Source organism: Podarcis bocagei (assembly GCF_964188305.1).
Source record: "Podarcis bocagei genome assembly, chromosome: 6".
Taxonomy (NCBI): domain Eukaryota; kingdom Metazoa; phylum Chordata; class Lepidosauria; order Squamata; family Lacertidae; genus Podarcis; species Podarcis bocagei.
Window position 1 is genome coordinate 38,581,635 of NC_138130.1, and position 117,704 is coordinate 38,699,338.

General features: G+C 41.7%; 2 protein-coding genes across 6 annotated transcripts in view; both read left to right on the forward strand.

Moving 5' to 3' along the window:
* Positions 1-27,512, forward strand: part of SHROOM2 (shroom family member 2) — a 103,203-nt gene extending 75,691 nt beyond the window's left edge. For 2 of the 4 annotated variants that reach the window (XM_081196984.1, XM_081196986.1), the window contains 6 exons: positions 13,996-14,073; positions 15,241-16,002; positions 17,410-17,961; positions 20,768-20,945; positions 23,439-23,711; positions 24,670-27,512. In XM_081196984.1, the coding sequence (XP_081053110.1) occupies positions 13,996-14,073; positions 15,241-16,002; positions 17,410-17,961; positions 20,768-20,945; positions 23,439-23,711; positions 24,670-24,936 (2,110 nt within the window). In that variant the 3' untranslated portion in view covers positions 24,937-27,512. Of the gene's footprint in view, positions 1-11,186; positions 11,268-13,995; positions 14,074-15,240; positions 16,003-17,409; positions 17,962-20,767; positions 20,946-23,438; positions 23,712-24,669 lie in introns of all 4 variants that reach the window. The other 2 variants (XM_081196983.1, XM_081196985.1) reach the window with 2 other exon arrangements.
* Positions 27,513-46,037: 18,525 nt separating this feature from the next.
* On the forward strand, positions 46,038-114,034 carry WWC3 (WWC family member 3). 2 transcript variants are annotated; one of them, XM_081196999.1, is made up of 24 exons: positions 46,038-46,737; positions 64,046-64,155; positions 64,782-64,985; positions 70,260-70,336; positions 74,138-74,217; positions 74,583-74,712; positions 76,673-76,822; positions 77,329-77,352; positions 78,479-78,549; positions 81,355-81,597; positions 82,340-82,429; positions 83,451-84,025; positions 91,350-91,398; positions 92,974-93,048; positions 94,489-94,575; positions 95,639-95,831; positions 102,945-103,112; positions 103,966-104,117; positions 105,245-105,405; positions 105,867-106,012; positions 106,417-106,509; positions 107,938-108,168; positions 109,339-109,466; positions 110,911-114,034. In XM_081196999.1, exons 1-24 carry the CDS (start codon positions 46,475-46,477, stop codon positions 110,975-110,977), a joined length of 3,567 nt encoding a protein of 1,188 aa, XP_081053125.1. In that variant the 5' UTR covers positions 46,038-46,474; the 3' UTR covers positions 110,978-114,034. The 2 variants fall into 2 exon arrangements, with proteins under 2 accessions (XP_081053125.1, XP_081053124.1); XM_081196998.1 differs by having other exon boundaries at positions 46,039-46,737; positions 91,350-91,470.
* The last annotated feature ends 3,670 nt before the right edge of the window (positions 114,035-117,704 follow it).

Sequence of the window (117,704 nt, forward strand, 5' to 3'; positions counted from 1 at the left end):
TGGCATGGGCAGCCTTGTGTCACTTGATCCCTTCGCATACAAGGAGCTTGGACTATGTCCTGTTGATGGACAGGACAGAAATTGCTTAGTAGGCTTGGAGATGTGTGTGTGTGTGTGTGTGTGTGTGTGTGTGTGTGTGCATTTCAGCTAATTGTTGCTATCTGAGAAGACTAAAAGTAGGTTATTCAAGGGAGATGAGTTTGAGAACTATTGTCACAGCCCTTGGAAAGTGGCCCCATTTTTGTCATTTTTAGTGCACGTAAGTGCACAAAAGTGTTTTGCTGCTCTTCACTATGGCATTATGGCTACCACAGCATGTTGGAGCAAAATAGGAAGCATAGGCAGATTTTGTATTGGAAGTGTGCCTCAGAGCATGGCTGCATACTTGGATATGCTGGAAGAATGAAAAACTGAAAGAAACCAAATTTGACATACTTACCCATCCCTAGCTCAGGGTCTGTTTGACCTAGTTGTATCCGCTGCATGAAAGCAACAGCAGCAAACTGAGGAAACTGTGACCAGACACAAAAAAACATGGGATATAATGGAAGTCAAGGTATTTTTCAGGGACCTTTTATATATGCATACATGTGCACTGAAAGCATATTTTTAAAATCCTGAAATGGGTTGCACGTTTAACATTCTCATGCAGTACTTTATTATAAGTTTTATTTTTTAATAAACCCATTCCTTTGGCTGTACAGTACTCTGTTTTAAATTCTGAACTTTAGATTGTTATAACCCATCCCAGCTGCTGCTGCTGCTGCTGCTGAAGGATGGGTAATAAATTTAATATCAGCCATTGATAAAATATGGGACATTAGTGTTCTTAGTTATTTAGTGTAGAACTCCTTTTACTGCTTCCCCACCCATTTCAGTGAGCCTAAAAGGGAGACGCCAAATCTTCTAAAATCAAGTTTTCTTTCAACATTTGGCATGTAACTGTTTAGTGACCACCTAGTTGAAAAAATACGTAGTTTGTTCACAATGTTTTTTTAGAAGTGGGGCTTACATATACAAGATTCAAGTCTACCTACTTTAATATAATGAAATTTTTATACATAGTGAAGTCAATTCAACATGTGCATTTTTTTTAAGAAACAAAGCTAATTTATTTCTGTATTTGGCCCACGTTTGAAGGACATTTTTAGTTCATCTGTAGAAAAGTGGTATTGACATGCTAGATTGGAACTTGTCCATTGTAATCTGGAAGTGTGCATGGGAAACAAAAAGCTCTCAGTCTATGAAATATTAACAGACTTCGAGAGAACATGGACATTTTATGTTTACATTTACCTTTTTATCAGTAAGCTACAAATCGTTAATTTATATGACATAAGAGTCCTGGAACCAGCGGTGTTATTTGTTTTGTTATATTTACACTGTGATTAATGCAAAGCATGGAAATCTCTCTGGCTTCTGAGAAAAAAATCTAGTTTGTTGTGCAGCCCTGCCATGTTGCCACAGGCACGTTGCAGCAGCGAGGTGGCAAGTTTGTGCATATATGCATTGGCGAAGTTCTTGAAGAGAAGGATTATCAGTTGGGCTCAGGCTAGTCAAAGGAGTCACTAAAATGGTATACATTTATAACATGTTTCTGGTTTATGCTATCATAACCCTTCTCCATACAAAGTAGCAGAGGTGAACTGAGTTGTGGTCATGCCTGTGGCCAAGGTCATATGACCCAGTTTGCAAGAGCAAGAACTATGATCTGCTTTATTTACAAGTTTTTAAGTTGAATAAAAATAAAACTTAATGCAACTTCATTAATAATAAGATTTCATTTATCTTATATGGATTAAAAGTTGTTTGCAAGTCTGTATTCTTAAACTTCAAAATTGCACTGCCAAACTGAGAGATGGAATATTTCAGTCCTGAATTTTAATAATAATAATAACAATAACAACAACAACAACAACAATCACAACAACAACAATAATCTTTTCCCACCCACCACCTTTTTTCATGTTGCCAAGTAAATAATACAGGGTAACTTATCTTACCCAATGTGTGAATAGTTAGAAGAAATTTATCAAGCTGTGCAATAGAAATTATATGAAGGGCACACAAGGTGGCCACTTCTTAAGCTGCTTTTTTGCTTTTACCATTTCTGACTATCCTCATGACTTAAGAATGCTGGTTAGGCAGATTTGCCAAGATGCTTTATAAGTAAACATATAAGTAAATAATTTTCTTTCATAAAACATAAAATTACATTGTGTGGTGTATGTACATACAATTTGTGACTAAGGTTGCAACTTACAAACCCAGGCTTCAATGAAGTGACTTCCTAGACCACATTGGGATGCTTTCCAGAGGAGAGTGTTTGTTGCCCTCATGTTTTCTGCTCAGCATCCCATTGGCTACTGTAGGAAAGAGCATGCTGGACCACACAGGCCTTTGGTGTGATCCACCAGGGCTCTTCTTACGAGGAACAAGCTTGTGCATCGTTTCTGACCCTGTTCACACACCATGCTTACATCAGACATATATCTGGTGGCACTGAACTGCTTGCACACCCCTTTCTTTCTGGTGAATGGCTAAGAATGGTTTGTAGCCCCGAAGGTTATTGCAAACCATCTTTTTTGCTTTGTTTTTAAAGATACACAGAATGTTTATTTGTTCCACAAATATGAGCAAACCCTTTAGTTCCTGTAAACCTACTGAAGGTCTTAAATTTTGACAGCAGGGCACTTTACTAAGATTGTGCACAGATATCCCCCTCACCCTGAGATGTGAAGGAAACATGATAGAGCCATTGTTTCTGGTATTACACGTGTTCAATTTTTTTTGTGGCTCTCTCATCTTTGGTCAAACTGGTTGTGTCTGTGTGCAAGATAGCTTCCATTGTTGTTGGGGTTTTTTGACCAAACCCAAAAAGTGTGAAGGTGTAATTTGCAGGGCAGTGTGTGAGATTTTGAAGGCAATTATAAAAGATACCTTCCTTGTACCTGTCACAATTAGGCAATAATTAGGCAACCACAATAATATGTTTTCTGCAAGTTCCACGCCTATTGTTTATGACACTAGAATGCTTAATAATAATAAAAACAACAAAACTCACAACAGTGCATTTGCAAAAATCTTTTTTGAGGGGTTAAAAAAGAGCACAAAGCTTTGAAGTCTACAACCTTTTCTGCCGAAGGTCAATAATTTCTGGTGATGTAACGTATAAAACAAGCTGAGCCTTCTGTCACTAAGGTTAAAGTTGACAGTGCTTGTATGAACTTGTCAGTCACATGAGAAGGCAAAAACAAGCCAGCTGTTGTGAGGCATGGCTTTGAAAACCATCTGTATGTCAGCGAGTGAAACAGAGGCTGGGGCAGATTCCATTCACTGTTCCTCGCTGGGATGTATTTGCAAGGATGCAGCCTTTCTGAATCCATCTGAATAGCAGCAAAATGTTTATAGATTCTGGTAAGTTAACAAATCTTAGTTCTCCGGTGGCACGTAGGTCTATAAAGTACTGCATTGACTCTTAATTAGTAAGTTCAAAGCTTATTTTTGTTGCTGTTGCTGCAGCGCTCAGTATTCCTTTTGTTCTTCTAGAATGCAATCCTGACCACAGAGTTATGTGTGGGTAAATCCCACTAAAATCAATGGAACTTCTCTCCATATAATCGTAGGCAGGATTGCAGCCCTTGCCTTTACGTGCAAGATGTGTTTGCCCATCCCTGCCTGCAGAAAGTACTATAAAAGATTACAGTGGGTGAGGCACTGCCTGATATAGTACTTTTGTTTTTAATGTATTTTCTAGTTCCCGATTATTATTATTATCATTATTTAAAGGAACACTGTGACAGAGGAACTCTTTCACTGCAGCAAGAGGCATTGGGCTGTGTGTGCAGTTTGTGGCTGCTTTTGTTTTCACAGTTAGCATAATGCAGTCTGGAATTAGAAGGCAGCGCTTTTCAAAAAACGTTTGTTTTCTGGTGTGAGCCTCGTAGCCTGTCCATCCCTCATTTATGTGGCTTCAAGCCTGTCTTGCTGCTGCTGCTGCTGCTGCTGCTGCTGCTGCTGCTGCTGCTGCGTGATGTGAGATCTCCATACTTACAGCTTTTTGAGCAGAATTGTCACTGCGTGGTGCAGGTTCAGATGGAGATTGCTATTTATTTTTACTGAAGCATCTGGAAAGATGAGGCTTAGTATACGGAAGCATTGGCTGGGGCTTCTGAAAGCAATTGGTGAGTAAAAACAAAAAAACCAAAACCCTAGTTGGAATGAAAAACTGATATTGAAAGGTGTGCCTGCTTTGTTAACTGATGAAAATAGGTCAGGGGGTGGGGGAGAACTGGATGGATTTATTTTTGCTTCCTGTTCTTTAGCCCTGTGCAGAATCAGCTATTAGTAAAACACGTAATTTTATTTTTTCTCTTATACTGTCTTATTTACTAGTGTTTAGCTGTTGGTGTAGTGTTGGTATTTTTTAAACGTTTAATACCAGTATGCTTTGCTTTGAGACTTCAAAAGAGGGGGTTAATCTCTCCCTCGCACGCACACACAAAACAATCTTTTTTTTTAAGGACTAAGTGCAAGGAATGCAAATGATTTTTGTATCGACCCTTTTGCAGCAATGCGAAGTACTGTATTCTTTTCTTTTGTTCCAGTAGTGATTGCCATTTATAGAATGTGATTTGACTCCTTTTAAGTGGATTGCCTTTTTGCAGCTGGTTTAGAATCTGCTGCAAGAGCCTGGCAATGTATATTCGTGGCTTAGTTCGCTGAAATAAAATCCTTTTGGAAACCATTTCCAGAAGGGTAGCTGTGTTGGTTTGCTGCCGCAAAAAGAACAAAGAGTCTTGTTTCACCTTAAAGATAAACACATTTATTACAACATAAGCTTTCATGGACGGCTTTCTACTTCCTTAGATATATGAAGTGTTATCCTGTTACAGGTATATATGCGGTTATGAACAGTGAGGTCAGAGGAAAATGAATAATTAGGAATTCAAGAGTGGTAGGTCTGCAAAATAGTTGTTGATAACACAGGTACCCTGGCATTGGTAAGCCAAGTAACACGCATAATATGATTTAAAAAATGAAATCAGCCCACAAGCCGTAGCATAGCATTGACCCTTTTGATGTATTGTAATTTGGTAGTTTCATGTTGCCTTCTCACTTCCTTTGCTCCAGGATGGACACTCTAAAGGCTACTTTCACAGTGTCCTGGGAGAGGGCAATGTTTTTGAATACTGGTTTTGAACTTTGCCATTTAAAATAAGAAGTTTCAGCCCATTAATTATTTTGCATAGCAACTGGCCTATTTGCCCTAAATAGAACGCAGAAGGGTATCTCCGGTAGATGGTGGTATATGTCACATTGGAACATGAGCAGCTGAAGAAGCCGAGAAATTTCAAGTTTTCCCCATACCCTTTTACCAGCTTATGATGCAGTACGGCAAGTACAATCTTTAAATCTGGAATGGGGAAGCTGGATGACCCTCCAGATGCTGTTAACCTCTAGTTCCCATCTGCCCTACCTATTGGCCCTGCTGGCTAAGCTGGTGGGAGTTGGAGCCTTGCTCTCAAATAAGTGACTTGTTCAAATCTGAATGAGATTGAATTTGAGTGTCATTTATAGTGTAACTATTAGGTAGCAGTTATACTATATCTAATGACCTAAATTATATATGCATCCTAGACTTATAGTGATACTGCATCTAATAAGCATTTTTCAGGGCCATGGAAATATATTTTAAAATATCAGAATATATTTTACAGGGGTTATAGCGTGTAATCTCTGTAATATATTTGCACTTGCATTTTTCCTCTCCCCCCCCCCCTTATATCTCTCAGGAAGTCCTTGGATATGTCTTCACATGTTCCAGTACTTTTAATTTGCTTGTTGTGTGAGCAGATCCTTCTTTATATTTAGCTGTACACACAGAGAGAGATATAGAATTGGTTATATAGATATAGCATTGTTTGCAACACACAACTTAGATCATAGAATTGTAGAGTTGGAAGGGATCCATAGGGTTTAGCCCCCTGCAGTGCACTTCTGGGTGCTGTTCCTAGCCTAGGAAAGGGGAGGGAGACTCTGTTACCCCTGCAGAAGTAAATGTGCCATTTTGAAAGGCTTGCCTGCTGAAATAACAACCAAAATAAAGAGAAAACATCTCTGTAAACCAAAAGGCACAACACAAAAGTCAAGGTGATCAAACAGTAAATAATAATGCTGTATTTATTGTTCATAATAAATATTTCAAATGCAGCCATTGGCATTATAACCACCAGCTTTTGTCAACACGTAGGCTGGAAAATATAGTGTTATTATTTATAGTTTGTTCACCTTGGATTTTTGTGTTTTACATTACTGTTCAAATGGTAATAACGAAGAGTGGCGTTCAACTGCATTTATCTCATTGAAAGCAGAGCAGACCCATTGAAATAAACGTAAAATGACTATTTTAGATCCATTAATTTACTCTGAGTGAAATTTACTTGAATGCCACCCAAAGTTGTCATCAGCGAGTTTCAGAAATGCATATCTCTGCCTTTTTGTTGTATATGCATCATTATCTGTTTCAGACTGTTATAGATTTATAATAGGCCCATGTTTTATTTGCGCTGCCTTCAGCGCACATCTGATCATAACCTGCTTTGTAGATTATAATGCTACACAAGTCGGACCCATAACAAATACTGCAGCAGAGACTGTGCCTGTTCAGTGTTTGTCAATCAGCCATGCCCTTCCCCAACACAAGCCATTTCTTTCTGCCTCCCTCCCAGGAATCAGCATTCCAATGGCCCCTAAGGACGCACAGTCTTCATTGGCTGTTAGTACAAAGAAACCCTTGAGAAAAGCCCACATTCTCACAAACCTCCAGGTTACCCCAAGCCTGCTGAGACATCCCTCTTGAGCACGGGTGGTGCCATTTTGGCTACGTTTGTGCAAAGACTTAAATGGGGAAAAGAGGGAATGATGACAACTTGCTTATGATTATAGGTAAGCATTAACCAAGTTCATGAGGATAGGCTTTGTTCTAGCTTGTTACAAGCATTCTTTTTCCACCACAGTATATTTATACTGTGTGGGTGTGGTATAGCCTGGGGCTAAAAAGAACCCTGTGCCCTGATGTTGTAGCCAAAACTTCTCCCTGGTTTTTCAAGGATCAGAGATGTTTTGTTAGGTGAGAAGAAAAGCCCTGGCACGTCCATGCTGGTGAACTTATTAGGACTCAAAATTGCAAGAGGAGATGGCTGTGCAATGTGTAATTAATTAGGGAGCTTATTGCAGTGTGTGTGTTTGTGTGTACGTCTGTGCACCAGTACCTAAATATTGTTTCCCTGGGCCAGGTACAGACCTGTAACATAGCTCTTCCCCTTACTTGTGTTTTTTTTGGGGGGGGGGGGAATGGAACACTTTATCTTACTCCAGTTCAGTTTGTTTAGGCTCCCTCTGCTTTGAACAGTATGGCATATATGTGCATTCATTATGTACAAATGGAACCTGCAACAGAAAGTTGTAGTGTGGAGTCCTCCTCTTAAGGGTTTCAGCCAGTCATATCTTCTTCTGGGATACTCCATTACACACATTCTGCCCCCCCCCCTATATATTCCACCTCCACGGTCTGAGACAGTATGCCTCTGAATACCAGTTAGTGGGAATCACAGGTGGGCAGAGTGTGGTTGCGCTCAGCTCCTGCTTCCCACAGCCATCTGGTTGTCCACTTTAACAGTACTTCCCATCAGTTTTCCCAGAGCAGTGTTCTGAGATCATAAGGAGACATAAATAAATGATCTTCCAATGGGATAAGAAATGCAAGCTTTTTTTAAAAAAAACAAAAACCTGGATCCAACCATTGCATTATCAGAGCTGTCTACTCTGCTAGCTGTTTCAAAGAGGGCCAGGATTGGTTGGGGAAACTTGTTGCCCCATATTCCTGGACATCAACTCACATCAGCCCCAGTCAGCATGGCTAAATGGTCAGGGATGGTGGGAGTTGGAGTCCAGCAATATCGGGGGGGGGGCATAGGTTCCCCATTATTGCCTTAGGCCTTGCTGCCTGAAATTCTCTAATTGGAAGTGCTGTCAGTTGTCAGAGCATAAGACTGTCAATCTCAGGGCTGTGACTTTGAGCCCCACGTTGGGCAAAAGATTCCTGCATTTCAGGGGGGTTGGACTAGATGATCCTCACGGTCCCTTTCAACTCCACAGTTCTGTGATTCTGTGAACCGATAATCTGTGCATCTCCATAACCCACAGCACACTGTTCAGAGGCTTCTCCAAGTTCCATTTTACCTGTAAGAATGCTAGGGCACCCGAGTTCTGCTGCTTTGTGACCTGGGCACTTTTGGGTTAAGCAGTGGGAATAATTTATTATTATTATCATTACTTTGAAAACCACCTTTATTACTCATCCAGATTTTCAATGTTGAGCATTGGGGGGCGGGGAGCCAGGTGCAAACCAAGCGCAGCAAACTCAGTGGGTCCTTCCCAGCATCCCAACTGAGGTGACAGGGTAACCATAACAGCAAAAATTGGTCCAGGCTTGCTCCATTGCTTCCTTGGTGTAGCTCCAACTCTCCCCCACACCCCAGTGCTTGAGATGGAAAGCATCCTGTCACGTGCACCGAGGCACACACAGTAGTTTGCTAACTTTCCCCAGCACAAGGAGGAAGTGGGGACGGCAGCCAAAAATGGAACGGCAAGGGAGAGACAAAACAGACACATTCATTTCACTGGCGTGGCAGCTCTGCCAGATCATTTGTGGAGCTGGGATGCAGAGTGGCTGAGCAATGTACTTTTGGAGTCCTCTCTTGATGTAATGTCTGTCCTCAGCTTTGGTGGCTTCAGAGAGCTTCTCATAGGCCACTGTGATAACAGGATGCTGGGCCAGATCTGATCCTGCAAGTCTCTCCTTATAGGAACATAGGAAGCTGCCGCATGCTAAGTCTGACCATTGGTCCGTCTAGCTCAACAATGTCTACACACTCACTGGTAGTGACTCTCCATAAGTCACTCTTATTATATAAATTCTTGGGGATATATTCCCAGTTAATCGTGCAAAGGATTGCAGCTTACCGGTAATTTTCCTAAGAGCAGGCTCGCACATACCTCAACATATGCATGCGTGTATTTAACCTGAACACAATGCCCTTCAATGGAGTTTACAAACTGAGCTGGGAGTTATTACGTGTTTTGCAATCAAATAGGATTTCTGTTTAGTATCTTAGACTATTAAGGATATATATTAATATCTGTGTCCCTGAATGCTGTTGTTTATTTGGCTGTATCGGCTACATAGTTACACACCTTTATGATTTCTAACTATGTGTAGCCCATACAGCCAATAAACAACAGCATTCGGATATATGTGTGTCCCCCCCCCCACTATAAAACTCAAAAGTGGTGTGCATAGGGTTTCACATGCCTTCCCATTAAGGCGCTGGGTAGACACAGAATTGCTTAGCTTCAGTATGGTTACATCATGTGCTTTCAGTCTGTGCTCATGTCAAACTGGGTGAGCATTAAGAGGTTTTCAGCAGAACAGGGATTAGGAAGAAGAACAATGCACAATTTAGATGTATCCCTACAGAGCCTGACTGTTACTGCATGGAACGTTATTATACAGCTTTGGGAGGAATCCTTAAGAGTATCTCTGAATTATTTTTTTACAGCGCCACAAATAATGGCCCATAGTCAAGTCAATCAGATTTTTATTGCTTTTAGTCAATAGCCATTACACTGTAACCAGAAGGAAGGGGGAAAGGAGGCTGTCCAAATGCAAGTTAAACATAAACACTTTCAATAATGCTTTATTACATACACAGCCCAACAAGACAACAATAAAAACCTACCAACATCATACGAATCAGTATGGCTGACTTGACCTAACAGTTGTTGTCCCCTCACACACCAAAACAAATCTTACTGCAGTCAACTAAAGACAACCAACCATGCCCTGCCCCCCCCCCCCCGCTCACTACCAATAATAAATGAATAGAAAGACAACCTACCCAAGTGACACGGACACAAAACCCCCACACATACATTAAGTAAAATAATGTAATATTTACTACCCCTTCTCCCCACTTCTCTTCTCCCCCAACCTTATACTGTATACAACATTAACATCTCACATTGAATGTAACTGATCAGTAGAAATGATTCTGTGACCTGAAAAAAGAGACAATGCATGTACTTTTGTAACCAAAGAAAATATTTAATTATCTATCTATCTATATATCTATACAAACGCATACACACAAATGAGTATGCTGTAGAATGCTTATACAAAAATGAAGCCATTAGTACAGTAGTACCTTGGGTTACAGGCGGTTCAGGTTATGCGTTTTTGGGTTGCGCACCGCGCCGAACCCAGAAGTACCGGAATGGGTTACTTCCGGGTTTCGGCACTTGCACATACATAGAAGCGTTAAATCATGACTTGTGCGTGCAACCCGAGGTTCCTCTGTACTTAAATTACCATCCTGGGCCCATTTGTGCCTACCTGCAGTTAGATTCAGAACTGGAAAGTAATCTGTGTATACCTTCTTGAGATAATGAAATAAGAGCCACTTCACAAAGCAGCACTAGATGATGTTGGTGGTGGTAGTGTTGATGTTGATGATGATTAACAGTGTGGGAGGCGAGATGTGCAGCTTTGCTTTACACCCCTCGATATAAACACTGCTTTCAAAATATTGCCTCTGAAATATTGCCTATGGGTTTGAATTTTAATATTAACACTGGCCACCTGAAAGCTCAGGCAGTCGAGCAGAAGACTGTTAACCTCCGGTTCGTGGGTTTGAGCCCCATGTTGGGCAAAAGATTCCTGCATTGCAGGGGGTTGGACTAGGCGAACCTCAGGGTCCCTCCAACTCTACAATTCTATGATACTATTAGGCCAAAGAGCCAGCGGAAGAATTCCAGGAGGAAGTGATTCCTGTGTGTACACATGCCTGTGGAGGTGAAAAAAGCCTGGGTTAGGGGTCAGGGGGGCGGGATTCTGTTGGGGAATAGGGAGATAGGGCTGATAGGCTATAAAGTTATCTTTTATAGAAGGGGAATTCTTCAATGGGAATTGTTCCCTTTGTTCAGATGTGACCTCGATACACGAAGCATTCTGAATCACATTTCTTGCATGTGTTTGTTCTGCAAAGTCATGGACATTGTAATAGTAGGTCCCTCCACCCCAGTATGGACTTCTTGATACTTAACTCTGCTGTCACACTTTGCAGGTTTTGCCTCTGGGTTCTTCTGCTGCTTGAAGCTTTCTTTCTTTTCTCCTTTCTGAACAGTAAGATCCAGTCTCTTCAGGGGTAATATGCTTGGCATGTGTTGCATGAGAAACCACCACCCTGGATGTGTAAACCCCTTTGTGTTGAATTTGGTTAGATTTTCCTTATAGCCCTAATGGTCAGCCACTTCTGCGGAAGTTACTTGGTGCTCTGAACAGTATTCTGTTGGTGCCAAGCAGAAAATCACGTAAGGTCAACCGAATTACAGTGTTGTTGTATTCATTTTGCTACTTCTGCAACTGTGCTAGAAGCCAAAAGGATCCTTAAAGAAGTTGTATCGGAGACTGAAACTCTTGTTCAAGCATGCCATGTCAGTTGTACATATTGTCGGTTTTGGCTTCCTTACAGGCCCTTCTCAAATTTGCATGCCGAGATGCAGAGTGTCTTTCTTTTCAATGTTGAAATACCTCTCCAGTTTCCTGTTTTCATCTTCCTTGCATGAACACGCATTCAAACGTGCAATTAAAAAACTATGAGAATTTGTCTGCCTTGGTGCATCTCAAACAATATAATAACAAAATGAATGTATACTAATGCCTTTTTTTAAAAAAAGTTTCTATAAGCCATTTCAATAGGAGTACAGCACAGGTTACTTCCATTTGCTAGCTCCCTTTGTATATTTCCTACCACTTGATTTAATATATTAATGTCACCATGACAAAAGCAGTGCCAGGCTGACAAGGAATCCTACAGGGAATCCCAATGCATATCTCTGTGCAGAGAACACAGGCACACCGCAACCTACCCCCTGGGGTATTTGCAGCAGACAAGCCCTTGCAACACACACACACACACCACCTTGTGTCATCATAGTGGCCATTTTCTAGCATAGAATAACTCTGCACCAATTACTTAATGTCCGTCTGATGTCTCAATTTCATTCTTCTTCAGTATGCTTTGGGGTGGCTTACAGATGAATTAAACCTACATTTGAGTGAAATTCTTTTGTTTTTGAAGTTAATGGGCAGACAGACCATTGGCTTCCATCAACCAAGGGTCTTTAGCATCCATATTTAATTCTTCAAATTACGTTAAGTTTCCTTCCATAACTAGAATAGAAGTTTCACTCATGGAACTCCCTTCCCGCTGGAGACCCACCTGCCTCTCCCTCCTCTAATTCACTTTCCAGAGCAGGATGGCTTCTGGCACCTCAGCTGGTGTTCAGATGCATCTGGAAAGCTGGATTCTGCAAGAGCCATTTATGTAAGGGTGCTTTAGAATGGAAGCCGGCATCCTCAACTGTTGACCAGAATGAAGAATGACTCCTTTACCCGGTCGGTGTCTTAACAGTGCTAACCATAACAACAACACCCAAAATGCTAATGTAACCAAACTTTCATTATTATAATAATTACTTAGAATGTATATTTTTGAGGTATGTGGCAAAAGTTGGGATGAAGAGGACGATAGTATGTATGGTAGGTTAAGGTTACCAGATTTTTTCCCATGAATCCGGGGACACTTTTCAACTTCAATGGATTTTGTCAGGGCACTGATTTGTAAATCCGGGGACTGTCCCCGGGAAACGGGGACGTATGGTAACCTTATGGTAGGTGCACTTTAGCAGAAAGATGGGTAAAATAATGTAACATTTGGAAGCTGAAGCAGCATACTAAGATCCCTTTTACCCAAGTATATAAATAAAATTTAAAAAATGATTTAGACATGCAATCAGCGATGGGAAATCTGTTGCCTTCCAGATATTGTAGGACCCAGCAAGCATGGCAGAGATGATGAGGGTTAAAGTCCAATAACATCAAGAGGGCCACAGGTTCCCCATCCCTATCATGCAGCTAATGAATATATAAGGATTATAATATATATATAATAATACATAAAGGTATAAAATCTGTCAATCTCACATATATATTAGTTTCAAATAGATTCTAATGTTGGCCTCATTCCCAGAAAAGCATAGCAAGCTCTTTGAGGGAGGTAAGAAGTGATGAATTAGATCACTGTTCTACCTTGGTTGATACACTGTTTACCTAAAATAGCCAGACAGGTAATTCAGAAAATTCAGCACAAAACACAATACCTAAGCCTGCCTTAAGCAATTTGATGTTAATAGCAGACATACTAAGGATATATCACACCCTCTAGCCCTTGATATTCCTATCATCCACATATCAATCTAAATCTTTTTAATGCATTTATATTAGTTGCCACCGCAATTGGCATTTCTCTCTAATTTTCAGAGTGATTGCTAACAGCATGCTACGGGATATACAGGCAACCCACATAAATGACGCTGGAATAATCCCAAAAGTAACTTGGATGTTTTAATGTGCCTTATCTGCATTAAAAACATTTTAAATTGTTACCCAGAGTAGCATCTGGAGTTTGCTTTTGTGAGAAGGCATATTTCAGATGCAGAAACTTATAGGAATGCTAAGGTATTTGGAAATTGTAATGCGAGCAGCATCCTTGAACATATATTTTAACTAATATGTAATAATGGTTTATAGTTATTTCACTTATTTCTGGGTGCCATGAACCAGTATTCTTTCCAGAACAGCAAGAGTTGTTCTGACATTAATTCAATAAATATAGACCTGTATAATTTAGCTTTAATTAATGATGGCAGATTTAAGTAAAATCCTGGCTTTCTGTAAGATTTCCTTCAGCATCCACAGTCATAGAATTTCAACATATGTGTTTAGTTTATTAAGTGAAACTGTGTAGACCATTGCACTTGCTCTGTAAATAAGAAGCAGAATTCCTAAAGACTCCTGCTTTTCTGTTTCAGCTTCTTTTCTACTCTCACAGTATCTCTCCAGCCTTCTCTAATCAGAGAGCAAACCTGCCTTCTTGCTGGTTCTCAGAGGTACTTCTGCTTGCTTTTAATTCTTTAGTTCTTGAAGAAGAAGAAACACCACTATTTGACTAGATACTGTGCATTTTTAAAGGGCCAATTCAGTCCTTTAAGACATGCTCAGACCTGGCTGTCTTTGGCCTTGGTGCACCTCCTGTTACCACTGATCCCCCACCTAAGCATTCCCCTCCAAATCTTCCACCTCTGCTATCTCCTCCTCCATCTGAGCCCAATCCTTCCTTCTCAAGTCCTCCATCCCGTTCTCCATCCCCTGTACTGTGCACTGTCTCCTTGTCAACTGCCCCCTTTTCTGTCTCTTTCTTGCCCCTGCTTGCCCTCAATAGTCCCCTCCATTTGGACTGTTCCTTCAGACAAAGCTCTCTCCCCTGTTGTTCATCCCTGAGCCCATTTCAGTGAACCAGGGTATACCTCGGGGGTTACTGCCTCACCCCAAATGGCTCTCTTTAACCAGAGTAACATTCTGTTGAGGTCAGTTGGTCTTCTGCCCCAAATGCTGCCATATCTTGTTACCTCCTTCTGCACAGTACTTACATTTTCTCTGCTTTATCCAACCCTTTTGGCTAGCTGTCCGAATTTTTTTCTAGAAAAATACTGAGCCCATTAATCAATGAGAACCAGGCAGTTTGTGCATAATTCTATACACGCCACCACCTCCACAAGCAAAAGAGGGGGAAATTCTGTATTTCTTAGTTGTATTCCTCCCCGGGTTAACTCACTTTGCATGGCACAACATAACTTGAATGTGCCCTGACACTGTGCTTTGATTTTATTAGAAATACCATATATTTTCTTGCAGTTTTTGTGTAAGTGGCATGGTGCTGTTTATAAGTAATTGAAGAAAGTACAGTGGTACCTTGGTTTTCGAACATAATCTGTTCCAGAAGACCGCTTGACTTCTAAAATGTTCGAAAACCGAAAACTCAATACGGAAGCCTCAAAACGTACAGAAAACTCAAAACAGGAAGCCACCTCTAAAGTTTGAAGCATTTACCTCTGGGTTTTCAGCGTATGAAAACTGAAACGTTTGGCTTCTGAGATGCTTGAAAACTGAGGTACCACTATATATCATCATCTTTGGCGTTTGAAGGTACATGGTACACTTGTAGTGATGCTCAGGGAATGGCTAAACAACTGTGATTCTCCCCTTTGTTTTTATAGACCAGCTGACACAGGGTATTCAGAATTCCGTCCCGAAGAGCCTGCCACTCAGCAGGATTACAGCTTAGGAAACAAATGGAAAGTGTCTGCTAGGCCCTCACATGCAGTACAGGCTACACTTGCGTCTCAGGGGAGCCGAGGTAGATCTGGGACACTGCCCAGTGATTACAGATACTCACAGGAAAATGTGAGGGAGAAAAACAAAGATTACAGTGCACTGCCTCTTGCTATTTCTGAACTGCAAATATCCAACGGGGACCGCTTCTGCCCACCACAAGTCAGAGGAGAGGGAAGCCTGCAGGAAGATCCAGCGCTGCTGAGTAAGAAACATGGGCCTGTGCCCCAGAGGCCTTCCCCTTCAAAACGAGAGAATAAATACAGGCGACAAGACAATTCTTCAGCGTCACTTGCTGCTTCCTCAGAGTCTTCACTGACAGCGCCCAGCAAGCCAGCTCATTCCCATTCTGCCATTGCTGCCAGTGCGGTTGAGGTTAACGTGTCTCCTACTCAGACTCCTGTAAAGGTTTTTGAAAAATTGAAAAGCACTGAGCTGCCAGAGCCTCGCCAGTCGGCGCCCATCGAGAATGTTTGCCAGCACTTAGAAGAAAAAGCACGCCTCAAACCTGAACCTGGTCTGTCTTCAACTTATCGCTACCATTTGAAACCTGGAATGGAGAACTCAAGGTCCCCTTCTCCACAATTTGCTCCGCAGAAGTTGACGGATAAGCCCCCTGTGGCTGTTCAGGATGAGAATCCCACAAGGTAAGGCAGTTTTACATGAATTGTTAATCATCTTGTCTTAAGATTTACATTGAAATTATTATTGCCCTTAATTAATTATTGTTACCTGTAGCCTGCTCAGCTGCAGCAGTGAATTTATGCTAAGAGGGTTGTGACCACTTTTTTCTCTACTGATTTCCTCCTATGGAATTTTGTATGAATGAATGTTGTAGAGTCGTACCTTGGGTCCGAACAACCCCCAAAGTGATTGTTCTGGTTTGCGAACATTCTTTGGAACCCGAATGTCCGAAGGGGCTTACTGCAGCCAATCGGAAGCCGTGCTTTGGTTTCCGAACATTATGGAAGTCGAACGATTCCGTGTGACTTCCAAGGTACAACTATATTTCACATTCACCTGGCTCTTCATTCATGGGTACTGCCGCCCATAAATCATCTGCAAATAAACACCGTGCAACTTATTCATTTTATCTTTCAAATGGAGCTATCAGTCCCATCCTTTTTTATTCTTAGCTATGCATACTGAGTAACTCTCAGTGTCTCTTGAGTTTTCAGACATTCACAAAGCTTGTCTGGGATTGTCAACATCACATGTGAATGTTGGCTGTCACCAAATGTCAAACATTCATTGGCTGTCACTAAATGTCAAACATTCAATTCAAAAAATGCTGGCAAGCACATAATTTTACTCTTATTTAGATTAAATATTCAAAACTGATAAATGTGGAGAAGTAAATTTATCATACTGTGTTTAATTCCTTGCTATATTTGCATGCAAAGATAGTGACCTTATATTAATGGATAAGTGCCTCATAGATCACATGTATGTCTCAAGGACACGACCGTGCTGTACCAGTGTTGGGCAGGATTTCTCAAGATTTCTGATCTTCAAGATATGCACTGATAATATGGCCCAATAAGTGATCTGCATCAATGTAGTTGTAGCAACATGCTGTATATATCAGAATAAATCATACCTGTTTTGTAATGCTGCTTGCAAACCTTAAATCCATTTATGAATGGCTGCTGTGGTCTATCAGCTGTGTCATCATCTGCGCTGGCATACCTGGCTTAAAATACCCAAAGCATTGAATGCTTACAAACAAATGAAAAGTTGGCAATCTTGTGCTCACTTATTTCAATGTTAATGGGGCAAACATCCAAGTTATGTGGGATTGTTTGAAAAGTACAGGTCCCATTACTGATCCTTGGGGTCTTCCACTTTCTACATACCTCCATCAAGAGAACTGTCCATTTATGCCTACTCTCTGCTTCCTGCTGCCTAACCAATTGAAAGGAAAGGAAGGGTAAAACTTTGATGTGTTGTTTGCTCCTTACATTTGTTGGTCCCTGTATAGTTCCCTAAATATCTTGCACAAATTAAATGTGATGGGCCATTTTGAGCCGTTAACGTTCTTCTCTTTTCTCAAGAATCGAAAGAGTGATGGATAACAACACAACTGTGAAGATGGTTCCCATAAAGATTGTACATTCTGAGAGCCACGCAGAGAAGGAAAGTAGGCAGAACCTTGTGAGCACCATTGAACTTCCTGCTTTGCCAAGCGGCTTGGAGAAGGACCAGATTAAAACACTCAGCACTTCTGAACAGTCCTACTCCCGTTTCTGTGCTTACACGAGGCAGGGGGTGGAGCCAGAGCCTGAGAACAAAAGCCTTCTCCCTTGTTTGCAACCCACCGAAGCGCCTGGGAACAACACAAAGGACAGTGATACTTCAGCCCATGCAGTCAGCTATATGAGGCCCAAAGAAAAGACCATGGAAGACTGGAAGTCAGAAGAGCTAGCCAGAGAGATTGTGGGCAAGGATAAGTCGCTAGCGGATATTCTGGACCCCAATGCGAAAATAAAAACTACAATGGACCTGATGGTGGGCATATTTCCGAAAGATGAACATCTCTTGGAAGAAGCCCAGCAACGCAGAAAGCTGCTTCTAAAAAACCCTTCACCAAAAACTGCAGAGGACAAGTGAGTAGATATATATTAACCTTAAGCCTCTTCTCCTTTCTCCATTCCTTTGCCCAATGTGTGCATTTGATCGGCTTATTTTCTGTTTAGAAAGAGGGGCTTTTATAATATAAATGCAAATCAAGATGTGTCCTTGTGGGTTTGTATAGTCCAATACACTTTTTTGAAGCAGCAAAATGTCTCCAGTAAGCTCACAAGCAGGGCATGAATTTCTGCAACCTTCATCGGTTGTTTGCAGTTCTTTGGTTGTTTTTTGGAAAACGCAGATAGTGGTGGCCTTCCATAATTTGACAGGAATGTTGGTCCAAAGAACAGGGGCAGTCACACTAAAATCCCTGCTCTGTGCTACTGCGAAGTGGGCTTCTGATGTCTTTGGAAGTTGTAGAGGAGAAACTCTCACATTGACTCCAGTGAGTGGGTATATAAGTTGGTCTATAAAGTAGCCTGGCTATGAGCTGTATAGGAGCCTATAGATTAGCGCCAGCAGCTTGGACATAGCCCAGTAGCCGCCTGCGCCTATCTTGCAAACATGCTGTTATATGCTATTTGCTGTTGACAGCTACATCCTACACAGAGACAACACTGTTACTTGACATTTTTATGTAGCAGTGGAAGTTTATTAATTTGCTTGGCCATTAATGACATTTTAATATATCCTCTTTCTGTCTGTAGATTTCACAGTTTAAAAGAGGGGTGGGAATCTCCAGGCTGTGGACCTGATAAGGCCCAGTATGGGTCTCAATTTAGATCTTGATTCCCAGTAGGGAAAATCAAGGGGGGAAAATGGGTCTCCCAGCTTGTGCTTTTTCCAGTTTCCTGGAAAAAGGGATTGACAGTTAAAGCACTCTGAGAATTGTAGCTCTGCATAGGGACTAGGGGTCTCCTAACACCTAACAACTCTTAGTACCCTTAGCAAACTGTGGTGCCCAGGAGTCATTGGGGGAAGCTATGACTGTTTAAAGTGGTAGAATATTCTACTGCTTTAAAAGTATAGTGCAGATGCAGCCTTAATCCACCACCTGCCTGTCAACTAAACTTATACCCTGCTTTACAGTACAAAACTTGTGAGGAAAGCTACACACACACAGATGGATTGATATACAGATAAATTTATTGTCAGTATTGTTGCTGGGCATTCTTGGTGCCCAAACAGTACAGTGGCACCTCCAGTTACGAATGGGATCCATTCTGGAAGCCCAGCTGCATCCCGAAAACTTCATAACTGGAGTAACCCTTCTGCGCACGTGTGCAAAGTGCTTCTGCGCAAGCGCACGTGGTGAAACCCCAAAGTATACACTTCCAGGTTTGCTGCGTTCGCAACCCAAAGTTTACGTATCCAGAGGGACACGTAAGCAGAGGTACAGCTGTATTTTAGTTCTAGAAATACCATCAGGTTGACCTTGAAATGTTTCTACTGTTTTGAGGACATAGAAGAGACTCATACTTGAAATTGCAATCACCCTTCTAAAAACGAATAGGCCATGGAAAACCAAACCATCATGGTCTTTCCCCAAACATTTTCTCCTTAAACAATGCCCCACAGTATTTAAACCCCAGTATGAGTTCACTAGGGAAAGTAAATCTCAAATTTGATATCCAAGCAAGTACTGGTTAAATGGTTAAATTCTTGCTGCTTCTAGCCAAATGAGATGGAGTCTTTCCTCTTATGGTGATGCCTATTTGGGTCCAGCTCATCCAAGGGAGTGAAGCCAGACAATAGTGTGTCTTATCTGTGGCAGAAGTTCAAAGAGTTGCAGGTCCTGTTGAGTTTTCTCAGGTCTTTCCTCAGACTGGTGTGACTCTTGGTAGGCTGCCTAGTCCCATTCTAAATGTTTACCTTTGGGGGAAGGGATGTAAACCACCTTGATCAAATAGGCAGCAACCAGTTTGCAAATTCTATAAATCTTATTTGACAAAACCCTGTGTATGCATGTTTATTTGGGAGTAAAGCCAAGTGGATTCAGTGGGACTTACCTTGAACTAAACATGCACAGGATCCGGCTGCAAATTAGCCAATTGCAATTTAACTTTACTGTCGGGTAATAGCTAGCACATTCTGTTTTCCAAGGTTTGTTCTTGGCTACAGCTAGTGTTGAGTGAAGAGAGTGCTTATCTTGGAGTCCTTGTTCAGACAACACCCTAAGCCAAATCTTGCAAAAAGGACTAGGGAGGAGCACAGAGCCTGCACATTTACATCACCTCGCTGAGGTTTGCATTAGCTTAGCATTTTGCGCAAACCTGCTCATAGTGCCTTCCCTATCTTATTTTCAAAATGGCAATGAAATGGCTTTTCCAAAAGGTTGCGTTCAGTAGCAGGACCCTTTTAAGGCTTGCAATTTAAGCATTAGAACTGTGGATAATGAAACAAGAGCAGCTGTGTTTTTCACTAAAAGTTATGCTTATGGGATTATATAGTCGGGGCTAATGAGAGCCCCAAAGAGGTTTAAGCATTACCTTCCTGCCACTGGCCATATAATCAAGGATACAGTGTGGAAATCTAAACACTGACAAGGGAGCATCAATTAAGGGGCAAAATGGAAATCAGCATTTTCAGGCAATGATTTTGGCAGTTTCTTTTAATTGCCCATCTCTTTAGCTAGGGTCTGAGAGTGCCAGAATGATATGGTTATTTAATGCGAGACATTAGCCCCTGCAATAGCCCCAGGGTGAAAGAGCCTTTCTCGAAGCCCTACAATTTACTTGCTGCAAACAGTGTTTCGAAATGATTACTGTCCTCCTTTCAATGTGCAGAATGTCAGGAAGCGAATTAAAATTGCGTGTTGCTCTTTTTTTCACCTTGGCTTAGGAAAGAGGAGCAGCCCCTGCCTTCAGCTATCCCCTTGACAACCAATTCCACTTACTACAGCACATCTGCACCCAAGGCAGAACTGCTGAACAAAATGAAGGACATGCAGCAGCAACAGCAGCAGCAGCAAAGTGAGGATTCTGAGGATGAGCTAGACCATGATTTATCTGAGAAGAAGGTAAGATTGCATTTCTTTTTTAAAAACCAACCCATGCTGTTGAAATCCATGCTGCTAGAGCTGTCTAGTAGATCTCCACTGCAGCCAGCCCAGCCAAAAGCAAATGTGGCCAGGCCAGAAGCTGTGTGACAGCACAGGGGCTGGCAAGCTGTCATCACAACTCACAAAAGATGGATGGTGAAGGTTTCTCTCAGATGGAATGAAAGCTATAGGACAACCAGCTGGAGAGTGGGCAGGGAAGTAAGGTTTCAATTAAACAGATATGCCATGTATGACAATAATAATAATAATAATAATAATAATAATAATAATAATAATAATAATAATAATAATTATTATTATTATTATTATTATTATTATTATTATTATTATTATTATTATTTATTTGTACCCCGCCCATCTGGCTGGGTTTCCCCAGCCACTCTGGGCGGCTTCCACAGAAACCAAAAAACACTAAAATATCATACATTAAAAGCTTCCCTGAATAGGGCCGCCTTAAGATGTCTTCTGAATGTCAGGTAGTTGTCCATCACCTTGACATCCGATGGGAGGGCATTCCACAGGGCGGGCGCCACCACCGAAAAGGCCCTCTGCCTGGTTCCCTGTAGCTTCGCTTCTCACAATGAGGGAACCGCCAGAAGGCCTTCGGCGCTGGACCTCAGTGTCCGGGCAGAACGATGGGGGTGGAGACGCTCCTTCAGGTATACTGGGCCGAAGCCGTTTAGGGCTTTAAAGGTCAACACCAGCACTTTGAATTGTGCTCGGAAACGTACTGGGAGCCAATGTAGGTCTTTCAAGACCGGTGTTATGTGGTCTCGGCGGCCGCCCCCGAGCACAGGAAGCTACCTTATTTATGTCCAATCAGTCTATTATTCTATATAGTGCATCTCTGTCTACTCAGAATGGCAGGTTCTTGGAACTGGGTGCAGAGGTTGCTTCGCTCACACTCCTTACGACATTTTAAACCAGAGACACCAGGAGCTGAGTCTGGGACCTCCTGGATGTAAGGAATGTAGCTCTGCGCTGAGCTGTGTTCCCCTCCCTAAATGCAGAAGGGGGTTGGTAATGTTAGGAGTCCTTGCCTCACTTCACTCATATGTCAGGAGGAGCAATTGACTGAGCAGCAGCTGGCTTTTGTATTGGACAAGCCAACTTCACAACGCAACATGGTGGCCAAGACACGCGGCAACACTGTGCAGCAGAAGCATGGTCCATACAGTGCAAGTTCATATCTGGAGATAACAATCTATTTATCTGATGTAGGTATCTCAACACCTACACACACAACACTGCCATTTCATAATAAACCAGTTCTGGTTAGATTTCAAAATCTTGATTGAATGTAGATTTATGGGTTTCCCTGAACCAAGCCAGGTCTGAGAGAACACAGACCTAAAGTCTCTCAGATCCTTTATTCTGGGGCTCATAAAAAGGGAGACTTGCCTCATAATTGGCTGGGGCTTTTCCTCTGGCAAAACACTAAGGCCCGTCTGAGGGCCTGGCTCAACTGCTGTTTACATTATTGCTTATCCTAGGCAATGAGATACGTATTCTCTGCTTAAATGGGTGTTCCTTCAGGCCAAGTGCAAAGGTTGTTCATTCAAGCTTTGGCAACCAGAAACACAGCTCTCCTCCAGTTTGGGTTCTTCCCTCTCCCCTCCAATAATGAGGAACCTGGGAGTGTGCCTTGATGCACCTACATATGCAGCATTTTTTTCTTAACATAGGGGAAGTGACCGGAGATGTCCTTCAGATGTATCTGCAGCCGGGCTGGGGGTGGTGGGCATTTTCCATGAAGCAAGCTCTCCTGGGTGGGATCTGCATCTCTCCCTCCATCTTTTGTGCCAGCCAGATGCAGGCTCCCACCGACATGGGATTGCCTCATGGGAAAACAACTCCCTGCTCCAGGTGATTGTGGGTATGTCTGAAGTAAGTCTGAAGATGATATCATGTCAAAAATGTGAAGTTGGCAGTGAAACCAAGGGAACTGGTTGGTGTGGTCTTGTGTCTTGACAAAGAAGACAATTGCTTTTTTTTACTAACCAACAATGCAACTTATGCAAGAATAACTGAAATAGGCGTGTGACGCCTTGGATGTAGAATCTAAACAACTTTCTTACAAGTAGGAGCTGGAGGCATTGGAATTGCTACACCTGACTCTTCACTTTTGCAAATTTCCTCAAAAGGAAGCATGTAGGACACATTGCAAGAGTTCCCTGGGAGAGGGATTGGTTATTAAAGCACTCTGGGAATTGTAGTGCTGTGAGGGAAACGGGTCTCCAAAGAACTCTCAGTTCCCTTAATGAACTACAGTTCCCAGGATTCTTTGGGAAAGCCATGGCTGTTCAAATTGTTATGATACTGCTCTAAAAATATAGTATGGATGCGTCCTTAAGAGTATTTTGGAGTGAAATGGGGCTGGGATGGTTCAATTGTGATTGTGTCCGTTATGCCAAATAAATTGAGCTTACTCCCCCCCTTCCCCCCCCTTAGCAAGAACTTATAGATAGCATAAGTCGAAAGCTGCAAGTGTTGCGGGAAGCTCGTGAGACACTCCTGGAAGACATTCAGGCCAACAATATGCTTGGAGATGAAGTGGAGGCTATTGTCAAAGAGGTCTGCAAATCCAATGAGTTTGACAAGTTCCGGATGTTTATTGGGGACCTGGATAAAGTGGTCAACCTCCTGCTGTCACTCTCTGGCCGTCTGGCCCGAGTAGAAAATGCACTAAACAACTTGGATGAAAGTGCCTCTCCTGAAGAGCGGGTAAGACGCAGTGTCCTGTGTTTTTTAAAAGAGCTCCTGTCTAATGTTGCTCTCTTGATGGCAAGTAGATTTATTCAGTGACAATAGCTGACCTCAAGTTTTCCAAAACAAAAAACCCCCGACAAGGATATCCAAAGCAAGAAAGCTAGCCAAAGATCACAAAAAACACAAATGTGGCAGAGGGGGTAGCGATTCCAAGATTTTGAGACAAGCTGAGACATAGAAGAATCATTCCAAGTTTCAAAATGTCTTGGTGAATATAATGATGTTCTAGAAGGTGCTCTGCAATTTGCGTATGAGATGCGCTTAGATTTTACTAGCATTCTTCCTTTACAGCAAGGAAATTAAAATGTTCACCATGTGACTCAAGGAACTAAAACCGAAAACTAAAAGCCTGTGTTTCTATATAGCTCCTAAAACTTGTTCCATTCTGCCTTGCCTTTCTTTGATCTCTCTTGTGATCCTGTGAGCATCACCTTTCAGCCCTTCTCTGTTCCACAACCACAGCCTATATTACTATATTACTATATTACTATATTACTAGCAATAGCTGGCCTCCCGAGTTTTTCTTCCCCCCAATATAAGGGGCTCAAGTTGATTACAGTTTATTTAATTGACGTTTATAAACCCATCAGTAATTAATAAGCTCTTCCTCTGTTTTCCCCCCCAGAGAGTCTCATGATTTTGCACAAGTAAATATGTGTGTGCAAGAGAGAATTAAGAACTGGGTGTTTTTCTAAGCTTAGAAGGAGGGTGGTGGTGTTTTGTTTTTAAATGGGTTTTTCAAGTCTTGTTGATGCCATCTTTGTAATCATGCACATTTCATATCTGCACTATGCTCTCTCTGTATGCTCTACGTGAATAGGTTTCTTAGCAGATTTTATTACAACCACGTAGCAGTGAGATCAGGCTGACTTACCTGCCAAATTACACCTGGTTTTGCTCTCTCCCCCTCAAGCGGATCCTGGTGGAGAAGAAGAAGCTGCTCACACAGCAGCACGAAGACGCAAAGGAACTGAAGGAGAACCTGGACCGAAGGGAACGCATTGTCTTTGACATTTTGGCCAACTACCTGAGCGACGAGAGCCTTGCCGATTATGAGCATTTTGTCAAAATGAAGTCAGCCCTCATAATCGAACAGCGAGAGCTGGAGGACAAAATCAAACTTGGGGAGGAGCAGCTGAAGTGTCTGACTGATAGCCTTCAACCTGACAGGCCCAAATGACATTCACCCAAGGACTTTGGAAATCAAAACAACGTGGGTTTAGCAGTATAGAACTCCTCCGTTCACTAGGAGGAGCTGCTCAAAAGAAACAACAACAATAAGTCATAATAGCAATAATATTCAGGGGGAGGGGAATTGTTTCTGTGTGGGGTTATTTGCATTTCTAGAAACATTTCAAAGCCTCTCTGGCTTTCCTTCATCACACAGCCTTAGGAACCTCTCCAGACATTAGATTCTGTGCTTCAGATTCGGTATATTCAGGAATCTGCTGCAGTTGTGCATGAGTGCAGTTCTTTCTTTTTTTTTAACGAAGAAAAAAATGTGTGTGGTTTCTTTTCAGATTCATATAGGTTGCTGTGGAGCCCTCAAAAACTTAATAATGAGGATTTTAGGAGACTTTTTGGGAGGGAGCAGGATACAGCCATATCAAACAGACAGAACAGATTTAAACATGTTACCTGTCTAGTGTTGTATTCAGGTTGGTGAGATATAGTGACGTTTGCACATTTGATCTTCAATCCTATGCACACTTACCTGGGAGTAGGCCCCATTGAGCAAAGTGGGACTTACTTCTGAGTAAATACTCGCAAGATTCCACCGGCAAGTGCTGTTTTGAAGAAGTGTTGCATAAGCTCTGCCTTTCCAAAAAAATTATGTCAATACTGTTTGGATGAGTAGACCTTGGAACAACCTATAATAAGCTACTTTCAAACACACCAGGAAACTGTGTGACTGTACATGGCTTTTAATGTCTCGGCGGGGTGGAACTTGCCATTATTATTATTTTCCATTTGAAGATAAAGTTGGAGAATTTTAGCCAGTCTTGTTCAATTCATTAATTATCATCTTCTCCACAGCACAAAGGCAATAATTTCATTCAGCTCAGCTGTCTTATATGAATGAAGTGTAACTAAGGGTCTGACTATAATATGCACAGGTCTGTAAATAAAAGGCAGAACTTCTGCTACATTATGCTTGGTGCCATTTGCCAGGGATTCAGTGAATCAAACTACAAAATAGAAGATCATTCTGTATATCTTTCATTTGCACAAAGCTAACTGTGTGTTTTTTTAATTTTATCATGTCCTCCGTGCCTAGGACTGCTGTTTGTCCAGCTTTTTCATGCCTCAACAAGAGGCATGATATCCATTTTACTGAAGTACATTGGAAACGTTCACTGTTATTACGTGAGTGTGTTCCCATTTTCATATTAACAAATATCCCTGCCACTATGGGACTTCATCTTCCACAAGGAGTGATGCATTAACATTGCCATCAATGGAAAAACATCTATCTATAAAAAGTCCCACTAAACTGTCCTTTACAAAACAAGAATGGTGGTATAACAAATACTGATGTACTAATCTGCACAGTAAGTGTTCCCTCGCATTAATGTACATATCTGACGGATAAAGGGAAATCATACTTGTTTATAGGCTGTTTTTAACTTATACTGAGAAAATGATTTACTCAGCACTTAAATCTTCAACTCCCCTGGCTGTAGTGCCCTCCCTGACAAGGGGAACTAATTTAAACATTACAAAAAAAGAATTCTCTTGACACTTGCCGCTTCATTTGAGTGTAGGCAGAATTTTTCCCTTCTACGGTTCTCAACGTTCAGGTAAAATGGAGTCATAAATATAAGCAATGGTTGACTGTACCAGGTCTTGGCATAATCACTTCTATGTGATCAAGTATTTCAAAGACAAATCCTAGAAGGGGGCTTTCCCCTGAGTTATCAGTGCTATTTCACACACCATAGGCCGCTGGCCTGCACCAGGGTCATTCCTTTAACCCTCTGCTGTACTAATGGGTCCCAAGTTTGTCTATACCGTTTAGAAGACATCTGACGAGTTACCAACATCATCAGATGCTGCTACATCCAACCAATATTACAGAAACAGATCAATTTTGTCTTGGAATCTTTTACCTGATCCTTAAATAAAGCCAAGCTAAGATAAATGATTATTTGTACTTCAGTCAGCTGTGAGCTTTTACATGTCACTCTTTTTTTAAAAAAAGAGACTGTGATTCTGATTGTGTATGTGAACTCCAAATATAATTTCAGTATGTGTGCGCACAGTACTTTGAGTTAAATCATATTCTTATGAAGATAGCAATATGGAAATTGATGTATCATTATATATTATCCTTTTCATAATGTGATATTTAATCACTCCCCTTGCTTCTTCCTTTGTTCTTTATTGTTGCTGGCAGGCTCTCCGGAAGGGACCAGGAGTGAGATTCTCCCTACTGCTGTATATATTTCTATAAATAGCGTTTTTGTTGCTTTGTAAGAGAGAGAGAGAGAGAGAGAGAGAGAGAGAGAGAGAAAACCTGGTGCTAATGTCTTGCCTCTGGCACCCATAAGTGAAGGATTCCTTTTTCCATCTTATGGGTCACTGCAGTTTTTAGAGCTTTTTTGTATTGTGGGAGGAAATAAAGTCTTTCCGATTTCTCCTGTGTCCCCCTTTAAGTTTTCAACCCTGAGTAAAAAGCATATAGAGATTTCTTTCTTGCTGCTTGAGTATAACATCATGCTTGACCGAGGGAAATAAACTGAATATTGTGTTTCAGTGTAACGAGTAATTTATTAATTTTAATATGTTACCTACATAAGGTTCAAATATACATAACCTGCTTTTCATAGAGGAATGTGCATACCGTTTTGGTGATGGTGTCTGAGTTGATTATCATGACCTTTTCCCAGTTCAGATCCATTTAAGTTTAGAATCCTTACCAAATTCAGCTTCCAAAAAGAAAGGATGGGGGGGGGGGAATATAAAGCCAAGTTGTGTTAAGGTTCTTTCACACACACACACCCATGCTACAGGATTTCCCATGCTACAGGATAGACACTAGAGCACGGGTGTCAAACACAAGGCCCTCGGGCCAAATCCGGCCCGCCAGACCTCGTCGTGTGGCCCGTGTAGCCGCCGCCGGCCGCCAGTCTAGGGATTTGTTGTCTCGGCAGTTTCACGCGAAGCCGCCGCTTTTATCTCGCGATATTTGGAAAGCGCGCGGGTTTTTCCCCCACTCCCCCGCCCACTCCGCCGGAAGCGGCGTGAGGCATTCGAAACCTGGTGTGAGTCGGAAGCGGCGGTGCGATGCCCGTGGAGGAGAACGGCGGAGCCTCGTCCGGGAGCAGCGCAGGTGGGGAGCCGCCAAGAGAGGCTGGGCTGCCTCCTCAGGGTCCGGGGGGAGGGTGTTTATTGTGGGCTAAGGGGTCTCCTGAGCATGTGCAGAGCGCTCTCCGCCTTGCCCGCCCCGCCCCCCAGCAGAAAGCCCGCAAAGAAAAGCCCAGCAGCAGCAGCGCCCTTCTTTTTATCGCTTATTGTGCAGGTGAGGCTGCCTCCCCCGATATAGATATAGATATGAGAGAGGAGGAAGTCAGAGAGGTGTAAAAAATATGGGTCTGGTGTCGGTGGGATTATAACCTCCCTCATGAGGATAAGTCTGAATTTAGCAAAGTAGGGTGCAGCTTTCCTCCCCCCCTCCAAAAAACAAACAAACAGAAAAGTTTGTAGCACTGATCCTGAAGCCAAGGTACAATTTTAGCATGCTGCTATTATTTTCCACCTCATTTCGCTTTGTAGCTGGTGACCAGTATCCATTACTTGTTGTTTGTATTCTTGATGAATGCTATATTATAAAAAGACAACAACAGGGGGACAACGGAAGAATTCGGGAAATAGATGGTGGCAAAGGGGTTGGAGGTCTTTTAAGATAGAGCTTTCAGGAGCTAGAACCAACAAGTACCGTGTTGTGTGTGTGTGTGTGTGTGTGTGTGTGTGTGTGTAACACATAACAAGAAGCAACAAGTACTGTGTTTTATATATGGGTTATTTTGTGCTAGTTCTTAAGGCAGGCATATCCAAAGTCTGCTTTGGGGCCCAATTCGGACCTCCGGACGGTTTTATCAGGCCCCTGTGGCAGTTCATTCATTTATTGCTGTCAAATCCTTTAAAAAGGTCAATAAACCTTGGGGGGACATCCCCCCAAAAGCTCTTCAATCCTAAAAAAAAGCTCAACTTTGGTCGGCCCTCATGCATGTTCACTTCCATCAAATCTGGCCCTCTTTGAAAAATGTTTGGGCACCCCTGCACTAGAGGGAGAAAGAGTCAAATATAGGACAATGCCTGTAGATAAATGAAATTATTTAGTTAGCTAAATGGGATAAATATTAGTCCCACTGAGTAACAGCTGACCGATTAATTTAATTTAGACTGCAATCCAATGCTCAACTGGACTTATTGAGACTAACTTCTGAGTAAACATGTATAGGATTGGGAGTGATTGATGTTTTAAAAAATCATCCACCACTCCATAAAAAAAAATCTTAAGAACCGTATTAAAGCAATAAAGACATCATCATCAGCAGCATTATGAGAAAATGGCTGAGAATTCACAGTCAAGTGGCAGAAGAACAAAAATAAGAGATTTTAAAATTCCATGTGGAGCAGCTTCAGTACCGACAATATCAGAAGGGTCGACCAGAAGAAAGATTAAAACAGCCTGCAGTTTTGTTTTGTTTTTAGTTTCAAAAGGAGAGTTAACCCTGTGGCTGGAGAAACAGAGCATAGTGGACCATCCTTTTGGAGAAGGATGGGATAGAAATGCTTTAAAATCAAGATCCATTAGAATCATAGAATTGTAGAATTGGAAGGGATTCCATGTAGGAATCTCAACATGCCCGCCATCCAATTTGAAGCTATACCGGACCCTGTTTAGCTTTGCAAATTTGCTAGCAGTTTTATTGCTTGGTCACTAGGTGGAGGAGCCTGATGTCTGATGATACATGCGGAAACCTCCATTGATTCCACTAGCTGACTGGTTCATAATGAACATGGCAGTCCTTCAGTTAAGCCAGTCCCAAGCTTTTCAGGGCTTTAAGCACCATAAGCAGCGCTTTGAACAGTGCCCAGAAAAGAACTAGGAGCCACTAAAGTGGTTTCAGCAAAGGTAACTCTGCTGTAGTCCAGATTAAAATGTTGTTGGACTGCAATTCCCATCATCCCTGACTATGGGCCATGCTGGCTGGGGTTGATGGGGTTTGGAGTCTGATGACATCTGAAGGGCTATCAGTTCACTATCCATCCCTGCACAGCCTTGGGCTTTAGCTAGACTGTAGTTCAGGGAGATGGAATGAAAGTGAATTTAGTGCATATGACTGCACACGTGTAGATGCAGACATAATTCTAATAGAGGTCCTAAAAAAAAAATTATTCCAAGTGGCAAAAAAGAAAAGACACCATATGGGCATTTATTTTGAGGAGAGAGGGGTGCCAGAAAAGCAAGATTGCGAAAAATGAAAACCACATCTGTCAGGCAACAGATGTGTGCCTTTTTAAAAAGAATACTTTTATTTAAAGCACTTAAACAGCAAAACCACAGATCCTGACAAATAAGGTAAAATTAAGTAAATTAAGACATCAGTTTACAAATGCTAACATTATTACAACAAACTGAAAGTGGCACAAGGTGGAACATCATGAAATTTGGCTAAACAATCTATAGCCTTTTTAACTTGGTGGGGTTACTGTTTTGTTTAGTTGTTATGTTACGTATTTTTTGTGTTTCTATATTGTAAACCGCCATGTGATCCTTGGATGGAGGGCAGTATAGCAGTGTAGAAAATTAATAGTAATATGAATGAATAAATGTGTGTGCCATCGCAACCGGACCTGCATTTCCCAGGAATGGGCGTAGCCTAAACCATGCAGAAACACTCCTGGCTATGGCTGTCACCTGGGCATCCAGACTCAAGGGTGAATCCAAAACCAACTGCCGAGTTGAGTTTTCAAGGCAAGCACTACCAACCTTAAGACAGGTTGAACTACTATTTCCATATCTATATTCTACTTGATTAGGAAGAGCCCTCGTGTCTGGAGAAAGTTTGTTTGCCTCCAATCCCAGTCCGTTTCTGACTTCTACAATACAGTGGTACCTCGGGTTAAGAACTTAATTCGTTCTGGAGGTCCGTTCTTAACCTGAAACTGTTCTTAACCTGAAGCACCACTTTAGCTAATGGGGCCTCCTGCTGTCGGCGCGCTGCCGGAGCACGATTTCAGTTCTCATCCTGAAGCAAAGTTTTTAACCCAAGGTACTATTTCTGGGTTAGCGGAGTCTGTAACTTGAAGCGTCTGTAGCCTGAAGCGTCTGTAACCTGAGGTACCACAGTATGTGGGAAAGGTGGGTATTGGGCCGCTGGGGTGGGCCACGCCACGTCATGTGGCCTCCTTCATTCCCTCGTCTTCTTTCCCGGCATCAACACAGAAATGAATGGAAATAAAGCAAATATTTTGACTTAATTGTCTTAGAAATCATGGAAACCTTGGTTCTGAAAATTGTGCTGCCTGTATTGGTGTGAGTGATGCGGTCCCATGGCACAAATTTCATGTGGTCCCAGTGCAAAGGGAAAGAGCTAAGATCTTCTCCCTTACTACAATGTCCAAACAAGAAGTGATGGGGAAGAATAATGATAGGTTTGTAAGGGCTCTTCCATAATTTTGCCAAGGAAATTCTTACTGTTTAGGGCCTAATGCCATTAGCCTCTCTTGTAGATGGAGATCCTTTATGAAATGCATTCAGGACCGGAAAACAAATCTGTACTGAGATACACACAGAACCATTTTTATTATTGGAACTGCTCTGAATCTGACTTCAGGAAGAACGTGTTTTAACTGAGAGTGTCCTGGAATAGACTGAGTTCCCTCCAGTTTCCCACTTTCCTGATGTTCCAAAGGACCAGTACCCTGGAGTTATGATACGTGTTGTTGTCAGGATTCTAACTGGACTGTAACTGACCTAAGAATTCTGCAGAGCAGTTGCTGCTGTGGCCAGCAGCTCAGTCTTCTTGTGGTCAGGAGCAGCTAGGAAATTCCTGCTTTATTCCTGGCATGCTAGATTATAGCTGAGGAATGTATTTCACGTAAGTTTAAGGATTAAACCTTCCTCACTATGCCATAAGGCATGTTTATGATTTGCAATATATTGCCAGGTCAAATATGATGAAACCGGAATTATGATATGGACGATATATCGCCCAGCCCTACTAGTCGTGGGACAGAATCTTTAAACTTTTTCTCTCCCCTGTGCGTGTCAATACCGTGCATAGATTTGACTCACCTGAACCTGCAGAAGCCATCTCAGGAACTTGAATGTATAGTTGGATGGTGGGAGTGTGTTTGGGAGGAGCTGCAGGAGTCCCCTGTTCTGCTGTCTTCTCCCTCTCGGTCAAGCAACTACTCACCAGCTACTTCTCTGTCATCAGTGCCTCTGGCATGTGCCTCAATGTCACAGAAGACGGACAGTGTTGCATTCAGCATTGCACAGAAGAGCACAGGAGCCCTTCTCAGCTTGGGTGAGGAACTCTCAGTAGAAGCTGTGCTTACGTAGCTGGCATGTACCCCATTGGTGTTTTTCCTTTTCGTGTTTGTTAGCCATGTGCTGGCCATTCTATTTTGTGCCCTAGGCATGCCTCCCTACTTGCACTCCTCTCCCCCAAACTGCTAAGTTACATTTTCCAAAACAGGTGTCTTGCGGGGGGGGGGATGAAAAACACAAAAGGTGAAACTGCTAGGTTTATTTTAAATTATTACCGGCCTCCTCTCTATACAATCTGTTATTATTACAATAATGAGTGCCTGGAGGCGGTTGGAGGTTGGATGGCGGCTAACAGATTGAGGTTGAATCCTGACAAGACAGAAGTACTGTTTTGGGGGGACAGGAGGTGGGCAGGTGTGGAGGATTCCCTGGTCCTGAATGGAGTAACTGTGCCCCTGAAGGACGAGGTGCGCAGCCTGGGAGTCATTTTGGACTCGCAGCTGTCCATGGAGGCACAGGTCAAATCTGTCCAGGGCAGCTGTTTACCAGCTCCACCTGGTACGCAGGCTGAGACCCTACCTGCCTGCGGACTGCCTCGCCAGAGTGGTGCATGCTCTGGTTATCTCCCGCTTGGACTACTGCAATGCGCTCTACGTGGGGCTACCTTTGAAGGTGACTCGGAAACTACAACTAATCCAGAATGCGGCAGCTAGACTGGTGACTGGGAGCGGCCGCCGGGACCACATAACACCGGTCTTGAAAGACCTACATTGGCTCCCAGTACGTTTCCGAGCACAATTCAAAGTGTTGGTGCTGACCTTTAAAGCCCTAATCGGCCTCGCTCCAGTATACCTGAAGGAGCGTCTCCACCTCCATCGTTCTACCCGCACACTGAGGTCCAGCACCGAGGGCCTTCTGGCGGTTCCCTCATTGCGAGAAGTAAAGCTACAGGGAACCAGGCAGAGGGCCTTCTCGGTAGTAGCGCCCTCCCTGTGGAACGCCATCCCACCAGCTGTCAAAGAGAACAACAACTACCAGACTTTTAGAAGACATCTGAAGGCAGCCCTGTTTAGGGAAGCTTTTAATGTTTGATGTATTACAGTATTTTAATATTTTTTTGGAAGCTGCCCAGAGTGGCGGGGAAGCCCTGCCAGATGGGCGGGGTATAAATAAATTATTATTATTATTATTATTATTATTATTATTATTATTATTATTACAGGTACATTAGAAACAAAAATAGCTTCTCTCACAGATATTTGTCAAAATCAGTAGTTTGTGCTTTGAACCTTAAAAGTTCTAAGGTGTTGATTAATACTGCTCATCATAAATGTCTGAATTTGAAAACAAAACAAAGTTTGTCTAAGATTTTTGAACAGTTAAAATTAACCTACTATATTTATGAAGTGAAACAAATATAGAAAGATTTCTTCCAAATAATCTGAAAAGGAGTCTGATAATTCATTGACAGAACTCTTAAGAACCTGCAGTTGTAGAATGAAAAGAACAGCCAATAAGGAACAGCATCTGTAGCTACACAGTCACAATAGGTTGAGAATCTTCTGTTTTTATTTTAAACCTTACAGTCTGTAGACTACAGTTCTTCAGTGTAGCTCCTAGTTTTGAGAGCTCTGTAACTAATTGCTTTATTGAAGAGCCCATTTTTCCAAAACGTCAACTTTTGTGAAAAGATTAACCAGGTAGAAGCTGTAACATTTTTAGAGGTATACTGCTATTTTAAATGTGCCGTTTCCCTTTTTATTTTAATACACAACTGAATGCTTATTTGCTTTGAGGACAGTTTAACCACAATCTAAAATTCTAGAATTGGGAATCTTAGTATTTGGAGGGGATTGTATGAGTCTAACATCCTGATCATGTAAGCTATTAACCAACCTGACTCCAAGAAACCAAACTAACCTTAAAAGAGCTTGCTTCAGGTAATTTCTAAATGACATTTTGTTGAGAGATTATTGAAGCCCCTGAGGAATTTTCTAATCCAAGACAGCCTTGGCCTTGCCTCCAACCTGCCATTTTGAAGTTTGAGCTGTTGTAAGCACTCTCAGTTATAACACTTGCAATGTACAGTATGGGGAGAATAGCCTGTTGGCTTTGGTAACAGGGCAACTTTCTCCCAATGAAATAAGATGTAAGTTAGGAAGAGCTTAGGTCCCCCCCCCCTTTTTTTTGCTGCTATCTTTTATTTCTGGGTGGATGTCCCACTGCTCAATGTCAGGCAGCCTAAAGCCATGGATTGTGACATTGTTTTCCATAGGCAGTTCTCACTTCTGCCCCAGCAAGGTAGGTGGTGAGGAAGGAACACCAGAAAAAAGAACCAGGAAATTCCATCCCAGACAATTGAATCATATATTTTCCTGTCTCTATGGATATCTCTGTTTCTACATCAATGTTAATCATAGCTGTCATTTCTCTTCTTTCATTGGCTATTGACAATTGGGCAGAATAACGTCTGCATATTTTGCCACATAGATTTGAATCTACAGGGCTAGATACTTTTTTGAGAGGCTAGGAATCCATGCTAGCTAATGTGGCAAGCTGAGAACTGGTTAAAATGTGATGCACCAGGCCATTACCTGCAAATTGGTTGTGGTTCTTTTGGCCAGACAGCTAACAGACTGCAAAATTTGCTCTGTTTCTCATTAGTCCTAGCCACCCCTACACTCCTCTTGCTGCGAACAGTTGATAATTTCTTCCAATTCAAATACTATTTATTGTTTACTTTGCAGCCAAAAGGTCCAAGACTTTATCTGACAAGGACAACTAGATGTAGAAATCATAGCCGAGTGAAGCATAGCCTGAATGCAAAGAGAAGTGAAGGTGAATGGCACATGGTATGTTTTAAAGCAGATTATATCTCATTATTTCATGGTGATGTTTTCATTCCTTCTCTATTCACCATATTAATGTAGACCAGAGAGTGGTGTCATGTGATTAAATCCCAACACAATCCACATTTTGCACCCTCCCCTCTAAGACGAAGAAAATCTTACACGTCCTCTCCACAGATTCATTCTTAAGATTTAACCTCTCATATACTTCCAGTGAGGAGAATTCCATGTCTAAAAAAACATATAATGTGACATTCCTAGGCATCAGCAGAACCTCTCTGTTGTGAAGCATGATGCCTAATAACTGGTTGAAGTGAAGGAATCCAACACTGTGCATTTTATGGGAGTTAAGATTTTCATAATTCTGATTATGGGACTGGGAGTGGCTGCTGAGACCATATAATACCGGTCCTGAAAGAGCTGCAATGGTTCCCAGTACGTTTCTGGGCACAATTCAAAGTGTTGGTGCTGACCTTTAAAGCCCTAAATGGCCTAGGCCAGTATACCTGAAGGAGCATCTCCACCCCCATCATTCAGCCCGGACACTGAGGTCCAGCTCCGAGGGCCTTATGGATGTTCCCTCCCTGCAAGATTACAGGGAACCAGGCAGAGGGCCTTCTCGGTAGTGGCGCCCGCCCTGTGGAACACCCTCCCATCAGATGTCAAGGAAATAAACAACTGCCTGACTTTTAGAAGACATCTGAAGGCAGCCCTGTTTTATCATGCTTTTAATATTCTATTGTGAGCTGCCCTGAGTGGCTGGGGAAACCCAGCTGAATGGGCAGGGTATAAATAATAAATAATTGTTGCTGCTGTTGTTGTTGTTGTTAATGCTACTAGAAACAACTGAAAGGAACGCTGTGGATTGGGAAGGTGAGTGCTAGAAATAGCAGCCCTCATAAATGAAATAAAACTGTTAATCAAATGTCTTTCAGGACAATTCTTCATTTGGGTAAAGTTTCTCAAACCAGAAATGTCAGTTGAGGCTTCGTACTCCCTGCAACTTGTTGGATTTTCAACAGGATGTGCTGGCTGCGTTCTGTCATTGCTTACAATGAAGCACACAGACTGGAGGTTGTGGTATATTGAGAAGACTGCAATGTATAAGGCTGGTATCGCCCACGTGGGAATATGGAAAATCTGCTTTCCTCCTAATTTGATAGGGGCTGACGAATATAGTGTAGTTTGTTGTCATGATTTTGCATTTAATGAGAAATTCTTCCCTTTAGAGATGAAGCTGGGCCAAATCCTGATGGTCGTTGCCTCGTTCCTTGCGTTTTTTGGGCTGTTTTTTTCCTTTCTAACTCCGTGGAATATTTTTTGCCCAGGTCTTACCGAAAAGCAGGTTAAATTGCTATTTATAACTGGAGGCCTCTTTTATGTGTTCTCCAGTATTTGTGTCTTTGTTCCCATTAGCTGGAATGCCCACTCCATATCAGCAAATAAAAGCATCGCCTTCCCTACTCCTTTTCACCTGCCCTCGCACCCAACAACACAAAGAAATGGAAGTGCAATTTATCTAGGGTTTATGTCTGGTATCCTGCTGCTCATAGGTGGGCTTTGTGTAATCGCTCAGAGATGTCTTGTGAGATCAAATAGAATTATAGCCATGTAGAAGAGAATCCACTTACCAAACTAATCTAATGCGTGACAAATTCACAAATGTCTGTAAAGAAGTGGCCTAGACAATCATCTCACTCACAAATATAATAGATGAATTAGAGGAGAGTTAAAGTAGCTACTGCTGTCTATTTTTAAATGACTATTATTACAATTTGCTGTAAAAAAAAAATCAAACGTTTGTGTTGCTGTGAATGTTGACTCCGTCTAATAAAGTTATTTCTAAACAAACATGTATTCGCTTTGACTCATTGGAATTGTTAAGGTTAGCATTTTGGGAGATGGATTCAGTTGCCTATCAGAAATTTAGTCTTGTGAAATTAACGTGGCTAAAGCACTCTCGTGAGAGGGAAAGAACCCAACATGCTTTTGAAAGGCCCTTTTCTGGTTAGGAAATGCACTGGGGAAATGCACTAAAAAGTATAGGATAAACTATTGGTTGACAGGAAGATGCAAAGCTTCCACGCAAGCAAGTCAGGATGAATGCTCACTGTCATATCACCTACCCACAAACAAATCAGAATGGCCTCTTAGTAAAGAGTAGATATCATATAACATCAGGGTGGATGTTCAAGGAACAGACAAGACATGGGTTGCATTCTTGGGTCTATATCAAGTACCGTATTTTTCGCCCTATAGGACGCACTTTTTCCCCTCCAAAAATGAAGGGGAAATCTGTGTGCGTCCTATGGGGCGAATACAGGCTTTTGCTGAAGCTTGGAGAGCGAGAGGGGTCGGTGCGCACCAACCCCTCTTGCTCTCCAGGCTTCAGGAAGCTATCAGCAAGCCTGGGGAGCCCGTGGGAGTTCCCGCAGGGCTCCCTATGCTGCAGATAGCAGCCTGCTGTCTGGCACGCGGGCGCCCTGAAGCAGAGCGCCCCGTGCGCCGGGCAGACATCCGCAGCCTGGGGATGATTCTCCTCCTTGAATCATACTGTTATCATTCAGTACACCCCTTTAAAATCATAACCACAATGTTTATTTAATTTTCTCACATGCTTGAGCACTTGTTCTCTGTGTGTTTTGATGTGAATATCTGAGCTATTTTGGAGAACAATAGCGATGGTAATACATGCAGATATGGTGATGTCTGATCCACTACTATATATATATATATATATATATATATATATATATATATATTTGCTTTCGTAGATTTTCACGGGTACAGAAATGCAGGTTTTGGTGTCTTCTTATATATGCATTCCTGTCCACCTGGCAACTCTGTGTGTGGATATATTTTTTATCCCAACTGTTTCTATTCTAAAAGTGATTTGAGACAAAGCACATATTTGGTCCCTATAATATTTTCCCTTTTCATTTGCCCTAAATTATCATGTTTACAGTGGTAATGGTAAACACTAAAAAACTATTCTATAGCAAACTATTATTTGAGCAAGTATAATTCACAAAGCACAATTTTATTATTAAGGCTTTCTGAACCTTTCTCAAGAAAAATCGTTACCAGATGTTCAATAAAATACCAATAAGATATTTTAAAGAAAACCTACCCAAAGGGCAAGAGTAAAGGAGGGGAAAGAATATGTCAATTTGTTATATGTTAAGTAAAATGATATTCCCTATAAAATTAAGACTTCAGGAAATTTACTTGCTACTAATCTAATTCATCCACGTAGCATGCTTGTAGTAAGAGACCATGCCTTGAAATATCTAATGTAGAAAGAAAATATTTTCTTATCATGGAATCAGTTTTTGACACATCTGTGATTTGATCAGAGAAAACTTCCTGTCAAATGCTGAAACCCGCCATCGCAACTTTACTACCCGACTCCCTGAGGTCTGTGTGTTTTTCAATATATGAGGTTCCCTGAGTTTCATCGCCATTAGAGATATATAAATGAGGGCAAAACGTCAAACCTTTAGAAAAAGAAAACTAATTAGCTCTGTCAAAAACATTAACATTTTTCTAAATGCATTGAATTGTGCCAGTGACACAAATTCATTTCAAACAATTTATATGTTCATTTTTCTTCTCTCCCCTACCTCTTCTCATTCTCTCACCCTCTAATGGAACGTGAGAAGAAAAGAGAAAATTATGAAGAAACAAGAGAACAGTTTTCAAATATCTTGCAGGCTTTCCTGCAGAAGATGGAGTACAGTGGTACCTCGGATTACATACGCTTCAGGTTACATACGCTTCAGGTTACAGACTCCGCTAACCCAGAAATAGTACCTCGGGTTAAGAACTTTGCTTCAGGATGAGAACAGAAATTGTGCAGCGGTGGCGCAGCGGTAACAGGAGGCCCCATTAGCTAAAGTGGTGCTTCAGGTTAAGTACAGTTTCAGGTTAAGAACGGACCTCTGGAACAAATTAAGTACGTAACCAGAGGTACCACTGTAGTCTTGTTCTCTTTTGCTCCAGAGGGAAGGAGTAGAATCAATGGGTGCATAGGCGCCATCTCTGGGGGCGGGGGGGGGGGCGCTTCAGAACCCCCAAAATTTCCACTGTGGGTGCCTGACCGGGCGACCCAACGCATCAAGTGGGTGACGTCACATGGCATGACATAGGTGTCATCGCTGCAGCAGAGCCAGAGGCTGCAGCCCAGTCAGCACCACTGCGTCAGAGAGCCAGCGGAGGCAAGGCAGCAGGCAACAGTGGGCAGAGGCCAAGAAGGGTTCATGCATGTGACTGGAGGTCATAAAAAGCACATAGGAACCCACTTTTGATGCCAGTTTTTAATTCAGTGTACAGCTACAGGAAATGCAAGCCCATGTTATACTGTAGAACAGTGTTTCCCAACCGGTGTTCCGCGGCACACTAGTGTGCCGTGAGACACCGGCTGGTGTGCCGTGGGAGGGAGGCGGGCGAGAGGCGGCGGCGAGAGGCGGCGGCGGCGAGGATCCGCGTCGAGCCGGGGGCGGCTCCGCGGTGGTCGTGCCGAGCGGCGGGGCAGCGCGCGCAAAAGGGAGGAGCGCGAGACAGCGGAGGAGGAGGAGGCCGGCATGTCCGGGCAGCAGCAGCAACAGCAGCAGCAGCAACTCCCGGCGACGGCTCCTCCTCCGCCCGCTATCGCAGCCGCCGCCGCCTCAGCTGCCGCCGCCGCCTCAGCTGCCCTCGCTCTGCTGCCTCCTCCCACCCCGGCAAGGGGGAGGGAAAAAACGTTCACTTTTGTGCGTCCCTCCCGGCGTGACGCTGCGCGCTGACGTCACGGGGCGGGGCTTTAATGGTGGTGTGCCGCGAGATTTTTTTCCGGTAAGCAGGTGTGCCGTTGCCCAAAAACGTTTGGGAAACACTGCTGTAGAAGATGCACTCACTTCAGGAGAAAAACGTTGTAGGCATCTATACCCTCTTTTTAAATTTTTATTTATACTTTTCACTGATTTGACAAGCATTTTGACATTTCAGAACTTGACTTCCTTTCCCTGCTTTCTGCAGTTCCTTAATTTTATTTTAAATATCTTCTCCGTATCCAAATTTGTTCATTTATTCATCTTCTTTAAATATATACTCTCATGAAACTGCAGGTTATTACAATAATCCTGCCAATGTTTTTATCTGTTTAGAATTTATCTGTAAATATTCAATAAACCATTTCCATTCTTTTATAAATAGGATTGTTATCTTGATTTGTTTTTCTTCTGGTTAGTTTTCGCCATTTCTGCATATTCCATAAGTTTTTGTGTCCGTTCTTCCTTTGCTAGGACTTCTTCTCCTTTCCATTTTTGGCCATCTACACTCTCATTCTCCTCAAATGGAAATAGAGATGGCTAATTAGAAATGAATGGGGTCAGTGGCAACCCAAAGAGTTTAAGAAAACAATTAGTAGCATCATTGAAATGTCTGCATTGGGTTTTTGGTTTTTGTTTTTTTTTACTACTGATGGCACCCAGAAGCACCTGAGATTCTCAAGGCACTACTTTCAATTATATTTCTTCTGCACTTTGGATAACAAATTTAGGATCTCTTTAATGGGAGAATTTGGTATGTAATGAACCTTCATGGCCACTGGAGGGTGGTTGCAATGCATGCAAGAATCCAAGAAGAGGCGAGGAATATCCTGTTTTGACTGAAATACAGTACAGTGGTACCTCGGTTTACAAAATCTGTTCCAGAAGTCCGTTCTTAAACTGAAACCATTCTTAAACTGAGGCACACTTTCCCTAATGAGGCCTCCAGCCGCTGGTGCCCTTCCACCATTCAGATTCCGTTTTTAGACTGAGGTAAAGTTCTCAAATCGGGACACTATTTCCGGTTTTGTGGAGTTTGTAAACCAAATCGTTCATAAACAGGACTGTTCTTAAAATGAGGTTCCACTGTACTATATTTCACTGCCATAATGAGTGGTTTTGAATTTACTAATCTGAATTCTGATTGCGCTTCCTGCTACTTGCATAAATGTTCAATGTGTTTTCATTTAATGGCAACAAATTTTGAAAGCTAAAAGATCATATGAAGGTGGAGTGCCAATATTGATTTTGGTTAATGATTAAAAAAAACACCTTTGGTTAAAAAAACCCCAAACCTTTTCTTGAGAAAATAAAATATCTTAATTATTTTGAAATTAAAAAGAAAACTGCTATCAATGAATTTTAAAATTTTCATTCACAAATGTAAAATGTATTAATATTCAAAAGTATGGTATGTACGGATTCATATTTGGAGTTCATTTTGTTTCACAGCTGTGGCGATTCTAGCATGTTCATACTGACCCTTATTTTAATTTTGTTTCAGTAAACACCTATTTTTCTGGTCTTTGTAAACTTTTTATGTGATTTTAAAGCAAAATTACTTTGTTTTGTCTCGATATAGTCTGCAGATTAACTCAATCTATTCTGTTCTATTCATGTTACACTTAAGAAAAAGAAAGGGGGAAAAACCTCCACTTGGATCAGCACCCCCCCCCCTTTTAAAGCTGAGTGATGGAAGAACACAAACAAGAAGTGCATGAATGCCAAATTTTTACACTCCCAATTTCTTGAAGAGCTGTGGCAGAAGTTTACTGACTAGACTGGTTTATCCACATACAGGACTGACATAGTTATGTTTTGGGAATCTGGATAAATAGATATTGCAGCGATGTGACTTGACATGCCATGACAAGCTTAAGTCTGGAACAATGCCTGATGTAAAACATACATTCTTTATTCTATGGGAGTGAAATAGGGTGTGAAAACATCTTATCAGGAAAGCAATATGTCTTAAGCAATCCTTGAGAGAAAGAAAAAAGGGAATAAAAACCACATACGGAGGAAGCACAGGTGTTATATGAAAACTGATAGGAGGAGTTACTTGTGCTAAAACCTCAGTGGCGAAGCTATCTTGGTCCAAGAACAGCCATAACTTTCTTATTAACCAAAGCTGGTAACTAGCCATCTCCTGGACCTATAAGCCCAAAGGAACACAAGGCTTACTGGCACAAGGAGTGAAAATTGCTTACCTCTCTCCTACACTCAGTGCAAACCACTGCCCATAAGAGCATCCTGGCTGTTCAGAAAATGGTATTGTATGGCCGTGTTGGGTATCTTCAGAATGTGTTCTATGCTCCTAATAGCAGTGGCGTAGCGTGGGTTGTCAGCACCCGGGGCAAGGCAAGTAATTTGCGCCCCCTAACCTGTGGATTTGTGCCCCCTAACCCCCAGATGTTGCGCCCGGTGTGGCCGGCCCCCCCTGCACCCCCCACGCTACGTCACTGCCTAATAGTGTTAGGAATTGCACTAACTAATTGCCATTTCATCAGGCTGGGTCTTAACAATCTTTATCAGGCCAAATGCTTGTCGTGTATACAAGATATATCACAACGAGTCAGTACCGAATGCTGTCTCATTCATCTAATACGCCTGAGTCAATATTTTTTTCCTCAGAACATGACACATAAATTAGTATCTGACATTTCTTCACATGATAGGAATTTATATGAAATTTAAATTAAGGAAGCTATCATTCCTTCTGAACATACAACAATAGACGCAACTCACAGGTTGTCATTTCCTTATTTAATTTTTAAAATGGTCAGTGGCAGAGCCATTTCCCCAAAGAGGTAATTTCACTAATTAGGAAATTCTAATCTGTATTTTTTGCCAAGGGAAGTTAAATAAACTACTAGTATTTAGATGAGGCTCAATCAGTCAACTAAATCGGAAAATGTTCATACGCCCCTGCATTTAAAAGAAAGATTTACCGTACTCATTGTCATATATATTCAAGACTCGATGTGACACAAAAGGAAAGTGGATGAGAAGGGAGGATCAAGATCCTAGTTAGCTTGGTCATCTCTTCTGCAATTTCTTTGCAGACTCCACTAGGAAATGGCTATGGTCTAGAAATTACTCCAAAACATTCAATTCATATAGTGAAGACGTCAAATTAAGCTTTGGTTGTTTTTAAATGTGCCATCTCTTAAAAAAACAAACAAACAAAACAGATTTATAACATGAAAACTAAATAATTACAAATAAGGAATGTGCACCACAAAATAATATTTTTGATGGTGAAGCAGCAATGGCCACAGACTTTCCCCCCACTTCTACATCTGAGGGCAGATCTTCCTTTCCACTTGCAGAGAGGCAGGTCCTCTGGACCCTTAGGGCCCCAGAGAAGAGTCCCAACAACTAGGAGGAATCCAGCAAAATTATTCTCTCCAAATTTATTTGCATTTCAAGGGAAGTTCTCATTGGAAGCTCATATAGCATAGCCACCTCAAGAGAGGCAATTTTTGTCAAGACCATGTCAGGGACAGAAAGAATTAACTTTCCTTCTACTGTCTAACCCATCCCAAGCTGCTATGTATACAACCCAAAAATGTGCACCTTAACTGTATTTATGCAATTAATGTCACGTCTGCCTTGGCCTTTAAAAGTGTCTTGGAAGAAATAGTGAAAATAGGACCAGGGCTGCACATTTTGAGGGACGGTTAACCCCCTTCCCTTCTCCACAGGGTACTGTTCAAGTTTGGTAGCTTCTTGCTCACCCAGGTGCAGATGATTGCAGCGCCTGGAGACAGACTGTCAGACCATGTATCCCTAGCAGTGACCAGAAGAGGACAACCGGACGCCTCCAGCTGTAACAAAACATCTCTCTCTCTCTCTCTCTCTCTCTCTCTCTCTCTCTCTCTCTCTCTCTCCCTACAGCCATAGCAAGTGCTGTAACTCTCCAATGGTTTGACTTCATGCCCAAAGGTGCACTCTTCCCTTGTCTCTTGAAACAGATGGATGGCAACAACATGATTCCATGATTCCCTAGTCAGGGTCTGTGAATGTGTGAATGGGGGTGGTTGTGTGTTTGCATATGTGTGTGCAAACACATGACTCTGCAGCCCCCAAGTCACCACCCACCAATACATGTGGCCCCTGGGATCAAAAAAGGTGCTTATCCCCTGCCCTACATACATACAAATGGTTTATTTCTTTCTATAGCATTTAATCACACCTTTCCACGAAGGCTCTCCCTTTCTCCATTTTATCCCAACAACAACCCTCTGATTTAGGTTAGGCTGAGAGATAGTGACTGGCCCATGGTCACCCAGTGGTCTTTATGACCGAATGGGGGTTTGAACCGTGGTCTCCCACATCCTAGTCAGACACTCTAACCACAACACACCAGCTCTCGTATCCCTCCGGTTACGTAAACTTCGGGATACGTAAGCGGCAAACCCGGAAGTATATTTCTGGGTTTTTGCCATATGCGCATGCGCAGAAGCGGTCCCTCTGGTTGCAGAAACCTCGGGATCTGACCAGAGCTCTGGAATAATTATGTATTTATTGTTGCTCTCATCTTCAAGTTGGGGCAGACTAGACATTTCAGTAATCAAATATGATTTGCATGTTGTGTGGAGGCAGAGAAAATCTACATGAGATATGTAGGGAATGAACAGCGTGACTCTTCTTTCTCACTGACAAATACTCTTCATAGATACTGCAGTTATACTGTGGTTCTATTTTGTGGCTTCTGCAACCTCAGATCAGCTATGACTCAGCCATACTTTTTTTCACAGACAATACTGTGGTTAAAGACCAGGGTGAAGAACCTGGAAACCAATGCTCTAATTATGACGGAAAAGGTAGAGGTTTTTTTGTTTTTTAAAAATGAAACCCACAAGGTCCACTTCAAGCCCTACTTTGAATGAAATCAGCCTCTCTCTGGCTTCTTAATATAGTTACTATGGGTGCTGCCTCCCTTGCCATTCCCAATGCTACAATGCTGTGTATACTTAAAGGTAAAGGAACCCCTGACCATTAGGTCCAGTCGTGACCGACTCTGGGGTTGCGGCGCTCATCTCACTATATTGGCCGAGGGTATACTTACTTGGTATACTTTATTGGCCGAGGGTATACTTGTGTATACTTACTTGGGAGTAAATTGCACTGAACTCACTTCTGAGTAAATATAGTTAGTATTGGCATGCAAGTTTGCAAGGTCAGAGATAACTGCAATATAGACTGCTGTGAAAAAGCTTATATCAATTGTACGTGTGTGTAGAATAAGTTAATGGAGGATAATAATGAATGTTTATTAAATGTCTATAATGCCCTTCATCTGAGGATCACAGGGAGGTTTACAATATAAAAACATAAAAATATGCAACATAGTAACAAAACCTACCCCCCCCCCCCATGGTGGTCAGTGGCTACTAGTCATGATGGCTGTATTCCACCTCCACCGTTGGAAGCAGTATCCCTCTGAATCTTCTTTCTTCTTTGCAGGGGTGTCACAAGGGTGGGGTGGGGGGGTCACCCCAGGTGTCATCCTTAAGGGTGTGTGTGACAAAATCCCCACCATTCGTTTCAGCGCGTTTGAAGAAGTGTGCATGCACACAAAAGCTCATACCAATAACAAACTTAGTTGGTCTCTAAGGTGCTACTGGAAGGAATTTTTTTTATTTCATTCAAATGATGTGATTGCTTCAACCTCAACATTTTATTCAAGTTGGCATCCCTGGCATCAGTGGGCCTCTTCACACGTTTGCGAGGATACCAGCATCCTTCGTTTGCAAGGATACCTGCATCTCGTTCTGACATCCGACCAGCTTCCCTGGCAACATCATTTCAAGCAATGTGCCCTTGAGCGCAAACGTCGGGGGGGGGGGGGAAACCTGCCCAACTTTGCCTTAGGCGTGTTTTTTGTTTTAACTTTTAAAAAGAAACCCCACACAGCTCTTTCAGCTGCATTCATTCCTCTCGTCCTTTCAGACCCCATTTCAGAGCGGAGTCCTTTCATTCCTCTCAGGCCAGTTCCCCCTCTTTCTCCCTCACGAGGGAGCAGCTCTGCTGCTGCCGCCGCGCCGGAGAAGAGGCGACGGGGCGGAGCGGGAGGCGGAGGGAGCTCGCTCGCTGGGTTTCCTTTTTTTCCCTGCCCGAGCGGAGAAAGATGGCGGGGGCAGGCGCCGGCGGGATGGAGCTCAGGGAGCCGACGGGGCTGCGAGGCTGAGCTGCTGGAGGAGGCCGCTCTCGGGGGCTGCTGGGAGGCCGAGAGGGAGGAAGGAAGGGCGGGAATTTCGCGGTGGCGGCGCTCTCGCTCTTCCTCCGACCAGAGGAGCCGGCGGCGGCGGCGGCAGGGCTCGTCCCGGGGCCCGAGCAGGGGTGTGGAGGCGGGAAAGCGAGAGGATGAAGAGCCCGGCGCGGCGGCGTTGCTGCTGCAACCCGGGGAGCCGCCCCAGTTGTGTCCCACCAGGCCGGGCCGCTCGCTAGTCCGTGCTGGAGGCGGCGCAGGGCAGCCCGGGCGCCGCGGCCGCAGAGCAGCTGCTGGAAGGGGAGCGCTTGCCGCCCAGGCTCCGGCCCGGCGGGGCCATGCCGTGGCTGAGCGGAGGGCGGCGGCGGCGACAGCAACAACAGCCACCGCCGCAGCCGCCGCCGCCGCAGCAACAGGCTCCGGCCGCTATGGGGCAAGGGATGGGGCAGGCGCCCATGGGCCAGCCGGCAGCGCCGCGTGGCCGGGAGAACTCGGAGCTGCCTTTGCCCGCTGGCTGGGAGGAAGCGAGGGACTACGACGGGCGAGTCTTCTATATCGACCACAACACCCGGCAGACGTCGTGGATCGACCCCCGGGACAGGTCAGGAAGGGCGAGGAGGCCCCTTTTCCTCCCTCCGAATGGAGGCTCCCTTTATCAACATCCCCGCCGTGTCCTGGGACGGCCCTTGCTTTAAGGCGGCGGGGCCTGCAGAAATGGTCGTCGGAAGGGAAGGGAGGGTCTAGGCTCCGGGAAAGAGCATCTCGAGGTGCCTGCGATTTTAATTCGGAGCAAGGGCCATCCCCCTTTCACCGCAACTCCATTTTGTCCCGTGTCATTTTTTGGGAGGGGAGGCTGGCGAGAATAGTGTTGAGCGCGCCTCATTGTTCTCACTCACAGGAGACGGGGCGCGCGCGGGGGGGGGGGGCATTTTCTCCTTCGCAATGCCGAAGCCAGGACTGTTTTCTTTCCTTCTCCCTTCAGTATCTTGTTTTAGCAGATTGTGGCTTGAATTCCTATACCTCTGTCTGATAACAGCAACGGATTCTGACCTAGGTGCCCCTGTAAATCTTTTTTTTTTCTGCGTGGGAAGGATCGCCTCTGTTCTGAACAGTAAATTAGTAAGCAGCAGGACTTAGCAGTATCTCAGCTTTGCATGGGTAACGTGTTATTAGGTTGTTTTACTTAGTAAGAGTAGAAAATCCCCCCTGCCCCCAATAATGCTTAGGTGTTGTGTCCTGGAACTAAAATCTAAAACAACCGTATTGCAACAGTTCATTCTGGCTCTGTTCTGTGACATTTTGTTTCTTTTAGAGGTTATGGCAAATGCAGCATTTTTAAGGCATACCATCTTGTATTTCGACATTAATAAGTATTGCTACTAAAATTGCTTTGGGACCAATCAGTATCGTGATGTTCCTTTGTATATTTCTTGAATGAAGCTTTAATCATCAAAAAGCAAAAGGGTTCGTTGGCTCCCTCTCTATAATAGAAACGTCTAACATTAAAAGCAAAGGTTGTGTTGGTGCATAAGAAAAAAACTCGTGTCGACTGTTACATAGTACCTTTAATAAGTACAACCAAAAAGGTCACAAACACGTGACTTTTAGGAAACTTTGAACAAGTTTTAAAAATGTTATTTCTAAGCCTGAAATCCTATGCATTGTAACTTGAAAGATTATTCTGTAGAAATTAGTAGACCTAACTTCTGATAAAATATGCATGAAACTGAACTGATATAGTATTTAAACTTAGGCACTATTAGTACCAGTGACAAAAGAAGCTAAACACACCCTCTTAACAGTTGTCAGTGATTTCATGTAGTGAGTTTACTTGTCAAAAAGCTGCAGGTCTTTTTTTTGGCTAGAGCCAGCATGGTTGAATGGATAAAACATTGAAACTGAGTCTAGAAGACTGGAGCTCAAACTGCATTTCAGCTGAAGACTTGGGGTGAATTGTAATCACTTATTTTCCTGTGTTTACAAATTAGAAAATAGTAACACTTTGTACAGTTGCATGATTGAGATGATGTTGCATTAAGTTGCTTTACACATGGGAAGTGCTACAGAAAACATGTTGTTACTTACCATGCCTTTGAAAACATCATGACTAGAATACTGTGGTGGATCCAAGAATTCAAAGTTTATTTTTATAGCTTTTGACATTGATCCCTGTGCACACATGTTCAGAATTTCATTCATATTTATTTGTTTGTTTTATTGCACTTCAAGGGCAGCAAACATCAAAGAAACAATACAGTACAATCAAAATTAAAATAATCATAGTCATGTTTGGAAGATCACATAGATGCTGGCAAAGCATTTATGAATTAATGTACTGTCAAGCTTTTTTTTTGTATTTTGTTTTAAAGATCTTGCTCCTGTTTGTGACTATTGTATGCTGGTGCTAAAAGGAAAATAGAACAAGCAATATCTTCTGGCAGGACTCCTTAACTGTCAGTAGGATTTCCCATGACGGCATGTGGGCTAGGGCTAAGACTATGATTCCTGTGGTATATGCAGGCAGAGTTCCTATTTTATCATATCCTTTTATGGATCCTACTAAACTAATTATAACCATGTTTGCCTAGATAGATCAAAGAAAAGAAATATTTGAAGAAAAAAAATGTCAGGGAAAGACTTGTTTCAGAAGGAAGCTAGCTATAATATGCTTTTTATGATCTATTTGAGAAACACTTGCAGAGACAATTCGCCTGCCTTCTTTTGAGATGCATACTGATTAGGGGTGCTGTCAAAATTTGCTCCACCCTGGTTTTGTAAACTAAATTCCGGATTTTTTAAAAGGCCATCTCAATGGACAGGCAAAATTCCAGGACACAAACACCCATGGATTGGGGGCAGGTGTTCTGGTTGCCTTACTCCTAGCCTCCACTAGCCCTCCCCTCCCTTTCCAATTCTTAATCTTAAACAGGAAAATTGGTGAAGAGCAGAGAGAAGGAAGTTCCCCCATCCGCTTTTTCTGTCATCTTGATACCCACTGTAGCACATAAGGACTAAAGTAGTGCTGCATTTCAGAACTTAATAAAAGTAATAGCAAGGGCTGCTGCAGTGGTCCCAAGTGCCATTGCTTTTTCAATTCCAATTCCTCGCACACTGCATGTCTGGAATGAAAAAATTAAGGAGAGTTCACCTGTAACAGAAAGCTCAGAGTGGGTTGTCCTGAAGTATTCTAGTACCCTGCCATCCTTGGCGAACAGGGAATTCTGTTTTGTTGCATGTCTTTTTACAGTATCTCCATGATCCAGTTGGGCCTCTTTTGATCTGCCTGAGCACCTTCTGAATGTTTTCCTACTGGGAAGCTCTTACTTTCCTTTTGCTTCATTGGAGTTCTCCAGGAAAGTGTTCTTGGCCCTCTCCACTTCCCTCTGCATTTATGAGGAGTGGTGCGCCTACAAGCTGGGTCAGGGCATAAAGCAGTTTGATGAGTTCTGCCAACCCAGTAAGTTCAGTCATGGTTTCTTGTCTGTGATCTGAGTCTCCATCACAGCACAGATCTCAGATGAGAAGTTCAAACTTTTCTACTCCGCCCAGTGCAACGGTTAAGAAATTGCTCTGTTGTAGCACAGTTCTGAGAGGAGACATTGAAATATCTCTTCTCAACCTATCACTGTAGTGGGGGTTGCATGTGTGCACCTGTGTGTAATTATGAGAAAGAGTCCATATGAGCCTTGGAAGGTTGGCTGAGTTTTTGAATGCATCCCTCTGGCTGAAAAGTGTGAGCTGCCCTTGCTGCATGCGCTTCCTGAGTGGCCTGCCCACAGCACGTGATTTTGTACCACCTACACGCTGATGACACTTCTACTACTCTGCCCCCAAGCTCTTGCCTTTCCCCAAGTTTCATATCTCCATCTGCCTCTAATATTTCCACCTAGACATATTTCTGCTTTGTTGTCATTTTCCAAGCACTTATTTCCTTTGCTCATTTTACTTACCCATTGAAATATTGAGCAGGCATGTAGCAGAAACTGCTTCCTGTGCTTCCCATGTCTAATCCATTGTCAAACTATGGTGTGTTTCCCGTTATAAAAACATGGCTGTTCCTGCTTGATTCAGCAAAAACAAACAAACAAAAAGCAACAACAACCCTCTGGGCCTCACCCTGGTCATATCTTTCCTTAATTACTACATAATTTCCTCCTCTGGTTTTCCCTTCTCTCACCTGGGTCTACTGCTTTTCCAGCAACTTGCTGACAAAGCATTCACCTCTGTTGTTGCCAGAATCATTCACTACCTTTTTGTAATGCCCTTCCTTAAATCCTTACACTGACTTCCTGTCCATTCCTGAATCCTGTTCAAGCTTCTTATCCTTGCTTTTAAAACCATGTAGGCCTTGCCTTCTTTATCTCTCTAGTTTTCATATACATCTCCATCTGTGCCCTTATCTTGACCACCTATTGCTCCCCTAAGCCATCTAAAGTTCTTCACAGATGATGTTTTTGCTGTGTTTTATGCATGGAACTGTCTTCCAGAGTCCCAGTGTGCTTACTTCTGCTTCAAAGCTATCCTCTCCTTTTCATTGAAGCTGTTGGTACAACTCACTGGTCTCCAAATGTTGTTATAACTAAATCTGAATAACTTCAATAATTAAGTTATTTTCTTGTTAACCCACTGCCTCTGTTGTTGTTGTTGTTTTATACTCTGCCCATCCGGCTGGGTTTCCCCAGCCACTCTGGGCAGCTTACAGCACATAAGAAATTGTAAAACATTAAAAATTTCCGGATACAGAGTTGCCTTCAGATGTCTTCTAAAAGTCAAATAGTTGTTTATTTCCTTGGCATCTGATGGGAGGGTGTTCCACAGGGTGGGCACCACTACCGAGAAGTCCCTCTGCCTTGTTCCTTGTAACCTTGCTTCTCACAGTGAGGGAACCACCAGAAGGCCCTCGGAGCTGGACCTTAGTGTCCGGGCTGAATGATGGGGGTGGAGACGCTCCTTTAGGTATTCAGGACTGAGGTCATTTAGGGCTTTAAAGGTCAGCACCAACACTTTGAATTGTGCCCAGAAACGTACTGGGAGCCAATGCGGATCTCTCAGGACCAGTGTTATATGGTCTTGGCGTCCACTCCCAGTCACCAGTCTCACTGCCACATTCTGGATTAATTGCAGTTTCCAAGTCACCTTCAAAGGTAGCCCCATATAGAGCGCATTGCGGTAGTCCAAGCGGGAGATAACTAGAGCATGCACCACTCAGCCTGTGGGTAGGGTCTCAGCCTGTGTACCAGATGGAGCTGGTAGACAGCTGCCCTGGACACAGAACTGATCTACACCTCCATGTACAGCTGTGAGTCCAAAATGACTCCCAGGCTGTGGACCTGGCCCTTCAGGGGCACAGTTACCCCATTCAGGATCAGGGAGTCCTCTATACCCACCTGCACCCTGTTCCTCCAAAACAGTACTTCTGTCTTGTCAGGATTCAACCTCAATCTGTTAGCTGCCATCCATTCTCCAATCGCCTCCAGACACTCACAAAAGACATTCAGTGCCTTCACTGGTTCTGATTTAAAAGAGAGGTAGAGCTGGGTATCATGCACATACTGATGAACACCCAGCCCAAACCCCCTGTTAATAACTCCCACCGGCTTCATACAGATGTTAAAAAGCATGGGGGAAACGACAGAGCCCTGAGGCACCCCACAATTGAGAGTCCAGGGGTCTGAACACTCATCCCCCCAACACCACTTTCTGGACACGGCCCAGGAGGAAGGAGCGGAACCACTGAATAGCAGTGCCCCCAGCTCCCAGTCCTTCTAGCCAGTCCAGAAGGATGTTGTGGTCAGTGGTATCAAAGGCCACTGAGAGATCCAGCAGAACTAGGACACAGCTTTCACCCTTGTCCCTGGCCCACTGGAGATCATCGACCAGCACGACCAAGGCAGTTTCAGTCCCATGATGAGGCCTGAATCCAAATTCGAAGGGATCTAAATGGTCTACATCCTCCAGGCAGGTTGAGTCTGGGCTACTCCCCCTAGGCCAGGTAGAAAGGGCCTTGCAGGGAGTGTTTTTCAGCACTCGTTTCCATCACTTTAATCTGTAGACTGCTTTTTGTAGATTGCTTGATCGTATGACCCTAATTCTTTTTAAAATGCCATGTGGCACTATACATTTGTCACATTATTATTTATATAGATTAAATTTTAACAGGCGCTTGCTTTAATAAGATTACATCTGTTCTTGTTTGATTTTTTAAAAAGGAAAGCTGAGTATGTTGTCATTTAGAAACTAGTCATAAACCTTTTATCTACATTTCCAAGAAAGAATGTTTGTGAGTATTATGCATTCCTATGAAAGAAGAAATATCTGTGTGTTTTCCTATACTGAATTGTGTTTTCATAACTGGAGAGCTTGACTATCAGCCAAAACTACTTTACCAGAAATACGCATGGAATGTTAAGTAAACCCATGAAATGTTGTGCTTTTGTTTTTTACAAAACAGTAAAAATGTGTGCAGTTTCTTTTTGTATTAATAATGAACGAAGGGCACTAGCCAAATTTTCAAATAATTTTAATTTTTCAACACAAACTTTGTTACCAAGTTTAGCTCTAATAAACAAATCTATGGCAAGGATTCAAAGGGCTACTTTGAGCATCTTTAGTGGGACATTTTGTTTTGAAAAGCAGGTCTTGCTATATCACTGCTTTGCTGAAAATCCTTGTGGTTTCAAAAACAGTTTGCCCTGTAGCATAAGGAACCGGCATTTGAGAAGCGTAATATAAAGTTCATTTGGATGTATAGAAGGCATTGCAAGGTGTTTTTTTAAAAATATTATTTCAAATTGCTTCTAACATAATTTAAATACTCTACCAACCCAGGAACTAAATCAGGGGTGAAGAACAGCAATGGGCTCCCTTAGCTCCTGACAACAGGTGGCTCATTTTCTTTTGCAGCCTGAAAGTAAAAATGAAGTTCAAAGCAAAATGTTTCTTTGCAGGCATGGCTTTGGTTCCATCTACATCTCACCAGGATTTTAGGTCACTGCCGATCAGGTGATTGATGGTGATTTCAAACCGCTTTTGGCAGGGATGAACTATGAAATTACACACACACACACACACACACACACACACACACACACACACACACACAACACCCCCCCAATATTACACAAGTACTGATAGCATGCTAACACACATTAAATAATTGAAGGTTGCACCAAAATGAGAACCGTCTTCCTTGTTTGCAAACTGAATGTAGATGTTAGATGATGGCTTAGTGAAACTAGTACTGTATTTAAGCACCTGTTTAATTTGTAGCTGATACAGTTCTCTATGTGGAAGTACATGTTGTACAGAGCTATGGGCTTGGAAACCTCAGAAGCTTCTCTTAAAACTTCAGAAGTGTGAAAGTCTCTCAATGATAAAAACAACCTTAATCAGTAATATTTTTAATTGGCAAAATATGTGTAGTTTTCAACTAAATAAATACATGAGCGGACTTCACTTGTACAACAGGACTTTTTATTTCCTCTCCTTCCAAATTTGCCCCCCACTGTCCCCAAATATGCTTTGTATTTAGGGGGCATGCAGGAGGAAGAGAGGGGGAAGAGTCCAAGTGAATGTCATTCTGCTTGCACCACTTAACACAGGTGTACCTTCCAGATCTCCATTCGCACCTCCCTGACTATTGAGAATGCTGATTGGGGCTAATGTGAGTGTAGTCCAACACATCTGGAGGGCACCTTGTTGGCTACCCTGGTCTCGTATGCTAGTGCATGGAACAGGAGTTTTATTTCTCTCCTAGTTGAGGTTGTTGGGATGAAGAAAACTTGAAGGATTCAGGGCACCAGGAATGGAGTGATGTTTGACAGGACTGTGAACTCAGTTCTAGTACAGTGGTACCTCCGGTTGCGGTTGGGATCCGTTCCAGAGCTATGGGTGGATCCCAAGGTTTCCGCAGCCGGAGGTGCCTGCTCTGCGCACGGCACAATAGAGCGTTTCTGCACATACACACAGTGCGGTAGAGCGCTTCTGCGCATGTGCGTGTGACAAAACCTGGAAAAATACTTCCAGGTTTGCCGTGTGCGTATCCCCAAGGATACATAACAAGAGGTGCACATAAGTAAGGTACCACTGTATTGAAAACAAATTTCTGAGTTCATTTTGTGCTTAGAGTAAGGTTACCAGATGTCCCCGTTTCCCGGGGACAGTCTCTGGATTTACAAATCAGTCCCCTGACAAAATCCTATCATTCCTATTGAAGTTGAAAAGTGTCCCCGAATTCATTGAAAAAAATCTGGTAACCTTAGCTTAGAGGCACCCTGTTCCTTAATGCTGAGAACACTGTTTTATCCCTTTTACACCTGCTTCTGGTTAGTTTATTCTGGGGTTCTAGTAAAACGTAGAAGATCCTGCCAGTGTGCCCACCTCTGCTTAAGAGGATGGGGAAAGAGATGGTGATATATGCCAATTTAATACAGCTGTGGATTAGATGATGAATAATATTTTGCACAATTCCAGCTCCCTTTAAGTGTCATTCTTGTATATCCAAACTGTTTTGCAATGGAAATCATTCTTATTCTGGACTCCCTTTGTGCTAGGACACACTTCTCAAATTCTCATATGCCATTCAGGCACGAAACTGGTTAGGGAACTTGTTGTGAAAGTGGTGATTAATTTGATATGAATAACTTTATCTGTCATTCTGAATTTCACTTGAATATCCTGCAACAACATAGGCAAGCTTACAAAAACTGGTATTATTCGAGTTGTTTTCTCCAGTTGTAAGGATTTCATTTGCAGATAGATAGTAGAGTTCTAATGCTATAGCTAGATGACTTTTAAACTTGATTTTTAAAAACTATTTAGTACAATAGACATACTTCAATTTCACCATCAAATAATGTGTTTCTGTGCTTCGTGTTCCTTCTTTTTAAAATAATATACTTATGTAGACTTTTTAAGCCACCGGGCCAAAAAACAACAAATAATAGTATATTGAAATAGTACCAAGATTTCAAAAAGCAAATAAAATGACATTTTTAGCTCTTTTAAAGATTCATTCTCCTTGGCGAATTCTCTTTGTACATGCTCCTTTTCTTTCACTGTTTTTGGAAACAGTTTTCTTAGCATTCAGGCTGTACACACAGCAGGGCACACCACTCAGCTTTCTTTCCTGCTGTGTGTAGAACATTTTAATGTGGGACAGAGTCTGAAGACAAGAATCTCTGTCCTTTTTCATACTGAACTGAGTAGGGCCTACTTATGTAGCCATTTATATAACCAGAATCCAGTAAATTTTCCGGTGTGCTGGCAAGAGGGGAAGGAAATTGCGTAAGCCTGAGATGTATCTGTGCCTTGGCATACGTACAAGCTAGACATCAAAGATTTGTGTAAACTTGTCTGAATATTAAATGCAAATTTAAAAAATAAATAGGCTTTGATTTGACTTGAATGCTTAGGTTACATGCTTCAATATTTGATAATCTATTTTTGTTAAGATTCACATCAAGCTGTTCATTTGCCTATGTCTTGTAAGCTAAATGAGCACATAGCAGGTTTTGCAAAATACTAAAAGGCCTGGAGTCTGCAAAATTATTTCATATAGGTTTTGCTCTGCAGGTTGTACTCTGAAATTAGTTTATAAATGTTTCAGAGGATTTATAGACGTATGGACAAAGTTCATGTATAGAAAACTGCAGTGAAGATGAGCCATTATTAAGCAGAAGGATGTTTTAAAGTTGAGAATCAATCACAGAGCGTCTACAGTTCTGGTCTGGAAAATATGTGTCTGCCCATGGAAATGCATTTATTTTGCTTTTCCATGAATAAACCTTTCAAAATGCAGGATTGTAAATTTGTAGCTTAAATATTCTTTAAGTATGTATATAATGTATATTTAAAATACACTCTTGGACTTGAAAAAGCTCTGTGCTGTCTACTTTTGGTGGAGACAGAAAAATTAATGAAAATATTTTTTCAATGTCTCATGTTTATCACTATTTTTTTATTATCTAGGATGCCAGCATTACTCCCAGCTGTTTATATTGAATCCAACTATATATATTTTACACACATACATCAGAGAAATCATAGTGCTCATAATATGGCAGGATTTCCATTTTTTGTTCTACTTACACCGAAACAGCTTTTCGCTACGTTAATTTTGAATTTCAAAACCAATTGCTTAATAATTGAATATATTATTAAGAAAAGCCTAGGCAAGTGTTTTATCTGTAGATTCATGTTAATGTTTTATTGAAGAAAGAGCACTATTCCATATTGGAAGGTTTTCCCACCCTTTCTTTTTCTGTATTTTACTTCAGCAGGACAGATTTGTTCTTTCTGGTATTCAGGTAAAGATACTATATGTAAAAGAAAGTCCAATACAGCATTTATAAGTTGTGGAATGAAAGGTATGCTTGCTCTAGTTCCTTCAGGAAGAATAGCAGACTACTTTCCATGTATTGGACAGCTATATACATACTGTTTCCATTTCCAAATCAAAATATTTCTCCTTCAGTTGGTGCCTTGGCAGTGGTGAGGAACCTTTTTCAGCCTCATAGGCTGCATGCCAGTGGTGGGTGGGACCAGAAGCAAAAGTAGAGGAGCAATGAATGTGACTTTTACCTTCGCACAGAGGTTTCTATATATACACATCCACCTCCTCCCCACATACGTAACTCTTCTTCATCCAAGCAAGCAAGAGGCACCACAGTTGAGTGACTTATTCCAGCAAGGAAGAAACATTCAAAGGTGGGATCAGGGCAGGCAGGTGAGGCTCTGCGGCCTGAGCAGAGCCCCCTAGGTTTGAGGTCCTCAGCGCCTATCTTAGAGAGTACTTGCACACTGGAAAAAGTACTTTTAGTGAGGTAGTTAAATAGTTGTGGCAGGCATTTTGATCCTGAGCTATGCTTTTTATTGCTAGGCATAATCACAGGCATTCACTACATCAGCAGAAGTCATAGCTTGCACAGATAAGACGCTTTGTACTTCTGATGATGGCAGATGCTTCTAAGTCCGTCTGGATAAATGAATTGCTGCAAACTATGAGCAACCCAAAATTATTGACAATCAGAGGCTAGTGGATATCTGTCTACAATAGCTGCATGGCTTGGGCCAGGGACCTTGTGATGTTGAACAGCACTGGGTCTGGGGCAGAACCCTGCGGCAGCCCACTTCTCACTTCTTTCCAGGATGACAAGGAACCATTGGTGAGCATTCTTTGGGTTTGATCAGTCAACCAATTACAAATGCACCAAATAATAACACCACCTCTAGCCCGCATTTTAGCAGCTTCTACGCAAGAATATAATGAGGGACTTCGTTGAAAGCCTTACTGAAGTTAAGATACATCACATCCACAGCATTCCCCTGATCCACTAAGAAATAAGATTAGTCTGGCATGACTTGTTTTTGAGAAACCCGTGCTGACTCTTAGTAATCACAGCATCCTTTTCTAATTGCTCACATACCGACTATTCCATTAATTGATTAGGTGTTTTCATATGAACAGCTTTCTCCAACTCTGTATCGTTATAGACAAAAAAGCACTGCCCTAACATTCCCAGCTGCATATAGTTAAGAGAAGCTGGTAAAGTGGAACAGTAATATATATATATGTGTGTGTGTGTGTGTGTGTTTGTGTATGATTGGTAAACTTCACAACTTCGCTTTAGTTTAATTCTGAAACTAAATGTTCTGTGTCTCTGGATTTATAGCTGATACGTCATAAAAACATGTTGGTATAAGGGTGTTGCCAGTTAAAATATCCAGCTGTTACATTTCCAGACTGGCATCCAATTTTAGTACACCCAGAAAATAATTATGCAAATAGGAGTACTTGACCATATTTTAGATGTGGTGTGCTCAGTGGATATTTTTTGCATGCATTTGTCTTGGTATGGAAACTTGAAATATTATTGCTATCATTTGAAAGAGACTATGACATAATGCTCGATGAAACCTTTGATACAAAGTGCTATGCATAGTATCAAATGGTTTACCAAATTCATTAGTTCAAATTGAAGTACAAATTGCAGTGTTCAAATATCCCCAGGTGCCAGGCACGTTTTGTGTCTGGCGCAGGTCCAGTTGCGACCACGTGAAGATCTCTGGATGCCAGGTTGGAGACTGATATCTCCATCTGGCTGGCTCCTCTCCAGCTTTCTTGAGCAGGTAAGCAGAAGGGCTTATTTATTGCATCTCAGACCCAGGGCCCTGCCCTACTATGTGGCCAGGTTGCCTGGGAAGTTCATGATTATCATTGGCACACACCATCTTAATATCACACTTTCTTTACCTCTGACCTATCCTTTCTCTATCTTCCAAAACCTTTGGAAGACAGCTGAAGGCAACCCTGTATTGGGACGTTTTTAATGTTTGATGTTCTATTATGTTTTTATGTGTTGGAAGCCACCCAGAGTGGCTGGGGCAACCCAGCCAGATGGATGGGGTGTTGTTGTTGTTGTTGTTGTTGTATCATCCACCCCCCCCCTTTTCTTTAAGGAGTACCTGGCTTACCCCACTCCTTAATGAATCCCTACAGTAATTCTGTATGGTAGGTTAAGAGGCGGCAGCTGGCCCAAGGTCACCAGCTGAGCTTCATGATTGAGTGACAAGTTGAACCCGGATCTCCCAGGTCCCAATCTGATGCCCTAACCATTATACTACATTGGCTTCTGCTATAGAGGAGCTATATAAATTAAATAGGCAGTTTTACATAGTTACTGGAAGGAGTTTTCTGTAGGTTGAGGACTCTCAGCGAAATACTTCTATGTGGGATATGCTATAGAGATTTAAGTTCTTTCGTTTATCATTCTTCCAGCAATGTATAGCTCACAGAAAAATGCCAACAAGCAGCTGATGTCTAAGGACAAATTTTGTTTGTTGGTAATCATTATAGAAGAGAGTTCTTGGTACTGATCCTGTTTAAAATACAAACATAGGAAGCTGATATACTGACTAAACATTTCTGAAGTTTGGAAACTACAAGGGAAATAATCAGAGGAAACGGAAATGTCTATTTTAAGCTTAATGATACTTGGATTGAGGGGGAGAGCAGAGCTGGCTAATATTGGATCCTATGAAAATAATCTCTCTGTAGAAGTATTATAAATTACCACTTAGAATAATAGAATCATAGAATTGTAAGGTTCAAAGGGATCACCAGGGTCATCTAGCCCAATTCCCTGCAAAGCAAGAATCTTTTGCCCAACATGGGGCTCAGACCGACAATCTAGAGGTTAAGAGTCTCATGCCCTATTGATCTCCCTAGCTTAGGTTTTTCAGTGGATTTCATTTTCAGCAATGTTCTCTATGATAATGTACCGGTAAATGCATAATTGTGATTGTATAATTCGTTGAAGAATGTAGCTCCTAGTGGCTGACAACATTTTCATATATTTAAGAACAATAATGTAGAATGCTGGAAAAGTAAACCTTTTTTTCCTCATGAGGTGCCAATGGAGAAAAGTAGATGAACTTGTAATTACGATTTCTTTTTCCTTTTCTCCTTTAAAAAAAATCAATATTAAAGTTTTGAGCCCTTATAGTTGCAGATAATACCTGCTCCCCATTTCAGAAGCCAGAAGTGGGTTCACTAGCATTTCCAAACGATGGGATTCTTGAGCCCACAGGTCAGCTCTGCAAATTACAAGATTTACTAGCCTACATTTTTTTAATGGACCCAGTGCTACTGCATATCATGTGTGGAACAATTATTAACTTGTATGAGATGATTAGGCTAGTGACTATTTTCAGGCTGACTGAGCAGCAGAAGCTGAATATTTTATTGAAACAAAAAATTGCAGAGAGGCTTCTTTTTCATAGTTAATACAGGTTTTAGAATTCAACTTTTAATGGTGCAGAACTAAGATTACTTTTATATAGATTTATTTTAAGCACTAGAACACCATTTGCCCAAGGTTAACTTCTCTTTTAATTTTGAGTTTTAAAACATTTAATTTTGGTTGGATTATGTATAATAAACTAAAAATCATTGTGTAGCTAATGTCCGAATAAAACCAGAGTGGTAACAGTTAAGATGTTTGCAAGTGTACATTTATTATTATTGTTGTTGTTGTTGTTGTTATTTTGCATCCATAGCTAGTAAAACTTGAATCTTTAGAAAGAGGTAACTAACTAGTGTTGCTCACTAGTCAAGCTGTTAAGATGTGTGCATTGTTATATTTAAAATAGTGGATGATTTATAGTCCTGTTGTTCATCACAGATAGTTAACTTTATTTGTGGAATAACTGTATGTGATGCTTGTTACCAAAACATTAGAGAATTCAAATATTGTCTGCAATATTGTCAAAAGTTCTTAACACTGAAGAAGTAGTTCTGTTCTGCACTACTTACATAGATTGGAATTCGAATAGAGATATACATTGTTAGTTTTGTTTAATACTTGCCTACACAAGAACATTTACAACTGTCTTAAAAATGAAAGAAAAATAGGCTTTGTGTCAAATGGAATGTATGTTAATTTCATACAGCATGCAACATAAATAGCTGTTTTTTTCAGCTGGCAGGGTTTATGGTTAGGTACGTTCAGTAAAGCAGCTAGTTGGAGACCAAGAAATGTGCACTAGTTCTATTCATGAATGTGCCTAGATATATATGTGAAGCCCCATTGTGGCTTATATGGTGGGTGTTGGTTACAGGTAGGTAGCCGTGTTGGTCTGCCATAGTCAAAATAAAAAAATTCCTTCCAGTAGCACCTTAAAGACCAACTAAGTTACCGTATTTTTCGCTTTATAACACGCACCCGACCATAACACGCACGTGGTTTTTAGAGGAGGAAAATCCGTAGGCATGCCACCCGTAGGCATTCCCTCCATAACACGCACAGACATTTCCCCTTACTTTTTAGGAGGAAAAAAGTGAGTGTTATGGTGCAAAAAATACGGTAGTTCTTGGTATGAGCTTTCGTGTGCATGCACACTTCATGGTGTGTTGCATGGTGGGTGTTGTAAGTTGATGGTGTTGATTGGGAACAGTGGAGATCCATCACAAACCATTAACAAGGATTGAGACAATAAGCCATAGATGCTTCCATTATGTGTTTAGCATTTGTATGATCCTACTTTGGAAGGAAGGTGGAATAATGTGTACAGGTGGAACAATGTATATTTATGTAGTAACAGCTGGCCGGATTCTTTGGAAAACAATATTGTGCCCATAACAGAGGCATAGCTTGACTCTGGCCTTCCCCTTAAGTCTGGAATGTATTGGAATGTATTGCCAGACAGGCTGTAGTTGCAAAGGTGAAGGAAGTTCTAATAGTGCCTCCAGCACTGAAATGTTACTTGAAAAAAAAGCACAGTAAGCAGCTCTTCCTGTGAATAACTTTACTCCTTGTTTCCCTCTTCTGATAGTGTAGCTGCCAAGTTCACAAAAGAGAATATTTCAAAAATGTCAGACAAAGACTTATAAAATCAGAAGCCTAACATTTTGTCATTGTGATTTACGCATACCTTTATATGGACAGTAAATGTGCCGCAACCAATAATTCATAATATAAAAATACAAATACTGTTGGGGAATTTGCTTATTAAATATTTGAGTTAGTACGTAACCTATGCTTAATAACAGAAAAGTTTTGCCTTTTAGTTCTTCCAGAAGCAAATGTAGTGTTAATAGTGATGCAACTTCAGTCTGACATTGTTTTTTTAAAGATAGGTGTATTCTTTTGTTCCATTTGTGTATTTGTTAGAATTTTATTAGTGAAGACATGTCAAAAACTGTTGCCTTTCTTGGCACTATCAAGAGATAATCTTGATAAACAGCCTGCACGCGCTTGTCACTTTGGAGCCTCTTAATTAAACACTTCTCAAAATACTTCTTAAAACTGATGTAGCAAATCTTTTGTCTGTCTGGGTATCTCTGTGTGCAAGAGAGATCTGCAGGTTGCTTCATTAGCTCACAATGGCATCTCTGCACAGGGCCAATTATTCCCTCAATGAGAGGGAGCATTTGTGGTGAGTCTGCTGACTTGGTAATTTAAAATAAGAGTTGAGTTGCTAGTCTTTGGTTAAAGGATTTTCCATGCAGATTCTGCAGTATCCTTTAGACGTTTCTTGCTGCTCAGCTGGAATGCTAAGCAGTGTGGTGAAGGCTGGCTGTGTCTGAATGCGATACGAAACCAGGGACAGAGAACTTGTGACTCTTCAGGTGTTACTGGGCTCTCAAATTTCATTATACTCAGCCTTGTGGCCAGTAGACAGAGATGACTGGGACTGTAGCCAGCAACTTATGGAAGGGGACAGGTTTTCCATCCCTGTGCTAAACTATAGTTCAGCATGATCTGCATGAGCCTCATCTGATCTCATTGTCCACTGTCCTCCTCTGCGGAGGGTAGTTTGGATGCTTTTGCTCCTGTTTTTGCCTAACCACAGCTTATCACCCAAATTAACAATCTGTAGTTAACTTTAATTATTTTTTAAAAAAATCAACTTGAAATCATGGTTTTAAATTTAATATTAACACAGTGAACAGAGAGCTGACTGGAGAAAGGAAAGAGTCTTATCAGGTCAGTCAGTCAAGTATTGAGTAGGGTAGAGATGTAGTGAGTGACTTGCCAAATAATATAAGAGCAGAAATCTAGTCCATAGTGGAGACCTGGCAAAGCCATAAGAGACCTATTGGGTTTCTTTGAAGTCTGGTTCAAACAATACACAGACACCCCACATATCTGGGGTAGAATTAGGCAGTATTTCTTGCAGCCGTGAGTACTGGTGAATCCCACACACTCCCGTGTTAGTGGGAAAACATGATTGGGAAGTTGAAAACAAAATACTGTAAAATCAATTACCATAACGCAGGAACTTTGAAACGCTGTAATTCTTTCTTGTGGACAGTAGGTTCAGGAAAGATTTCTCACTTAGAAGGGAAGAGCTGAAATCATTGTTTAGAGCAGGAATGGGGAACCTGTGAGCATCCAGCATGTGGCAGGTTGCTGGTTCCCCCATCCCTGATGTAGAGCAACAGAGACTTGTATCATGACAAATAAACCAATATTCCTACCTTTGTTGTAATTGTCAGGGTGGAAGGGATGCTTGCTAATTCTCCCTAAGCCTTTGACAATGTATGTGAGTCAATTTTAAATATGAAAATATGCAATTGGAAATGTTCCTGCGGTTCTTTTTACTAGAAAACTAAAAGGTTTCTAGTTGTTAGATATGTCTTCTTTTAGCTTGAAACTAAAACTTGCAAGTATTTTCTGCAAAAATGTATGATGTGAAAATGCTTGAACAATGTTGATAAATCATATCTGTCCACAACCATTGTTACAAATATAACTGCATGTAAAGGCTCAAGTTGATATATGTTGTAGGTTTTGATGATGTGAAATTAGGGTATTTTACAAATGACTGCATTTGTTATAAAAAAATCTTTAATGTCAGTAAATGTTTCACTTCTAGTTTTTAAAAGAAAACAAACTCACTTTCTTGTGCATTGATATTTCTAAAACAAAAACAAAAAACGAACCATATACTAGGCTCAATTTGTAATAGCAATGAATTTCAATACAGTCGTTTTTGTTAGAGGAAAAACCTGTAGGGCTACATACCACAATAATTAAACTGTTAAGCTTAGAATGCAAAAAGAAAATCTTGCCTCTCTTGTTCTACAAGATATCTTCCAATATCCACCTCTTGAAATAGTACGTGCTTCATCCAACAAGTACTAGCTTCAATGTTCAAAGTCTTGGTGCAGGAATGGGGAACCTGTGGCTTTCCTGATGTTGCTGGACAACATCTCCCATTATTCTCATCTTTTGGCCAAGTTGTGACTGATGAAACCTGGATTCCAACATCAACAGGAGATGCACAGGTTCCCCATCCTTGCTCTCTAAGGCTTTTCCCAAATTATAACTTCTATAGGCAACTGTAGTGTCACTTAGCTGAACGCTTCACTTTGAACCCGTTTCCATTTTTCATGCTATTTATAGGATTACAAAGCCATTGACATTTGCTGACTGTGTTGGCGATGAACTGCCTTTAGGATGGGAAACTGTTTACGATCAACAGATTGGTGTTTATTACATGGACCATATCAATCGTAAGTAAAAGGATTCTTTAAAAAAATGCCTTGGAACCAATGCAGTTATTTTTTTTAATGCACCCATAAGCCTAAATGAATGCACATAAGTAATTTCTATAGAAATGTATTTAGGAGCACTGTATTGGGTAAGGACAAAACATAATGAAACAGTTCTGACAACATGAAATATGTTAATGGCTCCCATGAACTCAGGTTATCTTCGTGTAATTTGATGTAGAGTTTCTGAGATACAAGGTAGCTGCATTTGACAGAGGTGTGACAGTGAAATAAGATGGACAACCTTTATAAACACAACTGCTTGGATCTCCTTTCATGGCTCAGTATAATTCGTTTCTTCTGAAGTTATTTGAAAACAAGAGTGGATGTTTCTGACCTCTTGCAGACTGGCTGGAGAAGGTGCAAGGAAGAGGCTCAAGCACATAATGCTAAACGCTGGTTTTTCGTTGCATCCAAATCCAAAGTTGAAGGCTAGACCACATATTTTAGAAATAACTGTCTTCAAATTAGAAGTCAGTATAGATGTGGAGGCCTGCCAGTTTTGTAGGTTGCAAATTGGTGTGTTAGTATGATGATTATGTATTTTGCCACTTTACAAATCTGAACACCTTTCCCCCCCTTGTCAGAACTCACACAGATTGAGGATCCAAGAGAGCAGTGGAGAAGAGAGCAGGAGCGCATGTTGAAGGAATATTTAATTGTTGCCCAGGAAGCACTTAATGCCAAAAAAGAAATCTACCAAATTAAGCAGCAGCGTTTTGAGCTAGCACAAGAAGAATATCAGCAGCTGCATAAAATGTGTGAGGATGACAGTCGCTCTTATGCCAGCTGTAAGTTTACCTTTAATCTCCAAATGGTTCATATTTGAATGCTGGGCTTCTATGTATTTCTCCCTAGCTGGATTAAGAACTTCATTTGAAAATGCTTCCTGAACTGCAGCAGTTCCGCCTCCTTGATTCAACGACTGGGGCTGTGGAGCCCTTTATAAAAAGGTTGCAATCTCACTGATGAGCCTTCTTTTTTCACAAAAGAGCTGTTAGCAGGGATTTTCAGTTTTTGAAAGAGTTAAGCACGTGCAGTGGTTCGGAGCCCAGACTCTGATTCTGTTGCTTTGCTTTCAAGGAACGCAGCATGATTTAAAACTCTTTAAGGTCTACGCATTACGTGAAGAAATTCTGAAATCCGTAAAGCTGATGTTAGACCTTTTGTAAATCCTTAAAATACAGTTTTGTTTTAATGGGCCTGCACTTTTTAAAACTTAGAAGGTATCAACTGCTGTTCATTTTAATATGTTTTGAGTGATACTTTAAATGTTTTGTGGTTTGTATTTGTATTATTGTATGTTCTTAACCAGGGGTTAGCAAACTTTTTCAGCCGGGGGCCGGTCCACTGTCCCTCAGACCTTGTGGGGGACTGGACTATATTTTGAAAAAAATAATGAACGAATTCCTGTGCCCCACAAATAACCCAGAGATGCATTTTAAGTAAAAGCACACATTCTACTCGTGTAAAAACACCAGGCAGGCCCCACAAATAACCCAGAGATGCATTTTAAATAAAAGGACACATTCTACTCATGTAAAAACACGCTGGTTCCCAGACTGTCTGCAGGCCGGATTTAGAAGGCGATTGGGCTGGATTTGGCCCCCTGGCCTTAGGTTGCCTACCATGGGTAAAAAGATTGCTGACCCCTGTAATAATCATCCAGGTTTCCCTTTGCAGGGAAGGGCAGGATCCAAAAGTAAAAATACAATAAAAAATTATAACAGAAAACTAATAATTTTGTTTCCATTCAGAATCTGTGTACAGATATGTGGAATGATATCAAGCAGGTTTTCAGAAGGCTACTATTGGGAACATTTGCTTTTATTAGTATTGCCTTTAAATAATTCATTGATTTATTATTTTCTGAAAGCTGTCTTAGTCAAGCCAGTTTTACACTTTGCAGGCTAAGTTGAAGTTTCTGAGCTTTATTAAGAAACCATCTTACATGTGGAAAATTTGAGAAACATGATATAATGCTGTTATTTATTCGTCCTGTCTGTGGAATTCAGAATATGATGGCGCTATTTAAATTATAAATGGTTTGGATCAAAAGCAGTCAAGTAATGTTAGGTTCCATGAAATAATGTGAAAAGTTAGCAATACCTAACTTAACTATCATTGATTCAATAGGCACTAAGTGAAACTAACTTGCTCCAGTTCCAATCCAGTGATGAATTTGCATCATGCAACTTTGTGTGGCACGAAAAGCTTGATTTGTATATTGTTGAGGCAGGGAATATATGCACAACAAATTGTTTATAACTTCAGTGTGGCTTTCAGTTTTTATTTGGTTTAATACCAGCCCTCCAAATATGGCATTGCAACTTTTTCTCTAAACTCTAGTGATTTTAAACATCAGGTAGTGCTCTGTTGAGTGAGTGCTGTTGTTAAGCTAAAAACCAACTAGAGTGGTACCTCGGGTTAAGTACTTAATTCGTTCCGGAGGTCCTTTCTTAACCTGAAACTGTTCTTAACCTGAAGCACCACTTTAGCTAATGGGGCCTCCTGCTGCCACCGTGCCACTGGAGCATGATTTCTGTTCTCATCCTGAAGCAAAGTTCTTAACCCGAGGTACTATTTCTGGGTTAGCGGAGTCTGTAACTTGAAGTGTATGTAACATGAAGCGTATGTAACCCAAGGTGCCACTGTAGTATGTTTTGATCTCCCACTTGTGTGTCTTGTGAATTAGGGCATCAGAGTATTTAATAAAGAGAAAACTTATATTACAAGTTAAAACTTCAACTGTGCTGGCAAACAGCATTTTATCCAGAATCTAAAAGGTCAGGAATTCAAGTTTTACACCAGGGCTGTGATCCAGAGGGTCCTTTTGTATGTGTGATGGCGGTGCAGGGTATGAGTATTCTGCCTGGTGAAAATTAAAAGAGAAAATCCTACACATTTAAAGCAGCTCAGTGATCGGTATTATTTTCATTTTAAATTATCACTCATGGCACGCACCTTTTGAAAAATCTAACAGAACTTCTGTAATTCTTTAACAAAGGTTTAAAACTTTGTGCACTACACATCTCTTGTGAGAGGTACATGGCACCAAACATGTCAGAAATAGAATCAGGAAAAACAATTTAGTTGTAATTGATGCTTTACAATATGAGTCATTCTGTTTTTATAAAACAAAAATTTCCATAGTTTTCAAAACTGACAGTAGTTTCAAAAAGCTTGATTTTCTTTAGCTATTGAAGCTTACAAATACGTATTTTAATGTTTGTTTGGCATAAATATTAGAGAACCCAGGCCTGTATTTTTCCTCATTAATTTGATTCTTGAGCCCAGAAAAATACATTGCTTGTAACAGAAAGGTTTAAACAGAAACAGCTTCCTTGCTTTTTCTTAAAATATGTTTATTTCAAATGTGTAAAATGCTAATTTACTTCTCACTTCTGGAAATGCTAATAGAGAAGGTGATTTTCCTTGATTGAATTTTATTTTAATAAGCTGTTTAACATACATATGCTTTTTTCAGAACCACGTACCATTGAATGCAATATAGGCTTGCATTAATTTTATTTCTAAAGATTAAATTAAATTCTACTATTTGCACTGGAATACAGTAGTTGTGAAAAGCTTGCTATTTACATTTTACCAATATGCCAAATGGCATTGGATAGAATCTTAAAAGCGTTTAAAATATTTTCCTCTTTCATACATACTATAACAACTATATTGGTTGTTCTGTTAGGTGGGACAGCGACAGTCCTTCCTGTTCTTAGTTGTATCTCATAGGGGAGATACATATTAATCAGTCTAAATCTTTAAATTAAATTTATAATTTGTGCTATGAAAAACAAATAGCATACACTTGCCTCAGTGTTTGATTTTGCAGGAACAGAAGTATTACAGTTCATCTAGCAATGAAGGTTTTTCAGGTAGAAGAACAGTTACAATGCGTATAATCCAAATTATGTGTGCAGATATCAATGAAATAATATAGCTTCCTTGGCCCATTTCTTTAATTGGCATGTGTAACTATGCTCCCTAGTTTGTTTGGGTGAGCCCAGGTTTAGTGTTAATCCAGGAGCAGTTCATATGGCTATTTAGGAGATGGATTTCATTACAAAGTGACTTCTTCCCTTAATATTTATGTGGTAAAGCTGCTATGTGTATTATCATTATCATTATTGTTGTTGTTGTTGTTGTTGTTATTACTACTACTACTATTTGCATTGCCTACTTGTCCTATGTGATAAGGTGCCAACAATGTGAAAGTACAGTATCAAAATCATTTAAAACCTTTTGCAATAAAAGAATACAGTCATACCTCAGGTTGCGAACACTGCGGGTTGCATGTTTTCAGGTTACGGACCATGCCGAACCTGGAAGTACTGGAACGGGGTACTTCCGGGTTTCGGCGCATGCACAGACGCACAAAATGATGTCACACGCATGCGCCGAAGCGCCGAATTGCGTCAAGTGTATGCACAGACACAGCGCTGTGGGTTGCGAACGTGCCTCCCGCATAGATCACGTTCGCAACCCGAGGTATGACTGTATGGTGTTTCCTAAAAATATATTCCAACACACGTTAAATGCCTTCATATGATAAAATCACAAGTACTGTGTCCTCTAAACTCAGAATGTTGGATCCAGCAACATACAAGCAACATTCCACCCCCCCCCACTCCAAAATGGCTCCAGTGGATTTCCTAACCTTTTGGAGTAGATTTTGAGAGGATGTTGCAGGGGAGAGGAAGGGGTTCGTTCCATTGTTCAAGTGGAATTCTTCTTTGTGAGTAGAATCCATAAGTTCTATCTGATAGTGCTGAACCACTCATCAGAAACTAATTCAATTTATACCACTCAGTATAACAAAACCTCTTAACACAGCTTACATAAAAACAACCACACCATGTAAAATTTCCTATAAACAGAATAAAAATGAAACTATATAGCACTAATAAAGCTGAGCTGTGTACAAAACAGAACTGAAAAGCTAGTCATATACTGTACTTTATGAAGTTTTTCCAGAGTACTTTCAATGTGGATTTTTTTTTTTTTTAAGTGACACAGCACTCCTCACGAACTCCTACGGGGGGTTGTGGCTAATGACCACATTCTAGTATGCCTGTGATGAATTCTGCTCATTATAAAAGTGCATACACAAAAACTACTATATATTACCAAAATATGAATTTAATGCAAGCAGAATGTAATTTACTGTCAGACTATCATAGAATTGTAGAGGGGGATTCTGAGTATCGACTAGTGCCTTATACACAGTATTAAAATATGGTGGAAAAAATACGTACATATGCATAACAATGTACAAGACATAATTCATTTTGTTTAATCTGTATTACCAGAGGAAGAATATGAATCAAAAGGGGATATTACAATATGCCCATGGTATGTTTTTTGTTGGCAGTCAACATCCATTATTTAATGTCATGTATATACATTTATACATTTATATACATTGTATATACGTTGTATATACAATGTCCTGTATTTACTGTATGTAGGATGAGATGTAGGTTAGTACGTTTGTTTCCAGCAGACAATAAGAACTATGACCACAAAAGAAACAATTTTACATTTTTTCATCCATGTTCCTAGCATTCAATTAAGCAGATTATTTTGGGGCAGGTAAAGAGAATGTATTTGAAAGCATTGATCTTGAAAGCAAAACAAAACTTGTTGAAGGGAATTTTGTTAAATGGTTAATGGTAATTCACTAGGTTTCATTAAATGCTGTTTATAAGAAATCTGTTGCCTCTAAACTGTTTTTTGCATAACTCAAAATAAATACAGGTGTGTCCCCCCCCCAATATATAATTTACAAGATTATGTGTTTTAAACTTTCCACTTCTTTGTAGGATAGACTATAAGACTGCTTGTCCTGATTAATGGTATGCATTGGTATTAGTTGAACTGATTGATGTCTTCAGGTAGACAACTTGTTTCCACTTTAGCTACAGAGGAGTAAGTGGAACAAGTGAAGCATAAGATCTGGCTGTTAAACATTTAGTTAGCCTAGCATTTACAATGCACTTAATGAACTACTTCTAGTGTTTTGAAAATTAAGACATTTTCTGTTTGTTCAGCATTCTCTGGATTTTCAACCAATACCAAATACGACCCATGTCAGATTAAAGCAGAAATAGCAAGTAGGCGTGACAGAGTGAGTAACCCTTTTCTAATACTTCATGCTGAAAATAATCAGTGTCACCTCTTCTTCTTCACTCTATAAGCTTTCTTTGTGTTTTTGCATTTCAGCTTTGCCTTAGTGAAGTAATTCTAGTGGAAACCTTGACTCCAGTTCCCTGCAGCTACTCCAACTCTTTATTGTTTTTAAGGGTTATATGCTCTCTTAAAAAAAATGAAATCAGAATCATCACACCACAAATTCTATCTAAATTTTGAAGATCATGTTTATTGAGAGATATGTTTGTTAGCTACCACTGTGAGTTACTTAATTGCAGCACATGTATATTAAAGTCAGATACCTTCATTGGTAGGGTAGGGAGTGGCAATGGCTCAGTGATAGAGTGCATGCTTTTGTGCAGAAGGAAATCCCTAGTTCGGTCTGAAACACTGGAGAGCTGTTGCCAGTCAGCAGTAGAATTGCTGAACTGAGCAATGGTCTGATTTGGTATGAGGCAGCTTTGCATGCTACTTATTGAGTTGTAATACCCTAGGGCAGTGATGGGCAAACTTGACCCTCCAGCTGTTTTGGGACTACAATTCCCATCATCCCTGACCACTGGTCCTGTTAGCTAAGGATGATGGGAGTTGTAGACCCAAAACAGCTGGAAGACCAAGTTTGGCCATCACTGCCCTAGGGGCATTGGGATGGAGCAAAATGGAAGATGTTCTGGCTGCCATTAACAATATGATATGCTCCCATATTGGGCTGAGTTGAGTTGAGTAATGGAGGTAGTATATTGTATCTGAGCTTATACTTTAGGCTGCACGTAACTCTTTACAGTAAGCAATAAAATATAGATTGAAACTGACATGATATATCATAGCTATTCCAAAGCAATGCTAAGCACTACAAACATGTTCCTAAATTGCAAGTTCTTTTCATTCACCTATATTGAGAGAATGGTTATCAACTTTCCAAACACTCTAGATAATGAAATACAGTGGTGCCTCGCAAGACGAAATTAATTCGTTCCGCAAGTTTTTTCTTCTTGCGAGTTTTTCGTCTTGCGAAGCATGGTTTCCCATAGGAATGCATTGAAAATCAATTAATGCGTTCCTATGGAAACCGCTTGCCAGGCTGGCGGTGCGGAGAAGGGCTTTTCTCCCCACCGCAAGCCTTCAGGACAGGTACGGGAACAGAGGGGAAGGGGCGCAGCGCTTCTCCTCTGTTCCCGGGGCTTGCGGTGGGAGGAGGGTTTTTCCTCCCCACCGCCAACATTCAGAACAGCATTCTGAATGTTGGCGGTGGGAAGGAAAACCCTCCTCCCACCGCAAGTCTTCAGGACAGCCTTCTGAAGGCTGGCGATGGGGCGGAAAGACCTCCTCCTGCCGCCAGCCTTCGGAGCAGCCTTCCAAAGGCTGGCGGTGGGGCAGAGAGCCCTCCTCCCGCCGCCAGGCTTTGGAGCATCCTTCCGAAGGCTGGCGGCGGGAGGAGGTCTTTCCGCCCCACCGCCAGGCTTTGGAGTAGGCTTCCGAAGGCTGGCGGTGGGGCGGAAAGACCTCCTCCCGCCACCAGCCTTCGGAAGGATGCTCCGAAGGCTGGCAGCGGGAGGAGTCTTTCCGCCCCACCGCCAGGCTTTGGAGCAGGCTTCCGAAGGCTGGCGGCGGGAGGATGTCTTTCCGCCCCACCGCCAGCCTTCGGAGCAGCCTTCCAAAGGCTGGCGGTGGGGCGGAAAGACCTCCTCCCGCCACCAGCCTTCGGAAGGATGCTCCGAAGGCTGGCGGCGGGAGGAGGTCTTTCCGCCCCACCGCCAGGCTTTGGAGCAGGCTTCCGAAGGCTGGCGGCAGGAGGAGGTCTTTCCACCCCACCGCCAGCCTTCGGAGCAGCCTTCCAAAGGCTGGCAGTGGGGCGGAAAGACCTCCTCCCGCCGCCAGCCTTCGGAAGGATGCTCCAAAGGCTGGCGGCGGGAGGAGGTCTTTCCGCCCCACCGCCAGGCTTTGGAGCAGGCTTCCGAAGGCTGGCGGCGGGAGGAGGTCTTTCCGCCCCACCGCCAGCCTTCGGAAGCCTGCTCCAAAGCCTGGCGGTGGGGCGGAAAGACCTCCTCCCGCCGCCAGCCTTCGGAAGGATGCTCCGAAGGCTGGCGGCGAGGTCTTTCCGCCCCACCGCCAGCCTTCGGAGGAGGTCAGAGGACAGTGGGGAAGATGCGCTGCGCTTCCCCGCTGTCCCGGAGATTTCCCTATGGGCTTTCGTCTTGCGAAGCAAGCCCATAGGGAAATTCGTTTTGCGAAGCACCTCCAAAACGGAAAACCCTTTCGTCTAGCGGGTTTTCCGTCTTGCGAGGCGTTCGTCTTGCGGGGTACCACTGTATATCTTTTTAAAGGGTGGATGCATTTGAGTTAGCTATTTTTTATGTGACCAGTCCTAAAAACAAAACTTAATCAGGGGTATTTGTTCTGTGTGTATACATAGAAAAAGTTAACTTTTTAAGAAGTCTTCCTGAGATCAGTTGGTGTTTTCCTAAGTTCTTTACTATTTATAGTGGTAAAATTATAGCAAAATAAACACATAGTTATAGACGTAGAAATTTCTTTAGCACAATGTAATAGACCATAACTTCTCCAATTATCTTGCCAATTCTGTTATATCAAAAAATAGCAACTTGCCCTGGCCCTCCCCATTTGCTTCATACTTGACAAGTTGTTTAATTGTTATTTGCTTTCCTACTTGGACCAAACATGGTATCACTGCAGCTTAGTAGCTAGGGCTGTGCACTGGATTTAGCCATAACCTGAACCCCAAACCAAACTGGGCTGATTCAGAGGGATCAAGGCTTGACCTGAGTTGGGTCAAGACAGCCCTGGGTTGAGCTGCTTGGAGGGGTTGTGACATCTGGTGGGAAGGCTGCAGACCCCATCAGGAATGCATTTGCAAAGCAGCACCTTGCAGGATTGAATTCTCCATTCACTCAGCTCATTCAATTGTCCTAGCTGCAGGCAGTCCTTTGCAAGTGCCTTTCCTGCAGGATTGAATTTTCCTACTCTGCGATTGAGAAGAGTGGGGAGAAGATGCAGCTTTTCCTACTCTCTCTCCCGCTTCTGAATGTATGTTATAATTAGGGATTAGAAAACCCTAATTAAACATTAGTACAAATGTCACAAATAAAGTTTAAATTTGACTTGGGAGCCACAGGAACAGAAAGCATGGAGCCATTATATTGCCTGCGTAACTTGGATGCACTGTTTCAGTGGCATTTGGTGAATGATTTTGTCCACAAATAAACTACTAAAGGAACTATTGAATCAAGTACATGGAACATTTTTACAGCATGATTATGAATATAGTAAAGAACTGAAGACACAGAGACATAGATAAAACGACATGCATAGTTCTTGTCCTCAGTTACTTTTCTTTATGCTTGAACAACCTGGAATATTTGGCTGGTATGTCTGTAGCCCAATATGGCTGCCTTTCTAAAATCAATTCCTGCCTTAATAAGGTTGCAATCCTAACCCCACTTCCCTAGGAGTAAGCGCCATTGTATTCAGTAGGACTTACTGCTGAGTGGACCTGGTTAGGATTGTGTGGTAAGCTAGGATGTGCATGAGCTGTGTTCACTTGCTTTTCTCTCTGTGAAAGTGAAGAAGGAAACTAGGAAACTACAATTAGTCATTACTTCTGGACCAGAGGTTCTGATTAATGGTATCCCAATAAACTAGGATTTAGAAACCCACTTTAACCAGTGAAATGGAGAAAGTACCATGAAGGGAACAATTGCAGCAGCAGTAGTATGTTTCCAGTGCATACTATTCTCTTAACTTTTTTTTTGGTCTCCAGCTTTCTAGGTTGAAGCGGGAATTAACGCAGATGAAGCAAGAACTACAGTACAAAGAGAGAGGCGTAGAGACACTACAAGAGTGAGTTCAAATGAAGCAGGATGGGGTGTTTTTGCCCTAATTCTTGCTGGTGTAGATAATAAAGTTATGAATGTTGTTCATAATAGTACTTTGTTGATGTTTGTGCTTACCAACAATTCTCCAAATAATTCTAACATTTCCTGTGAGAATGTTACAATGAACACACAGTGTTTAATTTGGGAAGCTCCTCCTCCTGAATTGTTCCTTGTAGGAACCCTCCCTTTACTTGACACTTGTACTCTCTGTTCTCTGGCCATTATCTAGAAGGCCAGTCCCCCCCTCCCCCCACCTTGAGCATTAAGATTGATTTCAGTTTGTATATTACCAGAAATGGGTAACTTTTCTGCTACTTGTTTGTATGACAGAATTGACCGTAAGATGTCAAATGCCCATATGAATTACAAATTGGATGAAGCCCAAGCAATAATGAATGAGCTTCGAAGCATCAGGAAGGCTATTTGTATGGGTGAGAGAGAGAGGCAAGACTTGATGCAGGTAAGAAGCTGTCAGTTACTTAATAATGACATTTGTTGTCTTATACAAGACTGGGAATTTATACCAAGTCAGAACACTACTTCGTGCATACATAGTTGGTCAGTAACGTATTTTGTGTAAATGTGTTTCTCATTTTTATCATTTAAGGAGTTACCATGTTTTGAAATATGAAAGGTCTATAGTTTGTTCCATTTCCTTGTAACGTAACGTAACGTAACGTAACGTAACGTAACGTAACGTAACGTAACGTAACGTAACGTAAGATTAATCACATCAGTGTTTCCTCTTCAACTGACTCCTGTTCTTCAGTGTTTGTATTGTACAGTGGTACCTCGGGTTAAGTACTTAATTCGTTCCGGAGGTCTGTTCTTAACCTGAAACCGTTCTTAACCTGAAGCACCACTTTAGCTAATGGGGCCTCCTGCTGCTGCCGCGCCACCGGAGCACGATTTCTGTTCTCATCCTGAAGCAAAGTTCTTAACCTGAGGTACTATTTCTGGGTTAACAGAGTCTGTAACCTGAAGCGTATGTAACCCAAGGTACCACTGTATATGGAAGTTAAATTGGGGGCTGGGGGGTAACAAACTAATGTTGAGATCACACATGCTTCTCACAGACAAGGTCCAGTTATAATGAAGCAAAAAACATCCAGGAGGAAAGGCTACAGGCTTTCAGGTGCCCAGACTTTTAGTAGAATCCCAAAATGCACCATTGGCTTTTCTCAGCCCTATATTTTGCAACAATCGCACCTAGAATCACTTGACACAATGGGAAGTCATTTATTTATGTATCTATGTTCCATTAAAACACTCAAGGTTGCCTTCAGAGACAATTTAAATGGCCAGGGATGGGGTTATTTCCAGAAGAAGGAAATACTTACCTTAACACCCCCTTTTTAGTTGATGGTCTTGGGTTAGATGAGCATGACTCATTTTTGTGTAGGTGTTGGAAAACTGATCTGATGGAAAATTTGTTGACAGTTGGTCCATATATAGGTAAAAGGACAGGAAGAGTTAGTCAGGCCTAAATAGGGTATGGTGACTAAAATGGTGTTATTGATGTGGAAAAATATCATTTTTATAAGGAAACTTTAAAGAAGAATTCAAATTACTTGAGAATTTGTTTTTGTGGCCTGTCAGGAATCAAGTCCTCTATATACTCAAATTGTTAGTGTATGAGATTTTATTTTGAAAATATTATATTGTTATGGTAAAAAAAAGAGGAATAGCTAGAGAGTTGCAATAAATGGATGTAACTAAACTGAAGGGATATTTTGCTAAATGTTGGGTTTATATTGTGTTGGGAGCCTTTCACTAGCTGCTTAGACTGGTTTTCCAGTGAAATCATCTTTGGGTTAACTGACAGAATTGTTTAATGAATAATCCCTTCTGTTTGCTTGACATGACAAGGTGTCAGAACATAATGGGAGGGGAGAAATACTTAGTCAGATAACTCCCCATTAAAAGTGAAACTTAACTTACAATATGAAAACACTTTCCCAATTGTCAGACCATATGGGGTAGGCTGAAATGCTTTTCCTAGGAGATACTGAAAGAAAATGTTGGCTTTTCCAACAAATAGTTCTACTGAGGTATCTGTTGAACACTACTGCCTGCCATTCTGATCTGCCCTCCTGGATGGCAGCTGCTTCAAGCTAAGATCTGAGTACACAGTCTTGAGGACTACTTAATACTAGCTATTATTTAAGTCTGTCTAGACTACATGCATTTTACAATGTTTTCCTGTTGCTATATGCATCACAAACTTATATTTTTGTATAGATAAGCTCATTTAAAAAAAGCTTTCTATGCAAGTCCTGATTCCATTCTATATGGTGATCTTTCCTGTCGTAAACTAGTAACAGAAATCCATGGGCTATTAGTGACTTGTTTTAAAAAGGATGATTAAACTACAAATAGATTCTTTTATAAGATGCTTTCCTTAATGTTCTTTTTTTAAGAGTCTGGCCAAGCTGACAGATGGATTCAGGAATAGCTGTTGTATTACAGAATCTCTGCAGGATCTTCATCATAATTCTAGCCCACTTAGTGACTCCAGTTTACCTCAACATTACTCTGATGCTTGTTCTCAAACTGATATCATTGGAGAGGTATGCAAATATTTTTATTTAAATATGTTTGCTATGAAAAAGCAGTAACTTTTGTTGTACTGCATAGTGACAGTATTTAAATATAGTTTCCCAATTCAGTTCAAAAGAGGATTTAATCAAAACACACAATGCATATAATTGCATTATGGGCTTTTTACCTTTTATTGAAGCAAAATAATGGGGTTGAATAATATAATATAATATAATATAATATAATATAATATAATATAATATAATAACGTAGCACTGTTCTAAACTATACTGTTGATTTCCACTTTATAGGTTAGTGAGACTGTTTAGCAAATCCAGCTAAATTGAAGAAATCTCTTAACATATTGCATTTCATTAAGGCATTAAACTAGAATCTATTTTTCTGGTTGAGATTTGCATTAGCTATTTAAACCTTGCATACATTTTTTCACTCTACATAGCATATGTAATTTCTACCATTTTTCTGTGTTTGTTCCAAAGTATATTTTCTGTCTATTATTTTTTCTTTGTTGCAGGAATGGGCAACTATCTCCAGCATGGTATGTATAATGGCTGAATTGCTTGATTTAAGAAGCAATCATATTATGTAAGAATTAAATTCCTTTTGTGCTCATAGAATTTTGAATCAATCACAGAAGCAATCTTTACTTGAGAAAGGTCTAGAGCCTCAAACAAAGAAGTTAAAGATGAAGTCTAACAGTTGCCTGTGTAGTCATTAATTTAATTGAAATTAGTGAGAAAGGGGCATTGAGAACCAATGTACATTGGCATAGGTTTGCACTCTGAGTTTCGATATTATAAAGAAAATGTCATTCTGTAGCAAACTATGTATTTTTTCTAAAAGTTTATATGGTATTTTAAACATAGTTTAGCATGAATTCAGGGTCCTAGATTAGATATAGTAAATAACTATAGCCATTTATACAGTGGTGCCCCGCAAGACGAATGCCTCGCAAGACGGAAAACCCGCTGGACGAAAGGGTTTTCCGTTTTGGAGGTGCTTCGCAAAACGAATTTCCTATGGGCTTGCTTCGCAAGACGAAAATGTCTTGCGAGTTCCTGCGGGGTTTTCCCCCTCCCCCCCCTTTCCCAAGCCGCTAAGCCGCTTATCAGCTGATCCTAAGCCGTTAATCCGCTTAACAACTGATCTGCTAAGCCGTTTATCAGCTGATCCGCTAAACCGCTTAACAGCTGATCCACTAAGCCGCTTATCAGCTGATCCGCTAAGCCACTAATAGCGCTAATCCGCTAAGCCGCTAATGGGCTTGCTTCGCAAGACGGAAAAAACCGCAAGACGAAGAGACTCGCGGAACGGATTCTTTTCGTCTTGCGAGGCACCACTGTACTTGGGATCCAAGATACTGTATCATGAACAAAATGATAATAGCTTCAAAGTAGTTTTGGACTAGATTTGGGACAGAAGTGGCTGGTACAGTGAGTCAGTGCTGTTTTGCTTATCGGTGCAGGGTGACAATGTTAAGGTTGGGTGCCATGCAAGAGTTCCATTGGCGCTGCTGTGCAGCCCTGACTTTGCCACTGCCCTGCCCTGCTCTGTCCCTGTAAGCACTCCTGGTTAGGTGATGATGTTGAAATTACATTTCTCCTCACAGTGTTACTATTTTCTAATGCAATGCTAATTTTGTCATTTTTCTTGCCTTTCAAAAGTTTGGATTTGATGACAAAAGACGTGCTGACAAAATAAAATTGAGCTGGCAATATGAAGAAGCCAGAAAGAAGTAAGTATGCATAACCTGCAATGTTGATCACCAGTGCTAACCAGCTGGAGCTCAATTCTGAAATGAATCAGTGGTCTGGCTCTCACAGGAAACTAAACTATGGTTTATTAAACCATGGCTTAACGTTAAGTCGCTGGGTTACATTCACACATCTGTAATTATTAAGTTTGGTTAAAGGTTGCTCATTAACCAATGTTTGTTAGCTTATAAACCTCGTTATAAACCTCATTTAGTTCAAAGGTCACTTAACATGACTGATTTCCAACACCACTTATAGTTGCCAGGTGATTTAGTTGACCTCTAGGTCTTATCATGTCAGCTAGATAAGAGGGAGCATCTAGAGTGGGGCAGGTTTTCAAAAGGGGCTTGAATATTATCATTAGTAGTTTCATACCCATTGAATATAGATGTAAGTCACATCTAAAAGTTTGTGTCTGCAACTTTGTGCCTAAGTATAAGAATAGTTGTTTAATGAAATGTTAGTGTTAGTGTTTCCCATCAAGGATTGGCAAATCGGAGAAGCACTGCATGTTTTTTAATGATTTAACACAGTAGACTAACACAGGACAAAAGGAATTGTCTTGACATCACCTGTTGCTGAAATAGATGTGGAGCCAGTTAGTTGCTTGGGCAGGAGATCATAGGAAACACCATGTAAAAGTGGGAAACACCTCTAAAAATTGGACCAAGATCATTTATTGTAGGCATGCAATAAAATAATAATTGGAATTAGTACATAAATCTCTCCTTTTCAGAAAAGCTGTAGCTTTTTGTATCAAATATATAGTAATTGTATTTAAAACCATGTTTAGGTAAGAACTCAGAGCACATTTGCTTCTACCAGTTATCTCTGTGGTCACATTCTTCATTTATCATGCATTCCTTCCCCTTAGCTTGCTGGCATTTCTGTACGGCTTTTGTCTCCACAAAATATTTCTGTGTTCAACCTCACTTTGCTAATGAAACATCTATTGCAGCTACACAGTGTGGGTGTAGGAATGTGCTGCGTTTGGTTTAAATGTACAAGCTACTAAATTAACATGTTGCAGTACATTAAAAATACTTTCGTCAGGCTCCTGTTTGTCCAAAGTGATGAGAAAGCAAAGTATATGTGTCACCATTGGAGTTGAGAAAATTCTTCCACAAAATAGAAATTTGTGTGTGTGTGTGCTTTTTCATTAGAGACATGCTAAGAATTCATGCAGTATTTATTGTCCTTTACTGTAAGCAATGTCAAGGAATCTAAAATAATAGACTTAATTATTTAGTATACCAAGGATAAAGTTTTTTTTCCAGTAGTAGATAGTAAGCTGAGTAATACCAGTGTGTGTTTTCTTAGGTGTTCTGTCCCATGGTCATTTTAGTAGTTCTAAACAAATGCATTTATTTATTACAGCAAATATTATTACCGTAATTTTCGCCCCATAGGACTCACTTTCCCCCCTCCAAAAATGAAGGGGAAATGTGTGTGCGTCCTATGCAGCGAATGCAGGCTTTCGCTGAAGCCTGGAGAGTGAGAGGGGTCGGTGCGCACCGACCCCCCCCCCCTCTCTCCAGGCTTCAGGAAGCTATCCGCAAGCCTTAGGAGCCTGGCAGGAGTTCCCGCCGGGCTCCCAAGGCTTGCGGACAGCAGCCTGCATCCCGAAGCCCGGGGAGCGCTGCACAGCGCGCCCTGGGCTTCGGTCAGATATCCGCAAGCCTTGGTAGCCCGCGGGAGTTGCTGCCAGGCTCCCAAGGCTTGCGAATATCAGCCTCCAAACCCGACCTGGTTTGGAGGCTGGCGGTGGGGAAAGCAGCACTTCTCCCCACCGCCAGCCCCACAAGCTCGGGGGACAGCGGGGAGGTGGAGCGCCGCCTTCCTGCTGTTCCCCGACCTGGTCTTTGGGGCTGGCGGTGGGGGAAAGCAGCGCCCCCCCCCGCCAGCCCCAAAGAGCAGGTCAAAAGGAACCCAAAGCCTCCAGAGTTCCCACTGGGCTCCGGAGGCTTCGGCTGAACGCACCTTGAACGCACAGAACGCACCTTGTTTTAGAGGGGGAGAACAAGAAATTATTTTTTTTCCTGTTTCCCCCCTCCTATGGTCTGGTGCGTCCAATAGAGCGAAAAATACGGTAATTTGAATGAAGTCCTGATGTACTTAACTGAGGTGGTAGTCTTGAAACTAAATTTTACTGTTTTTTGTTTTGAGTTCAAAATTGTGTTACATTTCATTTTCCGTTTTGGGATGTAGTTAGTCTTCAGACAACTTTCCTGATGGAAAATGTCACTCAGGATAATAGAAATTCAATTTTGGTGTTTTCCCCCTTTTTTCCCCTGCACCATGATAGTACAAATTCATGTTCGCAAGTCTTTTTTGTGGGATACGTAACAAATATTTTTGTGGATGATAGATGCCAACATTTTCCCTGATTATACATTTCTTTCTGTCAAAATAATAACATTTTTTCAGAAGATTCCAAAGTAAGAATATTTTTATGAACGCATACGGTATTAAAAGACAAAGAGCCTACTGCAAAGAAGTGGAATTTGCAGTAATGCATACTTTTGAAGCTGCTTTGGAAGGATTGATATAGATGATCCTCCAGTTGTAAAGTTATGAGAGTGCTTTTTAACCAGGAGCACCTAATGCATACAAGTATATGGAACAGTATTCTTCAAAGTTATCCTGGGTTTTCCAGAAGCTTATGATAGCAGATGATACATGTGTGGTGTATATTTTAAGGACTTTCATAACTATACTGTAGAGATTTTCCTTGCTTTTTCTTCTTCTGTAAGTTAGTAATTTCTTGGTGGTCCTTTGTAATGAAGGGTTTTCAGTATCCAGCAACAGTTGGCTCTGCATGATCATGAGTCTTGGCCAGGGATGGTAGAAGCGGACAGAGACCATCTTCAGCTCATCAAAGAGAAAGAAGCTCTCCTACAAGAACTGCAGGTCATAAGCCAGCAGCAGAGGTCCCCGGAAGACATGGATCGTTTAGAGGAGGAAAAGAGGAGGTTGGAGGATGAAATCCAGCAGGCTCGGGCCACTTCTTCTCATGGTGCAGCCGAAAGGTTTAAGGATTTAATTATTTTGTTAGATGCTATGGGGTATATAACAGACACATTGGGATAGTAATGAAGTTAGGAGGCTATACTAAAATAGTGGATACTTGTACTTCTTAACAAATCCTACTTAGCTCTTATTTGCTATGACACATTTTCCTAAGTCTCCAGAGCTGGTTTAACTAACTGGCATAGTACCAGTCTAATTCAACTATGCAGGGATGTGGTTGGTGCTGTGGGTTAAACCACAGAGCCTAGGACTTGCCAATCAGAAGGTCGGCGGTTCGAATCCCCGTGACGGGGTGAGCTCTCATTGCTCGGTCCCAGCTCCTGTCAACCTAGCAGTTTGAAAGCATGTCATAGTGCAAGTAGATAAATAGGTACCGCTCCGGCGGGAAGGTAAACGGTGTTTCCGTGTGGTGCTCTGGTTTGCCAGAAGCGGCTTAGTCATGCTGGCCACATGACCCGGAAGCTGTCTGCGGACAAACGCCGTCTCCCTCGGCCTATAGAGCGAGATGAGCGCACAACTCCAGAGTCTGTCACGACTGGACCTAATGGCCAGGGGTCCCTTTACCTTTAATTCAACTATAGAGGTAAATACTACGTGAGTAATACCAGTTGCAGTTATTGTTTGCTTGCCTGCTAGTATTTTATCTGTCAAGCTAATATTTTATCTGTCACTAAATAGAACTTGGTTTTTTTTATTTTTACTGTCATTGCAAAGTAAAAATACTAGTTTATTCTATTATAGGATACTGTTACAAGAAAAGAAGAACTGTCTGCTTATGCAGTTGGAAGAAGCAACTCGTTTAACATCCTATTTATGCTCGCAGTTGAAGAGGTTAGTTCTTCAGAGAAATTGATTCTTGTGTTTATGGCAAATCATGACAGTTGGCTTTCCAAAAAAGTAAAATTAACCTAGATATAGTCTCATAGTCTCATACTATAAATGAGACTGAACAGGTTACCTTTACCTTTAGCTATATATTGCTAGCATATTGCTTCATGGCCATTTCAGTAGATTAGGAATATTATTTTATTTTTAACTCCAAAAATCCAGAAAGCACTCTTAAGTTTCAAAATACAGATTGACATAGTAATGATACAAACTTGGTAGGCTGTTGGCCAATTTTCTAAATCTTGAGGGTTAGCTGTATATTTGATTAGAAGAAGACGATGACTGATGATTATATGTAACTGATTAATATTTCTCATCTGCCAACTAATTAAATCAAAAGCAATAATATTTTTTTCCTATTGTAAGCATTTATTAAGAAATACAGGCATTCAATTTTGGACCAGACTTTACTTAGTTACAGACTTTGAAACTTAAAAAAGACTGAATTTCTTGTGGGAAATTGATGACAGATATTGGAAGTACTGGATAAGTTCTGGTAACTTTTTATAACAGAGATCCTGTTAAGAAACCAATCTGAGAGTAACAGAAGGTGAAGAAATGAATACAGTTGAAAATAAATCTGAGAAAACAATACGGATTCCATTGACTCAGTTTGCATGTTAAATCAAACTTCAGGCTTATATGTTCAGTCCTACCCTAAGACACTCTACTTCTTTCAGCTTGGAACTACTGAACTTTGTCATTCTATTCAAATTGGGACGCTTGGTTTGCACTTGCCATGCAACTAGCATTTCAAGCAGGAAAAATGTATATGGGGTGGGGGGGAGGGCTCAAACACAAACCATAGGCTGCTATTGCAGATGTAATGGCAAAGGATGGCTTGCTACGAAAGAGAGTTGTGGGAGGCCAGGAACAAAGGAGCTTGTGTACCAAGGGCTGTCTGAACAAACCCATTGTGTTCAGCATTTGTTCAGACATTTACAAATGCATTTTTGTCTTCTAGCTTGTCTGCCAGCACTCTAACAATATCATCTGGAAGTAGTCGGGGGTCATTGGCATCCAGCCGTGGATCTTTGGCGTCCAGCAGGGGCTCTCTCAGTTCTGTCAGCTTCACAGACATCTATGGTGTTCCTCAATATGAGAAATCGGACAGTGCTACAGAGTATGGGCAGCTTATGCGATATGACCCAGTTCCTGTTGATTCTCACAGTAAAGATGTACAGTATATTGAAACTGTTGGACATTCTAGCTGCAGTAAGCAAAGGAGATCATTGGACACACCTTTATCTTTAGCATCTCTGTCCTCACGGTCTTCTCTGTCCTCACTATCGCCACCAAGTTCCCCGCTGGATACCCCCTTCCTACCTCCTTCTCGGGATTCTCCATTGGCCCAGCGGTCAGAAGGATATGAGGAAATGATGGGAACAGGTGCCTTAGAAATGCTCAGAGCTCAGGCCTCTATTTTGGGTGAAGACAAAGCACAAGAAACTGTTTCATCCAAAGCTCTTGAATATTCTACAAGCAGTGAAGGACTTCGAGAAGCAGGACTGCAACTGACAAATGTTCCAACCTCTGGAGGTAAGCTTTTGGCTTTCAACATTTTGTTTTGTTGATTCTCAAAACCCTAAAATGCATGATATGCTTATGCCATAAATAAGTTTCGTAAGTTTAAATAACTGCAGTGGCAGGAATTAATGAAACTAATTCAATTGCCTAGGTGGTTTGTGAATATATTTCTACAGCAATCTCAAAAATGCCCTTTATTTTCCTGTAACTAATTTGTGTTTTTCTCTATGAATATGGGGGGAAAAGTATTAGTGAAATCTGATCAGTTAGTGTTCCTGCTATAAAGCTTGTTAATTAACATGGAATTATGGTAATAAGTTTGGAGGAAGGCAAATTGTTGTTGCTTGGTCTTCACAGCAACAATTTATTTTTACTTTATGGTGCCTTGTTATGAATTTGACAGTTTCAAATCTTCCTGATTCATGAACTGGAAGAGAAGACCACAAGTGGGCTGGCCATGATGCAGAATACCTACCAAAGTCATCCTCGAAAAACTTCTGTCATGTCTTGTCTTTCAGATCTTGAAAGAATGGTTTTTCAAAGTGTTTTTAATGTAATTAGGGTCTTTCTTCTTCACAACAAAGTGAATAGCAGCCCAAATCCAAATAAAATTAAAGCTGTGTTTGACTGAAGGGGTAAACCAGGGTTGAGTGCAGGATCACACATGCAAGTCTCGCACAGTATTTCATTGCATGTTGGTATTAGTACAAAAATTGGACTTTTTATAATAGTGTTCAATTAGAAACCTTTCTGCAAGTGGAAACTTTGCTTGCCAGGTTATTTCAATACGCACAGTTTTCAAGTGCATTCAACTGAATACAGTGGTACCTCTGGTTACGTACTTAATTCGTTCCGGAGGTCTTTTCTTAACCTGAAACTGTTCTTAACCTGAAGTGCCACTTTAGCTAATGGGGCCTCCCACTGCTGCCGCGCCGCCGGGGCACGATTTCTGTTCTCATCCTGAAGCAAAGTTCTTAACCCGAGGTACTATTTCTGGGTTAGCGGAGTCTGTAACCTGAAGCGTATGTAACCTGAAGCGTATGTAACCCGAGGTACCACTGTACTTTCTAAAATCTCTTCCAAGTCTTGCCTGTTGTAGGTCTTCCCTATATTCTTTTCAATATTGCATTATTTCTAGAGCTGAATAAAATTGTATGTAATAAATGCAGGGCCTAATATTTCCACATGAGTACATGTGGAATACATGTGGATTTTACTCCTCAGTTCCAAGTCTGCATCTTTGATTCCAAGTCTTCTCTGCACATCCAGGTTATTGCCTCTTCTATGACCTTCACTGCTGCATCTCATAGTAAAAATATTTCACACATGCTGGTCAACTATCATCCTGATTCATCCTTTTGTGGTCCACTTTAAACACGCAATCCTATTTTCTAGTTCTATTTTATCTTAGTATTTTTTAAAGTTACCTTTTTTCCCATCCACCTTAAGTACTTTGTATACGTTGGATTCCCCTCTTTCAAATTATCATTGTTCACTGAGTTTTCTACGATAAACGTGCAGACACATCTACATAGTATCATTCCAATCGAAAATAGCAAATTAAGGATTAACAATACAACTTGGCGCATGTCTAACATGCATATAGTCAGGTCAGAGCATATAGTCAACATATAATCCTCTTTCTTGAACCAGTTTCCATCCATAAATCATGAACTTCAAAACCAGATACACCATGGTAGTGAATTCTTCCATACTGTTTTTTAGTGGTTTAACTATTCCACCTTGTCAAGCCACTAGTGTTATAAGGTGGCTCCATTTAGCTATAAAGTATCTTTCTATTTTGCTCCCCTCAGTTCTCAATTCTTATGCTTTAGCTTTTCTGCTAGAGCTATGAACGATACTTTAGGCTGCCAATTCTTCAGCATAAATAGTGACATACCTTCTGAAGGTTGTCCAGTCAAATTAGTCTCTCTATTGACACAGATGCATTCAAAGAATGTCAGGCTTCTGGGGACTTCCTCCAGCCTCATCAGGTTTTGGCCAAATGTTTAAACTTGCATTTGCTGCAGCCAATTAGCTTGCATTGCACTTAATCTGGCCATAAACTGCTCTTGGACAATATATGTCCATTTTCCAAAAAAGCCCCTCATATCCTATATTCCCCTTTGGTTTCTATTTCCTGTGCTGCCCACACTTGTCCACACCTGGGGCTGGTCTAGGAAAGGTAAGAGTGGAGTTACTGAAATATGTAGCCATTTCCCCCCCCCAAACTTTGCCCACAAAAAGGGGTTCTCTATTAGCCACAGCCTTCCTGTAGTGTTCCCTCCACCCCCGAAAAAGAGAGACCTATATGATGCTGCCGGGATGCGGGTGGCGCTGTGGGTTAAACCACAGAGCCTAGGACTTGTAGATCAGAAGGTCAGCGGTTCGAATCCCCGCGACGGAGTGAACTCCCGTTGCTCGGTCCCTGCTCCTGCCAACCTAGCAGTTTGAAAGCACGTCAAAGTGCAAGTAGATAAATAGGTACTGCTCCGGTGGGAAGGTAAACGGCGTTTCCGTGTGCTGCTTTGGTTCGCCAGATGCGGCTTAGTCATGCTGGTCACATGACCCGGAAGCTGTACGCCGGCTCCCTTGGCCAGTAAAGCGAGATGAGCACTGCAACCCCAGAGTCGGTCACGACTGGACCTAATGGTCAGGGGTCCCCTTTACCTTTTTACCTTTATATGATGCTGCCAGTAGTGATCCAGTTTAATAGCTACCTAATCCACCTTTATTATTTGTACGAACAAATTGTTTAACTTGGCATGTTTCCTAGTGCAGTTTGAGATTAAGGGCTCCCAGGACCCCTCTTTTTATTCTAGTAAAGTGTTGTTCAGTTCACTTGGGATTTTTTTACTACCATTCAAAGGTTTTTGCCAACAATGGATGGAAATGTCAGGAAGAGGAAGTGCAACAAAAGGGACATTTTTATTGCTGCTATGTGGCCTAGCCAAGTAAGGTTTAGTTTATACCAGGAGTTCACTCTGCAGGCCAAGCAAAGTTAGGAATCTTACTCCAGCACAGATTTATGAAGCCCCTAAAAGCATCTAGTATTGACACCTTGCTGTGCAAAAAGGCTGCATTTGATAAGGTAAAGAGCATGAAACAGAGCAGCATTCTTGCTTGGTGGCAAGCCATAGGCTTGTTTGTTTGTTTGTTCATTTGTTTTGGTATTGTTTTTACCCTGGACTGTTAAGATCCAAATAACAAGCTTTGGAAAGCATTATTGAATTTAAACTTCCCACCCCAATGCCGGCTATTTTCCTGAATCACAGTTTCAGTTTGTTCTTAAATAATGGTTCATTTTTAACAAAAATTGCAGGTTTGACCAACTGATTTCACTATTTACTTAAATTATTCTTGTATTTTGTTTCTCACGTGGCACAACAGAAAAATTTGCTGTAAGTGAACTTAGAATTTCTTCTTGTGGTGGGTTTTTTTTCTTCCTGCCTGTAAAGCCCAGTGTGTGTGTGTTTGTGTGTTGTTTGTTTGTGTTCTGTATTGCGTGCATGTTGGGAGGGTGGAATATGCGCTCCTTGATTTCATCCAAAAAAAATCATATCTGTAACCATTATAGCTCATTCATGCTGCTGCAGCATTAACTGAATTATTTTCTATTTAATAGCCACTATTGACTACTGTAATAATGTTCTGTGTTTGCAGCTTAAATTGCTGTCTTCTACATGCCTGGTAAATTGTGGGTGAGGATTTACTATTTCCTTATTTTTGGAAGGCTTTTTAAAAAACTGCCATCAAAGTATTTTAAACCCAAAAAATAGCAATACTTTAAAAGCTATTAAAGTAACCACACATTCTTACTGCTTGGTGAATCTCTTTCTACAGTTTTAGTAACTAAAATTACTTAACTTGATGGTAGTTTTTCTGTCCACTAACTAATGTCTCAGGCTTCATGATAATTAAACCAAATTACCCTATATGACATGTCACAACTGGTTGTGGCTATATCTTTATACAAGGACTTAAGATCACTGAACTGTCAAATTAAGTTCCTATTACTATATAATATAATTACTATATACTATAATATGCTAAGGGACATGGGTGGTGCTGTGATCTAAACCACTGAGCCTCTAGGGATTGCTGATCAGAAGGTCGGCAGTTCCAGTGGCGTAGCGTGGGGGGTGCGGGGGGGCCGGCTGCACCGGGCGCAACATCTGGGGGTTAGGGGGCGCAAATTACTTGCCTTGCCCCGGGTGCTGACAACCCACGCTACGCCACTGGGCAGTTCAAATCCCCGTGACGGGGTGAGCTCCCGTTGCTCGGTCCCAGCTCCTGCCCACCTAGCAGTTCAAAGGCACGTCAAAGTGCAAGTAGATAAATAGGTATCACTCTGGCGGGAAGGTAAATGGTGTTTCCGTGTGCTGCTCTGGTTCGCCAGAAGCAGCTTAGTCATTCTGGCCACATGACCCGGAAAAACTGTCTGTGGACAAACATCGGCTCCCTCGGCCAGTAAAGCGAGATGAGCGTCGCAACCCCAGAGTTGTCTGTGACTGGACTGTCATACTTTACCTTTTTGTAATATGCTAAATTTCATAGGTTTTGTCTGCCTGCTGCATGATATTTCAAATCTTGTGCCCCCCTTTTTTTTGGGTCAAGCTGTGTTTCTGCTAATACTTAGTAAAAGGCATGCTGATAGGTGGCACCTACTTTAATTTTAGTGGCATTGTCTTGTTAATTCATTTGAAAGCATCAGGCAAAATAACTTCAACTGAAACATTTATAACATGTTTGCAACATTTTCATATTGCATCTTGATTCTTTATTTTTTTTTACTGTTATATAGCACAGTATATCTTTTTTTCTTTTCTTTTGGGTGATCTCCAAGGTACAGTAGTCAGTGAAAGAGTCTTTTAGTCTGTCAGCTTTTTGTGGCTACACAGGCACTTCTTTGTTCATTACAATTTTGTAAAAATTATATAAATTTGCAGAACTTTATTACCATATAGGAAAGATAAATTCAGGTAGTGAAGCTCTCCTCAGCTCCTTTGAACTTTGCAAAGATTGGAAAAATCACATTTGTTCTTTCCTCTGGTGGGTTGGAGTGAGTCGATGCAACATAATGTTCTCCATTGTCAAGGCAGTTCACCAGGAAACTGATCAAAAGGGGAACTGTGTTTCCAGGTTAAAAAATGCTGCTAACCTGAATAGTGTAGATTAATTGTAAAGTATTACAAGCATAAGAGAAATTACTAGGGCTTGTTAGTCTATTAGGATCATGTGGTGGGACATAAAGATTACACTTACTGGGAAAATAATAAAAGATGCAGCAAAGGACATTTATTGTTTTGATTTGTTGATACTTCCCCCTTGATTCCTTGGGTGCTGCATTTTACTCCTCCTTGCAACTATTTTAAATGGAATATTGCAGGGCAGGTTTCCCTTGGTCCACTAAGATGGCACATACTTGTGCTGCACACAATTGAGTAAATACATACATCAAATGCATAGTATATTCTCTTGCCACACATAGCTGACGTATACCAACTAGCCTCATAGACTAGTTGATTAGTGGTAGGTTATTTACAGCCCATAAACTAGTAATCTCACCTAGGACTCTGATGTCTAAATCTCATGTGTATCTTATATAAATATGTTAATATAGTTATCAGCACAGATACAAGCCAAGCTATGTGGTCAGTTATATACATCTCAAGGTATATTTGGAACACCTTTGCATGTATATAAAATTCAAGAATGGTACTGGAGCTTCTGGGGACGCGGGTGGCGCTGTGGGTAAAACCTCAGTGCCTAGGACTTGCTGATCATATGGTCGGCGGTTCGAATCCCCTTGGCGGGGTGAGCTCCCGTCGTTCGGTCCCAGCTCCTGCCCACCTAGCAGTTCAAAAGCACCCCTAAGTGCAAGTAGATAAATAGGTACCGCTTTATAGCGGGAAGGTAAATGGCGTTTCCGTGTGCGGCACTGGTGCTGGCTCACCAGTGCGGCTTCGTCACGCTGGCCACATGATCCGGAAGTGTCTTCGGACGGCGCCGGCTCCCGGCCTCTTGAGTGAGATGAGCGCACAACCCTAGAGTCGGTCACGACTGGCCCGTACGGGCAGGGGTACCTTTACCTTTACCTTACTGGAGCTTCTACTTTTTGCTGAGGGCATGGACTTGAGGGCACATGTTGCAACTACCTTGCTGAAACTAAGCAGGTTTGGTCAATCCCCAAAATGGTGACCACCTGGCAACCCTACAGATCTACCTTGAGGGTCACAATTGAAGGAAGGCGTGACATAAGTGTACTAAACAACTGCATAAAACAAATGTCCACCTTTTGAGCTGCTTTCCTACTTTTCAGAAAAATAAACTTGTCTCTATTTGTATGTATCCTGTCTCAAGTGAACATTTTCGTAGTTTCCATTTGAAAAACCAACTCCTCGTGTATCCTGTTTGTTGTGCACGTATAATTGCTGATAGTCCTTTATGTCTGCAAAGCTGTTATGGTACTGCTGTTCATATACGTTGTTCCAAGTAAAAATGAACTGTGTATTTGCTTTTGCTCCAGTCCTATCTCCCCCACCCCGCTTTATTTATTTTTAAAAGTCTATTTTGGACTTGGAAGTATATACTAGGTCGATTCCTACCTTAAGTTACTTGCACTTAGTTTTCATGAAAACCAATGGGATAAATTACTCACGACCTGCCTTAAATCTCTCTTATTTCAGTAGGAACTAAATCCAGTTTACTTAATCTGGTTCTAACCCATGGTTTATAGGTTCCATTAGTAAGCATGAACGTATGTAGCAATTACGGTATGATTTATATTCACAGAACCTTCAAAATAAACCCTGCACTATGCAAGTATCTAAATACCCATTTAATTTATGATTAGCTTGATAACACGAAGACATGTAATTCCTTTAATCTTGTTTGAAGCAAGTTGATCTACAGCACATGCATAGTCATGGTATGGCTTGAAGGCCACAGTAAATATCAGTGAATTACACCAGTGAAAATGGAACATATTCTTCTGGTTTTCGCAACATTGTCTCTTAACTGTCTGCTCATTTTTTCAATAAACTGCATGAACAGTATTGTCTTTGCCTCGTCACAAAAGAAGCAAGTGACACAATCTAGACATAAATGAGAATGTATTTAACGATCAGCTAAAATGAATAAGACTTCAGTGTTAACTTGTGTTAGTTCAGACCAAGAAGTGCCTTGTGTTTCTTAAGGGCCCTTTCTTAAAACTTGAATAAAGCCTTAGTGATATATATAACATTTGTATGGATTGAGTTTTGCTTTTTCAAAATAATAATAATCACAATCATGTATGAATGATCCTTGTCTTTGCTGTTTTCCCATGTTGTAGCTGTGACCCTACGTGAAGATAGTGCTAGAAGGTCAGAGAGGAGAGCCAGGCGAGTCTCAGCATGTCTGTCCAATTATTCACTGGCTAGTGACAGTGGCGTGTTTGAAGCTTTAAGCAAAAGGTCAGGTTGTATAAATGTGTTGTAAATTGGAACTGTGCTTAACATCCTTCCCTTAAAAAGCAACAAAAACACTTGGTAAAAAGTCTTATTTATATATACACTACTCACTAATGGCTAATTCTTTAAAACATTTTAGTTAGGTAGATTTTTTACCTGGTTCTCTGACTGCTTGATTACTATTGTGTTCTTTCTTTCTTTCTTTCTTTCTTTCTTTCTTTCTTTCTTTCTTTCCTTCCTTCCTTCCCTTCCTTCCTTCCTTCCTTCCTTCCTTCCTTCCTTCCTTCCTTCCTTTCTTCCCTTCCCTTCCCTTCCTTCCTTCCTTCCTTCCTTCCTTCCTTCCTTCCTTCCTTCCTTCCTTCCACAGTTTTGGGTCTTGCAAACTCTCCCCACCCAAGCTAGTTAAGATATGTTTGGGATTGGGCTCATTTGGGAGGGAAGGGGTGAGGGGAATAAATAAAATAAATAAATAAATTATTTTTAATTTGAATAACATGGATGATATACTCAACTATTACACAACGCTTCTGCTAGGTTGCTCCATGGGAAGAAGGATAAGACAATCACATCATATCGCACCATTCTTCACTAGTTCCACTGGTTCATGTTGTGTTTCAGGGTCCAATTCAAAATGCCAGTTTTAGCCTTTAAAGCACTAAACAATTATTTGAAGGACCACCTATGCTCATATGAACTTGCTTGGGCATAGATTCATGCTTTGTATGCCTGCCTGTGAAGGCAGTTCATTTGTCAGGCATGAGTAGCAGGGCCTTTTCAGTGGTGGCTCCCAGAGGACAGGACTCCCTCCTTCAGAGGTGTGCAAGGCCTCTTTGCTGCAGATTTTAAAACAGGTTTTAAACACCCACCTGTTTTTGAACCACCCTTTTAAAACAAAGGCCTCTCTGTTAGTTGTAGTATCTGTCTATGATACTGGTAATGTTGGTGCCTTTATCTGTTTTGGCTATTCACGTGTTACTCATGAGTAGGGAGTGACTGTGTTTACTTGGAAGCCTTTCCCAACCCTACTAGGAATTGCCGAGAATTTAACCTGGTACATCCTGCATGTAAAAAACAGGCTATACCATTCAACTAAAACCCCTTTTCTGAAGGGCTCAAAATATGCCAGGCAGCTAGAAATTTGGTGATGGTTAAAAAACTGTCCAGGTTTGCATGCCTGAGAATAAAATTATAGTTCATTATTTTTTAAGGTGAATAGCAACATGTGATAATAGGAAGTAAATATTTAATTCATTCCTTTTCGGCGTTATACCACAAGATGTATGCTTGTAGCCATCTCTTGTTAACATGCAGTGGTTCCCATAGAGTTTGATAATGCCTTTGAAATGTAAATCTTACTTTTGATGGAAGTTCATAATCTAAATAAAGAAGTTTAATAAGCAGTAGGTAAAGTGTGCATTGTTCATACAGAATAGCTCAGGTCATTTGTGGTAATGAAAATACAGCTCTACTGCTAGTTTTTAAATTGCTTTTTCTCTTATCACATAGGAATGAGGATATTGAAGAATCACTTTACAGTGATGCTGTCAGCAACGAGGAGCCCAAAATGCAAGTTGGATTTCTGTAAGTTTTTTTTCCCTTTCCTTTCCTTTCCTTTCCTTTCCTTTCCTTTCCTTTCCTTTTCTTTTCTTTGGTCAATATTCATTGTTAAAATGTAAGTGTATGCCAGGTGTGCAGCGTCCTTAATGGTTAAATAATTTTGAACTTTTGGAGCACAGCTAAGCTGCAGCAGATCATCATTTCAAAGAGAGAATACTCCAAAAGTGAGGAGAAAATTACCAGATCGTTTTTGGTAAGGTGTGGTATTCCAGTTCTTCTCTACTAGGGTTGGGCGATACCAGCTTTTCAACATTGTGATGTATCACTAGCTAAACATCGCTACATAGTGATGCAATGTTGACAAGGAAGGCCATCGGCATTTCTAAGCGGTATACATAAAAACAAACTATGCACAAAATGAAAACAATAAAACGAAACATCCCCCCCCCCCCAAAAAAAACCTGCTGGAACAAGAAAGCCTTAATTATGTGTCTGAAGTTCGGTTAGGGTTGTGCCAATCTAATCACATTCGGGAAAGATGTGCCAATCTAATCACATTCGGTTAGGGTTGTGCCAATCTAATCACATTCGGGAAAGATCTACAGGCTTGGGCCCACAGCTTCTAGCAGTTCCAAGCTGTGTATCTGAGCCTCCTGAGATCTCAGTATTTGGGTCACAAGATAAGGGATCAGGCAGTCCTTAAGATATCCAATAAGGACATGCACCTAAGAAGTTTATTGAGAGGTGGGTTTTATTAATAAATGACTGGAGTTTCAAGAGACCTATGTGCAATTTTATTAATGGTAAGATGTGAGCAATCTTTTCTTGACCTTCATGTCTTTGTTGTACAGTGGTGCCTCGCAAGACGAAAAGAATCCGTTCTGTGATTCTCTTCGTCTAGCGGTTTATTCGTCTTGCGAAGCAAGCCCATTGACGGATTAGCGGATTAGCGCTATTAGCGGCTTTTAGCGGCTTATCTGCTGATCGGATCAGCTGATAAGCGGCTTAGCGGCTTAGAAAAAGGGGGGGAGGGGAAAAACAGCAGGAACTCGCAAGACAAGGTCGTCTTGCGAAGCAAGCCCATAGGAAATTCGTTTTGCGAAGCACCTCCAAAACGGAAAACTCTTTCGTCTAGCGAGTTTTCCGTCTTGCGAGGCATTTGTCTTGCGGGGCACCACTGTATGTGCTCTGGGATGTGATAACGGAATGGAATGTTATGTTTTTTGTCATCTTCCTTAGTTTTTATTACTAAGTATGGTTCTGTCAGTAATTCACTATGATACAGTCATATAGTATGTTTTTATTGTCATTTTTGTATTTTATTTTATTTAAAAGAAGAAGCTTCCAGGGTTTCTGGCAGATAAAAATAGTCATTTGTGCTACATGTGTGATTCTACATGTTTTGTCTTTGTATCCTATAGACCACACATTGGGTCACCAATTAATTGATAACTTCTTTTTCAGGCATGACAGTGCGACTGAGTGTCTCCTGGTCCATGTGTTGCAGCTCAAGAACTTCACAGGCTTTGCTGTGAAAGAAGGCTGTAAAATGTAAGTTGAAATACCTACATTGGCCTGATTTTTTGCTTTCCATTCCTTCAAGCGTCAGAATACAACACATTCGTCTTACTTGGAGTTTAGAATAGAAAGTAATTCATTCACTTCATGATGAACTCCAGAAAACTTACGAAAAGCAATGTTAATATATTTATTTTTAATTAAAGACATTTATAAACTACCATTTTGTCCCATTATGGAGCAGCCAAAGCAGCTCTCACAACATGATTTTAAAAAAGAAAGAAATAAGGAACACTGCAAAGCAGTAAAATATACAGACTCAAAAAGTAAAACATGCTGATATTATTAATCAAATAACAAAAGTTCATGTTTATGTCACAATGAATCAGTAGAGGGGGCGGAATCAGGGATTGGCATCTGTTAGGGGATGCCAGACTTTCACCTTGGTGAATCTAAAATGGCACCCACCTACTACAGAACAGACACAAGAACCAGCTGGGATTTCATAATAAATGCTGCCGCTGGGTAAAATATTTGTGGGGATGGGGAGACTGAGGTTAGTGACTGACGGTGGCCGCAAGCAGTCACACTGTACTGGGAATCTGATGTGGGGGCTGCTGCATCAGCCACAGGCAGGAGATTGTGCCAGGATGGTGCAGTTGCCCATTTGTGGCACCATGCTGAGGGCACACTCACTGGTGCAGGCCTTGCAGTGCTAAGGATATTTGATAAGCAATGACAGTCCCAGATAAATGTCCACAAACGCAGGGAAACTGGGAAACGCTGATGTATATCTATAGATTATGCACCAGCATTCCCTTGTGAATGCTTAAGAAGTCTATGCTTTTGAACCTTCATAAAATTCATTTTAGTATTCACATGTAGATATTCGACAGATTTGAGATACTTGCTGTAACACATGCACAGGTTTACATAGTTTTTCAGTCTGTTGTAAGTTAACCTACTAATAGTATAGTGATCAGGGATGCAAAAATGAAAATTATGTTTCGTCCAATTTTATTTAGGAAGTTAAAATGATATCTTACTGCTTCTGTTTACTTGCTATGACTTTTATTTTTATTATGCCTGTTCTCAGACATGTGAGGATATACTTACCATCTCTTGAGTCGGGCACATCAACCACTTACTGCTCCAGAGCTTTGGAATTCCAAACTCCCTTAGTGTTGAATGAAGTCTTCCAGATTCCTGTACATTCAAATATTTTGAAGCTGAAATCACTACAGCTTTATATCTGTTCAGTTGGCCATCATCAGCAAGAAGAATTGTTGGTAAGGGGTGCCTTTTTTTGTAAAATAAAAATAAAAATCAGGTGTTACAAGTGCCTTTACATTGGTCTGGTTCCCGCATAACACTAAGCCTAACAAACTATGGCTTAGTTGAATGAGCAACTGTGCTGCTGGAAACTTCACCCGGGCTTGTGGTTTATTCTCACAGCAGTAAGACTGAGGGAGAAGTGAACCGGACACAGTTTTCTAAATGTGCACCAGAACACTTAATTGTTCATTCTAAGCCATAGTTTGGCTTAGCTTTACAGGAAAACCGAACTATTGTAAATGAAAAAAGTGGTTTCAGTTTTCTCATATCCCTGTGTTCAAAGGTGTCTCAGATTTAATCTAATCATCAAGATAATTCCCTTTTTGTGGATGATAGATTTGTTGATGTCATTGGTTTAGGCTATGATGGATGTTCATTTACTATTCTCAGCCTGTTAAAACAAAATCTGGTTTATAGTTATAGCACTGGCTAATAAAAGTTCCACCTTGCATTACTGTTTCTTAAACTGATTCAGCTCTGTTGTTGGAAATACAAAATAGTTCCTCTTTTTCCTCATACATGAATATTTATCAGTTCAAACATCATGCCTAACAACATTTAAGTTGCCTTAACCGTGGTTTGGCTTACAGTCTGGAGTGAGCTAGTGGCTGCAGGATTGCATGGTCACATTTCTGGTTTTTAAGGTGTTCCTCCCTGAAATATTACAATACTTCACTGGTCTTTTTTTAGGCCTAATGCTAAACTTTGCATTAAGAAAGAGCCCCCTGCTGGTTTGCTGACAGGAAACATTCAGCTTAGAAGTACAGTGGTACCTTGGGTTACATACGCTTCAGGTTACATACGCTTCAGGTTACAGACTCCGCTAACCCAGAAATAGTGCTTCAGGTTAAGAACTTTGCTTCAGGATAAGAACAGAAATCGTGCTCCGGTGGTGCAGCGGCAGCAGGAGGCCCCATTAGCTAAAGTGGTGCTTCAGGTTAAGAACAATTTCAGGTTAAGAACAGACCTCCAGAACGAATTAAGTACTTAACCAAAGGTACCACTGTAGATGTTAGTGAAACTATTTCCCCCTCCTTCCTTTTTTCTCCCACGTGCTTGGGAGACAGTCTACCTAACAATAGCAAGTACCGTAATTTTCGCTCCAAAACACGCACTTTTTTGCTCCTAGAAAGTAAGGGAAAATGCCTGTGCGTGTTACGGAGCGAATGCACTCGACCGGAGCCATGGCTGCCGTCAGTCAAGCAAAGTGGGAGCCGCTTGCAGGGCTTTGCACGGCTCTAGCTTTGATTGCTTTACAGCCAGGAGGAGGGGGAGGAGCCGAGGAGGAGGGAGGGAAGGAGAGCCATGGCAGCAAAGCGGGCAGCAGCCGCTTACACGCGAGGAGGGACAGACGGGAGCCATAGTGAGCCGGAAAAAGCGCCGCGTAGCCAGCAACAGCTGCTTCAGCCTCAGCTAGCAAAGGTCCGTGCGCTCTCTAAACAGAGCAGTGAGGCTGCAGAGGGACGGCAGGGCACAGGAGGGCTCTGAGCCACGAGCGCAGTGAAAACCAGTAAAAAGGTTTTTAAAAAGGCTGCTGGGGACAGGAGGGCACGGGATGAGGGAGAGGGGGAAATTACAATTCTCCCAGCGTCTCAGCTGATCCGCTGAGCAGGACTTGGGTTGCAGGGGATTCGCCATTAGCTGCGTAAAGCAGCAAAGAGGGAGAGAAGGAGCAAAGCGGGAGAGGAAAGGAGCTGCTTACACTGCTGTAAGTGGCTGCTGTCCAGTTGGCTCCTTTAAAGCAACAGTGCTCTTTCCCTCCCCCCTCCCTGCTCAGCTCATCAAAAAGCTCCTTTTCCACACACCCCACGCGAGCTGCTTCTCCCCTTAAACCCCTCGCCTGCATTATTAGCCACATCCTTCTCCACACACCCTGTTGTGGGCGAAGTTATTTGTCCTGTCTTCAAGCTTTTTATGATGGAGGACCTCTGTAGCCACCCCCAACAACACGATCTCAAGATGGAAGGGGAGGGAACAGCTGCAGTCGCCTGCGATTCCTGCGCAATGATTGCCATCTTGCCAAAGGTTGCAGGCAGCTTCACCTGCAGCAATTGCATGTTGATTGCCCTTTTAAAAGACAAAGTCCAGCAACTGGAGGAACGTGTAGCTACGCTCCAAAGAATTAGAGAGCTGGAGCTCTTCTTGGAAGCAACAGAGCACACCGTCCCCACCAAGGAGGAGACAGGGGACTCCCCTGAGAAGGAGGCTAGTTCATCAACACAGGAGCCAGATATATGGAGAAACGTGACTCAAAGAAGTAGGAGGCCCAGGGTTCACTCTGATTGTTTAGAAATACACAATCGCTTTGAGGTCCTCTCCCCTAGCATGGAAGACGAAGAGCAGACTCCATTTGAGGATCTCTCCCTCATTACAGTCGATCAGGTATATGAAGACGAGCAGCAAAGTCAGTCCTCAGGGAATGTGCAGGCGACCTTGGAACGGACAGCTCATGGAAGAACCCCGACCAAACCCAAGAGGAGGCGTGTAGTGGTGATAGGGGATTCCCTACTGAGGGGAACAGAAGCAGTGATCTGTGGGCCTGACAAGATGTCTCGGGAAGTGTGCTGTCTCCCCGGGGCTAAGATCCAAGATGTAACTGAACGACTGCAAGGAATCATAAAACCCACTGACAAATACCCCTTCCTCTTGGTTCATGTGGGAACCAATGACACTGCAAGCAATAGCCTCCAGAAGATCAAAAGAGACTACAAGGCTCTCGGCAGGAAATTGAAGCAACTAAATGCACAAATTGTCATCTCGTCTGTCCTCCCAGTTGAACGACGTGGCCCAGGGAGAGAGGGGAAAATAGTGGAAGTGAACAGCTGGCTTCGCAAATGGTGTAAACAGGAACGGTTTGGATTCTTAGATCACGGACTGCAGTTTCTTGAAGATGGACTTCTGGCAAGTGATGGGCTGCACCTCACAACGGTTGGGAGGAATGTTTTTGCCAAAAATCTCAGAAACCTCATCAGGAGGGCTTTAAACTGAGTAATGTAGGGGAGGGAGACAGTGCTCCTGAAGGTAGGAGTCTATCAATTAATGAAGATGATCATCCAAATGTCATAGACCAAATGGAGCAAACAGCACGCGGACCTAGTGGTGGGAGGAATAAATCCTTAAATAAGAGACACGGGGGAATGATTAATGGACTTCAATGTCTGTACACTAATGCGCAAAGCATGGGAAATAAACAAGATGAGCTTGAGCTCTTGGTACAGCAAACTAAATATGACATAATAGGCATCACTGAAACCTGGTGGGATAAGTCCCACGACTGGAATGTAATAATGGGGGGATACAATCTATTTCAGAGAAACAGACCAGACAAGAAAGGAGGAGGAGTGGCGTTATATGTCAGGGATGTGTATACCTGTGAAGAGATCCAAGATTTAGAACCTCAAAGCCAATGTGAGAGCATTTGGGTCAAAATTAAGGGAGAGAAGAATAACAGAGACCTCATTGTGGGAGTTTACTATAGATCCCCAAGCCAAACGGAGGACATAGATGATGCCTTCCTGGAACAGATGGCCAAGCATGCAAAAGGAAGGGAGATAGTAGTAATGGGGGACTTCAATTACCCGGATATTTGTTGGACGTCAAACTCAGCCAAGAGCATAAGGTCAAACAGATTCCTCACTGGCCTTGCAGACAACTTCATTGTCCAGAAAGTGGGAGAAGCAACAAGAGGAACAGCCATTTTAGATCTGGTCCTAACCAATGTTGATGACCTGGTTAGTGGGGTAGAAGTGGAAGGATCATTAGGCGCGAGTGATCATGCTCTTCTGAAGTTTACTATACAGCGGAAAGGAGCAGCCAAGCATACTAGGACTCAATTTCTTGACTTTAAGAAAGCCGACTTCATAAAACTTAGGGAAGTGCTGGGTGAGATCCCATGGACAGCAATACTAAAAGGAAAGGGAGTTCATGATGGCTGGGAGTTTGTTAAGAGGGAGATAGTAAAAGCACAACGTCAGGCAATACCAATGAGACGGAAACATGGAAGGTGCCCAAAGAAGCCAGGGTGGCTATCTAAAGAACTTTTAACTGAATTAAGATTAAAAAAGGATGTGTACAAAAAATGGAAAAGGGGGGAAACCACCAAAGAGGAATTCAAACAAATAGCCAGCACGTGTAGACACAAAGTCAGAAAAGCTAAAGCACAGAATGAACTCAGGCTTGCTAGAGAGGTTAAAAGCAACAAAAAAGGCTTTTATGGGTATGTTCGTAGCAAAAGGAAGAACAAAGAAACAGTGGGGTCACTCAGAGGAGAAGATGGTGAAATGCAAACAGGGGACACAGAAAGGGCTGAACTCCTCAATGCCTTCTTTGCCTCAGTCTTCTCCGATAAAGAAAACAATGCCCGACCTGAAGAATTTGGAGCAAATGATTCAGCAAAGGAAACACAGCCCAGAATAACTAAGGAGACAGTACAAGAATATTTGGCTAGTTTAGATGTATTCAAGTCTCCAGGGCCAGATGAACTGCATCCAAGAGTATTAAAAGAACTGGCAGATGTGATCTCAGAACCACTGGCAGTCATCTTCGAGAAATCCTGGAGAACAGGCGAAGTCCCGGCAGACTGGAGGAGGGCAAATGTTGTCCCTATTTTCAAAAAGGGGAAAAGAGAGGACCCAAATAATTACCGCCCAGTCAGTCTGACATCAATAGCAGGGAAGATTCTGGAGCAGATCATTAAGCAAACAGTCTGTGAGCACCTAGAAAGGAATGCTGTGATCACCAATAGTCAGCATGGATTTCTGAAAAATAAGTCATGTCAGACTAACCTGATCTCATTTTTTGACAGAATTACAAGCCTGGTAGATGAAGGGAACTCAGTGGATATAGCCTACCTTGATTTCAGTAAGGCATTTGACAAGGTGCCCCATGATATTCTTGTAAAGAAGCTGGTAAAATGCGGTCTTGACTCTGCTACCACTCAGTGGATTTGTAACTGGCTGAATGACCGAACCCAAAGGGTGCTCATCAATGGTTCCTCTTCATCCTGGAGAAGAGTGACTAGTGGGGTGCCACAGGGTTCTGTCTTGGGCCCGGTCTTATTTAACATCTTTATCAACGACTTGGATGATGGACTCAAGGGCATCCTGATCAAATTTGCAGATGACACCAAACTGGGAGGGGTGGCTAACACCCCAGAGGACAGGATCACACTTCAAAGCGACCTTGACAGATTAGAGAACTGGGCAAAAACAAACAAAATGAATTTTAACAGGGAGAAATGTAAAGTATTGCACTTGGGCAAAAAAAATGAGAGGCACAAATACAAGATGGGTGACACCTGGCTTGAGAGCAGTACATGTGAAAAGGATCTAGGAATCTTGGTTGACCACAAACTTGACATGAGCCAACAGTGTGACGCGGCAGCTAAAAAAGCCAATGCAATTCTGGGCTGCATCAATAGGAGTATAGCATCTAGATCAAGGGAAGTAATAGTGCCACTGTATTCTGCTCTGGTCAGACCACACCTGGAGTACTGTGTCCAGTTCTGGGCACCACAATTCAAGAAGGACACTGACAAACTGGAACGTGTCCAGAGGAGGGCAACCAAAATGGTCAAAGGCCTGGAAACGATGCCTTATGAGGAACGGCTAAGGGAGCTGGGCATGTTTAGCCTGGAGAAGAGGAGGTTAAGGGGTGATATGATAGCCATGTTCAAATATATAAAAGGATGTCACATAGAGGAGGGAGAAAGGTTGTTTTCTGCTGCTCCAGAGAAGCGGACACGGAGCAATGGATCCAAACTACAAGAAAGAAGATTCCACCTAAACATTAGGAAGAACTTCCTGACAGTGAGAGCTGTTCGACAGTGGAATTTGCTGCCAAGGAGTGTGGTGGAATCTCCTACTTTGGAGGTCTTTAAGCAGAGGCTTGACAACCATATGTCAGGAGTGCTCTGATGGTGTTTCCTGCTTGGCAGGGGGTTGGACTCGATGGCCCTTGTGGTCTCTTCCAACTCTATGATTCTATGATTCTATGATTCTATGATTCACCCCACGCGTGTTCCTTCTCCCCTTAAACCCCTCTTCTGCATTATTAGCTGCATCCTTCTCCACACACCCCACGAGTATTCCTTGTCCCTTGAATGCTATTCCTTCCCTCCCCACTTAAAACGTGGTTACAAAGCACGGATCCACATGGATCCTCAGGATTTTTGCACTGGGTCACCCCAAGTTCACCATCAGATCACATAGCATATCCTTGGTTACAGCCTGCACCAAAAAACACACATGCACTCACTGTTTCATAGGGCTGCAATGGCACAAAAACATGGTTACAAAGCATGGATCCACGTGGATCCTCAGGATTTTTGCATTGGGCTACCCCAAACTCACCGTCAGATCACGTCTGTGGCCACAGCATGAACCACAAAAATCATACATCCACTGTTTCGTTTAGAATATTTTTTTTCTTGTTTTCCTCCTCTAAAAACTACGTGCGTGTTATGGTCAGGTGCGTGTTATAGAGCGAAAAATACGGTATATTTACTTAAACCTTCTCTCAATATATAAAGCCCCAAGTCTTTCACAGGTCATGAACACGGTATCCTCATTTTAGGACATTCCTGTTCTCTCTTAGAACATATCAGAATATATCGTATGCAAAGGGACATCGATTCATAGAGTTGTAGAGTTGGAAGGGACCCTGAGGATCATCTCGTCCAGGCTTGGCCAAACTTGGCCCTCCAGCTGTTTTGGGACTACAACTCCCATCATCCTTAGCTAGCAGGACCAGTGGGCAGGGATAATGGGAATTGTAATCCCAAAACAGCTGGAGGGCCAAGTTTGGCCATGCCTGATCTAGTCCAACCCCCTGCAGTACAGAAATGAAACTATCCCATGCAACCTTGGCGTTATTACTCTAAACAACTGAGTTATCCAGGCTGTGTATTCAAATAAAATAAAAAAGAGGCATCTTTGCAGAATGCCGTAGTAAAAGTCCCCAGCTGCTTCTTCAGTGTTTTGTATTATAATAAGAAGTAGCCTTGTAGACAGCAAATGTTTTCTCTAGTAGTATGAGTATTGACTCATTTTGCTTCAATGTCTTCCCAGGGCATTGCTCAGATTAGCCTAGCTGACTATGAGAGCTCCAATGAGATGCAACTTCACTGGTACCCCATCCAGATATTCACTGGTTCAGACTGTGAGCAGACGAAAGACAGACCAAAATGTGAAGAAAGTGCTTCTCAGATTTTCGAAAACAAAGCTACAATGAAAATGGTATGGCTGTATCCGAGCTTTTCTGAACATGTTTCTCTTGTATGTTTCCTTGTGTGTGATACAAAAGATGTTCTTATAACGTTTGATACTGAAAGTTAAGGGTGAGCAAAATGCATATAGCATATGCCTAAATTCAGAGGAGAAATTTTATTAAGGCTAAATAGGCTTAATTTGCAATTATTTAATTGGATGATACCATTTAAAATTCATATGGATGCTTTTAAATGTATTAGGTCTCTCAACCATTTGTATTTTAATATATATTTTGTCTTATTCTTTTTTAACCTTTTTGTATGTAGTATATTAATAGTAGAGGTAGTAGTATTTTGGTATATTTTCATATAAAGGCATATTTTAGTCAGTGCTTCTTCAATACTGCAGCAGTGTAGATGATGATGGTTGCTATGGCCATGATGGTTGAAACAACAACAGCAATAAACAGAAACAGTGATATGCCTGGATCTGCTGAGAGATACTTGCATTTGAGCTTATTCTCATCAATAGAATTATGCCATTTTAATTGATCTATAGATTACACACGACAACTGCACACATGTGTAAACATGCTCGTATTTTTCCATATTTAACTATCTAGCCATGTTTGGATAATTGTGAAAAATTTGAGCTACTTCACACCACAGTACTTAAGTTCTAATTTAATTTGTTGTAAGCATGTCAAAATTCTGAATTCAGCCAGAATGCTACTCTTTGGTTTTAGAGAAATTTCCAACCCAAATTACTTTGTGCTTTTGTTTGAACTTAGTCATTATTGTTGTTCCTTCGAAAGGTTGACTTCAGTTTTTCTGCTAAGAAAATGACTCTCATTTGATTCTAAGTTCAATTTGCATTCTAGGATGCTGTGACTGCCCTTTTAGCTAGGACCACAGCTCAACTGGAAGCTGTGGAGAGAGAATTAGCAGAGGAGAGAGTAAAACTGGAGTACACAGAAGAGGAAATTCTAGAGATGGAGCAAAAGGAAGACCAGCTAGAAGCTGTGTCAGAGAGGTAACTTTTTCAAAAGGGTTAAGACAGAACATAAGTTTTTAAAATAATATATGTGAGATTCTGTTGAGATATTAAATGTATCGAATCTTATATGTCATTTATCTGTAATCGTTAGCTATTAGATTAGCATTAGCTGTTTTATGATACTGGAGAATACATAACTCAATTTCATACCGTATTTTTCACTCTATTGGACGCAGTTTTTCCCCTCCAAAAATTGAGGGGAAATGTGTGTGCGTCCTATGGAGCGAATGCAGGCTTGTTCCATAGCTGCAAGCAACCCCTCCGGCAGGGAGAGGCTGCACGGGGCTATGGTTTCTTTAGCCCTGCGCAGCCTCTCCCGGCAAGGAGAGGTTGTGTGGGGCTAAAGAGGAAGCCAAAACAGCCAGCGCGATCCATCCCGCTCGCTGCCTTGGCTTGTTCCATAGCTGCGCGCAACCCCTCCGGCAGGGAGAAGCTGCACAGGGCTATGGCTTCTTTAGCTCCACGCAGCCTCTCCCGGGAGGGAGAGATTGCGTGGGGCTAAAGAGGAAGCCAAAGCAGCGAGCGGGATCCATCCCCCTTGCTGCCTTGGCTTGTGCCATAGCCGTGTGCAACCCCTCCAGCAGGGAGAGGTTGTGCGCAGCCTGTATGCTGCTCTTTGGGGCTGAGGGGGAGATTTTTTTTATTGATTTCTCCGTCTAAAAACTAGGTGCACCCTATGGTCCGGTGCGCCCTATGGTGTGAAAAATACGGTAGTTCTTACTTCAGATTTGAATATGCAGAACTTGGCATTTAATGGCATTTAATTTCCAAGAATGCAAAACCTTAATAGGATCAGTAATGGTACTGAAATATGTATTCATGTAACACTTCTTCTAGAATCGTAACATAATCACTTATACTGCGTCTAGAACTAGAAGTAGTTTTTAGATATTATTGTTGCTGATTCTGTAAGTCTCACATTAATTTTTTTTGGGAGGGACTGGTGTTCACAGATTCATAAGAAGATAGAACAGCAGCAGCAGTGGCCATGTGGGGCTAGTTTTCTGGAAGTATTTGCATTGTATTAAACATGCAAAAGGGCAGTGTGAAATTAATTACTGGAACCAAATTTTATTGCTTGATGTATTATTATTTTTCTGCAGAAGTTGGCAAGCAGAATCAGTTGACAGTGGATGTAGTAATTGTATGCAAACCAGTCCTCACCCAGAGTCTTACTGCAGTGAATCATTACACAGTCATATGCTTGCACCTCAAACAGATCAGTGTACTTCTAAAAAAGTCCCGCCTCCACCTCTAAAGGCAAGTAGAAATAATTGTACTTTCTGCTCCAGTTTTTGCTAATCCTTAACTGGGCTAGGCCAGTGATATCTTTCCAAGATACATCTTCATTTTCTTCTACCTTAACCTTCAGTACTTTTGTTTGTCTTACAATGGGACGATGCTTTATAAGCCTGTAAATATTCCTGTTTGTTCAGACCTTTAACTAACCTGATCTCTTGGGGTAGTTCTGGCCTGCACGTCACTGCCACAGATAATCTGTTAACATTTTTTATGATTCTGTGTTGTATTTATAGATTATTATTATTATTATTATTATTTTAGTTTTGGCTGAAGATTTGCAACTTGTTATAATAGAACTCATTACGCTCAAGTCATTTTTATAGTGGTGCTGGACCATAAATAGCTATACTCTAGAGTGCTCTGGAAATGCTTGTATGATAAGCTGAATGAAAAGATAAGCCTTTTGGTTCTTATTTTAGGTAGATAAGGAGACCAACACAGAAGAAACAGCTTTGCTTCATAAAAACAGAACTGGCCGTCGATCCCGTGGGTCTGCTTTTGTTCGTAGTAGCACCATCGTTCGCTCACAGACATTCTCACCTGGTGCACGAAGTCAGTATGTTTGCCGAGTGAGTAGTAATTGTTATTAAACAAGCAGTCTGGAACTGTGAATGTTATTGTAAATGCTATAGCATTTGCTCTTGCATTTGAACCTGGACCAATAACTGCTTTTTATGTGCTGTCAGGTTCAGTTCCCATATTCTTTCATTTGAGAGTATGGTAATGTATGTCTTAATCTCTGTATTTTCTTAAATGCACTTTTTAGATAATGTTGCTGTGGGTTTTGGTGAGGGGAGGTGGTGAAAATATAAAGACCTAAGGCCCCCAGTAGACGGGCTCAAAGGCAGCACTTAAGTCTGACTGGTTGGCTGATTATTATTTTTCTCCTGAACTGACATGGATAAGTCTCACTTGTGTTGCTGGAATAAAGATTAAATATCAATTTCCATTTTGTATCTTTTTTTCCTATCAGCTATATCGTAGTGACAGTGACAGTTCTACTCTGCCAAGAAAGTCTCCATTTATCCGAAATACTTTGGAAAGACGTACGCTGCGTTATAAGCAGGTATAGTTGTGACTGTAAAATTTGGGGCTTTGCATTGCTGAGGCATTTTTACAGAAGGAAGCTGAGAATTTTTTTTTTACTACATTGGGATACCATTAAGGATAGTTTGGTATGGCAGTGTAATAATGTATGTTGCATGTATAATCATACACTGCAGCCAGAGCTATTAAAATAGTTTGTAGTGTTAGATCAATATTAAATATGTTCCTGTTGAATTTACTGATTTACCCTTGATTAATGTTGGCAGCAGGATTTTTAAAAATCTGTACTCCGCTTCCTTGGGGTTTAGACAAAGTCTGTACTAGAAAGCCAACATGCATAGAATACGTAGATCAATACAATTCCTAACTTTTTAGAAAGTATCAGCCCCTTTTTAAAGCGCTATATTTAGAATTCTTATGGCTCACCACTGTGAAGATGTAATATGACAACTTGCAGCTCATGGTTTACCAAGACATTGCCCTGTTTGTATTCTCCCCATCTGTTTCCTCTCATGTGAATTCCCTTCTCCATCGCATAATTTGCTTTAACAATGGCTTAGTATTACGTTTGGCTTCAACACTATTATAGTGAAAGATATAGTTAATCTCGTGAAAACATAGTTTGTAAACACAGCTCAAACCATAGTTTTGAATAACATTGGATAGGAGGTTAGCTATAGCCGTGTTCCTCTCAGTGCTGACATAACTCCAAAATATGATTAAAGTGGACCACGAGAAGATGGAATTTCTGAGACCAGGGAGAAGAGTCGGTGGAAGAAGATTGGAAGAAATTTAAAGATTATTTACAGAAATATTGCAAAATTAATGAATGTTAGAATGATGTTTGATTGAAGTTAAGTGGTTTCTAGCTGTAATGATATAAAAGAATATGGAAAATTGGATTTCTAAATAGGTAAAAATTTAATGTTACAATATATTAAGATTAAAGATCAGGATAATAAGGAGGGAAAGAAATTGCTGAATTAATTAATTGAATTGGAACACAAAAAAGGGAGGTATGAGGAGGTCAGGGAAACAAGGATATGAATGTAAGATATGGAAAGATTGATTTTTTTATTTTTATTTTTTTCCTTTTTTCTGTAAGTGTACTTACTTTTTTATTTTGTATCTTTCTTGTATTTTTATTTTTGTCTTTTACCTTTGTATTTTTTGTTTTTATGTAATTCCCCTTTCTGAAACTGTAATAAATATTTTACGAGAAGATGGAATTTCTCCTTCAAAAGGATATATGCTAGCCCACACAAATTCAAACCATGGTTTGAAGTCATCCCGTGGGGCCAATGTCTCTGTCAATTAAACGGCCCCAAATGGCTTCCTAATATTTTGGTTTATTTCAGGAGAATGCACAATACCTTGCCGTTGGAGGAGAGGTCCAGGCTTGCTTGCATTCGAGACTTCTTATCACATTCTTGTTTTAATGTCTCAGCAATCCTGTAGATCATCTTTGGCTGACCTTATGGAGAGGACGTCACTAGACCTGGAGCTGGATCTCCAGGCATCCAGAACAAGGCAGAGGCAGCTGAACGATGAATTATCTATCTTGAGAGAGTTGCGGCAGCGCCTGGAGGATGCCCAGCTTAGAGGTCAGACGGATCTGCCTCATTGGGTGCTTCGGGATGAACGATTTCGAAACTTGCTGAAGGAAGCGGAGAGGCAGGTATGGCACATTGGGGCCTGCAGATTATTGCATTCAAGGGTATTATGTTATGCAGAAAGCTCCAATATAAGGAACTGACCTTCATAATTTTTAAACGTTTTAAAAATTGTAATCTTTGCCCTAGTAAAATTGTTACAGAGCAAACTGTAATAGTTATCTTACTCTGCCTGTGACAGTTTGCGGGGAGGCAACTCTTCTACTAATGGAAGGGTAGCCTTGGTAGTTCTGCCACCCTAAGAAGTGTAGGGAATGTCAGCCTGGGAGATGGCTTTCTCTGTAAAGGTAAAGGGTAAAGGGACCCCTGACCATCAGGTCCAGTCATGACCGACTCCGGGGTTGCGGCGCTCATCTCACTTTATTGGCCGAGGGAGCCGGCATACAGTTTCCGGGTCATGTGGCCAGCATGACAGCCGCTTCTGGCGAACCAGAGCAGCGCACGGAAACGTCGTTTACCTTCCCGCCGGAGTGGAGCCTATTTATCTACTTGCACTTTGACGTGCTTTTGAACTGCTAGGTTGGCAGGAGCAGGGACCGAGCAACAGGAGCTCACCCCGTTGCGGGGATTCAAACTGCCAACCTTCTGATTGGCAAATCCTAGGCTCTGTGGTTTAACCCACAGCGTCATCCACGTCCTGGCTTTCTCTGTAGCAGCTCCTAAATTGTGGAATTCCCTCCCTAAATCATAATGGTATAGCTTCTGCTATATGCTGAACACACACTTCTCTGCAGTGGCCATTGACACCTGAGGTATATATATTTCGAATCCACTCTGTACTGATTTAAAAATCCCTTTAACTTAATATTGTATTATTATATTGTTGTAACCTGCTCTGGGACTTTCTAAAGAAGAATGGGTAAGAAACAACAACAACAACAACAACAACAACAACAACAACAACAACAACAACAACAACAACAACAACAACAAAATGTATATTCCTGTTATGTACAAGGAAGGATTTTTCTCCTCACACGCAGGTGGTGTAGAAGTTAGGGGAGCTTCTCAACATAAAGACTTACAAGGTAGCATGTTTAGCCCTGCCTTTGAAGAAAGTGGGAGATGTCATCCAAATGAGGTTTCCTTCTGTCCAAGGAAAAAGACTGAGCTTTTATCCTAAGCCCAGAGTTCCTCTTAAAACTTATTTTTGATTTCGTATACATCCTCTTTAGACAAGACAGACCAAATTTGAACATCGTCAACAACAAGCAGCAGAAAAATTGCTTAAAAAGGCATCCAAAGAAGTTTACCAACTACGTGGTCAAAACCAGAAGGAACCTATTCAGGTTCAGACCTTCCGGTAAGTAAAGTGTAAACTAAATATGGTTTTACCTCACTCCTTTCAAATGTAATCCAATGTACTGGGTGTCAGGTTCCTTGAAATGTTCAGTCCAGTTGTTATGTGTTTGTTTCTTCTCTATGCGCTGCTTATTCCTGAATGTTTCTACACTTTGAATTCAAATGGAATTACTAAATCTAATACCTGCCTTGCATTCTGGATAACAGTAATATACAGAATAACAGTAATATATAGAAGTAGTTTTAGTGTGTTAGAGCCAGACACTTTAAAAGTGGATGTTTTCTGGACATTTTGTACATTCAAAATATTCAAAAAAGATTTTTGAATCATGGAACTGTGTCTCCAGAAGGTGATCAAGTATGTATAGGGGATGGGGATTTAAAAGAAAAAGTGAGGTATAAATATTTAACAAATAAAAGCAGAGAATCGGCAGGATCTCCAGACTAAGGCCTAGTTCTCATTACGGTGATCAACCTGTCTCTGGGCTGTACAACTTCCAACTTCAGGTGGACTCAACAGAATTGAGGGTGGTAGCCAACTAATGTGTTCCGACAGCACAAAGACCTACACTTGCACAATGGAACTTTCACCCCCTCCTCCCTCACTCTATGTGCCCCTAAACCTGTTATGGAGGTTCCCCCAACCCTCCAGAGCATATTTGCAGGGTGGCACAGCGGGGGGGGGGGGGAGTTATGTTGTGCAATTGTAAATCTTGGTACTGACAGAATGAATTAGCTCCCTGAGAAGGCAGTATACAACTTACTGCGTAGCCTTGTCTTCTTCCTAACATGCCAGCTTCATATGTGGCGATTTTTGTTTTGTAGTGACTTTCAGTCTGAAGTGATCTAGCCCAGACACAGGTTTACCATCTCAGTGAGAAGTAGGCCTAAGACAATTTATGAGAGGTCCCCTTAATACAGAGATCCTGAGAGCTAGCACTTGGAAGAATTAAAAATACGTGGAACATTTGGAATGCAGCTGCTCTTAAACACTGAAGTCACATTTTCAGATTTAGCCATTTTTCAGTTGTAGCTTTGCCTTTTCATTCATGTATAATAAACATGTTACAGGTGACTAAAATGTACACGCTGAAATAAACAGTTGATTTATTACATTTATGGAAGTATATTAAAGTTTTCTTTCACATGAGAACGTAGATCATAATTAAAAATATTACTCTCATGGAGATGCTGTGGAAGGATGAACAAGGGTGGAAATATTTAGTTGTCATTTTAGCAGCACAAAACGTAAACTGCCAAAAGGATTTGTAGTTCAGAAGTATTCAGTTAAACAATTTGAACTTGGGTGTTATTTGTTATACTACTTTGCTTTAGTTTCTTGAAATGCCCAGTTTTAAAAGTGGTACTTAAATCTGCCCTAATATGTAGATATTCAAAAGTAGATGCTGAGATATCTGTGTAATATTTTCCCTTACCATTTGCAGGGAGAAAATAGCGTTCTTCACAAGGCCAAGGATCAACATACCTCCTCTGCCGGCTGATGATGTATAACATGTTACTTTGTAAACATGAAGTATTTATCTGCCTGTTTAAAATGAAGTTATTAAACTAGTTAAGTTTATTTTTTAAAATCGTTGTGCAAAGACTATTAATATACACATTTTGTAAAAAAATAATAATAAAGTAAACAAAAACATATATAAATATATACATCTATATATATTATAATAGTGACTGCAGCAAGGCTTGGTTTTTCCTTGTTGTGAAATTGACATCTCTGAAGACAACTTATTTTATATTAAAAAAAAAATCAACTATCCTGTTAGAGTTATGTACTGTTTTTATGCTGTTTTATTTGACTTAAAAGGCTGGAAGACAGAAACAACGTGAGTTCAGGCAAATTCACTGTATTGTAATTTATTTATAGTAACTCATTTTCCTTGAAGGAAAATATTTACTTTAATATGTATTTTTTAAAAAACAGAAATTTTGTTACTCAGTATTTGTCATACAGTAGAATGGAACCATTGAGCTGGTTTTGTTTCTGATAGCTGAAATGAAAATACTATGTTCTAAATTTGTCACTTTTTAATCAGCTTTACTGTCTGCATCTTATAATGTATCGTGTTTTTTTCTGGCACTGTTTTGATATCAAAATATCCCCTGCAATGTTTTCTTTTTTCTTTTTAAAAAGAGATTCAGTTAAAATGTCATTAAACATTGCTAGGTGAAACTGCATGTTCTTACTGTGCACTACTAGATTGTTCTCATTTCAGTTGTGTCAAGTATGTCTCTTATAATTTTAAGTAGTTTTTCTGTTTAACGAGGGAAGGAAGAAGGTGACAGGTCTCTCTAGCTATTATTTTAGGAAAGGCACTTGTGAGTTTCCCATATTAATCAGCAATGTAGGATTTGGACACTTCTACTATTTGACTGTTCCAGAAAGTGGTTAGGACCTCATTTAGGAAACTATCCCAGCTATCATGGGACTTACCAATTTGTTATATTTCCTCATAAATCTTACATTCACAACTTCATTTTCTTTAATTATAACGATACCTTAAAGTGTGACTCAAAAAAACTTAACACCATACTGGTTTTAATGCTACATACAGAGGAGGTGCCGTAGATCACCTGATCAAATACCAGCTTATGTTTGCGGAAGCATCATAACAGTGATGTGAGTTTTGCCTATGGTTCACTCAAGGCTTTGTCTACTTTTGTAGTAAAAAAGCCTAATTGTGTACATGCCTGGAACTTCTTTAGTTTCTGAACTATTAGCAGACATTACCTCTTTTCACCCATCACTTTCTATGAATGCTGCAGACTTCACCAGTGATTCTTCAGGTTTCCACATGAGCTGCTATGCAAAATTCAAATATGTGGCATTGTCCTGCTATATTAGAAATATTCCTCAAAAAAAGCTACTGTCCAGATAGTACATTTTGTGGTGTAATTTCAAATCTGTGCTAATTCTTTGTTTTCTTTGTTTTTGTTCATTTCTATTCCCTCCCCCACTTTAATTATTCAAATTGTTGAGTAAAACCATTTTCAGTTGCATTCCTAACCTCCATAGCACTAGCAATCTCTTCTGACCTCATATTACATGTACAGTTGAATACATTTTTCTTATCCCATTGCTAAAGTGGTTGAATGGCATAAGCTTTTGCATCAAACTGAGATTGTTCTCCTGAATTTGGTAAGATCTGCTAAAGCAGTTTGTTGCCCTGTTAAACATTACTTTTTTCATTTGTGTTCTGTAGCTTTGAAGACGGTCACTTGGGCTTAAGGAGAACTTGTAGTTTTTGTTAACAATGGACTGTCACCTTAAATTCCCGAGAGTGCCACTTCTTGTGTCTTTCAAATGTATGAAAATGACTTTATTATGCTATTGTATTCAACGTCAGTTACCCAAAGAATTATGTCCCACAAAATGGGAGCCTATATTTCGGGGACTTCAATAAATGAACACCATTTTTATATGGGACACTGTCAAGTCAAACTTTGGTGTTAGTTAAAAATCAAACATTACCTTAGGGAAGCCTGATACCAAAGAAAGTTGTTAAGCTAAAAACGAGTCAGCTTGGAACTCAAGCATTGTGTTAAGCTCACAAGAACCTAACCATTAAATTGTTTTACATAGTCTTGTGTTTTGAGAGAGATTTTAAACCATATGTAGTGCAAATCATTAAATCTGGATTAAAGATTAACAGTAATCTTGTGTATGTCGACTCAGATGTAAGACTCATTGAGTACAGTGGGACTGACTCCCAGGTAAGTGTACAAAGGATTGCAGCCTCCATCTGTTAACGTGAATTTTGTGTGATCATATTTTGATGGATGTTTCAAGCTTTTCAGTTGGAAATGAGAAACGCTTGGCATTACCATTATACGGGTTGCTGTATAGAATCTCTGCTTGGTATGTTGGTAGATGGAAAAGGGTCTCTTGTCTGGAAAAAATGAGCTCAAAATTCCAAAGGAACAAGAATAATGGTTTGGAACTGGGGTAGAAGCTCTAAATCACGGAATTAAGTATTTCCCAGCACTTACCCAGGAGGTGGTCTTGAGTTGTTCCATCGTATTACAAACTGACGTGATTAATTTGGGTTACAATTCAGCAGCTCCCAATGCACTTGAAAAATGCAGTAGACAAAGAAAGCTTTCCCATTTTACCCCCAGTGTGAAGACAAATAAACACTGCAAATGAAGACCATGTTCTATCACCTGTGATGTATACTCCTTGTTTGTGACAAAGAGCAGGCAGTGTAAATTTGTTGCCATCCATTACGACAAATCACTGTATTTTGTTTGCGTACGTTAAGCCTATGTGGAGTAAATGGAAGGCACTGTATGTGAAATAGAAAACGTTTTGGAGGCTTCCTGATAAAGTATATTGCTGGGTTGTAGTGGTGGTAGCTGTGCAGTATGCCCAGAGATTTTAGGGAAGATAAGATTCTGACTGTCAAAATGAATACTGCTACAGTGTGTTAAAGTATAATATCCTCTCCAGTATTCATTTCTTGTGTTTGTCATACTTTCTGAATGGATTGTGTCATTTGTATTTGAAAAGTATTCTGAAAAATAAATTTTTAAAAAACTTGCCATAAACACAGTGCTCTGTGTATCTATTTTTTACAGGTCATAGTTAAACCATCATTAAAACAAGAATTTAAAAACCTGTTCTGGCTCTACCTTCCCATCATGTGGCACCCAACTGACTTTTCCTTGCAGATCAATGGCCCATCATGGTTTTCAATACGTATTGTCTTCTGTAGGATGACTTGTTGGATCTCTCGTATGAGAAGTGGGAGTCTGGAGCATTGCTTGTGCTACCCTCTAAATGTCATATACATTGGCACTTTTGCAGAAACACTGCTAGAATCAGTGTAGTGAATTCCAGAATAGAATTTTGTCGAATCTTCATTTTGTTCCTGTCCCCACCACCACAAAGGAAAGATTGGGAAGACTGTTTTATGATGGATGGCGGCTGAAGGATTTACCATGTTTAAAGCAAATGGCTCACACTACTATTACCATCAGTTCCATTCCGTGTTACATAACCTTGAAAGGAAACTACAGCACAGATTTGTTACACTACACTCTGCTCCGTTTTACATGTCATGGTTGTAAGAGTGGAAGTTGATGCACTCACATTGACTCTCTATTTAACTTGTCCAGAAATTAGTCCTGAAAGTTCTGTTGTTCCTTTTCACTCAGTGCAACCCAGAACAATAATAAAAGGTAACATGATGGATGTAATAACCAAACTGAAGTAGGACTTCAATAAGATCATTGCAAAATCTTACTCTCTCACCTCCCTTGCAAAAAGAAAACACTTAAAATGTGTGAATCATGAGTGATACATTCAGTGGCACCCCATTTTATCTTACTAAGATTGCATCCTAACTCAGACTTCGTTCCATTCAGGTGCGCCAATCTGGGAAAGAGATGGAGGGCTGATATCACATCCAGGCGTCACGTGTGATGTCCAGCTGCATCACCCAGGCTTTGCATGGCAGCTTGGCTTTCACGGCTGGTGCCTCCTCCGGTGCCACAGGCTAGGGGCTGCTTCCTTTCTATGGAAGGAGGAGTCACTGTGTTCCTGGCTCACATGGCTGCATGATGCCTGGATGTCATGTGCGACAGCATTGTATCTGGGCATTGCATACAACACCATAAAATCACGTACAGCGAGACTTCCGGGTTAGCGCGATCGACTAATGGCGGATTCCCTCTGAGCTCCGGAGGGAATCGGCTCCGCAGGATTGGGTCTTGCCGCTGCGGCGACGCGGGGAACCTTAAAAATCACAGGCGGTGAAGCCTCTGAACCTGGTGACTCGGCGGGCACCATTTGCGCCCCCCCGACCCGTGAAGGAGCCTTTTTAAAGGCTTCGGAATGGGAGACGGGGCGAGTGGTGCGGTGCTGTGAGTCGACTGCTTCTCCTACGGAGTGAAGCCGCATGCCATGGTCGGAGAGCGCTGACTTCTTCTTGTGAACAATTGGACTCTAAAGCAGCAACCCGTGAGTAGTACGGAAATTGGACTTTCAAAGGAAAAAAATTTGTTGAATTAGGCACGATTGGGGAAGGCGTAAACAGGAAGTCAGTCTCCCCGTCTTATAAATAATCTAAAGCAAGGACTAACTAACTAAGGTCGAGAGGATTTTTTCCTTCTTATTGGGCAAAAGATATTAATTTCACGATTTGGCAGTTTAAGTAATTTTTACTGGAGGACAAGAGTTAATTTTTGGAGCTGAAGTGTCACCCCCCCCGACCCGGGAGTGATCCGCGAGAAAGCCTGTTGGAGAGATATTGAAGAGCTTGGCAGCTGTCAAACTAGCTGTCAAGACGGAAAAGGTGATCTTTGTTTTCTGTCTCTGCTGGATATATCTGTTACAATTTGGTTATATTTTGTTAAAATCACGTACAGCATGGATAAACATTGAGGGGGCCCAAAGGGTTTCAGCCCCTAGGAATTTTCACCCCGATACCATTTATGGAATGCCAAACTTGGAAATAAAGATGTAAGCATTGGTGCAAATAGTTCTGAGTAATTAAGATGGAAACATGAACACATACTAAGGCACATAATAAAGGATGAGAGGTTGGTTTGTATAATCTGTTGATCTGAGGGGACATATTCATCATGGTCTAATCTTCTGCCAGGAGAACCGATACATTTCTAACTATATAATAAAACTGTAAGGCTGTTACGCTGCCATTAGGCATCCATGCAAACTAGCACGATAACAAAGCAGGCAGATGAGTGAGCAAGTGGCCCAGAAGACCAGTGCAGATGGGGCACAGCCCAGGTGAGCCGCAGAGGAATAGACAGGGCAGGGCAGCTCCAGAGCAATTATCCTGCTGTGTTGCCACTGCTCATCTGGCACAGACCCCACTGATTGGGCCTCTGCAGTGTCATAGGCCAAGGAAGAAAGAAATGGCAGCAGTGTGGGATGGCTGCTGGAAAGGTGCAACGGTCTGTCCTGACTTCTGTCAGCTCATGGGTTTGGGCAAGCAGGTAAGGGGAAGCAAAGCAGGGTTTGCAAACTGTAAGGGGAAGGGGGTTTGGCAAGTTATAAGCGGAGTGGGGCATAGTTTGGGCCAGGGGTGCCAACTTGAATAAAATACTGGGGGAGCAAGTACCGTATTTTTCGCACTATAGGACGCACTTTTTCCCCTCCAAAAATGAAGGGGAAATGTGTGTGCGTCCTATGGTGCGAATGCAGGCTTTTGCTGAAGCCTGGAGAGCGAGAGGGGTCCGTGCGCACCGACCCCTCTCGCTCTCCAGGCTTCAGGAAGCTATCCCAAGTCTTGCAAGCCCGGCGGGATGTCCCGCGGGCTCGCAAGGCTTGCGGGCAGCAGCCTGCACCCAAAAGCTGGGGACAGCGGGGAGGCGCAGAGCCGCCACCCCGCTATTCCCCGACCTGATCTGGAGGCTGGCGGGGGGAGAAGCAAGCCTGCTTCTCCCCCCCACCATCCCCACAACCTCCAGATCAGGTCGTGGAAAAGCGGGATGGCGGCGCTCCGCTATCCCGCTTTTCCCCGACCTGATCGGGAGGCTGGCGGGGGGAGAAGCAAGCCTGCTTCTCCCCCCCACCAGCCCCACAACCTCCAGATCAGGTCGTGGAAAAGCGGGATGGCGGCGCTCCGCTATCCCGCTTTTCCCCGACCTGATCGGGAGGCTGGGGGAGGGAGAAGCAAGCCTGCTTCTCCCCCCCACCAGCCCCACAACCTCCAGATCAGGTCGGGGGAAAGCGGGATGGCGGCGCTCCGCTATCCCGCTTTTCCCCGACCTGATCGGGAGGCTGGGGGAGGGAGAAGCAAGCCTGCTTCTCCCCCCCACCAGCCCCACAACCTCCAGATCAGGTCGGGGGAAAGCGGGATGGCGGCGCTCCGCTATCCCGCTTTTCCCCGACCTGATCGGGAGGCTGGGGGAGGGAGAAGCAAGCCTGCTTCTCCCCCCCACCAGCCCCACAACCTCCAGATCAGGTCGGGGGAAAGCGGGATGGCGGCGCTCCGCTATCCCGCTTTTCCCCGACCTGATTGGGAGGCTGGGGGAGGGAGAAGCAAGCCTGCTTCTCCCCCCCACCAGCCCCACAACCTCCAGATCAGGTCGGGGGAAAGCGGGATGGCGGCGCTCCGCTATCCCGCTTTTCCCCGACCTGATCGGGAGGCTGGGGAGGGAGAAGCAAGCCTGCTTCTCCCCCCCACCAGCCCCACAACCTCCAGATCAGGTCGTGGAAAAGCGGGATGGCGGCGCTCCGCTATCCCGCTTT

Bases quoted from the DNA above. Each gene is read 5' to 3' on its own strand.
- WWC3 (XM_081196998.1), top strand. From the start codon at position 46,475: ATGCCGTGGCTGAGCGGAGGGCGGCGGCGGCGACAGCAACAACAGCCA. The intron at 91,471-92,973 runs GTCAGGTTGTAT...CTTATCACATAG, and splicing joins TTTGAAGCTTTAAGCAAAAG to GAATGAGGATATTGAAGAAT. The intron at 109,467-110,910 runs GTAAGTAAAGTG...TACCATTTGCAG, and splicing joins ATTCAGGTTCAGACCTTCCG to GGAGAAAATAGCGTTCTTCA.